The sequence below is a fragment of the Triturus cristatus genome, chromosome 1_1 (assembly GCF_964204655.1).
Source record: "Triturus cristatus chromosome 1_1, aTriCri1.1, whole genome shotgun sequence".
Classification (NCBI taxonomy): domain Eukaryota; kingdom Metazoa; phylum Chordata; class Amphibia; order Caudata; family Salamandridae; genus Triturus; species Triturus cristatus.
The window spans coordinates 26,520,989-26,665,167 of NC_140579.1; the positions used below are offsets into that span (position 1 = coordinate 26,520,989).

General features: G+C 45.6%; 1 protein-coding gene across 1 annotated transcript; it reads left to right on the forward strand.

The window, feature by feature from the left end:
• Window positions 1–11,811: 11,811 nt before the first annotated feature.
• LOC146869206 (E3 ubiquitin-protein ligase TRIM39-like) lies at window positions 11,812–98,398 on the forward strand. Its single transcript, XM_085643408.1, has 7 exons — window positions 11,812–12,308; window positions 33,405–33,500; window positions 59,046–59,276; window positions 68,559–68,581; window positions 75,639–75,754; window positions 92,674–96,276; window positions 96,497–98,398. The coding sequence occupies exons 1-6, from the start codon at window positions 11,901–11,903 to the stop codon at window positions 93,186–93,188; spliced, it is 1,389 nt and encodes a 462-aa protein (XP_085499534.1). The 5' UTR covers window positions 11,812–11,900; the 3' UTR covers window positions 93,189–96,276; window positions 96,497–98,398.
• The last annotated feature ends 45,781 nt before the right edge of the window (window positions 98,399–144,179 follow it).

Below are 144,179 nucleotides of genomic sequence, written 5' to 3' on the forward strand. Positions count from 1 at the left end.
CCCTTTCACCATCCCCTCACCAACTCACACCAGTGTTTGCATCCCCTCCCCTCCAGCCACTGGAATGCAGGTGATACACTTCCACTGTACTCATCTTCCTTCTTGTGCCAGTGCAAACCAGAGGCATGTACATATATCCCACTCTTCTGTATAATTAATACTCTCAAACCTGAGGATAAATGCCAGAATCTCTTTTTCAATGTGTACATTATTTCCCATATATTTTCTCGATTATATGCGTCCAGCCATTATTTTTCACTTTCAACCCTTGAGCTGATCAACTGACCAAGCTAGATCAGCGGTCTAGCAGTAGTCTAGCAATGGAGAGATGGTTTACCAGTTTCTAGTACATATTAAAATGTCCACTATAGCACAATCTTCACAAATAAAAAATGTTTCTAATTTCTTGCATCCTCAAATTGCATGCTGTCTCAAAAATATTCACTACATTCCTTCAATCCGGCAAGGAAAAACTGTCCTTTAAGTTAAACTTCTGTTTGTGGCCTCTCCTTTTTTCATCTCTCTTACAAATGTCCCTCTTCTTCCCATCCATCCTCTGCATGCCTCCTCTGTCTTAGTACAACCTAATCTGACACATGCACCTTTGACTATTCTCTATTTCAGCAAATTTCCCACAACTCATTTACAAGATCCCAATCTCTACTCCCTCTGCTGAATGTTATACCTATGCAACCTAACGATACCTAATATCCCCCAACTCCTGTTTTAATCCCACCAACCATGTACTTGAGCTCATTCCCCAACTAATGATTGCAACAAACCACTATTACTTTAGTACACCGTAAAAAAACTGAAATGACTGCATGGAATGGTTTGCTTTGAGCACACATGACTAATCACAATAAATACCAAACAGCAACCAATAACACTGAACTACCTATTAACCCTGGGTCCCAGAGCAGCGTGTTACCCAGTATAAAGTGCTTTGACGCCTCGTCAGGGTAGTAAGCACTATATAAATCCAGTTACAATTTATTTTTTTTAAACAAAGTTTTTATATATAGCGCAAACTTGACCCGAATCAGGTATCAGAGCGCTTTACATAGCACCAGTTGCATTACATAAGGACACATTCATTTTTTTGTTAGGCACGGGGAGATTAAGTGATTTGCCCAGAATCACAGGATGTTCAGCATCATTGCCGAGACTCGAACCCAGTTCCCCAGATTCGAGGTTGACTGCACTAGCCATTAGGCCAACTCCTCTCCCCAATTACAATTATTCAACCACTCACTTTCAGGGATTTTTTTTTCTCTTTTTGGTTAAGCACTCCATGAGAGGACATGTGTTTTCCAGTCCCCCCCAGTTCACTCCATCCTCATGTCCATCCAACTGGTGCTGGATTTCTCTCTCGTACACTTCTTCCCCCCAGCATCCTGCTGCTCTGTACTGTTCTCGTCATGGTGTTCTTCTACCCTGACCCACTGTGTTGCTGTCACTTTCATATGCTTCTCTCTCCCTTTTCCTCTTACCCTGGTATCTGTGTTCTTCTGTCCAGTACTATATTCGCTCCTGCTCTGTACTGTTCTCGTCATGGTGTTCTTCTACCCTGACCCACTGTGTTGCTGTCACTTTCATATGCTTCTCTCTCCCTTTTCCTCTTACCCTGGTATCTGTGTTCTTCGGTCCAGTACTATATTCGCTCCTCCGTTAAACACGAATTTGTTCTAAATTTTGCTCGAAAAAATCGGGGGGGTACATTTCCCTCATTGACTTATATTTATTGTATTGTAATTGCATTTATATAGCACTTACTACCCCATACGACTCGTCAAAGCGCTTTTTCAGCAAGTATCACCCTACTCTGGAATCCATAAAAGATTAGTGTTAAATTAGTATAGTGAAATATGAAACTAATTTGAGTGGTGGATAGGTTAGTCAGTTATTTGGATTCAGGAGGATAGCGGAGGGATAGAAGAGGAAAAAAAGTTTGCATTTATATAGCGCTCATTACCCCTGATGGGACATTAAAGCGCTTTTTTTCGCGATTAGCACGCTACTCCAGAACCCATAAAAGATTAGAGGTGAATTAGTATTGTGAAATATGAAAGTAATTTGAGGGGTGGATATTAGTCAGTTATTTGGATTGAGAAGCATAGCGGAGGGATAGAAGAGGGAAAAAAGGTTTGCATTTATATAGCGCTTGCTACCCCTAATGAGGTGTTGAAACGTTTTTTCAGCGAGTAGCACGCTACTCCGGAACCCATAAAGGATTAGTGGTGAATTAGTATAGTGAAATATGAAATTTGAGAAGTGGCCGTGTGTTCTGCTCGATTTTCCCGGCCTTCTTGTGAGGAAAAGATGATTAAATGTGACTTCAGTCTCTTACCATTCAAGTCTAAGGATTAGAGTAGTGAATGGAGCCTATTTACTAGGCACTTCGACATGATTCTGTGCTCTTCCCCATAGATCAGGGCTCGCACACATAGCCTAGGGGATAGATTCGTTAGTATTAGGGATAACCTGTCCTGTAGTGAGGGTATTTCACGGAGCTGTGCTGAATTCAGGCCTGGTAGGCCTCAAACGGGAGAGACTCCATCTTTCTTTCTGCTCCGGCAGCTTGGGATGCTTCTAGGTCAAACGTAATGTTTTAGTTATGAGGTGTTATTCGCTTGGAGAGAACCGGTTCAGGCCGGCCCTTATCGAAGGATTGTATTTTTCTTCATGCCGAAGACACTACATCAGGCCGGCCGGCTGGGAACGTGTCCTTGGTACGGGGAGGTACGAGAATTTGGTGGGCGGCAGGTTACAGGCCGGAATTTTCCATGAGGAAACGCACCTCTATATTAGTGAAAGTCTGAGGCAGTTACATGTTCAGTCCGTAGGCGGCATCTAGCCGTTAGCAGTAGAGCTACTACTTATTCCAGGGAAGACAGACGCCATCTTGAAGGCGGAGAAGAACCGAGAGACAGATGCTCTCCTAGCAGAATAGCCAGAGAGGAGAGAGTAGCCGATAAGGAAGAGGTCCCAGTGACTCGGAGAAGGGTGATTCCAGGCGAGCCGAGGCACAGACGAGAAGGGAACCTAGATGACCACTGAGTGTTATGTTATGTTATGTTAAAATATTTATACCGCGCACTTTCACCATCGGTTTCTTGGCGCTAAATGACAGATAACAGAGAGCCAGGATGAGATAAATTAGCCGTATGCAGATTGGAAGAGCGAGGTTTTCAGAAGTCTGCGGAAGCATTCATACTTAGGGCAGATGCGAAGAGCTAATGGCAGAGCGTTCCAGGTAGAAGGGGCCAAAACAGAAAAGGAGAGGCCACCATGCTTTTTCCTTTTATACTTGGGAATCTCAAGAAGGTTAAGAGAGGAGGATCGAAGGGTTCTGGAAGGGGTATAACGGGACAGATTAGAGGAAATGAAGGCCGGGGCAGCCTGTGAGAGGGCCTTGAAGGTAGAACATGCCATCTTGAAAATACATCGTTTGGAGATAGGAAGCCAATGAAGACTGTGAAGGAAGGGAGTGACATGTTGGAATTTCGGCTGGTGGAAAATCAGGCGGGCAGCTTGATTCTGCACCAGCTGTAAGCGATGCAGATGACAAGCCGGGAGACCGGCATATAGTAAGTTGGCGTAGTCAAGCCTGGAAGTGATGAGTGCCATAACAACTAGGGTCAGGGCTTCTTTAGTAAGAAACCTACTGATCTTACGAACCCGCCTAAGATGGAAGAAGCAGGCTGAGGTGACCGCGTTGATTTGTGGCTTCATTGAAAGATCATCAGAAATAATCACTCCCAGGCTTTTGACAGAACGCACAGGGACCGGAGCGGTCCCCAGGGATAGAGGCCAAAAAGAGGAGTTCCAAGGATGGTTGGAGCTGCCAACCAAGACAAGCTCAGTCTTAGTAGGATTCAGCTTCAAGTGACTATGATACATCCATTCCGCAATGGACAACATAGTCGACTGAAAATTAAGACAGGAGGATGGGGAGGAGTCAATAGGAAAAATCAACTGAAGGTCGTCAGCATAGTTGAAACTAGTAACTGGCGAATCACGGAGGGAGACTAGGAGAGGTTGGAGATACAGATTAAAGAGGAGAGGGGACAATGCAGAGCCCTGTGGGACGCCGCAAGGGAGAGAGGTGTAAGGGGCAGAGAAGGAGGAGAGATGGACGGACTGTGATCGCTGATGAAGAAAGGATCTGAGCCAGTCAAGGGCCACTCCCTGAATGCCGGCATTGTGGACACGGTCGATCAGGATGGAATGATCGACCGTGTCAAAAGCCGCCGAGAGGTCCAACAGGACAAGGGCCTGAGAGGTGTTATTGTCGGCACCCTTCCTGAGGGTGTCCATGACTGCTACTATGACCGCCTCGGTGGAATGGAGGGGTCTAAAGCCCGCCTGCTGAGAGTCCAAGAAACCAGATTCCTCAATAAATGAACTCAAACAGCGGGTGACATAGGTCTCCAAAATTTTGGCTACATACTACTAAGGTGATGTCGACCCTTTCTTATTAGAGTGTACAACTTAATCTTTCACTTTCCTTTGCAGGTTATGTGTTATATTGTAATGTTATGTGATTGCGTATGTAATGAGCAATAAAGTACCCAGTTTGTAGTGAACCAACATGTGCTGTGTGTTCTTGTATGAGAGGGTAGCCTATTCTTCTAGTCAGCTGTGGCTACATGAACAGATGTTAACCCTGACCAGGTAAGTGGTAACTGAATAGGGGAAAGAGGAGCCCCTCGAACCTGAGAACAGGCTATGCTCGAACTGGCAATCCTTGTGTGATCTGATGAATAGTGAGACTGATTCCCTTTTTGTATGATATGGTGATCATAGGATGAACTGTCGCATGAGACTGCCGCCACTTGTGATACTGTCGTATGGGCAGAGAGGTCTGGATCCGTAGGGGATCGCGAGGCCGCCGATTGTGCTGAGACTGCCGTCTGGGTAGAGAGGTCTGGATTCGTGTGGAATCGCGAGGCCGCCACTTGTGATACTGTCGTATGGGCAGAGAGGTCTGGATCCGTATGGGATCGCGAGGCCGCCGATTGTGCTGAGACTGCCGTCTGGGTAGAGAGGTCTGGATTCGTGTGGAATCGCGAGGCCGCCACTTGTGATACTGTCGTATGGGCAGAGAGGTCTGGATCCGTATGGGATCGCGAGGCCGCCGATTGTGCTGAGACTGCCGTCTGGGTAGAGAGGTCTGGATCCGTGTGGGATCGCGAGGCCGCCACTTGTGATACTGTCGTATGGGCAGAGAGGTCTGGATCCGTAGGGGATCGCGAGGCCGCCGATTGTGCTGAGACTGCCGTCTGGGTAGAGAGGTCTGGATTCGTGTGGAATCGCGAGGCCGCCACTTGTGATACTGTCGTATGGGCAGAGAGGTCTGGATCCGTATGGGATCGCGAGGCCGCCGATTGTGCTGAGACTGCCGTCTGGGTAGAGAGGTCTGGATCCGTGTGGGATCGCGAGGCCGCCACTTGTGATACTGTCGTATGGGCAGAGAGGTCTGGATCCGTAGGGGATCGCGAGGCCGCCGATTGTGCTGAGACTGCCGTCTGGGTAGAGAGGTCTGGATTCGTGTGGAATCGCGAGGCCGCCACTTGTGATACTGTCGTATGGGCAGAGAGGTCTGGATCCGTATGGGATCGCGAGGCCGCCGATCGTGCTGAGACTGCCGTCTGGGTAGAGAGGTCTGGATTCGTGTGGAATCGCGAGGCCGCCACTTGTGATACTGTCGTATGGGCAGAGAGGTCTGGATCCGTGTGGGATCGCGAGGCCGCCGATTATAAGAGGTCTTGGTATGTATAGTAGGAATCCCCTGTCCTTAGGTCGTAGATATATGTGGTTGCACTATTGTAAACAGGTTCTAGGGAGGGGGTAACGTTCTGGCTGGGTTAGTGAGGCTCTGATGAGCGGGTTCTATCTGATCCGAAAACCCAAGCAGAACACCGTGTTAGTCAGTTATTTTGATTGAAAAGGATAGTGGAGGGATAAAAGAGTGAAGGGTTTAGACTTTTTGGGGGAGGTCATTGCAGTAGTGGGAGGCTTGGGATGAGTAAAAAGGGATGTGGAGGGGAAGAGTCAGAGGGAAGAGTTTAGAAAGGCTTGTTTTGTAGGAAAGGGGAGCTCAGTGTAGAATAACTTTAAAAAGATGGAAGGGAGTAAAAAGTGAGTAACGAGGAAGAAGTGCGAAGGGAAGAAGGGAGCATGAAACTACACCAGTACCTCCCCAACACAAAGCGATTAATGGCAAAGACTGAAAATAGCAGAGATTGTGAGAAAATGGAGGTAGCTTTAAGCATATATCAGAGAACAGACATACAGGAGAAGAGAATGGGGAAGATATTAATTGAGACTGAAGCAAGCATCATGAAATGAAGTCGTATATCATCATCAGAGAGATTCTGTGTGTTTAGACACTACATCAATGCCCCTCTTTATGTGACCAGTGGGCATGGCCATTTCCCCTCATATCTTCAACCGTTTTTTGGTGCAAAGTGATTGTTTACAATCTTGTTCTACCAACATATGGGAAATGTGATATTGTAACAGAATGACTGTTAGAGAAAGAAGAGTGCCACCCGAACTTACACAAGTATTAGAAGGAGCTGTAAAGTATAGAAAGACTAGAGACAAAAAAGTCAATTAATTAAAGACTGCAGAGACTAAAATTCCGTATATCACCACGGCACTCGGAATTTAAACGTGCAAGTTGCCTCCGGCACAAATAAACAGCGCCATGTGGGCAGGAAAGTACACCACCCAGATCAGTGCACACGAAACACACGACTGGAATAAAGGGAGGCAATGTTGCTTCACTGCTTAGCGACATTAGCCAGGCCTTCTTTAATAAGCTCCTCAATTACCTGTGGCCACAGGAAAAAGCATTTCATTAGCGGCAGACCAGGAAATTTGTGGCTTTTTACACTCCGCTCAATAGGCAAGGAACTGGGTTCTGGCAAAGAAAAACGTATTCAAGCAGCACTGTGCGGCAATAATAGCGACCAGCAGGTCATAAGAACCACAGCTGTAAAAGCTAGGTGTGTAATTAACTTTCTGCTTGTGCAGCGTTTTGGCTCTTTCGGAAGAGGCATTGAAGCACTAGTGTCCAGTCGAGGAGAGGCAGCAAATCCTTTTCCAAATGATGCAGGCACCAGATGCAAATTTGATGTGCAGTCACTGGTATCAAGCCATAAGGAAGCATATTGCAAAAACATTTGTACGCACAGCAATAAAGATCGCGTCTGGGCAAGCACTTACCGGATGATCACCAAGCTTCACACACGTTAACAAATTTTGGAAGTGAATAGTTACCACACAATGGCTTCCTTCATGATTCTGCATGGTACCCAAGGACAAGTATACACTTTTCCACTGAGCACTGATGCATTGTCATGATAGCAGATTAGCCAGATGAAGGATATTTACTCAACTGAGGCTCACCTCAAAATATCATTGATTACCCAAGTAATTTTTAGGTTTCGCCTAGCGATGCAGCGCCATGCGCTACTCACGTAAGCGGGATCTATTGTTGCCGACTTGCTTAGCGATGCGGGACAGGATAGGTGCACATGCTCTTGAAGACATGAGCTGTGAACGCGTACAGTGGCGTTAGCTGAGGTTGCAGGACTGGTTGCCGACTTGAAGTCGGAAGCGGGACAGGACCTGTGCACGCGCGTACCGCAACACATGAGCTGTGCGCGCGTACGGCTCGCGGCGCTCCTGCTGGCACCATACGCGTGCACATCTCCTGTCTGTGCGTGTCGTGCTTACGTGAGCACCCTCCGCTGTGCGCTCTACGCCGTGCTGGTTGTACTGCCTATTACATAATAATCCCCACTGCCAACGCTGCCGTACTCAGCCGCTGAATTGCAGCAAATTGCTGGCCGTACGCCTGGCAGGCAACAGGAACACCCCGGGTGACGCCACGGCTCACTGCCACTCTGCCCCTCCTCCAGGCGGTCTCAGCCTGTATGCAGTCTTCAAGGCCCTGTGAGGGATGTATGACGTTACAACGCACACTTTTAAGACGCATGCACTTACAACGCATTTTTTACAACGCACAATCCATTACAACGCATGACATTACAACGCAGGACACTACAACGCATTTTTAAAAACTACCTTTACAACGCATTTCCATTACAACGCATACTACCTTTACAACGCATACCATTACAACGCATAATATTAAATTGCATTTAAGGTAAGTATTAGATAGTATAGGGGTAAAAATTACTATTCTAACTCCAGGGGGTGCAACAGTAGGGTAAGTGTTGGATAGTATAGGGGTAAAAATTACTATTCTTACTCCAGGGGGTGCAACAGTAGGGTAAGTGTTGGATAGTATAGGGGTAAAAATTACTATTCTAACTCCAGGGGGTGCAACAGTAGGGTAAGTGTTGGATAGTATAGGGGTAAAAATTACTAATCTAACTCCAGGGGGTGCAACAGTAGGGTAAGTGTTGGATAGTATAGGGGTAAAAATTACTATTCTAACTCCAGGGGGTGCAACAGTAGGGTAAGTGTTGGATAGTATAGGGGTAAAAATTACTATTCTAACTCCAGGGGGTGCAACAGTAGGGTAAGTGTTGGATAGTATAGGGGTAAAAATTACTATTCTAACTCCAGGGGGTGCAACAGTAGGGAAAGTGTTGGATAGTATAGGGGTAAAAATTACTATTCTAACTCCAGGGGGTGCAACAGAAGGGTAAGTGTTGGATAGTATAGGGGTAAAAATTACTATTCTAACTCCAGGGGGTGCAACAGTAGGGTAAGTGTTGGATAGTATAGGGGTAAAAATTACTATATTATGCGTTGTAATGGTATGCGTTGTAATGGTAGTATGCGTTGTAATGGAATGCGTTGTAAAGGTAGTTTTTAAAAATGCGTTGTAGTGTCATGCGTTGTAATGTCATGCGTTGTAATGGATTGTGCGTTGTAAAAAATGCGTTGTAAGTGTAGTGCGTTGTAAAAGTTGCGTTGTAAAGGTTGTTCCCCCCCTGTGAGAGGCAAGGCACAGGTCCCGGCAGTCCCGCAGGCCACGAAATCTGCAGCTGGTCACCCCGGGCCTGCTGGGCCACCATTTGCGACCAGCGCAGACATCACCCCAGGTTGCTGCAAGGCAATTCCGCAGGAAGGCTCCGGCGGCGGTCTCTTTATGCCCGGCCCTGGGGATCGCCCATCACTCTGTGGCCCCGGTCAGGCCGCACCACAACTCCGACCGCACAAGGTCAGCATGCACACCCCCACCAGCAAGGCGTCTAGAGTGGTTCTGCGGCGGCAGGTCTCACAGCCACCGTGACTCGATGCCTCCCTTCATCGAGGCCGTGGCCGACCTTCCTCCCAACTCTGCTCCCTTCCAGAGCTGGGATCCACGGCTCTGCTGCCTGCCGGCCCTAGCCCCACTGAACATCGCACCAAACCCAGGACCTGCTGCCAAGCAGCTCTTGGGCACATTAGACTCCCGAGCTCGCCTCTCTTCAGGAGCAGTGCAAAAGCCACGCATGCCGTCTTGGCAAAAAAAATTCCTGCTGCTGGACAGAGATATAGAAAATGGCCGGCCTGCACGATATAGAAAAAGGCCTGCCTGCGCTTGTGTGACGGGAAGGAAAGGGATTCGGGTGGGGGGGTCAGTAACCCCCAGATACCGCTTCCAAACGAAAGGGTACCCCCACCAAACCTCCCTCTAAAAACGACTCCATGGGCCCCCGCCAAGAAACAGGAAACATACGGCGTGAGTTAGTAAGAAACCTCATTAGTTTGCTTTTCCGGTTTTTCTTTGCTTTTTTACGTTTATTTTTTGGGGGGATTGCTGATTATTGAGATGGGCATAGTTTTAATATGGCTGGAATTGGAGTGGAAAGCAATAGAACTGCTCCATGTACTCCTGTTTTCTCAGGCTCGGCATGAGTAAACAGATGCCTCTGTTTTCCACAAGAAAAGAACCCGGAAAACGATGGGTAAGTGAGTGTTTATTTGACAGGTTCAGTGATAACGAGCCGACAATGGTCTTCAAAGGGTATAGTCTGATGCATGCCCTGGACGCTCCATTATCTGGAGAGCTGGTAGCCTTACGTTAACTGAGACCATCAGACAATGGAGACATGAAGGAGGCAAACACTATGTAAGGGGTGCAAACAGACAACAGACACATGCATGTGATGAACGTGTTGATTCTGGGTGCCAGGTAAGTGATTGCACTGTTTGCAAGGGCGCAGCACGGCAGGAAAATACAATCATTTGCAATGCAATAGGTCTCGCTTTTGCAAGAGTTTAAGCTATTAGCATTGTAGATGACTATGGCTTTTGTTTTAAAAACCAAATTATGAATAAAAGGCATTGTAATTTACATTGCCAATAGCTCAAACTTGCGTAAATGCGAGACCTATTGCATTGCAAATGCTTGTTAATGGAGGCAAATGTTGCAGACTATACATATAGTATGTATGTACGTATCTATTTGAATTAATTAGTTAGTCATTCAGTGTGTCTATTTAAATATAGTATCACAGTAAGTTTATGTAAAGTTTAATTCTACTTATAGTTTTTAAATGGGAAGTTAGCTTTGGTAGAGCATTTTTGTAACTCCGTGCAAAAACTTCACATTGATCTCCAAGCTCAAGAACCATTTAAAAGCTATGTTTGTCAGCTTTCACAATTCCAGTTTTGTTCAATAAGTACTGATGACCCACGGCTAAGATAACGTTGTTAATACATTTTAGCCATCAGCGTTTAATTCAATCTTCTGGTGAAAGGCAGTTTGATAAAATCTTACTATTTAAATTTGCAGCTAGATTGCTCAATGCTGCTCTCTACAGGAGGAGGTGGGGCAGTTTTATATGATGCTCCAGATACTTCCAGCCTACCTCGTCATGCAGAATGAAAATGTGACATCTGTACCAGACACATTCGAAAGGTCTTTTATTCAACCTATATAGACGAAACATTGGCTAATGTCAGTATTTCTGCCCGCAGGTCACGTAGAGGCTTTATAGACAGTCAACATTTCAGCCAATGGTCTTTTCCTGTGGCCTGATCTTACAGCAAACCTGAAAATCACTCAATGGATGTGCTGAAAGTGAATCCTGCTAGATGTTTCCATGTGAACATGGAAATAAAAGTAATGCGGAGGTAGTGAATGTCCTCTACAGAGCCTCTACAGAGCCCAGGCTCAAGAGTCATAATGAAAGTTTTAAGTATGTATTGAATCAGAGGCAAGTTTAACCCAGTGAAGGCAAAATAAAGCTTTTTTTTACTTCAAAGTTAGGAGTCTCCCGTCTGAATCGGGTCTATTGGCATGTTTGGTAGGCACCGAAAATGGTGAGAATGATCGGCTTTTCCAATGCTTGTTCGTATTGTTCACAAGAGGTCTTTTCACAACAGACACAATTAGCTGTGGTCGAGGCATATTAAGGAAATCTAGTAAGGACTGCTAAACCTGAACCTTCGTAAACAATCAAAGTCGCCATTACATTGTGCGTCCTTTAAGCAACCATAATACCGGGGCTTCATTTTGTGGTGATTTTTGTTTTACTGATCGGGAAATAATTTAATGTTGTCTCAATTCTACTAGTATTTTCTCATTGTAATACTTTTCTCATAGTAATTACTTCAGACACGTATGTAACAATATTCACAATGCGGATATTTTAACTGAATCGCTTCTCATTTACATGCCGTAGATTATTCTCTTTCTTTTCTGTACTACAAAGGTAGCAAGCTCATAGCGCGGTGTTCTTTGGATTCCTTTCCTGCAAAAATGAACTTTAGGAATTCCAAGATGGCCGCCACGTTGGTTGTGGATTAGTGGGCGGTCTGCGTGCTGCAGCTCGTGTTCTTGTTTACACCGGTGTGGCGGTAGAGCGGAGCCGTGCCTGGCTCACAGTTTCTTTGGAGCCGACAGTGGAGGAGCTCTGTTTGCCATGGCTTCCGCCGCCACCTCGGACCCCTTGCACAGCCTGCAGGAGGAGGCTTCTTGCCCAGTCTGCCTGGACCCCTTCCGGGACCCGGTGTCGGTGGAGTGCGGCCACAGCTTCTGCCGGTCCTGCATCAACCAGACCTGGCGGGGCCTGCAGTGCAACTTCCCCTGCCCGCAGTGCCGCAGGGTGTCCCGCTGGAAGAAACTGCGGCCTAACCGACACCTCGCTAACATGTCCGAGCTCGTGGAGCAGCTGGCGCAGGTGCAGGCTGGCCGCTGCTCCAAGCACCACGAACCGCTGCGGCTCTACTGCCAGCAGGACCAGCGGGCCCTCTGCCTGGTGTGCCGAGAGTCCTGGGAGCACCGGGCGCACACCGTGGTGCCCGTGGAGGAAAGCACCGAGGAGTACAGGGTAAGGAGGACTTCTACTTTCTTTGTTTATGTTTATACAGTGCGAACTGGACCGGAATAAACTGAAGCGCGTTACAGGAGTCAGTACCACTTGATTAATGTTCTTAATTGCTACGCCCGGGTGATTACGTGATTTGTAAGTAATCACAGAATGATGCGTCGATGCTAAGGCCTAAACCTAGTTCTAAAGCTGGTAGGCTCTGGCCGTAAGACCACATCCTCGCTCTGTTTCGCATGGTCTCGTTCTTGGACGGTCTAATGTGTGATCGAGACTTAGGAACCTAAACTCTTATGTTTCCCGCGAAATGAGTTAAGTTGTGTGATCTTTGGCAAATCTCTCTATCTCTCGTGGCGGAAGTAGTGATTGCCAGATCTAAGACACAAAATAAGTACCCTACAAGTTACACTCCATTGCCCAGCGGCCGTTCCAGAACAACTCGAAGAATCCCAGAATAACACCACATATGGAAGTGGGATAATTATTTTTTAAGTGATGTATTCAGATAAAAAAAGACTAAAATACCAGATAGGCTGGATAACAGGAATATGCCACGGATGAGATTCCAGGTCCCACACTGGTTGCTGCCGGTCATTTTTGTTTACTTTTTTCTGCAGACTACCACATCTGGAAAGTGGTTTATATCACATGAATTTACTTTTTTGTTCTTTCAGATAACGTTTTGACATTAACAAGTTTTTTTACAGCCATGAAACTTTCTCACATTGTCCCACAAAGTTATCCATCTTCCTAACTGTCTCATCCCTATACCTAATCCTTTACCAATATAGTGTACTGTACTATCAACAGATTGTAATATTCTTGGTTATGTGGGTGCGAGGGACCCCTAATAACACATCTAAACATGACACCTTAATACGTGCACAGTTGGATTAGAGACTGTATTAAGCCTCAATTACATGAGGCAATGTGTACCTGAGATTAGGCACCATACAGCATATTAAGGATGGGCTCAATAAGTGATTTGTAGTGGAAACATTTAATTTTAGAAAGACTTATTACAAAAATATCAGAAGGTGCGGTATAGAAATTGTAAATACTGATGCATAAAGTAATTGCCATGAAGGCTGTCAGTAATAGGGCAATACAGAATGAGGAGCAAAATCCGAAAAATTCTAAGTCTCAAAAGTGTAGCAAAATCAATAAGCCAGACAGCATCCCTAGCAGCAACAGAAAGTCATAGGGGAGTCTGTCACCCCCAAATATGAGGGTTTATAAAGGGGAATCCTATAGAACAGTGAGAAGTGCAGAATCATCATAATATGAACAAAAGATTTGTAATTTTTAGCAAATTGGAGTACCATTCTATTAAGTGTAATATTGCCTACCATCTAAGCACTATCCTATTACATAAGTATTGATTCTGCCCCCTCTATGCTAATTTCACCCAGCGATGGCAGAGCAAACTAGTTACGAAACAAGCATTGGTAAATGCAATAGGTTTTGCCCATGTGATTGATAATACACTTTTTGTTGTTGTTGGAAGTGTTAGTTTGGTGAGCAGTTTTGTAATATGTTAGCGAAACTCACTAAAAGTGCTATGGCTAATTTACTGAGAAAGGCAATATATTGAACATTTACTGGTGGTACTATAAAGCAGGGAGATTAGGTAAAGGGCGGACAATAAAGGGAAAAAACATGCACCCTACAAGCATGCTTAAAATGTGTGCAGCCAAGGGGAGATTACGTGAAGGGCGGAGGACTAACCAAACAGCCATAGTATAAGCGCTGTGCAGGCAAAACCAAAAACAAGCTGTGCTGGTGAAAGACAGCAGAGCTGGTCAACAACATGAAGCCACCCGCTGAAACTTTGTCTGCAATCCCACATGTCTCCAAAAGGTGCATTAACCCCTTGAGCAATTTTATTGAGTTTCTCTATTACAGTCAGTCTTCGGTCCCATTTCTTTGCAAAATGTGCATACTTCCACCTTCCTAAATGCAAGAGGGAAGATCTTGTAACCCTTTTCTCAGACTATCCTCTGAGAATTATCGCGTCATCCACTTTTACAGTATAAAAGATGCATAAAATTGGGAGCTGTAGTTTCCATCTGGCCGTGTGTTATTTTTTAGGTCTCGCAGACCTAGCACTGGAGCGCGCATGTGTTCCTTGCTCTGCGAGGGCTTATTGTTATCGATACACTTTCACGCCCCTTCCTCCCATTGGCTTGCGTCATACTTGAGGCTAAACGCTGGCTTTCTATTGTAAAGGAGGCTTCTTAGTCCCTCCTGGTTACCACCCTGCCCACTTTTAGCCCCGCCCGCCCGTACTGGATCCTTTACTGGCGGCCTCCTTTAATTATAAATCAACAAGGAGTTAAAGAGGGAAAATATGCCAGGCCACCCTCCACTCAATCTGTAATACAACAACAAAGACCTGGCAACAAAAACAGGCACTATCTGGACGATATTTTTATATATGTAAATACATGGGATTGCTGGCAGGGTAATGTATAAATCTATTACTCCTACGTCAGTAGTTCTTGTCATGAACTATCATTAAATCCCCAGTGCCATACAACTTAGTACTTAATAATTCCCAATATGTGAAAAAAATCAGCCACACATTAAAGTCACTCATCAAGCACCAAGATACAGTGCAGGAAATTAATAAGACAAATATGAAAAAAATCTGAGAAAATGAGAAAGTATCTCACGTGTGCAACACCAGAGGAGCCGCTGGCAGGTTCTCACCAGTTTGCTCACGATTTTACCATCATCGATTTCTTTCTCATGAAAAAACTGTGTGTCCAATTTAGGAAAGTGTGAAAAAAAGAGAGGAAGCAAACCCGAAAACAAAGCAAAAAGACCTGTGAAATCTTAAATAAAATTAGGTCTAACTCACGTATATACTTCCAACTTCTTTATTTCATTACGTGAGTTATCCCAAGGTTAAAAACACTGTCATGCCGTGTAACCACATTCAGGAATGGCCAACATGTTTCATTGCCTTTTTAGAATAACGGCAAATTCATCAGGGCGTAAAGGGTCTGCATTCACTTTCCCTGGACTTTTTCTATTTAAGAAAGAGTGACTAATGAGAGCCACGGGCCCGCATACCAGCTCTCAATTAGTTATAGGAGTCTGTGCCATTTGCACTATTCTTCCCCAATGTAAGCACGTCTGTTGCTCACACCTTCATCGTTAGCGCTCTTAATCCGCGCGGTCACTCATCCCGGCATCAACACGTCTCAGTATGCGTCTTCAATTTCACGCGCTGCCTGTTTAAACTTGCGGTTGCGCGTGCACGCCCGCAGCCACCATCTGCCTCCCTTCCAGTGCGCTCGCACCACTCGTGTGCTTTAAAAAGAATTCCTTTCGGTGCATGCACTCTTCCCTCCTGTTTACTTCTTTTGCCGCGCGGCCGCATTACTTTTACTTCTCTTATCTCCCATGCCCCATTTTAACTTCAATAATGGCGGCCGCGTGGCTTCATATAAAGCGGGTCACCCAAATCTTTTGTTTTTAATTGTATATTTTTCAGCGCATATGGCGGCCGCACGACTTTCTTATAGCATGCACTGCCAAAATCCTTGTTAATAAAATGCAGCACACCGAGCTTGTGCATTTTTTGGTGGCACATTGCTGATTTGAGGGCACCTGATCGTCAGCCTCCCAACACCGTTCCGCTTCGCAGCTTGGCCCCAAGCCACTCCAACTCCAACCCGCCCCCCCCCCCCCTTTCCGCCCTGCCTGACCCGCATCAGCCTTTAGCCTCCCGTTGCAGCATATATGCTTTATCCTTGATGCAGCCCAGACGATTTGGCTTTCCTTTCCTTGTACGTCCACTTTAGGCTGCGTGAATCCTCTGCATGTGTACAAGGCAGGGGTCTTCAAGCTGTGGGTCGCGACCCCCAGGGGGGTAGTGGAGAGATAGAAAGGGGGTTCGCAAATTCCCAGTCACACAGAAAATAAAAAGTCAAGTGTCTCAAGGCTGCTGTGGTCGTGTTCCGTGAAGCACCCAGTGTATTCAGTGTTGCTGTATAACAGTGTACTCTGAGCTTTGAATTAAGCTGCCTTTTTTTGGCTTAACGTTCCGGTAGTTGAGAGAGGTTTCTTTTCTGAGGATGTGTGAAGAATGACCGGAAACAAAAGTTTGCGGTTTTGATATTCTTCACCATCATACCAATAAGACTTTATATATTTTTTTTTTTTGCGGTGCAATTTTTGTCATTGTTGTAGGTTGAGCTGCTTTTCGTGTCAGTGGCGGAGAGGCCCCTATACTTTTTCAGCCAACTGTTGCTAAAAGTGACATTGCCAAATGAATTGTCATCTGGTACCTAAATAACATTTCCGTAACCCAAATGGGACGTTTCATTAAATTGGGAATGACGACGTAATGCTGGAGACGTGTAGATTGCACTCAAACTTGCAGGGTGTACACTAACGCAGTTTTCCAATTTTTTTTCGGCTCAACAGATATCGGTTACTTTCTGCTGAAGTGCAGTTTTTTTCATGCTGTAAAGTGCGCCCCTATCAAATAAATGCAGGTGGTGTCTTCCTTTCTGCATTAGTACAGAGGTCAAATATGTGAAAATAGCGTAGGTGAATGTGAGGGCCCAAGTCTCCAAGTCAAGGACCATAGAAATCGGGCCAAAAGCCCAGCAGATGTCCGAGGCAACAAGCAGTGAATGACCACATGGAAAGCAGGCTTTTGATACCAGTGCTTTCCGCCTGCAGTTCTGTTCCTGTGCAGTAAGTGCCACACTCCTCTCTGCCCCACGGGTACTTTACTGCTTTTACTTGCTCCGGGAGTTTAAATGCAGAAAGTGTGCCTTCGTGTTTGTCTGCAGCTGAGGTCGGTCAGTCAGTCATGAAAGCTTTATTCGATTTTCAGAGTAAAATCATAAAAGCGTACATACATATAAATAAAAATACATTGCATATTTAAAACAGATAAGAGCAGTTAAAAAGGATAAAAAGACATAATATAGTTTTTAGGATGGTTGCATTGAGTTCCGAAATTTGATGACCAGTTTTAAAAAACTGAATACTGCAGAAGTAACACATTCATCTTCTAATTGTAGGAGCCTAATCATGGCAGGTCTGCAGGTACGGATTCCCCAGGCTTTTAAAATCGGTTTTAGGAAGGCTCCTCTGGGCAGCTGATAAAATTTACAAAATAGAATACAATGTATATTTGATTGGGCAGAGATATTGTCACAAGGGCACAATAAAATTTCATTAGACCAGAGGTTACAGACAGGGAATGTAATCATGCGAAAAAAGTTGCCAAATCTAAGACGGGTAAATAGCGTTCGGGCATAGCAGTTTGGCTGAGTTAAGAGGTACCTTTGAAGGCCTTCGTTGATAGTTACTTTTTGGAAATCAGTGACTGTAGTTTTGTTTTTTTCTAAAGTCCATCTCTTAGAAGTTAGATGGTTGAGAGCCAACTTTCTTAGAGTTTTTCTGGGCACCATTTCCATGCTTGATGGCCTCTCGAAAAACTCCAAATGGCCAAGATCGATCAACATATTTTTTACATATGCAAGCCATTTAATGTTTGTCAGACCATCGAGGCTAAAACAGTCAGTAATTAGATCTCTGTTTAATGAGGTCTCTGGAGTAACCCAGATTTTATGCCACAAGAGTATGGGCGCAATTTTAATAACATCTGAGATGTACAGCATGCCCAACTCAATATGTATAAAATAAGTTGATGTTGATTTAGGGACTCCAAGTAAGTAACGTAAAAACTGATTTTCTGTTTGTTGTATCAAAGCTGGATTTTCAATCCCCCAAAGGCCTGCTCCATAGGTGGCAGTAGAAACGCATTTAGCTTTGTAGATTTCAATCAGCTCTTTCACTGGCCTGCCACCTATTTTCGAGGAGAACTTTTTTAGGGCGCCTATTTCTCGAGTGAAGGCTAAGTTTCTGGCATTAATTGCTGCTAGCCAGTTTCCTTTCCTATCAAAATTTATACCTAGGTAAGAAAATTGGTCTGTGGTCTCTATCCTCTTATTATCTAAGAAGATTGGGCAGGACATTTTCTTTGTGCCGGGTCCACAGGCCATCGTGAAGGTTTTTGTAATATTGATTTTTAGCCCTCGTTCTTTCATATAATTAGAAAATTTCTGGACGGCCCTCTGAAGGCCAATGTTAGTTCGAGACATGATGGCAGCGTCATCAGCATAAAGAAGTAATGGGGCAGGAGTGCCCAGAATTGTTGGATAGTCATACTGAGATTCCATTAAGTGTTTGCCAATGGAATTTATGTATAGGGTGAAAAGGAGGGGGGCTAAAATGCACCCCTGTCTCACCCCTCTCTTAATAGAAAATTTGCCAGAGCACTCCCCTTTATTTCCAAAGCGTACCCTGGCTCCTGCGTCGCTATAAAGTGCTTTTATAAAGTGTAAAATATTTGAATCTATACCCATCTCTGATAAAATGGACCATAGTATCTTGTGATTCACGCAATCAAAAGCGGAACTCAGGTCCACAAACGTAACAAAAAGTTTTCCCTTTTTTGCCTGATTATATTTCGATAGAACTAAGGCCAAATTTAGGCTCTGTTCTATAGTACCTTTACCAGGGCTAAATCCGTACTGTAAATGTGACACTATCTTGTTCTCTTCCGCCCAGAGTTGTATTCTGTCTAAAATTGCCCGAGCTGCTACCTTCATTAATGCGTCTAAAAGCGATATTGGCCGGTAACAGGTGGGGTCGTCTCTGTCTCCTTTCTTGAAAATCGGAACGACTATGGCTTCAGACCAAGACGGTGGGAACCCATGTCGATTAGAATGGTTTAAGACATTTGTTAGCAGGGGGCCCCACAAGTCAGGTTCGGCTTTGTACACATCTGTCGGAACACCATCGGGACCTGGAGCTTTGCCTGAGGGGCTATCTTTAATTGCCTTTGTGATCTCCAGGCTGGAAAAGGTTATGTCTATAGGGAATGAGGAGGATAAAATTGTAGGTTTTTGGATAAGTAACCCATCCGCCAGTAAATTGCTATAATTGAGATATTCATGTGTATCATATAGAAGTTTAAAATGATTCACCCAGGTTTCCCCATTAATGGCTAGGTCATTTTTGTAAAAAAAAAAAAAAAATCAAAATAATGAAGCTATACTATACCAAAGTATGTGGCATCACAAAGCATTATTTACATTTTCTTACCACACAATTTAGTCGAACCTGCCGCATAATTAGGTCCTCATAATGCCAGTAGCCCTGTCTATAGGTTTAGAAATTTTTGCCAGAAGGGGGTCCTTACTCCTGAGAATTTTGACAGGGGGGGGTCTCGGCATCCAAAAGTTTGAAGACCTCTGGTATAAGGTAACATTGTGTTGCTCCTGTCTGTGCTTAACTAGTTACGTGCTGGATTCTTTTATTACAGCTTCTGTTCACTAGCTGTTCCAGAGATGAAAGTTAATTTATATTTTATAAAGTGCAGCACGCAAAGCTTAATTTTTATCAGCACTGTTTTCTCAGTCCTGTCTCCCAACACCCTTCTGCTATGCAGCTTAACCCCCCCCCCCCCCCCCCCCACTACCTCCCCATTAGCTTTACCTATGTCGGCCTTGTAAATGCTTGTTAATTAATGCCCCCGGTGTCCATCTCCCCAACTCCTCCCTCATCGCTGCTTTCTTCCTGCATGTTTTACGTTGCAACCATTTTCCAAGCTTTGCTCGTGCTCAGGCTATTGGCTCGCCCGTGGTAGCTGCAGCTCACCCGGTTTAGAGCCCCTATCTCTGCAGTAACTGGGCAAGGGCCGCCACGTACCGGAAATCTCCCCACTGGGGGCATCGCAATCATGATCCGGAATAATTAGCCACTGGATCTAAACTCAGTAGTTGTTTCGTTATTCACTGCTACACAGAGCATTATCATGCAAGTACTTGAGGAATTCTTTCCCTCTGGAGATATTTACCATCCGCACGCAGCTAAGGTGCTGGCTGGCCTGCCAATTACATGGGTTGATGGCAATTTGATATGAGCATTCTTATTCATTTATTTATGCGTCTGAAGTCCACGCAATTGCGTGACGTGTTCAGTGTCAAAACTGGGTTGGCACTGATTGCCTAAACCTTAGCGAGACAAGATGCTAATCCTGTGTATTTATTTTGCACTGGGCGCAGCCAGGCTTGCGTGAACAAAACCTTGTGATCCTGGGCAGATACGCTCAGTGTCAAACCACTGCATGACCGCACTGTGCGATCCTGGGCAATTATCACATATCTGAGTACCTTCCTACAAATACTGACTGAGATCAGGAGGCACAATGTACAAATCCTCCCGTGCATTGAATCTGCCCAACTAATATGTTGCTGCTTGAATGATAACAAAACCGGGTGTAACACAAGAATTCACTTTCCTCTCGCATCACAAAAGCGTTATCTCCAGAGGTGAGACAGGAATGTTTCTCCCTCCTCATAGACCAGTATCAGATAACGGCGCAGGAATCTTGTTTTAAGAACTGGGCCTGTTTTCTCAAGAGATGGGAAGGGGCGGAGATGTGGGAGGGCTGTAGAGTGTTGCTGGCCGTTGCCTAATGTGCAACAGGAACATTTATTGGCTTATTTGAACAAGTGAATACAGAAAACAAGCATTGGCATTGCCAATAAGTCTCACTTTTGGGACCTTATAAGTATTTAGTTATGCAGCACAATATCCTTGGTGCAACAACTTCAACTGTTGCACGGCTAAACGCTTATAAGGTACAAGATTTAGCCATGCAACAGCTGATGTTGTTGCACCAAGGATATTGTGCTGCAAAACTAAATACTTAAAAGGTCCCAAAAGCGAGACCTGTTGGTTATGCCAATGCTTGTTTCATTCACCTTTGGCATGGGCTTCTGTGTTTTCATTTTTGCATCCCGCTTTCACTTAAAGTAAAAGCGTGATGCAAATATAAACAAGCGCCTGCCTTTGCTTAATGGCAACAGCTTGTTTTGAATGCATTTTTTACCTTTACCAGCAGCAACCCTGCTGGCTCAGTGTGTTCTTAGCGATATACATGGAGTGATTTCAGGGCACACCATACCCTGGCTAGGTGGAGAGGGTCAGTGCCTGCTGCACTGTCGGACAGAGCAGCCAGGATTCATGTGCAGGTGGGGTGAAGCGCTACACAGTGCTGTCAGCTTCAGCGCCTGCTGCTAGTCGCCCTGTGCAAAGTCAAGGAGCCAGGCGACCGCCTTGCCCCTCCTGGGGTGGGTGGAGTCTCCTCCGCTCCTGGGCCACTCTTCTTGTTAGAGTGCCTCTTGTGCATGCGCTGCTCTCTGCTTGACCCCTCCCTGCTGGGCAGCTGCATTGTCAGAGCGGCCTCCGTCCTATTCGCCAGGGAGCTGCTCGCCTGACGTCCACTACGCTCAATCTCGTTCAAGGAGGACCCCAGCCACTGGTGCTTCTAGCAACACCGAGCACCGCCCCTGCACTCCAGTGCGGGCTGCTACCGACCCTGAGCACCACCCCTACACCCTCCGTGCACTCTGCTATACTACACTGCGCACCGCCCTACACCTCCGCGCACTCCATCTGCATCCCCAGCGCTCTCCTCTGCTGCTCCCCTCAGTGTACTCTCCCGCCGCCTCTTCTCGCTCGCCATCTCCCAACTCCGGTGTCCGGCCGAAGCTTCTCATGCTATATCTGCATTCAGTTTAACAATGCCCCTTTCGCATGACGGAATACCACTTTCTGCTCCAGTCTGGATCTTAGCTTATATTTCATCGGCCATTGCCAGTGTCCCGTCGTTTTGCGCGTGAATGGTTAGAACACCGGAGCTTAGTTCTGATAACCTCCCCTTAACCTTTCTCTGTCCCAAAAGGGTTTATGCCAAAACTTCACAGATAACCTGCACCGTGGGTTTACAGCTTGAGAGGTGCAGGACTGGCGTATGCCGCTGCCCTGCTGGAGGGTGTGGACAGACAGAACCTCTGCCTGTATCTGTGTCTCTGTGAGCGCGCCCATCGCTCTGTTACTCTCGCTTTAACGGTCTTTCTCTGTCTGTTTTTTAGGTCTCGTCTGAGCCAGCGCTTTAGCGCTGCTCTCGCGAGAGCTTTTGTATAAGGGGGATCTGGCAGTGCAAACTAGTGCTTTTCAGGCCTCCAAATACAGTGCATGTGCGCCGGGCGCGCGCACCATTTGGCAGCCTGAAAAGCACTGCTTGATAACTTTCACTTTCGCGGCCGCTTTGATGTCCTCAGTGTGCCGCGTGGCCACTTTGGACATCAAAGCGGCCGTGAAAGTGCACACCATTTGCCACCCCCTCCCTGCTTGTTTAAGTATGTGTTGATCTGAATCAAAATCCACTGTTGCTGAAATGAAGTAGTCGTTTGTCGTTGCTTTCTGCGAACGTTTTCACACCTAGAGCCATGTAAATTGTGTTATTTTCTCATGAGAGACAAAAGTGTATTCGATAGAAAAGAGTTCTCCGAAAAAAAAAAAATGCGGTCGGTTTGGTCAGTTGTTTGCAAAGGGGAATCAAGCAAGCAAGAAACACGAGAACTACCTGGATTGCTTCCAGTGCTTTTATTTTCAAACTTGTTTTGTTATGAGTCACCGAAATGGATTTGTAGTTTGCTCTCCGTTCTGTATTTCTCCGGTGTCGGTGCCCAGCTGGAGGTGCACGTCTTCTGTGACTGCTGCTGGTCCTGATTCAAAAGCCCAGCCCCCCTTTCTCGGATGCAGAGCCCACTCAAAGGAGCACAGAGATGACGATTTATTTACTCCTAGAGTGCAAATCAGAACAATTTATCTTCCATTTGAAGAGAGGAAATTGTTTTTTTACAGTTTTCTTGGCAACAGCAGCGGCGCTGGCATCTGCAAAGGTTAATGATCAAGCGCTGGCTGGTTAGTGCTGCAGTCCGGGCGCTTACCTTATGGCCCAGCGGTTTCAAGAGTAGTGAAATTTTGTTTAACACATGTCAACATTCAATTTTTGGAACAGATTGCTTCCCCTGCTAATTAAGGAAATAAACCTTCTTACACCCTTTTGCTACAGGTAACAATTGTGTGGCGTCTTTCTGCCTTACATTGCTACCACGCGCCATGAAATATTGGCTCCCCTCTACCTGCCCTCATCTACTCGAAAGTACAGTGTTGTGGATTTATGGTAAATGCATAGCAAATGTATCCCCTTGGACCTTGCATCTTTTACATGATTTGCATCCGAAGCCCGTAGAGTCAATAGTAGGATCATGGTTCTGATTTATTGAATATCTTCTCAGCGTATCGGTCTAAGATTTACTAGGATGCGAAAATGGAGGCCCAGAAATTCCTAATGTTACCGTAATCTTCATAGAGCTTTTCCAAATGTACTTCCTTTATTGCAGATTGGGGGATGCCTGGAACGCTTTGTGAATATTGGTGCTCAAAAAGATGTATTAACACTGGCTCCAGTTAATTTGTGACTGACTATTGCACATCTTTGTGACTACTGATTTGCTGCATGGCAAATCATAGTGAGCAAGATTAGGGATGCCTGAAGTTGTGTTGCAGCGGCAGATGCATCTTCTTACGTGCTCCAGGACAACTTTAGAGATTTTGTCCTACCAGGCTTTCCTTGGGAAGAGACGCATGACAAATCTACTTCATTTAAATACCCAATCTAACACGAACCTTACGTCCCACTTCTGAAATTGAATTATCATGCATAGCCTCAACCTTGTCCTAACACGGGAACTACTATCCTTATTATGATGTGCTGACCGAAGTCTCAGGAAACAAGCATTTGCAATGTAATAGGTCTCAGATTCGCGAAATTTTGAGCTATTGGCATTGTAAATGACAATGCCTTTTATTTATGTTTTCAAAACCTACACATAGATAAAAAGGTTTGTCATTTATAATGCCAGTAGCTCAAAGTCCCGCAAATGCGAGACCTATTGCATTGCAAATGCTTGTCTTTTAATGTCTCCGTCGCTTACCTTGCACAGTCTCTATCTGCCTGCCACCCCATGTATCCAGCCACTGTCATTCTGCCTGTCACTTTATATCTGCAGCACTCGCCTCTCTTTCTATCTGTCTCTCGCTGTGCTGCTCTTTTCTACCTCTTGCTTCTCCTATCTATCTGTCTGTCCACATCTCTTCTCAATATTTACACATCCCTTTCTTCCCACCTGTCTATTGTTGTGCGAACTGTCTCTCCATGCCTTACTCTTCCTCTCTCCATCAGCGTCCAGTCTCTGTCTTCTCTCTGTCAGTGTGCCATGTCTGTTTGTCTTTCTCTTTGCCTCACGGCGCTTGCCTCTGTAGAAAGACAAACACGTTCTGTTCTGTTAACTCGGGGAGAAAAAACGATTCATGTCTGAAACTTTGAGTGGGCATAAAGGGAGCACGCACTTACTCTGGGTAAATCATACTGAAGACTACAAAGAGGATCGTGTGAGTGGACACAGCTGACAAATACGGCTGTTTTACCCTCTTTTCACCAAATCGTCCAGGATTTTTAAAGTAGCGCTCAATAGCCTAGTCCAGCCAAGTCCAAATGAAAGAGAACGTGATTTGCCCAGGATTAAACAGGGCTTCAAACGGGGAAATAGGGAACCGAAATCTGGTCTCCTTGCTCAATATTTATACGTGCTTCTATATGTACTGCTGGTTTTTATTCTTTAACTGTACTGACCATTTGTAATACCCTGATGTAGTAAAGAACATGTCGGGTGTCCTTTATGTAGCGCCTTACACCTGCATTTAAGTCATTTCTAAACCCTCTCAATTGTTGTAGTTTACGGACCGGAGTAAAGGTGGCAATTAATTATAATAGCTGTGCTTCAAGTCCCAACCACCTCCCCACTGATATACCATGCATTGGTATCCCCATGATCACACAGCTTTGCTCAGTGGTGAGGTAGCCACCACTTGTGATAGCACAGCAGGTGATAACACCACTAGATGCCTGAATACAAATACAAAATGCGGCTGACCAGGGTTCAGCACCTCAGTTCCAAAGTTTAGAAAAACAAATAAGAGTCCGTGCAACTGCTTCCGGAGTTCGCCGCACTTCCATTCCACTGGAAACCAGATCATTCGATTCGTACTAAGAAGGAAGGTGCACCAGGAAATGGGCAATAAGCTTCAAATCTATTAAAAAATATATCCTTTATTATGCTTGTAGTGTTAAAAGTGGTCATCAGCCAACGCGTTTTGTTCCAAAGGAACTTCGTCAGGGCTGAAAAGATACATAGATAAAAACAAAGACAAAACTCAATAACACGTAATACATGTGACAACATATTGACAAATTACATACCACATATATAAATATATACATGGACTCAACAAATTACACAATTACATCCATAGAACGGCACAGAAAAAGCCAAAAGCACAGAAAAATAAATATATCCACATACAAATGACCCAAAATAAACAACACAACAATTATATATACAGATAAAACCATTTAAATGTTTAAACAAAACATAAATAAACACATCAACAGTAATGAATACCAATTAAGATTAAATGATCTTGCATGATGTATTTTCATAGAAAGGTCAAATAACATCAGAAAGGCAATTGTGAAAAGGGCAAAGTTAGTTTTTACATGATCTGAATTAGATAAAAAGGTCCTCGTGCTCAAAAAATCAATTCAAACAAGTGTAACGTATTGATCATCTCCAAGCATGAGCAAAGAAACGAAGGAGAGAGAGAACAACAATGAAAAAAGGGAGAAGGCAGAAAAACAAAAGGAAAAGAAGGTATACAGATATGACTTCGAGATCCATCTAGAGGTCTCACCTCAGATATTCAACTATAAGTCCAGTTGACATATATATGTGGGCCAATGGATTCCAATTTACGAATAGTGTGCGTAGAGAGATCAGCTTTCTAAGAAAGGCAATATCTAAAACTAAAATTATAAACCGAAATCAAACTCATTTTTTACTCTCAAAATATAGATCACCAACATCAATAATCAGAGCAGAGACAAAGACAAATAAACCCCACTCGGAAAAAACATAAAGTGCCCAAAAGGAAAGTTTTATATATTTCACCATAAATGTAAAGAAATAAACTATATGATTCAAGAATCCTGCAATCTTCCAAACTATATAGACCTCAGGATTAATCCAAAATCTAATGCAAACCAAAGCCAGTGCTAACCATTAGACCATGCCTCTTTAGATATTGCACACATTTATTTCCTTGTTATGATATTACAAAAACCCCACCGAAATATAACTCGGCGGCCAATGAATTATACAGTGAAACGAGAGCTCCACAATGCCATCTTACCTCTCCAATATTTTAAGAGTGCCGAATTATCACAAAGCAGTCCCTCGCAATTTTACTTGATTCCCAAGGTCAATATAGACGTCAGTAGTCCTAAAAAACATGTATATTTACTTATTCTTTGTGTACTTAATATGTATATGAGATTTAACCTCAAAACTCACATCATCACAGTAATCATCATAGTCAACAAAGAATAAGTCGAACCACATTACCAGCATGTAACCTCCCAGCGGGCAATACATTCAGACTCTGACTAAACAGGCTTGAAAAACATCTATGCGCATATCTCCTTTGTCCCCACACTATAAAATCGAGATTATGCCACCAAACGGGGTCCTTCGTCAAGGAAAACATATATTCAGCACTTGGCAAATGGAAGCGCATGTGTACCTTTTTTTTAAACACCACTAGATGCCCTAAGTATGAAAGAGCGGGTGAGCAATGTGGCCGTAGAGTAGGCTTCAAGGGTGGAACTATTATTTCAAACACTGCACAGCTCTACAAGTAAATCTGAAACCAGGAGCTTCGCTACACTCCATAACACATGGATAAAAGACATTGCCATTTACAACGCCATTTTGAACGCAATAGCTCTAACATAAGCCAATGCAAGACCTATTGCATTTCCAATGCTTGTTTTTTAACCAGCAGAGTCACTATTTGCAGTGTTCAATCACATGATGACTTCTAATTCTGTCATTCATGCCAGCAATGAGCTCAGTGCTGACCCCATTAATTAAACCTCCAAACCATATGCTCAATGATCGTGAATGTGTGCTGAGTTCAAAACCAGAACGTGTCAGTAAACATGCCAAGTGACCAGCCAGTCAAGGGCATGTACGCAGAGACTTGTTGGACCGTGTGACTACAACAACCAGCATGCTGCACTAGATAGACCGAGTGACAATTGTTCCACTTACTGTCAACTCCAGACGAAAATGATGAGCACTAAAGTGATCCTGCCAGAAGTACGCCAAAATGGCTGTTTGTCACGTACCAAACCTTTAAGAAAAGGGGATAATATCTTCGAGGTGATTACCTGATATCTACAACTATAACAATTTGTACCCAAATTAATTCCTGTAAAGTGATATGAGTGAAAAAGTACCTGATATAACAGGTAAACTGTGTGACTGAACGCGCCCTTGAATAACATATAGGTAAAACAATTTACAATTACACTTGAATCGGTGACCCGCGAGCGTGCGAAACAGCGCACCACTAAGTCCTTGAAAACTGTTAGCGTGCTTGTGATTATTGTGATCAAAGTGCCTTTTGGCGAGTAGGCCGCTACTCCAGAACCCAAAACAGATTAGTGCAGTGAAATATAAATTAGAGCGGAGGACATGTAAGTCTGTTAGTTGGATTGAAAAGGAGAATGGAGGGATAGGAGAGGGAAGAGTCTAGAAGGTGTTTATTGGTGTGGAAATCGGACCTAAATGTCGTGAGCATAAGCTGAAGCCATCTTGGTTGTGGTATCCATTTTGTTAGCCTAGTGATTCTGCCGTCTTCACTGTCGTTTGCCTTTCTATTTTGCTTGAGTCATTAACTGTAGTTAACTCCTTCTATACTGAGCCAGAGCAATGTATATGCTCAGAAAGGCCTGTAGCTGCTAGAAGGCACATGTTTGAGAATGTAACTGTCCACCATATCTTGATGTAAGTAGTTCTGTCTCCCCTCCCACTTTGCTGACTAAGTGATATTCATATGCCCATGTTAGTCAATAGCCACTCCTGTGTCTGCTGGTACTATCTGAGTCTTCATGCTTACTCTGCAACAAAGTGTGTATAAAACATCCATGGTTTCTGTATTCCATGTAGGGCCTCTTACAGCGCCTGAGGGTGTTGTATTGATGTAGTCCCACTCATGAGCGATTAATAAACGTGTTATTTGGTATTCCAGCTTCCGTGCCAATCTCTATTTTGTTGGTCTAAGGACCCGTGGACAGATGAGGGTGAACTCCTGCACAGGTGGGCCCCTAAAAAGGCTCATATCCACATTGGGAGATAATAGTAGTTGGAGGAGGTTTAGGATGAGTAAAGTAGAGTCCCTAGAAATGGATTAGGGAGATCATATAGGCTCAGCAAATCTCCACGGAGATCCCAGGGCATGCCCTGACAAACCATGTGACATGGCATTTAATAAGTAAAGCACTTTCGGCATCTATATTTCTCCTTCACGGAAAAATAAATGTTAAATAGGCTTTAATCATGTCTGAAGAGATCCAGATGCAAGAAAGGATAGCCTGGCAAGACTGCTCAGAAGGTTAATAGACCTGCTGCAGAGATCTGGGCAAGTCCCGAAAGCAACAAATTCAGTGTTTCTTCTTAAGAGAAGCAGATATAAGAAGTTCGAAAACTTTGCCAATTAGTAGCGCCTATCATACAAGCACCTATAAATTACCCCGGTGTCATTTGCTATATAGTGGGACACATTTTCAATACACTGAGGGTCTGACTGTTTCCTTTAGAGGTGACCTGCTCTATCGGGTAATAAGCATATTAAGCCAGGACAATTAATCTAAAAGGTCCGCAGGTGTGGGGCACAGTGTGTGGGTGACCTGTGACTAAGTGTGCTCCACTGCATTGGCGAAGAAGCAGCTTCCAGAATGATTACAGGCCTATTCCTCCAGAGTCAAAGCTGCCACCAATATGTTGGTATATGGAGTGCTTGTCCTGGACTTTTGTCAGGCGACTAGATAGGCGTCCGTATATCTGTTAAAGCACTACTGCCTAGGCGGGTCAGTTGAGAGGGCCATTTTGCCTTCTCCGTCCTGCAGGACCTTTTGGTCTGAGTTACTTCAGAGACCCACCGCCTGTGAAGGTACTGCTATGGTATTTATTAGCAAGGTGGGGACCATGCGATTAGAAGCATCTATTAGAAGAACAAGTTACTTACTTTGGTAACTCTTCATTCTTTTGGATATTCTAACAGCAGATTCCTCACTGATCCTCCCACCTCCCCATTCGGTGACCTGGACTTTTATCCATCTAAAAAGGTCCCAAGTTTAGATACCTGCACAGTGTATATGCCAGTCGAATGTGTCAGAGGGCACAGACAGCCTAGAAAGCAACTGATGTCAGCTCACTTGGGTGATATTTATATGCAGCTGTCCTCGTCACTTATGGAGTAGAATGACATCAGAGCGTAGCTGCATCACACCATCTACCAGTGCACAGGAGTACTGCTTTAAAGTTTTCAGATCCATTCTGATGCCTAGAAAGTATTCCCAGGGTGAGGAATCGGCAGTGAGAATTATCTACCAGAAAGCGTTTTAAAGAAAGTACACATGGTTTAGCCACCATTGTGAATAATAATGGGTACTTTTTAGGTCTCGCCTAGCGCAAGCGCTGCTCTGGGAGAGGGCCTCTTGGAATCACTTCAGACTTCCAAGAGACTTCTCCGTGTGGGTCTGCCTCCTCCCACACATCCCATTGGCCTTTGCGTGTGTCTTTCAATAATGAGAGCACGCAAATGGCCAAAGACGGGTGCATGTCCCGCCTTTCCTCAAAACTTTCACTCCCATGACCTAGGGTTCTCGGGAGCGAGCAGCGGCCCTCAGTGTGCCAGCTGCATTCTTTAAATTCCTTACAGCGCGCTCACCACTCCCGGGCTTGTTGTTGTCAAGCAGCGCTTTATCTGTAATTATAATTCAACAAAAACTGGGTTTAGACATACATCAGTAAGGACTAGCCTATAAACATAAGTAACACCACAATTTCCAATACTGAGCCTTCAGTTAGTATCCGCTTTTCTTTAGCGGGAGACTATATTGAATGAAAACAACGCAAGTCTCAAGACCACTTTTTCCGTCTGTTTAGTATATTTATTTTCTGTTTTTTAGTAGTATGCACTATAATTTTTTTTAGTGACTTCCAAAACATGAATTTAAAGAATTTATCTCAAGAAAACAACAACTATTATCAATAGACATAAAAACTTTTTCACTCCAGACACATTCAATTTGTCATAACTCACATTCATTCCCATACCATACTGCGCAGTTCAAAAACATACATGTCATACACATACAAATCACAAATTATTTTTCAACACAATAAAGAATTTTAAATTTTTTGAATTTTTACAAAGGCCATAGAAACATTTTTTCAGAATAGTACTCAAATGCAAGTGTTTTAGGAAAGTATTTTAAACTCTTATGGCCAATAAGCTACGGTCGACGCGTTTCAAATCCCGTCTATTCTTGGGACTCTCATCAGGACCTAAAAACTAAGAAGACAAGAAACGACTTAGTACTACTAGACAGCTCTGCACTCGTGATTCAGCTAAACCATTATTCAAAAAATATACCTTTGTTCAAAAAGGAACCGTCCAGGAAAGTCTTTGTAGACCTGGAAGAAAACGACCAATTTAATCAGCACGATTTCATCACCATTCATCAATTCAAGCATTCAGGTATTTTTGAGCCATTGTGCTTACTTTCTATGTGTCTCGTCTTGTAGTGGAGTTGTAGTTTTTTTCTGTAAAGGACAGGAATGGGGAAATTAGTTTCTTGGTAAGTCAATACACTAGTTGCCCGTAGATTATAATCTTAAACTGTGCATACTACTAAAAAACAGAAAATAAATATACTAAACAGACGGAAAAAGTGGTCTTGAGACTTGCGTTGTTTTCATTCAATATAGTCTCCCGCTAAAGAAAAGCGGATACTAACTGAAGGCTCAGTATTGGAAATTGTGGTGTTACTTATCTGTAATTATGGCGGCATCGCATTGTTAGTTGGTTTAGAATAGTCTCAGCGGTGTAGCTCCCACGCACATTTATCGATTTCATCCGTGATGTTGACATTTCTTTCCTCTGAAATGTTATTCGTAGTGTACGTACTGTGCTGCTGTATGCAAACAGCACACCCACCGTGTCTGTGTTGTCCTTTTGCTTCGTTTTGCGCAGCATGCACTGCTGCAACTTTGGGTGAAATACTTCAAATGAGCATCACTGACACTTTACTGTAAGAAACTGGAAGTATGGTAGGGGATGTGGTCACTTCTCCTCCAATCTGCAAATGCTGGTCCAGTGGTGCAAAGTCTGATGTTCCATTACAAAAAGTTGTGTAAGCATCTTGTTAGACATCCTGCTCTTTTTCAACTATGCATTAATTACTTAGAAGTACCTAATCTCCCTGTCCCCCTTTCCTGTTGGAAACAATTAAATGTAACATTCTTTGGCAGTCAGTTTAAAAGTTAAACATTTTCTAAGACCTATAGTGCCTGAGAAGTAATATTGTGTGTTGTTTTTATTTTAGTATTATTTTTTAAAGTCTTATCCCCTACACAGTTGAAGCTGGATGACATTCTTTGCTGGCAAGCCTGACAATACTTTAATCCATGTCGGCACAGCACCCAGGATAATGTGCTGCATGACTAACCACTTATAAGGTCCCAAAGGCGAGACCTATTGACTATGCCAATGCGTGTTTGCTTTCTTCCCCTCCCCAGTCTTATCAGCTTATACAATCACAAGCTTCCTGTTGGATGCATCGTTACCATTATCCATCTTCACATTTCGGCTCCCTGGCCCATCTCCATTGCAACAAGCATTGGCTTTGTATTAGGTCTCGCCTTTGAAAGGTGTCTTATTTGTCCTTCTGGCTTTGCAGATGCTTGCTGCTGAGGCTGCATTGGTAAAATAGCCTAAATCTTCCCAGCGTGGGGACGTATGCACATACATACTTCATGGAGCCAATGCCATATTGTTTTATTCTCTTTAGTTTACTGTTGCAGCATTCACACCAATCTTAAAGAGGTAAATTAAAAAGGAATATTGGCAAAGTCAATAGATCTCTCCTTTGCATTGTTGCCCTTTTTGAGCAGCATCAGTAAAAAAGCATTGCTGTTTGCAGGTGCTGTTTAGTATCCACAAAAGAATGATGTGGTGACATGGGTGCCATTTTATTTTTATTATTTATTGCCCTACCGAAGATCGCATGCACCTCTTAGATCAGTCAATAGAAAAAAGCAATTGTAAGTGTGCAGAAGCACTTTCTGGAGGACTGGCAGCAATTTGCCTCTTGGCCTGCCAAAAAGTATTACAACAAATATTTTAAAAAGGTGGACCAAGAGGGGGGGGGGGGGGGGGTCTGAGGGTTTGGTGAAGTAATGGGGACCATGCAGGGGTCACAGGGTCAGGACAACCCAGGTGTTGGGGGGGATGGGGGAACACACAAAGTAGATGGCAAGATTGAGCATGGTATGGTGATAGGGTGAAGGGGGAGAAGTACACAGGAGAGAGGGCAAGCCCGAGGAAGTGGATATTCTCGGAGAAGATCAGTAACGGGCTGACTCAAAGCTCACTATAAGTATTTGTATTGGACAAAATTGTTACTTTTTGGTCCTCATTTTGCACAAAAAAGAGGAAGGTGGATGTACAGGTGTCAGCTTTGGTATACTTGGTCCCTCAAATGACTCTTGATAACATCACAGTACATTCTTTATCTTTTTGTCCTTCCAGATATCTGCCTTCTCGAATATCAATTAATCTGGGATTTATAGAGCACACTACTCACCCCTGAGGGTCTCAAGACGCTGGGGGTGGGGTGGCGGGGGTGGTAATGTGGTAAATGAGGCGGGGGAAGTGAGGTTAGCTGCTCAGAATGACAAGTGTGTAATACATGTCACAGACGACATCCCCACATCCTTTCCCCCCCCCCCCCCCCGAATCCCCCCCCTGCCCACTACCAACCACTGTTTTTCAGGTGCGTCACTTCCGAAGATTTGGCAGTCGGAGATGGCCTTTTTATAGCCAGAGCACTGGAGTAACCGAAAAGATAGCTTGTCATTGGCGAAGGCTAATTTGCCAGATAATGGAGCAGTAGATAAACTAGTCATGTTTGCAGTTGCCCATATATATTGTGGTGATTTGTGTGTTCTTTTTCCATGTAAGGTCAGCCTTGTAAGTCGATTGGCACCTTTACGAAAAGAAGTTGAAGAAATTCTGAAATGCAAAGTAGACGAGGAGAAAAAAACTGAAGAACTGCAGGTAAGTGGCTGTTGTGAATAAGTTTTAGTGTATGAATAAGAGAATCATGGTATTCTGTTGATTTCTGATGTACAGTATATTTGTTGACAGTAAGTACGTTACTTACCACATGCTTCGCAATCAGACTTGTATTCTAGTACAAATGCCATCTTGTTCTTGGCTTGTTTAACCTAGGCTTATGCATAGTGCAGATGATATTGAGCTATAATAGTTTTCTTCAATTGCATAGCACTCCTTTTCCAGCCAGGTTGAGATACTAATCTCCATTTAACAGAGATTTGGTTTATGCAGCAGAACACCATTTGAAGACAGTTGCTGGATCCATATATGAAGTTGACTTAAACTCACCACGAGCAGACCCCAAAGTGGCCCAAACCCATAAGACCAAAAAAAACCTCATCTCTAATAAAAAGGGTCCTACCTTTTGCAGCCGCCACCTAAACGGAGGAGTGACTGTGTGTTTGCACCACGGAACCGATAGTGTACGTGTGTGTGTGTGTGCGATGTAATATACTATGAATTGTGAGACACGAGAACGAATACACAGCAAGCCGCCTACAACCACACCGGGCCGGCCACGTTAATTGGAGCAAGGAGCATTAATAGCAGTAGATAATCTGTAATCATGTAGTTTCAAACAACAACTATTAAAATAACATTTCCACTATTGTACTGTGTGTAGGTTAGGCATGCCTATATGTGTTGACGAATTCTGATCATTGGGGTACGGAGTGGTGTTGTGTGGTGACCCATTGTCTCCCGTGAATAGTATTTCGTCCAAGGTGGGGGCTCCTCTCACATCAGTTCACATTTCTACTTTGGGACCCACCGTCAGCGTTGCGGGGGGAGGGGGCGCGAATTCTGTGGTGGTGGTGTGTTCCAGTAAGTATGTTTGGAGGGGGGGCCCATATATCCCGTGGACGGGAGGATGGGGGTAGGAGTTGCTCATAAGTGTGTAATTGCTCTTGGCAGTAGATAAGGTCTTGGAGCCAATCTTTAAATTTTGGCGCCCTCCCCCTTCCCCACCTGCAAGCAATCCTTCGCTTGGCGAGGAGGAGTGCAAGGAAAGTATATCTTCGCATTTTGGCAGCCAGAGGTTCAGTATATCCTAAGAGCGTGGTCAGGGGGTCATCGGGAACATGCAGTCTACGAATGGACAGACAGTCCCAGGCTATGTGTCTAAAATCCCCACCTTCCCTCCCGCTGCGGTCACATCTGTCATTATCGCAAAGACGTAGGCGATGTAATCGCGCAGGTGTGTAGTAGAGTAGAGCGATTAACATATTTATAATGAATGATTCGAAATTTGCTGTTAGCGAAGATATTTCCTGTTTGTCTGCAGCAGAAGGACCACTGCTCATTAGTTGGGTCTCTTGGTAATCAGTGAGCAGGTCGCGTAGGCGCGCTTTCAGTTCAGGGGGAAGGTGTAGTTTGTATAGACTGTTCTGTTTGTTTGATGTCAAGTTCTAGCTTCCGAAGTGTGGTTCGGATATTCTTTAAGACCCCTCTACTTTTGGTGATGCAGATACCGCGTATGGTGACCTTGAAGGCCTCCCATACCGTGGAATAGTGTGGGACTGAGTTATCGTTTCGGGGGAAGAAGTCTGATATTTCTTGCTCGACGGGGTCTAATAATGTCTGTGGGGCGAGATGCCAGGAGATGTAGGGTGGGTCTTCATGAGGCGGTGTGATAGTGAGGAGTACAGGAGAGTGGTCCGAATATGTGCGGGAGAAATGAGACGCATGCGACATCCAGGTTGCCAGTCTTTTATCTATCAACCAGCTGTCTATGCGTGTCCAGGAGGAGTGAGCAGTGGAGTAACAGGTGCCCTCTCTCCATGTCTTAACGTTTTGGTAATGGTAGTGGCGGTGGCATCCTCGATGTCAGAAATACACTGCTCCGTTTCTTTCAGTCTTTCTAAATGATGGTCACTTTTGTGCACCAGTTGGTCAATGCCCGCGTTCATAGTGTCCATTTTCGTTTCTATGGAAGTTAGGCTAGATTGTATGGCGAGGAGGAGGGCTTTCAGGTAGTCCGTAGATGTGGGTTGTTCAGAAGTTGTGGCTTGCTCCCCCTCCATTTCTGGGACCGTGAAGACTTTCGGGCCTCAAAGTTTATTTTAGGCTGTTTAGTCTGTGCGGCCCATGGCGGGATGTTGATGGTACGGGGGAGGGGGCAGGAAGGGCTGTGCCAATGTCCGCTCCCAGACTCTGGGACAGCTCACCTTGTGTTCTTGGGTTCCTGGCAGGGTGACGCAGTGCACTCCTCCAGGTCTCGAGTTTGTGGGTGAAGTAGTGCCAGGCGTCTGAGGTAGTGTTCGTCTACAATATTTTTGAGGGTGTGCTGTGCATTAGAATAGTGGTGAGACTGTGGATGTGACCTGTCCATAATCGGGTTTAAGGTGACATTAAAGTCTCATTTCCCCCCCCCCCCCCCCCCCCCCCCCTCCCTATATCAGGTTCGCAGAGCCGATGTCCAGTATTTTGCCCCATAGGATCTGGAAAATTTTCAGGTCATCAGTGTTGGGTCCATAGCAAAAGACCAGTGTGATGGATTGTGCGGATAGTCGTCCCCACAGGATGCTGTAGCGGACTTGTGGGTCCCCATAAGATCCATTGGGGGTGTAGGCGAGCATGCGTTTCACCAGTATAAGAGTTCCCCGGGCATATGAGGAGTAGGATGAGAAGCATCTACTGGTCGCTCAGCGTGTTGCGAATGTGGGGGTTGTGGTGGGAACGAGATGCGTTTTCTGGAGCATAGCACAGTGGATATTGTGGCGGTCCAAATAGGATAAGACATGGCATCGTATCGGGCATCCCCTAAACCTCGCACGTTCCATGTCAAGAAGTTACAGTGAAGGGAGCTAGGTCAGGACTCCATTGTGTGTGTGGAGGATAGTATTGGTGGAGAATGCGTGTTGTGTAGTCAGAATTTCCAGCGTCGGCACGTGTGTGCTAAGTAGTACAATAAAAAGTGGCGCAAAACCATTTCCCATGTCCTCCCCCCCTCCCACAGCAGCAGCCCAAACCCGCCGTGACTTTCCCCTCCCCCTCCCCATAAGTCCCATATACCACAGTCCCAACAGGGGATAGTGGGAACAACATTTTAAAAGTTTCTGAACAATTCTGTGTAGGGTTCACCTGAGCGGGTGGCAGTTGGAGGGCAGCCATTCACCCCTTGTTCCACCAAGGGTGCTGGGGGAGAGAGGGGAGAGTGGCATTCTTCTCCAGTCTATAGTGAATGGGGGCCATCAGAGGCGCAGGATATGGCCAAGTTCAGCATGGGGTGTAAAGGCCATCCCGCAGTGTGGAGGGATTCTTGGGAGGATTCTTCCATCTTGAAGTGTGTTCTGTAAATGTGGAGATGGGTATCATAAGTCCAGTTTCAGTGATCACTCTACTTCGGACATATCGCCTTCTTCTTGGGAGCGTCCCGGGGGAGATGATCGGTTCGTCGCTGCTTTCGGAATAGTTTTTAGGAAATCCTAGACATGTTGAGGGTTCGTGAAGAAGTGCTGTTTCCCCAGGTGGGTGATCTTGAGTCGCTCAGGAAAGAGCATGGCGTACTCAATGTGCAGCTGCTGTAGTTTTTTCTTCACGGGGAGGAATTTCCTACGCCCGTCTTGGACAGCCTGGGTGAAGTCTGGATAGATTGATACCGCAATGTCATCGAAGAGTAGTTTCTTGCGTTCTCTGGTGAGTCGGAGGGCTGTGTTGCGGTTTCTATAGTTGAGAATTCTCACAATGATTGGGCGGTGTGGAGCCCCAGGTACTGGACGGGGGGGCCAGCGAGCGGTGTGCCCTTTCAACAATGAAAACCGGGGAGAATGCTTCCCAACCAAAGGCGGCCACAAGCATTTGCTCCACATAGTCCTCCATTTTTCCAGTGACGGTGGATTGTGGCATGCCTAAAATACGCAGGTTGTTGCGCCTGGAGCGGGACTCTAAATCTTCGTTCTTTGCGGCGATTAGTTTAAAAAAAAATTCCATGTCTAACGTTTTGGTAATGGTAGTGGCGGAGGCATCCTCGATGTCAGAAATACACTGCTCCGTTTCTTTCAGTCTTTCTAAATGTTGGTCACTTTTGTGCACCAGGTGGTCAATGCGCGCGTTCATAGTGTCCATTTTCGTTTCTATGGAAGTTAGGCTAGATTGTATGGCGAGGAGGAGGGTTTTCAGGTAGTCCGTAGGTGTGGGTTGTTCAGAAGTTGTGGCTTGCTCCCCCTCCATTTCTGGGACCGTGAAGATTTTCGGGCCTCAAAGTTTATTTTAGGCTGTTTAGTGTCTGTGCGGCTCATGGTGGGATGTTGATGGTACGGGGGAGGAGGCAGGAAGGGCCGCGCCAATGTCCGCTCCCAGACTCTGGCACAGCTCACCTCTGTGTTCTTGGGTTCCCGGCAGGGTGACGCAGTGCACTCCTCCAGGTCCGGATGCCGCGACCGCGTCGACTTCGCTTCCCTCCAACGCCGTGCAGCAGGGCAGAGTTCTCGGGTTCGGGAAGCGCCGTATCAGGTGCTTCGCATGGGCAGTTTCCGCCGGAGATCCAGGAGGCCGCGGGGCTCCCACTCGCGGCCCACCACTAGGCCTCCAACTCGGCACCGCCGACACTGCAGGGGTCTCGGTCCTGGCAGCGGGAAGGAGTTTGTTCCGCAGACTCGCAGAGCTGGTAAGTGGCAGCTGGTAGTGGATCTCATTTCACACAGTCGGATTGTGCAGCCGAGATCGCTGCATCCGTCATTTTGCTGGGGTCCGGCGCGGCAGGATCGAAGTCAGCAGTTAGGGTTTTCCGCTGAATCACGGCGACATGTGTAGCATAGGGTGGCCAAGAGTGAGGTCTATCAGATCAGACCATTTTCAAGTTTGTAGGACTGGATCGAGGGAGGAGCCTCACAGAGGTGTGGCCATCTTGCTCAGGACCCTTTAGCGCCCCCAGAATATCTGCATATCTCTTGAAAATCATGTATTGTATAATTTAGAAGCCCTGATCATGGAGTGCCCACAGAAGAGGAAAACTGCTTACAAGTGTTATCGGGGGGGGCCAGTGAATATTGCCATTCTCTGCTTGAGTACTGCCCATTTGCCACTGGGTTTCATACACCAAAAGTCCTTTTGGTGAACGTGTGCTCTTTATAAACTTACCAACATAACATCTCTGTTAGAAATGGGGGTCTCTAATTGCCAGTGGTCAGGGTAAGGCAGTTACACACCCAGATAACCCCTGCTCATTCCCTTGGTAGCTTGGCACAAGCAGTCCGGTTTATCTCAGAGGCAATGTGTAAGGCATTTGTACAAAACAGACTCAGTAACACAGTGAAAACACTACAAATGGACACCACTCCAGAATAGGAAAAATAACCAATCTTTATATAAGCAAAACAAGACCAAAACGACAAAAATCCAAAATGCATAGATCAAGATATCACTTTTAAAAGGTTTAAATAATTTCAGCTCATAGAAACTTATGATGCGTCACTTTTGGTGCAAAGTACCTGAGATGTATCAAAAACCAAAGAACCAAGTGCTGCGTGGATTTCCACAGGTGATGCGTCTGCTCTTCCAGCTGAACCTCAGGGCATGCGCCGCAGTCCGGGTATGTGGTCTCGGATTTCAGAGACACTGTGCGCTGAGCTCTGGCTGTGGCAGTTTCTTTGGCCGCTGGCAGGCTCTGCATTGATTCCTTCAGCCTCACGGCGGTGGTGCAGGGAAATGTCTCCCGCACGGTGGTTCTGCATCGGAGAGCAACACAAGCGAGTGCTGGATCTGTTCTGCAGTACTTGATAAATTGGAGGAAGAGGGGTTGGAGGAATCCTTACAAGTCGTGAATAGGACCCACTTCTGATGCCACAGGGGTTTTCTATGTGGCTCTATTGCTCTTTTGTGGGAACCACAGATCGGGTTCCATGGAATTATGTCTGACATCAAAATTATTTTTTTTGTTCAAAATTCCATGAATTTATCAAGCTGGTTACTCCGCACAATTGTCTCCTGTCCTTATGATAACCTAACAAATCAATACGTTTGAAACGCCGTCGACTCCTTCCTTTAGCAAAAATTAAAGAATAGGCATACATTGCATTCATGTTCCTGTTATTTGATGGACTTATTTTGTGCATTTTAAACTGCCATGTCGACATGGCAAGTTCCCCAACTTTCCAGGCCCGAACCTTCCCTTTTTCTACATGTAAGGCACCCCTAAGGTAGGCCCTATGGGCAGGGTGCAGTGTATGTGAAAGGTAGGACATGTCATGGTGTGTTTTACATGTCCTAATCAAATACTGTCCATTTCGTTTTTCAATATTGAAAGGCCTATCCAGCCCCCCTTTCCCTCTCTCTAGCAACAGGGATATTCTACATCAGAGAGAGAACAGAGGGTGCCCTGAGACAGCAGTAATCTGCTGTGAGCTCTTTAAGCTGTGTTTAATAGGGATTGTGCACTTCGTTTTTGGCTAGGAGAGTGAGTAAAGGTTTACACAAAGAGTATTGTTAAAGGACAGTTTGTTAGGTCCTTACCCTCAGAAGTCCAAAGTGTGGATTGAGCCTGTCTGTCCCCTAGGAGATTCTGAATAAAGGAGCAACTCCCCACCCCAGGCCAGCAAACCTAGGCCTGCTGATTGGCTCCCCAACTCTTAGGCAACCGTGAGCCCTCCTCTCAAACCTGCCCAGGCCCCTTAAGGGTTTGCTGGGTGAACCACAAAACATTCTCCTCCATTTTGTGAGTTGCAGTTTATCTGTGTCTCAGATTGCAGTGAAGCAAAGTCCAGGAGATGGTAAGGAGGCAGATTAGTGCTGTCTCTTTCCTAAAATTTAAACATAAGAGGAGCAGCTTCTAACTCCCTGGCCAGGAAACCTTGTCTGAGTTTGCTGGGACCTTATATAGTCTACTATTGGATGGTATATGGGTGCACTGATTGGTGGTTGTATCTTGTGTTTCTATTGGATATGGGTTAGTCTTTTCATTGGTTGGTTATCTGAGGGTTTGAGTGATTTCTGGGCCAGTGATTGAATTAATATAGGGTTGGGACTAGGCTTTCTTTTGGAAGTAAGGATTAGGGTTTCCTGTTTTATTGGTTGCTGGGACTAGGTTTGGGGCTAGGATTAGGCTTTCTATTGGAAGTAGCAATTGGGGCTTCTTGTGTGACTGGTTGCTGGAATAGGTGTTGGACTAGAACTAGGGTTAGGGTTCTATTGGAAGTAGATATTAGGGTTTCCTGTGTTATTGGTTGCTGGGACTAGGGTTTGGACTAGGGCCTTTATTGGACGTAGAGATTACGGTTTTGAGTCTGAGTGCTTGGACTAGGATTGGCCGTAAGGTCTTGGTCTCATATTGGTTCTAGAGTTCAGGGCTAGTGTTGGGATTGTATAGGGTTAGGGCTAAGATTCCCATTGGCTGAATGGGTCACCTGACCACCAGGGCTATTTAAGGCCAGGGTTCAGGGCGTCTCAGCCCGGGCAGAGAGGACAAGGACAGTTGCCTGTTGTGAGCCTGTGTGAGACTGGTGGGGATCAGGGCCAGAAATGCTGCCCATTGTCTCATTCAGTAGTACCTACCCTAAACCATCCACATCCACCGAGTAACACACTCACACCAATTGTACACCACACACTTACTACAAACCAACCCTATGCACAAATTAATGTCTCAGAACCCACTACAAAACCACACCTATACACCCTTCTATACCAGCTACCACACATTTCCGCCATCACCTACAAACCGTACACAACTCTATCCTATACCGCGAACCAATCCACTCCTCATTAACACAACCCCATTCCACGCTATACTTAACTACAGCCCATCCAGACACACACACACTTCTCTAATTACTCCTAACAGACCCCCTTCTATCACTAGCAAACATATACTCCGCCTTCTATCATTTGTCCAGACAATACCCTCCTCTTCCTACTACCATAATAACAAAAACGCACAACACATACACTACACTACACTGCACGGCACCACACATTTGAACTCTTGTAACAAACCAGTCTAAGACAAACACCTCTACTTCATTCCCTCCTACACACAACATAGACTCTGCTCTTAAACACATCACCACCCTATTTACCTTACAACTTCCGCTCGCAAATAATACTATACAAACAAATCCATCTCATGAAACAAATACGCCAGCACCTCTTTTAACTACTCCTCAAAAACAAAACATATCCGCACAACAAAATCTCCCAAGCGCAACACCTCAAAAATACTTATCACAAAATACAATATACACCCACCTTTAAAACCACACAAAGGAACAAACTCCAATGCCAAGCTTTCTCTCTTCCAACACACCTAACACACATACAGCAGCAACTCTCTTCCAACCGCCTCTCATCCATTGGACAATTTAGAACCTTACTACATGACCCACATGTTGCACCACCACCCCTGACTCATACACCTTCCGCCCTAAACGTACCCAAACAATATAAGCAACACACCACACCTCACAACTTCGCTTCTCCATGTCTACCATACAACAATGTTACATTATGAAGACAGCACAGCGTATCAACTCACTCTCAAACACCGTCTCCACCACCTACACAAGCAGACCCATTAAAATGCCTCCTTAGCCTGCTGGACGAGGACCACATTACAGAACAGCTACATGATTGCTAACCTAATGCAGCTAATACCAGCACTGAAAACACACCTGCTACAAACCCACACAATACTGATCACTCTTCTACAAAACAGTCTCACTATCATCAAAGCACATTCTCTAAACTGTCTACTAATAAATGCTCGATCGCTCTCTAAAAACAAACATCGCATCTACGACCTACTCACCGGTGCAAAACCAGACCTACTATTCATAACTGAATCATGGTTGGGAGATTATATGGCTCCAGTCCTGCATGAAGCCATTCCTCTAGGCTATCAAACGATCACCCAAAATCTTATGGGTAAAAAAGGAGGTGGTCAAACTGTTGTGTTCAGGCAAACATTACATATCACTAAAGATGACCGGCATCTCCATAAAGCATTGTGACGCTCTTCTCACCAGATGCAATCCTACACTGCCTTCCTCCTGTAACTTCCTGCTCCTTTACAGACCTCCACCTAGCAAGGCGACATTCCCAGACTCTCTTCTAGACACCATTTAAAACCTGATAACAATACACTTCCCCCCCCTCCCCTCTCCCCCCTCCCCCTCCCCCCCCCTCAGCGCCAACCAACGCCCCCCTCAGCGCACCTATGCATTCTGGGTGACCGCAACATTTGGTTTGACAAACCCAATATGACCCATCCAAAAACAATATCCACTGGTCTAGACAAACTGAACATACATTAGATTGTCCACAAACCCACACACATCGCTGAACCTATCCTAGATGTCATTTTTGCTAATACCGAACTAGTTAACTTTCAAATTATAAATCCAGTCACGTGGTGAGACCACCATTAGCTTGCTTTCCAACATAAAACACTAAGTGACTAAAACTACCTTACATGCATCTACCTATCAACCTTGGAACAAACTCAATTTGGAACACTTAGAAACACAACTAATATCCAGTACATATCTGGAAACAATAAATTGTGTTAAACTATGAGTGGCTACAGGAAGCTTTAGACATCCTGATGCCACGCAAAACCACACAACAGAACTGAAGAAAAAAAGCACCTTGGAGAAATATAGAGATAAGACCTAAAACAACAAATTAGAAAGCTGCAACGTACCTGGCTCAAAACAAAAGACAAACTTCACCTACAGAAAATTAACAGATTATACTAATCTGCTATCAAAAAATCTAAGAAAAGGTACTATTCAGACAGAATTCAAAATGATAAATGTGCAAATAAAGAATTCTATGAAATAGTCTATGAAATAGTCAATGAATTTCGTAAACCAAATTGCCTAGAAGGAACTCATCCTGTTACTCAAGATTTCATAGACAAACTGACAAGTCACTACATGGACAAAATAGACATGTTGGATTCGGATGTATGTCGTTACAACGCACACTTTTACAACGCATGCACTTACAACGCATTTTTTACAACGCACAATCCATTACAACGCATGACATTACAACGCATACTACCTTTACAACGCATACCATTACAACGCATAATATTCAATTGCATTTAAGGTAAGTATTAGATAGTATAGGGGTAAAAATTACTATTCTAACTCCAGGGGGTGCAACAGTAGGGTAAGTGTTGGATAGTATAGGGGTAAAAATTACTATTCTAACTCCAGGGGGTGCAACAGTAGGGTAAATGTTGGATAGTATAGGGGTAAAAATTACTATTCTAACTCCAGGGGGTGCAACAGTAGGGTAAGTGTTGGATAGTATAGGGGTAAAAATTACTATTCTAACTCCAGGGGGTGCAACAGTAGGGTAAGTGTTGGATAGTATAGGGGTAAAAATTACTATTCTAACTCCAGGGGGTGCAACAGTAGGGTAAGTGTTGGATAGTATAGGGGTAAAAATTACTATTCTAACTCCAGGGGGTGCAACAGTAGGGAAAGTGTTGGATAGTATAGGGGTAAAAATTACTATTCTAACTCCAGGGGGTGCAACAGTAGGGTAAGTGTTGGATAGTATAGGGGTATAAATTACTATTCTAACTCCAGGGGGTGCAACAGTAGGGTAAGTGTTAGAATAGTAATTTTTGCCCCTATACTATCCAACACTTACCCTACTGTTGCACCCCCTGGAGTTAGAATAGTAATTTTTACCCCTATACTATCCAACACTTACCCTACTGTTGCACCCCCTGGAGTTAGAATAGTAATTTTTACCCCTATACTATCCAACTCTAGGGGGTGCAACAGTAGGGAAAGTGTTGGATAGTATAGGGGTAAAAATTACTATTCTAACTCCAGGGGGTGCAACAGTAGGGTAAGTGTTGGATAGTATAGGGGTAAAAATTACTATTCTAACTCCAGGGGGTGCAACAGTAGGGTAAGTGTTGGATAGTATAGGGGCAAAAATTACTATTCTAACTCCAGGGGGTGCAACAGTAGGGTAAGTGTTGGATAGTATAGGGGTAAAAATTACTATATTATGCGTTGTAATGGTATGCGTTGTAATGGTAGTATGCGTTGTAATGGAATGCGTTGTAAAGGTAGTTTTTAAAAATGCGTTGTAGTGTCCTGCGTTGTAATGTCATGCGTTGTAATGGATTGTGCGTTGTAAAAAATGCGTTGTAAGTGTAGTGCGTTGTAAAAGTTGCGTTGTAAAGGTTGTTCCCCGTTGGATTCATACTTAAAACCGAGACAAAACACCAGCACTAACCTTTTTACAAAACAACAATCCAAGAATACTCTAACCCAGCCTCTCTGTTCTTTCCAAGACATCTCACACAATGAATTTATGGACCTGGTCAAAGCAAGCTGGCCTGCTGGCAGCCCTTCTGACCCGTGTCCACCACAAACTTTCAGGACCATTCTTTTAACAACTGCTGCTGCCACTCCAGTAAGAAGAATTGTCAACGATTCCTTAAACACCTGAATATTTCAAAAAGTCATACATATGCCCTTTACTGAAGAAAACCACTTTGCCGCGCGGAACCCTTACAGCTACAGACACATTACAAATTAACCTTTCCTGGGCAAACTGATAGAAAGAGCAGCGTTTGCCCAGATGTCACAATTCATTGAAGACCATGCCATACTTTCAGACCTCCAAACCGGATTCTGTCCGGGAAGAGGCACAGAATCTGCCCCCCTTGCCATCTGGGATGACCTGAAGAACACAGTAGACCGCAACGGGGTTGCTGTGCTACTCCTCTTGGACCTCTCGGCTGTCTTGGACATGATTGACCTTGACACTCTGAAACAAAGATTCTATGAAGCCGGGATAGAGGGGACTGCTCTAGACTGGATCGCGTCTTACCTTCGAAACAGAACTATTGTCCTCCATACCCCACCTTTCTCGCCCGAACCATAGTCCACAAAAGCAGGGGTCTCTCAAGGCTCTTATCATCTTGCCCATGCTTTTCAACATCTACATGAAGTCCTTACCGGTACTGATCAATCAATTTCACCTCGTGCTAGAACTATGCAGATGACACACAAATATTTCTTCAACGGGAATGCCCCAAAGACATTGGAAACTCTCTAATTTTCAGTTGTCTCCAAGCCATGGATCAGTAAATGAGTTGGAGCCATCTCAAATCGAATGCTTCCAAAACGTAAGTACTTGCGTGTGGCGATTGGAAACATTATGACCCACTTGCCGCCTGGCCCGATGAACTGGTATCACCACCTAAAGTATTGAAGGAAGTAAGGAACTTCGGAATGACCATGTACTCCAAGCTATCGATGAATGCCCAAGTGGACTAACTAGCAAGATCAAGCTTTGTCACTAAAAACGCTGCGACGAATTTTCCCCCATTTGGGATTTCCACACAAGGTCCAAGCTACCATCTCCCTTGTTCTGTCCACACTTGATTACGCCAATTGCCTGTGTGGATCACCTTTAACGACCATGAAAAGACTACAACGGACTCAGAAGTCTGCTGCCAGACTACTCTTGCATATCAAACCGCGAGACCACATCTCACCTGCCTTGAAATTTCAGCCCCTGCATTGGTTACCGGTTGCCAAAAGATCCACGTTCAATCTGCTTTGTATCACCAACAAAGCAATACCTGGAGTGGGACCGCTCTTCATGAGCAATAAAATCACCAAACACATTCAACAAAGGAACCTACGCTCTAAAGGGGCATCTCGCCTCAAAATCTCAAGATACAAGAAAAAAACCATGGGTGGCACATCCTTCTCTGTTCGAGTAGCCAAAATATGGAACTCTTTACCCAAAGCACCCTATACTCACCCTATACCTCTATCAATATATCCTCTACATCCACTCTCTCATTTATCCCAAACCCCATATCACTACTATGATCCCCAAAATAACCCTTTCTAGACTCTCCCCTACTCTACCACTCCTTGCATCATCTGACACTTTTTACTATACCGATTCCCCCAAAACAAGCCTTTCTAAACTCTTCCCTCTGAATCTTCCCCTTCACATCCCCTCTTTACCCATACCAAGCCTCCTCCTACTGCTGTGACCTCCAAAACAAAAAAAGTCTAAATCATTCACTCTTCTATTCCTCTTCTATTCCTCAAAATAACAGACTAACATGTTCACATCTCAAATTTCATATTTCACTGTACTAATTCACCACTAATCCTTTATGGGTTCCGGAGTTGCGTGCTTCTCTCCAATAAAGCGCTTCAACACCCCATTAGGGGTAACATGCGCTATATAAATGCAAACCTTTTTCTACCCCTTCTCAACCATTCTCAATCCAAATAACTGACTAACATATCCACCACTCAAATTACTTTCATTTTTCACTATACTAATTGAACACTATTCCTTTATGGGTTCTGGAGTAGCGTGCCACTCGCCGAAAAATTGCTTCGACACCTCGTTTAGGGGTAGTAAGCGCTATATAAATGCAATTACAAAAGCGGGAAAGCCAAACAATGTGGTAGAAGGTCCCCCTCGGGTCACCACAACAGGTGCCCTCAGCATTTGGGGGCCAACCAAATTTTCAAAAGACTCTCAGGGTTGTATTATATTGGATGGAAATTGAAATGTATAATTTTTGGGTTGGACGGAATAGCGAGCATGCGAGGAGCCATCTTGGCCTCCCGCCGCATCCTCCTCCCATGCGCAGCATAATGTTCGGCGTGAGTTGGGGATGTTAATTAGGAGAGTTCTATAGAGTCACAAAACATCTTGTGTTCAAGTGTTTTAAAATCTGGATGTTCGTCCTGCTCTTTGTTTTTTGTATGCGTTGAGGGCTTGGCGTATCTGAAGATACTTTGAGGAGAAAAAACTGGGATCAGTGTAATTCGTGTTCTTCAGCAAAGTGGTCAAATGCTCTGATATGGTCATGTTCTCAAACGTCTCCCCGTTTAGACATCCAAGCCAGGTACCACCCGTGAAAGCCCTCCAGGCAGGCTACCCGTTTCCACCATGTGCCGGGCCATAAGGGGTTTTGTGCTGTGGGTTTACCAAGCCACTTAATGTGGCATAAGGTTGTGCTTCATGACAAAATCTGCATACGCGTGGCCTGTGGGTGGTCCCCATGTAGAAGGCCCACCATCCCAAAGTTCTCAAAGGTAGCCTACTGTAACATCCATGAGAATTCATATCTGTCCCCCAAGCAGCCTGTTCCCAAAAGGTACCATTGTGCCACCCAGTAGTAAAGAAGGACGTTTGGGGCTCCCAAGCCACCCTCTTACATTGCGGGCAGTGCACTGGATGCATGAGACCCTGGGGAGTTTACCCACCCACAGGAACCCCAAGATCATGGTTTCAATGTCTTGGAACAAAGTTGGGGGGAGTACTTGGGGATTATTATGTAGCACATAGAGGAAGAGAGGGACAATCAACATCTTGTAGAGCACAACTCGTCCCTGAAGGTTTAGTGGGAGTCGAGCCCACATTTCCAAGTCTGAGCGTGTGCATCGTAGGATGGGTACGGTGTTCGCGTTCCTGGCGGCCTGTTGGTCTCTAGTAATTTATATCCTCCAATATGAAATAGGGACACATGTAGGTGGTGGCAGGCACACTGGTCAGGTGTGTGTGTCAATTGTTTTCTCTCAGTTAACCGTTAGCCTGGAGGCCTCCTTGCAAACCTCCAGCATTTGGGTCCGGTGTGGTAGAGCCATGGGGCGTGTTGGAGCTATATGAGCATATCATCTGCATATAGTGCCACTCTTGTCTTCCAACCAGTTTGTCTGCGCATCTCTCCTGAGCCTCTCAGTCCGGTGTTCTATTGGTAAGGAGAAGAGGAGGGCTGTACAGGGGACAGCCATGCATAAATGTGCACTCTTGCTCTTGAGGAGTCATACAGGGCCTTGGCCAAAGCAAGGAATGTCTTGCCAATATTCATTCCGCATAATATCGGGAACAGGAAGGGCCAGTGGATGGTTTTGAAAACCTTTTTGTAATCTATTAATAATAAAGCTGCCGGACTACAAGTCACACTCTAGGAGCCAGGATTATTGCCAGAAGCTTACTCTCTACGTTCAGGATGGAGATAAGGCTGTATGAGGCACAATTCCCTGGAGGCTTGTTAGGTTTCAGGATAGTTGAGATCGGAGATTAACTGGCACCATGGAAAATCTTCGAAAAAGCTTAAGATGTGTCGCACGAGGAGGGAGGAGAATCTTTTATAGTATTTGATGGGGGGGGGAAGTCGTTAGCACCTGGAGGTTTACCGTAAGACAGTTATCGCAGCTTGGAACTCCTCTAGGCTCAGAGGCTTTCCCAATTCCTCCTGGCCAGTCTGTGAGAGGGCACTCAGAATCTAGTCTTACACAATGCAGCTGGAATGACTCTCAGCAGAGGAAGGGAACGGCATTGGTAAAGGGTCCAGTAGTAGTCTGGGACTACTACTGCAATATCTACAGATTTAAAGACCTGTTGGCCAGCCAGCGCCCGTATCGTAGGAATCACTTGTGAACCCACCTCCCTCTGGGAGAGCCAGAAGAGCATCTTACCTGCCTCATTGCCCTGTTCATATAATCTCTACTGGTAGAGGGCGCGGCAGCACTGGCCGTATTAAGACATTTCTTTCAGGATATCTCAAAGGTCTTCCAGTTGTATAATCTCCTCTGTCTGGCCCCCACTGCAGAGTACCGTACTCCAGGTTGAGAATCTGCTGATCCATTCTCGTACTCTCTACTTATTTCTCTCCCAAGCATTGTGGCGAAGGCCCGGTCCTGAACCATGATCCTCACCTGTGGGAGGTTTTCAGTCTCACAGGTTAGGCCACGGACGGCAGATTGAACTCAAAGTAATCTCTTATCACGCCTCGGTGGAGATCCACAAGGGCCTTCTCTTTGAGCAACCAGGCCTCACACACCAACTACCATCTGGGCCAACCACTGGGGGGCATCTTCACCCGCACACAGTTTGAAAGGCTACTCAGGAGGATGCCGAAACCTGTAACCTCATCTAGGAAGCACCAGGGCACAAAGAAATACTCCAGTCTGGAGCTGCATTTATGGGGAGCTGAGCAATACATGAAGCTGTTTGCGCAGGTGGCACTTTAGCCACACATTCTCCAAGCCCAACGATGTTGCCTATTCACTCAATAACTGTGTCCTATCCGATTCAGCACTGAGACATTTCCTGCAAACAGGTAAGTAAATGCGTTTTGGTTATTTGTACGATTTCTAAAGAATATTTTTAGGTTTCAAAACTCCCCACTTAAAACTTTTTGGGAGAATATTGTCAATGTTATCCTATGGAGGAAAAACAGGTTATCAGTTCATGGGTAAGTAATCAACTGTGGGAGTTAAGGTTCTGGGGGTAGACTCCGGGTCAGTGATGCACTCTTGTTACACCCTCAGCGGCACTAGGGCAGCCGGGTGCAGAGTGTGGAGGCCCAATGTTATCCTATGGAGATCTCCGGTTGGTGACTGCTAGCAGGCAGGTCACACGGCTGTGGGAGGGAAGCTCCTAGGGTTTAGCTCAGGGCAAATGGGGTTGGAGGTCAGCACAAAAATTGCACCCTCAGCAGCACTGGGGTGGCCGGGTGCAGAGTGCTGTTTTGGCCCTGGGCGCCCTGTTTGCTATGGAGAAACTCCGATCGAAAGAGACACAGCAGGCCCTGGGACGGAGATCTTCTGGGTGCGACCACCACTTTGAGGGGTAAGTTGGGAAGTCTTGGGTTGGCTAGGCACCGTTGGTTACGGCACACAAGGCCATGGGGCGTTTGGTGCAGGCATGCCTTTTGGCATCAGAATGTTTTACCCTTTCTTGGTAGCGGTAGAGGGGATCCTCTGGATTAAGGCTGCAGGCGTCGGCTGGGGTCTTGAGGCTGGTCTGGGATCTCCGAATCTTGGGCCACAATCGCCCACAATCGCCGGGGAGACAACCTTGTCGTGTTTTTCCACTCGAACTCGGGCCTGGTTCGGCGGGTGCAGTGTGGGCTGGATTTGCGGTCTCTGGCCAGAGCTAGAGGTTGCAGTTTGAACAATTCCGGTGTTCACTGGAGAAGCAGTCTTTGGAAGGGAAGGCAGGCAGGTCCTCCAGGGTTTTTGAGGTTGCTGACTGCAGGACACACCAGGATCTCGCAGGAGCAGGTTCGAGGGGAGACGGGCCTGTAGGGCTGGGGCCAAGTCAGTGGGCTAGGGAGGTGGTTATGGACTCCTCCCACCAACCTTTGGCTATGGGTAATAGTGTGGCCAATGTATTAGCAAATAGGGTTACTGCTTTGTCATGGAATATTGCGGGGTTGAGAACAAAAAGAGAGGATACAGTTTGGAAGTCATTTCTCTCTTCCTACCATATAATTGCTTTACAAGAGACGTGGGAAGCCAGAGATCCCTTTTACCTGGATGGGTTCCAGTCTTTTATTAAATACGCTGCCCCTTCTTCCTCGGGGAGACCCAGTGGTGGTCTCTTGTTATTATTTAGTCTTAAGCTATTGTATAGCACAGAACTTGTTAAGACTAGTTCACCCAATATATTGGCGGTTAAGGTTGTAGGTGTCAACCTCCCATCAATGTTAGTTGTGAACTTTTATAATTCATTTACGAGGACGGACGAATTGGAGCATTTAAAGGCTTTATTTACCTTTTTAGAGGATTTCGATGCAAATAATGTTACCCCTTATTATTTGTTATTGTTTGGCGATTTTAATATTCATTTAAGACAATCCAATTGTTTTGGAAATTTTGAGCAGGCTTATTGCCCGCAGGAGGAAGCCCTTTTTGATTTTTCAAAAGGTGGGATGTTTCTAGACAGTATTGTATCTGCTTTTAATTTATTTATGCCATTGCAGAATTTAGTATCTCCTGTGCCTACATTCACTGGTCAGGGTAACAACAGTATTATTGATCATATATTAATTTCCTGTACTATGAAGGGACTGATAGGACCTTTTTGTGTCACGGCTAATGTTCTTAGTGACCACAACCCACTATCTTTGGAATTAAACATTAATGATATCTTTAGGCCTATTCATATGTCTACAATTTCTAATTCAAACATAGTCCCCACTAAACAGGGAACTCGTTTGAGATGGGAGGTTATTACTCCTAGTGATTTTCTTGAGAAATTGTATCACAGTAATCTGGAGGATTTTAATATTTGCCTAGCGATAGAATCTAAACCAGGGGATATTCTTGGTGCCTTTGAGCGAATTACCAGCCAGGTTATGGACAATTTAACTCTTGTTGGGAAACCAAGACCTAAGAAGCATAAAAACTGGTTTGATCAGGCATGTAGTAGTGCGCACTCTACTCTCTTACTGGCCTTAAAAGATGGCGCTAAAGATACCAGTAGGATTGTGGAGGCAAGAAGATCCTTCAAGAAAGCACTAAAGGCAAGGAAATCTTGCCTGAAAAAATTGGCGTGGGAAGAATTGTCAGACGCTAGTGTCTTAAAAAGTAGTTCCCAATTTTGGAAAGTAATTAACAGCCCACTTTTTAATGAAATGGAAAATATTATTAATGATTGTCTTATTGCCCCAGATAAATGGGTGTCTCATTTTAGTGGGCTTTATTCTGAGATTCCTGACCAGAATCCTGTAAATTTTGGGGATACAAATCTGTCATCGAAAATTAATTTTACTGAGACTGAAGTTCAGGACGCCATTGAATCAATGGCAAAGGGCAAAGCACCCGGCCCCGATTGTGTCCCGGCGGATTTGTACAAGGCAGATTCCATTTACTGGGCGAAACTTCTAACCTTAGTTTTTAATGCGGCAGCAAAGGAGGGTGTCCCCCGTTCTTGGGGTAAGGCCGTGATAGTACCAATATTTAAAAAAGGTGCAAGAGAGGATCCGGCATGTTATCGGCCTATTTCTCTTCTTGACTCCGCAATAAAAATAATGGGTAAAGTTGTCCTAGCACGGTTAACATCATGGCTGGAGGATAACTCCATTATTTCGGACCTACAGTATGGTTTCAGAAAGGGAATGAGCACGGTTGGCCAATGCCTTAATTTGCATCTCATCATTGGGAAGTATACGATTGCGAAGCAGGGGGTCTTACATTTAGCATTCATGGACCTATCGACTGCTTTTGATTTGGTTAACCGCCAAAAACTATGGGCTTCCCTGGCAACTATGGGTCTTGACCCTGTGCTGATTTCCTTTTTGGCACTTATACATGAAGATACTACTGCGGCGGTCCGTTATAATAAGGACGGGAATCTAACTGATGCCTGGCAGGTGAAGCGTGGGGTGAGACAGGGGTGCATTCTTGCCCCCCTGCTTTTCTCACTCTATATTAATAACCTGGGGGATGTTTTGTCTTCATCTTGTAAAGACATCCCAAGAGTAGGTACTAAGTTGATTCCCGCGTTGTTGTATGCGGACGACACGGTCTTATTGGCTAGAACTGCAAGAGGCCTTCAAGCCCTTTTAAATGGTTTTAACGATTTTATGGTCTCTTTGGACTTAGTAATAAATTTTAAGAAATCCCATTCTATGACAATAGGAGATGGAGCTGCAAAAAAGGTTAAATTCTTCTGCAATAAGCAGGTGCTAACAAAAGTCCAGACCTTTCCATATTTGGGGGTCACTTTTGATGACCGAGGATCATGGGTCGCGCAACGCGCGCTGAAACAGAATATCCTCGCCAGGGCAACTGGAGCGTTGTTGGGTTTTGCAAAACGGCTGGGATGCAAGCCCTTGCCCGCGATTCTGAAAATATACAACGCTAAGTGTGTGCCTATGGCCCTGTACGGTAGTGAGGTCTGGGGCTATGCATCCGCAGTGGAGATTCAACTAATTGAGAATGCCTTTTTCCGGAAACTTTTGTCATTGCCTGTTTCTACTTCAATTTTTAATATCCATGAAGATTTGGGGGCCGAGTATCTAGTGGACCAGATTGCCGTTGACCCTTTAATGGGTTGGCTAAGGGTTTGGGCGCAGCACCCACCAACCCTAAACCAGCTCATTATACAAGATTGTCTGGTCCTTGACAAAGCCATGTGCATTCCCTGGCTACGATATATTAAATCTCAGATGGAGAGTCTTGGCTGCCTAGAATTATTTGAGAGACCATGTGAGCTGTCCAAATTGAAAATAAAAGACTTAAAGTCTCAGTTCATGTGCAGGGCAAAGTTGCAGAGAGAAGGCGTGGAAGTGTGTAAACCGTCTGTTAGGAGATTTGTCATGTTAAGTATGGGCAATGAGATTCAGCCATACTTGACTTATATAAATAACCCTTTTCATTTGTTTTTACTGATTAGGTTTAAACATGACATGTTACCCTGGCTCCTAGCACACCCGAAGGGCTTTTTTAAAGAGGGCACTTTGGGCCCCTGTCCATGTGATAACGCCTCCGAACAAAATACGCTGCATATGATTTTTTGCTGCAAATTTTACACTCTGTTACGTAAGAAATTTATTTGCCCAATTTTTAAGAACTGTCACTTTGATCAAGTAAGGCCCGCCTTGGTATTTCTGCAAATGCTGGGCTCTCCTTTTGTCTGTTTTGGAGTTGCCAGTTATCTTTCAGGGGCTATTAGAAGTAGAAATCGAACGTAGTTTAATATATTTTAGCTCTATTCTTTTTATAACGTTTGAGAGTCCGAGACCAGGCCATTTTTATCTTCTTTCTTTTGAAATCATGAAATAGTCTTTTAAATTTTGGCCTGTTTTATATCTTTTAACGTTCACTTTCGCCAATTATCTGTTTAAACATATTTTTATGTATATTTGTGTATTTTGCATTGTTTGAATTTTCTTTGTTAATTATCTTTATTTGTAACTATTTGCAAATGAAATTTTCTGTATGCTTTGATGGTTTTAATTATTAACCGAATAAAGCTATTGTTGACTGACTGACAGTGGGCGTTGTCCTCTTGTTAGCTCTACACGGCTCTTCGGTCCTTCTTCTTATCTTCTTTCTTTTCGTTTCTGGATCTGCGGAAGCAAGATTCAGGGTGCCCCCTAAATACTAGATTTATGGGCGTTACAGGTAGGTAAAGGGCAGGGACCAATGGGTCCCTTCACTGGGGTGGGTACACCCCCCTATTGTGCCACCCTCCAGTGGGAGGGGGTTAGGAGCCTGTCTCTGGTTGGTTGGGCCCCCCATCCTCAAGATGGCGGGACACGGAGTTGTGCTTCACCTCAACTCCCGCACCTGAGGGGTGGAGTTGGCAAAGGTGGACACACCTCTCTCCCTCACTTGTTTTTCCCGCCGGATCTCCTGCCCAAAGTGGGGGGTAGAAACAGTGGGGACCAGTTGCTGAAAGCAGCAAATTGTCTGGGGAGGCTCACAAAGGCCTTTGAAGCTTCCCCTTCGTGAACCCTGCCCATCCTGGGGGAGGAGACTTGGCACCTCGTCCCAGGATGTGCATTGTTTCAGGCCCACGTGAGCAGCCGGGTCTCAAACTAGGGGTCCAGAAACATGTCTGTTAGTGGCAGCCTAAGCAGCCACTAAGTCAGGACACTAGAAAGTTGGTCAAGTTTCAGGGGGTATCTCTAAGATGCCCTCTGTCGTGCATTTTACATTAAATAAATCCCACACTGGCATCCGTGTGGGTTTAATGTGCTGAGATGTTTGATACCAGTGTAGCCATTATGGTGCTAGGGAGTTCGTAATGACAAACTCCCAGCACCATATACTCTTAATGGCAGCACTGCACTTACAATGCCCAAGTATGGACCTGGGCACTTTAGGGATACAGGGCTCATGCACCTGTTCCCTCACCACTGACATAGGGCACCCAGCTAGACGGGTGACTGATCTATGCCAGGGTAGTGGGTTGGGGGTATGTGCCATGTCTACTCTTCACTTTGTTCTGCACCAAAACACGCAGCCTGCAAAGTAAGGGTGTGTGTGTGTAGGTGTAGGTGTAGGTGTAGCCCTTAGAGGTCTTCCCTGGTCACAGTTCCTCCGGGTACCTGTGTTACCATTTACCAGGGGCTGACCTGTGCCCAGAGATGTCAATTGGGTTAGTTATGGGGAAAGAACACCAGCCCTGGGAACCTGATTGGCAGGGATCCAGTGCACATCAAGTGAAAGTGCATCAGTAGTCTGGCAAAAAGTGAGGGGGTTACTGCAACAGAAACCCACTTTGCTACACCTATGTTACCTACACCAGGGAAGCCGGGTGCATACGTGGGAAGTGGTGTCGGAAACCGCAGTCGAGCCCAGTGGAGGACTTTGGGAAAGTGCCGCTGCTGGAAAAGGAGAAAGTGTCCGTGGGAATCCAAATGTATATCTTTGAAGAGGAGCACCTGAAAGCAGAGGGGACAGAGTCTATGTCACTTGGGAGTGACCAGCAGACTTGAATGACGAATGCCGTCAGGTGCTTCAGGAAAGATGACCATGACCGTGACTGCTGCTGTGAGGACCAGCCGAAGCTGAGGAAGACCAGGACCTGGATATGAGCTGCCTCAGGAAGGATTTCCAGTGCAGGGGAGGTTGGTGTCCAGCGGGTGCACCAACAAGCCTTGGCAAATGCCGCCCACACAGGAAGTCAAAAAGGTGTAAGGTTGGAACCAGCAAAGTCTGGGGGACTCACCACAAGGAGGGTCAACAATCAGGGGAGACCAAGAGAAACAAAGGTGACCCTCAAATGGACCCACAGGCTGGAGGCACAGGAGTCGCGAGAGGACCTTGAGCAGCTCACCAACGGAGCAGGCCACGGTGCCCACGAGGCAGTGTGGCTGAAGATCTTGGTGGAAGAAGTTGCCGGAGGTTGGGGCTACTTGGAGCCTAATGCACTTGTTGCAAAGTTGCCAACAAGCCTTTGCACTTGCAAAAGGAACGCGGTGCACACTGGTTTGGTTATAGCATCCTCCAAGAGGGATACTGGTCTCAAACTCGGTTAGAGGGCAGTTCAGGCCTTGAAGGACGTAGAAAACCACCACCTGTGTTGTTGAACCCTTCGAGTCCGCAGGAGCTCCGGATCAGCAGACCTGTCAGCAGTGTTGAGGTGCCTGCGAATGCAAGGAAGTGACTCCTTCACTTCAAGAGAGATTCCTCCAAGTGTCTTTGATGCTACACAGGCCTTGGAGGGTGTCTGTACAAAGCACGGACACAGACAATGCAGCAGACAAGCAGGGAGACTAAGTGGGGCCCTTACGAAGTCCAGAGTGTCCAGACGGTAGAAGTTCAGTGGTGTCTGATCTGAATCTTATTCCACGACAAATCTAGGGACCTACACCCAGGTAAGCCCCTAAGTACCCTAGGAAAAGGATTGGGAAGATTCAGGGGACCCTCCTAGGGGTGGGTCTGGACAGGGGGAAGGTTGCTCCCTTGCCTTTTGTCCAATTTCGTGCCTGAGCGGAAGCTATGGCTCCCAGAACTGGTTTGAACTGGACTGTGCACAGTGACACCAAATGTGCCCCTCATACAGACTTTCAGGCGCTGGCAAGCACACCCACTCTGTCCCAATACACTAAATCCTGTCTGGAAGGTGACCACATCTCCCTGTGATAGGATGCCTATTCTACCTTCCTCTGCTCGAGCTTGGCTCAGCAGCAGGAGGGCAGAAAAGTGTCTCTGGTCGGAAGCAACCATTTTGTGCTGTCCGCGACTAGAATGTTGGCACCGGGAACACAGAGCCTTACGGAGGGCTCTTCGTCATACCTCCCACACAGTTTACTGTGTGAGGGTATGATTCCAACATGTTTGATAGTTGGTTTCAGCCGTTTTCGAGATGGTCTTCGCGGATCTACGCAGTGCCCTTCTATATAGTATATGGCTGCTTCACTGACAACCCGGGAGAATGAACTCCATAGGCTTCGGGGTGTTCTGCTCATGCAGGGGCACCATCTCACTTAGAACCAAGCACCCTGCCTTCAGGATTGAAAAGGCCTACTATAGGGGTGACTTAGTTTTTTTCTTTCTACCATTTAGAAAGAATCTGAAAACCCTCCTTTTCATTGAAGCCTGGGCTTAATGTCATTTTGCTCAAGGGCCATATTCACCTGGGGGCACTGTAGTTCTCGTCTCATGGCGCTTAGAGACAGGTCGGTATTAAGAGCTTTATACATTTCAATTAACATTAAGTGCAGTGACCCTTAGCTATAGTCAACCTATATCTTTAGTAAGTGGTGCATGCACCAACTTACACAAGCTGCTATGGCAGGCCTGTAGTTCTATTTTGAATGGTCTCTCATGGGTGGCATAATGCAGCCCATGGGAGACCTCTTTGGTACCTATGCCCTGGGTACATGGGTACCATATACTAGGGACTGACAAGGGTACCCCAGTATCCAATCTGGGATGTACCCAAGTACTGAACACAACAATTTAGGGAGAATGCAGATAGACTGGGGTCCTGATTAGCAGGATCCCAGTCTAAACACAGCTTAGTAGCAGGCAAAATGTGGGGGTAACCATGCAGAAGGAGCCTACCTTCCTACAACCGCTTAATTGCAACATGTGATTTCCAGAATTCTCAGCCTACATGTTTTTAGAGAAAATAAACACTGTTTTTGATGATCTAGGAAATACTGTGTGCGCGCTAGTAGATTAAAGATGTTTCTATGCCACATGCCATTTCTTATGCTTTGCCGCCATACTTGGGATACGCAAAACACACAAGATGATGGACGGAATGTTGCACATTGGCAAAACAGTCACCCCTAGTCACAGATCTGGGTTTAATCCATCGTTATTTTTCTCACCACGCCATCCCAGTTCAGACATATGCAAATCAGTCTTGACCCTGTGCCTCATGGGAACAGTCCAGCCCAAACTGCCAAGCCATGTCTTCCCTGGACTGGAATCAAGCATCCTAGGACCGGTTTCGGGGTATCACCCCTCTTCAGCCAGGGTAGCTTGACTCCAGTGGCTTAGTGAGCACGGGACCCACGTCTGGGCTTACCCTCCCCCCCCCCCCAATATCTGCCTTCTCATACCCACCTGCCCTCTAATTATTTTTTATTGCATTTTCATTTATTAATGTAATAATGGCTAGACAAATTTCTCTTATCCTGCTGCCTCTTAGAACAGTAAGGGCGACCCACGTCCTCCTAATTGTAATTTACATTGGGTCCATGATTTAAAAAAATTAAGTGGATACATGGTTATCCAGGGCAGTTCAGTCAACTTCATCAAACTTCTCCCAACTATTTAGGCCCTACCTTACTTTATTTCAAGTTCTGACATGCTTTTCAAGCATTGCACTAGCCAGTGGAACTGTGTCATGTTTCTATTGAATGCAGTGGCATCTTTTACCAATGAATGCTTTCTGTTAAATGCAGTGGCAATCTACAGCCGTGACAGGTTTTCTGTTAAATGCATTGGCCACCTAGAGCCATGGCAGACTTTCTTTTGAATAGTGGCAATGTGAGCCTTGGACAGGCAGTCGTATAGAAATTTAAAATCCTTAACCTCAACCCAGAGTAATCTAGCCTGAAAAGATCATAAAACCAACGTGCAAGTAAAGTAAGCAACAACCCTAAAGCATTACATGAAGAAATAATTTAGGGTCTGTGTGCGTAAAAACATAATGAAAGAAGTTAAATTAAAATCGAACTCGGATTTTAGAGTGTGTGTTTGTGGTACTGTGATACTCTAACTCAGAGGTTTTTATGGCGGAGCCCTCAAAGTTTGTATTGCTTGTCTCTTACAGAATAAAGTTCAATCTGAAAGACAGAAATTAATATCTGAATTTGCGTGCCTGCGGCAGGCCGTGAATTTCCAGGAGCGCAATGTTTTCAGCAGACTAGAAGAGGTGGAAAAGACTATTGAGATGGCATTTACAGCAACAATAACAAAACTGGACAATCAACTATCATCACTGAATAAACTTATAATGGAGATTGAGCAAAATGGTCTTCGGCAAGCAGTTGAATTACTTCAGGTATGCAATTATGAGCTCACCTTTTGGTGCTATTTTTTTAGGTTTTGCCTGCACATTGCTTGCGCTGTGCTTGTGAAATCTTTTGTTTTAAATATATCTTAAAAGTTGCTTACATCCCGCCCTCTTGCTTTCAGTGCTTTTCATTTGTTCCTGTGCTTGCCACTTAATTTTCTTCCGTTTCTATTGGCTGTAGCACACGGTTTCCTGTGTCCTCGTGTTGTTCCTCTCCTGTGTTTCTCTTATCAGTTTCCTGGGAGCCTAAGTACTGTTTCCATCCGCTTTTCTGGAACTATTTTTTCAAGGTTTTTACCTGCACAGCCCGTATTTACAGCATCCAATTACAGCGCCTGGCTGCACGCATTTCAACCTCTCAATGCGCCCCAGTCTCATACGAAATTCATGTGCCTTTGTCAGTTTCCTCTCTTATTATTAGCTTTGTAGCGCTGGCATCCTGACTTTAATATGGCCGCCTCTCGCAACTTTGCCTTTTTTTAGGTTGAGCGTAGACCAGACATGTATCCTCAACAGGGACTTTAAGCATGCCCATCTATCGCCTGTCATTATTTATTGTACTGGTCTTAAATTCTTCTTTTGTTTAGGTGCATTTTTGTAAATGTCCCTTGGTTTCCTTCCTTTCCGTGCTTGGTTCCCTCACAGGCGATTCACTAAGTGAACCGGTTTGTTGGCCATTGCAGCGTGGTCACTCTTCCTTCTGTTAAAGCACATGATGACCCCTCCTCTCTTCTTCCGTCTGGGCATCGCAGCCTCAGTGTTCCTTTTGATGGTCAATAGCAATGTGTTCACACAACTCCAGTCAAATCAGTGTTTAGAAAGGCACCGAAGTTTTGTTTTTTTCTTGTTAATGGTAGGATCTGCGCGTGGGGACTTTTCTCCTCACTGCTATCTCTGCTCTATACATCTGTATTCGGGTCGTCAACACAAAGGAGCAGAAGCGGGGCACTCAGAAGATTACATAATCATCACCCCCACACACTGTTCGCTGCACAAAGTCGCAATTACGCGAAGGGCTGTTGCGTTTCACGTTTGATTTCTACTGATACGACCCCACAGGGCATTGGGGCTTAGCTTATAAGTAAACGCTTTTGGTGCTCGTTGTCGGCTTAACATCCTGCCATTCTGGACACATCATGTAATCTTCCTGTGCCTCAAAAAGAAAATGAATGTGACGGTGTGCAGTGTAACTGGTGCTCAGATATATAGCACCCCAGTACCTTCAGGTCGAGTTAGCGCTTTACAAAACTGCAAAAAAAGAGATTTGCTTGTGTTCCTCTGACCTGCTCCATTCTATAAGCACCTTTGAAATTGAAAGCTACTTTATTTTGCTTGTCTCACACACTGAAGCCCTACCTCTAGTGCTGCATTATTTACTCTTACACTGCACTCCCGCCTCTAGTGCTGCATACTCCACTATCGCACTGCACAACTGCTCACCAAGCTAAATCTTACAACAAAAAATAATAATCCGATAGGCGAAACCTAATGCATTTACCAATGCTTGTTCCTTTTGCTTTCCTTTGGGGGCACTGACCGAGAGCTTATTTCAAACGTTGTACAGTACTTTCAAGTATTTATTCAGGGGTAAAAGTATGAGGCACCAGGAGTACCACTACGGCCCATTATTTTAGGGTAAGAAGACCTTTTTGATGTTGAGGGAGAGCAGGTATGCCTTTAAGGCCTGCACAAGACCGGGCCAACCCTGAGAGGTAGTCTCCTCATGGACCTCCAAAGAGGAATAGGAGGGGATCAAGCTACCGGCCCCAAAAGCATTAACGCCAAATACACACCTGTGGCAACAGTTCAGACTTCTACATTCGCGGGCCAGGCACCAACACCTGTATCCCAGAAGCGTACCCAGGCAGAGCATTGCTTCAGAGGGAATCTGGCATTGAGCCCCGCTCCTCGCCTAGAAAGACACTGACCTCATTCTGCGAGACTCCAAGAGTGTTTGTCCACACCCAGCAAGCCTCTCTCCCAAAGCATTGGCCATCCATCTTTGAACCCAAAGTTTACATGAAAACTGGCTTCAAATCTGACCCCGAGATCTAACACCACTGATGTCTTTATCGCACAGCAGTTGCCAGAGGTCCTAGACTCTATGTAAAATATTTTACTCCTCCACCCTTCCATCAGGAGGATCTTCACAAAGCCATCCACAGCCAAGCCTCCACACCTCTTTCCACACCCCACAGAAGCCCAAGTTCACATACGAGGAAGAGCTAGCTTTCAAAACATCCATGCTTCTCTCTGAAAGGGTGACCAATAGGGGCACAAGTTCACCACGACCACCTACCTACTCCAAGGCACTCTTCTCCACACCTGTGCACACCACCAGAGTGATGGCCTGCAGTTGCTATAGCGGAAGGTAGCCTTCTTCGTGGCAGTCGCTGCCCTCAGATTAGTGAGTTGCAAGCTATATTATAGAGGAACCGTTCATCAGGGTCTGTCGAGATCGGGTCGTTCGTGGCCCAGATTTGGTACTAAAATTTCTGAAAATGTTCTGTTAGCAGATATGACATTTTTTTTGTTTCTGTTTTATGGCTGAAGATTGTGTCCACCACTTTGGAACAGTATCATCACAGATACTGCACAAGACATGGATTAATGTGTCATAGCAAACATGCGCACATGCTTAAGCACCACACGTTTCGTGACACATAAAGACCATCTTGAAATGGGTGTTATTTTCTTACTGGTCCCAGGATGTTTTGGCGCATCCATTAGCCTGGCTATTTTAAGAAGAGACCTATAGCCTTTGCCAGTACTTTTGTGCGAAGACTTTAAGCGTTCATAAATCGCACAGATCACATCAAAGTGAGCTAACCCTGTTATTGCTTTGCCTCGAACTGCGTTGTTGCTTTGCTGCGGCCCTGAGCCCATTTTTGCGTTATTGCATTTTTCCATCCCCTCTGCCCCCTATTGTGTTATTATTTTGCCCCTTCGATGTTGTTGATTTGCCCTGTCCTCTTGGTCAGAAAAAAGTGATTTGATGTGGGCAGTGCAGGCCATATAATTGCATTTTTTGTTCTAACTTTTAGCCATGTTGCATGACGAAGAAAATAGCTCTTGTGTATCCAAGACTTATTGGCTTTGTCAATGTTTGTTTACTATATTGTGTTCTATAGTGCAAACCCCACCCAGCCTTTAGAGCGCTGTATTAGGCTTTGAAATAACATGTGTAAATAACACATAATGTGGTGCTATTACTCTACTGAGCCGTAAGAGAGAGTGGCAATTGAAGTCTGAGACAGTTGGAGGGATGACGTTAGGGCATAGAGAGTAATCACTGAGTCAGCCAATGCAAAGATGTAAAAAGATGAGTGAAGAAACCCATTGTGAAACAAATAAAAGTACGATAAGCAATGAATGGAACTGTTTGTGGGTGCTGCAAAAGAGCATTTGCGACTATAGTAGTAAAATTAGCAGTCTGATCCAGCAAGATGTCAACTATGTAGTCAGGTGCGCACAAGTGGTACACAAGATGTGTCTGATCAGAGGTAATTTAGGTAAACATAGATATGTGATAGACTTTATTATGAAAGCTGCCCATCACCAACCGTGATCTTGAGCAACGCATGCACGTAGAACAAGCATTGGCATAGCCAACAGGTCTCACCTTTGGGACCTTATAAGTATTTAGCCATGCAACAGTTGTTGCACCAAGGATATTGTCCTGGATAACTAAACACTTGCCAATGCTTGTTTACTTGTTGCTTGCAAGGACTTAAGCACGAGGGTGCGCTTGAGATCTCTACGAGCTCCTTCTCTCGAGACATCTCATAAGCTCTTGTGTTGATTGGACAGCTACGTCACAGTTTAGGAGCGTGAGTTAGACCGTAATCCTGCAAAAGCCATTTTGGGGAGGAGTTGCCACAACCGTTTATTTAATAGGAAGTTAATTTGTTGTATGCTCTGACTTGCGGTGATACGCTTACCTTATGGCAAGCTCGAAATAGAGTGCTAGTGTTCACAGCGTTGGATACCATACCGCACTCCTGCTTTAGCGGTGACATGCACACCTAGTTCAGCTATAACTTTTGTGTGCATCAGACTCCTACCTTTGTCAGGACGCGCTATCTGCGCCACAGTGATTTGCACAAGTCAGTCGATTTAAGTGAAATGTTTTTCTGTTGCAATGGTGAGTCAAGAAATTTGCTGTAAATGTTTGCGTTGTAGTGGTATGCATGGTGACTGTGTTGTAATGGCATTTACAATGTGCCCCTATGAATGTGCATTGTGACGACATGCATGATAATGGGCTTTGTGATAGTGGTAGTATCCTGGATGTAAAGGCATGCGAGGTAAATGAATGCGTTGTTCCATCATAGAACCCTCCCCTGCACTCAATGTTGCCCTCATTCCCCCCACCCACACAATCCGTTGATTCAGCCTCCAATCCTTCATGCTGCATACCTGTACCTGCTATAAAAAATGCTTGTTTTTTTTTTATTATGAACTTACCATTCCAACTCAGTTCATTAATCAAAAAGAAAAAATAGAGTGCCTGCGTCACTTTGTAGACGAGCACATGCTTCGTGTGTGCACCGACAAAAAGACAGACACTGCATCATTGCACCTACAAAAAGACAAAGACACTGCAACACTGCACGTTGTATTTTTCTGGAGTGGGGGTTCCACTTTAGCCATGCTGCACACCATCACTTTAAACATTGGCAAAGCCAGCAGGTTGGTTCAAATGTGAGTCCTATTGCCTTTGCCAATCCTAGTTTTCTCATTTTGCGTTTCACCGTTGGCTAGAAGCTGAGAGGTCAGCCTGCTCCCACTCTCTTCGGTGCCTCTGGGGACTGTGGGGGAACACCTGTGTCATCGGATACGTCACCCAGTTCAGCAGACCGAACGGGTCAGGCACATATTTTCGAGTCACGTCACATTGCGTGTCCCTCCCCTCCCTGCGTTTTTATAAGCCTCACTGACTAGACTCTCCATTTAACACATAAAAAGACTTGCCGCATTGTTTGCTGTGTAGCGGCATCGGGTGCCCTCTGCTGCGACAGCTGCGGCCTTCGCTCGTTCCCGTGTTGTTTATAGTAGAAGAGCACGAAAATCACAGAGGATGTATGGTCGGCGGCGGGGGTGGGGCTGCGCAACACATATTTAATTGAACCTTGGTGGGATTGCCGATCTTTGAATAAGCATGTCTCAGTTAGTTCCAGGCATACCATGCAAGTGCTACATGATTGCACTGCAGAAGAGAAATGAATCTTCATTCTTGCGTTATGCAATGCATTTCCGCTCTGCCGATTGCACAAGATGTATGCGGAAATGTTGATTAGGGTGCTAGCTTAGGATCAGGAAGGGTGTGATGACGCCAGCAGCCACGATGAACAGGTGATTTAGAGGTGGGCATGTTTCCAATCTTGGGTTTTCATTTAGCAGTTGCGGCTTAGGTAGATTTCAATCGCACAATATAATACTATGGCCTGAGCCAATCCTAGCTTTTTAGTCAAAACTCAAAGCCCCGTTGTCTTAAAGCCGGTTCTAACTGGGGGTGTCGCTCATGACCAGGGGTGCTGGTGGTGTCACTCGTGATAATGGGTCGCTTAGCAGATATCACCCAATCATTGCTGTGAAGTAGTCTCATGACACGTGTGACACTTTCAACCACTTATTGTTTGCAGACAATAACTTGCTAACATTTTTCGGACTACAGTTACAATCTTAGGTGCGAAACTACATGTCCCACAATGCACTCTTCTGTTTGCTTAAAAAGTTAGACCTGACTGAACACATTACATGGGTCCACTTGGCAGCTACTATGATTGGAATAATGAACCTGATATACTAGATTCGTGGAGGTTAAGCACGGAACTAGATATAATGGTTTCCTATCCACATGGAGCTATCTGCTAATCTTGAGACAGAAAATTTGGATCAAGCAGTAGGAGACATGGACAGGACGACAATAAGGTATAAGTAGAAAAAGGAGACATGTGGAATGCAGAGAGGTGGGGTTAATTAAATAGCATCATATTTCCTAGGTTCATGTGTGAGTAACTTGCCCAGTCCTGGTTTTTATTTTGAATTCTGAGATTTGTAGTCCAGGAAACTTGACCACTCTGGATGGGACGAAGTCGGAAGACCAGAGCCATGACAATAGATACCTGAAGGAAACTGGGTCAGGGAGAGACATGAGAGACAAAGAACATCGAGAAATGAGGACCATTAGAAAGGATGGAGAGACATGGATGTCTGAGATGTTGCCGAAAGAGGAAGAAAGAAAGACCCTGTGGTTTGAGGTGGCTAGCCTACATGCCGGGTATAATTCTTAAAAATACAGGAATACATGAGTGCACAGGGAAGGAGGGGGTGGTGGGAGGAACGACTAGACTTGTTACTTGTCGCCATAATTTGAGGACCTTCCACGCTCTGTGCAATGTCACTGGACTTGCTCCCACTCGGCGCACAGAATATTGATTTTGATGCCACCAGGGGGAGGGAGTAACAAGCAGCAGCTGCTTTGAAGCACTCGTGCTTGTGCTGGCGTCCTCCTTGCAGGAGCGAGTAGCGCGAGATCCATATGTCTTCAATTGGCACGCTCGCCGCTGTTTGCTCCCGCAAGGTGGATGCCAGCACAAGCACGAGTGTGCTTGAACAGGAGCAGATCGATTTCTAAAGGTCATCTCCTAGAGCAACGCATGCACGCTACTTAGGCGAGACCTAAAAAATGAACTCCGATTACTACAGAAAGAGTACAAAGCATTCACATGAATGAGCATGTTTTTAGACTGTATTTAAGGGCAGAAAAAGAAAGGGTGTTCCAGACAAGTATTGAAAAAAAACATTTCAGATTGTTGTAACAGTGTCTGAAAATGATCTGGTGATGGTGCACTACTTCTTAAAATGTGGGCTGCAGGTCGATCCTTTGTCTTTGTGCAGCTAGTTATTCAGAAATGGATAACATTGGAGTGAGGTAGCCAGGAGTTTTGAGGTGCAAAGCTTTATAGGTCCGGCATTCCGTTCTAGCATCAATGAGTAAGCATTTAAGGACTGGAGGAGCTCTCACAGCAGCGTGTAGGACAGCTGTAAGTACAGCCAGTCTGTTTTTAGGAAGGCTGGTGAAGTGAGGAGGGCTGAGTCTTAATCAATATGGCAAAATGTCCACAGCTTCTACTCCGAATTCGAGATGCTCCTTGAGCAGGAGAAATACAAGAAATCTAGCAGGGTTAAGTTTTGAAGTAAAGCCAATATTCTTAATATTCAACATAGTGAAGGAACTCTCCAACCCCAGTGCCAACACCAACGACATCCCGCCCTCACAAGATCTGTGCGATTCACTGGCCACCTTCTTCCATCGCAAGATCGCCGACATCCACGACCGCTTCAACTCCTCATCCGCCCCGACCGCATCAGACCACATCCCGAAAGCCCCCGGCACCAACCAGCTGACCTCCTGGTGCCACGTCAACGACTAAGAGACACGCAAAGTCATGAACTCCATCCACTCAGGATCCCCGTCAGACCCCTGCCTACACCACATTTTCAACAAAGCTGACGCAACCATCGCACCCCAACTGCGGAAAATCATCCACATCTCTTTCGACACAGCGACATTCCCGGAAAGTTGGAAGCACGCCGAAATCAACGCCCTCCTCAAGAAGCCCAAGGCGGACCCCAAAGACCTCAAGAATTTCCGGCCCATCTCCCTGCTCCCCTTCCCGGCGAAGGTATTCGAAAAAATCGCAAACACGCAGCTGACCCGCCACCTCGAGGACAACATCCTGGACCCATCCAAGTCCGGATTCAGACGCAATCACAGCACCGAGACTGCACTTATCGCCGCCACAGACGACATCGGGCGCCAGCTAGACAATGGCGAAACCTCAGCCCTCATCCTCCTGGACCTGTCAGCCGCCTTCGACATGGTCTGCCACCGCACACTAAGAACACGCCTAAAAGAAGCCGGAATCCAGAAGAAGGCCCTGGACTGGACCACGCCCTTCCTATCCGAAGCCCCCGACATCATCTGCGGCGTACCCCAGGACACATCCCTCAGCCCGACCCTGTTCAATGTCTACATGGCCCCCCTCGCACAAGTGGCCCGCCAGCACGACCTGAACATAATCTCCTACGCCGACGACACCCAGATCATCCTCTCCCTCACCAAGGACCCGCACACCGCCAAAACCAGCCTCCAAGAGGGAATGGAGGCCATCGCCGAGTGGATGAGGAACAGCCGTCTGAAACTGAACTCGGACAAGACGGAGGTCCTCATCCTGGGTCCCACCCACTCTGTGTGGGACGACTCCTGGTGGGCGACCACACTGGGAGCAGCGCCAACACCCACGGACCACGCACGCAACCTAGGATTCATCCTCGACTCCTCCCTCGCCATGTCAAAGCAGGTCTGCGCCATCTCCTCCTCCTGCCACAACACCCTCCGCATGCTTCGCAGGATCTACAGGTGGATCCCGAAAGAAACAAGATGAACAGTGACCCAAGCCCTCGTCAGCAGCAGGCTGGACTACGGCAACGCACTCTACACAGGCATCCCGGCCAAACACCTGCGACGACTACAACGAATCCAGAATGCCTCAGCCCGACTGATCCTCGATGTCACCTGCCGCAGCCACATCACCTCCCACCTAAGAGACCTGCACTGGCTCCCCGTCAACAAGAGGATCACCTTCAAACTCCTCACCCACGCACACAAAGCACTCCACAACACCGGACCAGCCTACCTGAACGACAGACTCCGCTTCTACACCCCCGCCCGGCAACTCCGCTCCGCCAGCCTCGCCCTTGCCGCTGTCCCGCGCCTCCAACGAACAACCTCCGGCGGCAGATCCTTCTCCTTCCTCGCCGCCAAGACCTGGAACACCCTCCCCACCCACCTGCAGCAGACCAAAGACCAGCTCACCTGCAGAAGGCTCCTCAAGACCTTGTAGTAGCAGCACCCCATACCCCCCTTGCCCCCCCCCCCCTCCTCCCCCCCTCAGCGCCTTGAGACCCCCACGGGTAAGTAGCTCGCTTTACAAGTTCACTGATTGATTGAATGGTATGGGTGCAGGTTGCCGCTACTCACTAGACCACATCTAACCTCAAGCAATCGTAAGGACTCTATATTTGCATTACTAATTTATCGTTATGTATGTCTGAATTACTGGCACAGGGTACAACGAGAAAGGCGTTCGCTATAAGCATGCTTTATTTCCTGAATATCTAGGGTGATGTTGCAAACAAATGCATAGTTTAAGAAAGTAGGTCCCACTGCAGTGTTAATTGTTCTTTGTTTCATTTTTGCAGAATGTTGTGGACACTGTCACCAGGTAAAATATTTTGCTTTCTTTTTGGTGCTTGCAAAGTGAAAATTATTGCTTTTGCCTATTTAATGTTTAACATTTCAGTCAGTTTTTTCAAAGCAAAAAAAGGTGTATGATTAAATAATTCCTGTAGTGGTGGAAAGGTGACATTGAATTATTTTCTTTTAAATCGGATTTCTTTTTTAAATGAAATTGAGTAATCCACTAAACCCAGTCTTAATTGGTCATCATCGGCAACTGAACATGCCTCTGCTCCTTCAAGAGTCGAGCAAGAATGATTATGACCAAAGCCGTTTAGATCTTCAGGCAAAAAATTACATTTACAGGGAAACCTAAAAAACTATGTCGAACACTGTCAAAATGTATATTTTTCTCTTAATTTAATAGCAAAAATATTTCAACTTGGTAAGTTTAGCGGTTTGGTTGCCACCATGGGCTCTTTGATGTGTTGTACGTGGTCTGACAAAATGTCCTGTACTCCTGGCAGTATTCTTGGTAAACTATCCACTAGGCTACAAGTTTTTCTTTGTGATATGCAGCATGTAACAAGGTCGGAAAAAGGGCAGAAGGAAGATAGTGTGTTTGGGGGTGACCCTGCAGAAATGGTCATTTTCAGCAGGGGCATCACACCACAGTGAAAGATCACTGAAAACTTAGCAGAATCACTGGGAAACAGTAGCTGTGCGAGTGGGGAGTGCCGGATGATTTTCAATGCAGCAACCTAAGCAGTTCCTTGAGATGGCAGAGTGCATTTGAGCCCTACCCAGTGGAATATGCCCTTTGATTGAGTCAAGAGGGCACCTGGAACCTAAGCACTACTGCAGAACGATTTCTCAACTAAGAGCCGTTCTACCCAGGCATGTTCATTTCTGATTAAAGACTGCATTTCAAAATACTCGTGTCGGCTACCTTCGTGCCACTAATGATCTTCCCAGACTACTGAATTGATTCAGAAATATTGAAAAACGTGTGTGGTCAACCAACAGCTGAGCGAGAAAAATCATGTGGAAATCTTTCTTTGCATAATGAGCTTGCCTTGGATTGGGCAAAAAGAGTATACATTAGGCACCAATCGGAGAAACCTACTGCTTCCAGAACACTGTTGAAAAATCTGGACGTGCTAATCGGACAGATCTCAGATTTGCAGAACAAGATGACGGTATGCTCTTGAAGTTTTTGGAAAGTGATTTGTTCTAATCCCTTCATAAGGGTTGATGTAAATACTGACGTGATTATTGCTCTTAAGTATGCGTCATCTTAGTTTGGAGTGCTATAGAGTTGCATGTTTTTGCATAAAATACACCTAGGTCAGGACCTGGGGTTACTGGCAGGGTTATAGTTGAGTCAGCCATATACTCGCATAGTTTAAGCTGGGATACATCACGCGACACAACTGGTGGCCTTCCTGACTGATTCAGAGACTGTATGGATGGTACTGAGAAGTGGGCTTACCTGCTAACTGCGTTGGTTATCGCTTATTTGATAATTTGTTAAATAGGAACAGAATTTATATTTGGTGGTGAGCAGCTCGTATCGTACTTCTTAATCATGGAGAGTTTTCAGGTGGGGTAGATTTAAGGCATCCACAGGTGTGAGTGGGTGGAAGAGGCTCGAAGTCTAGGTTAGATTTTAATAGTTGTTAAATTCAGGATTAGGCACAGTGAGCAGGTAGGAGCCGCATTCGTTTATCCTGGGGTCAAAAAGGAGCCAGGCACTCTGGTTAATAGAGCTACGAAACAGCAGTGGGAGCACAAGTAAGGCTGATGGCCTGAAATGCTTGTTGACTCACTGACTTTCCTAAGCGCCACAGAATTCATCAGCTTTATGGACATGTATGGTGAACCTGGCGTTCCTTCAGCAGATACATCTGTTGGCTGCTGAGTGTGAAAGTGGTTTGCAGAATGGAGAGGCCAGTTCTTTCGTTTTTCCATGTAGGAGAGGGAGTGTTTATTTGGGTAGTGCTGATGGTGCCATTTCTCAGATCGGTTTGTGGACGCAGTTAAAGTGAATCAAACTGAATAGAATATGGGTTATGTATGGCTTCAATTCAATTTAGAAAAGCACCAACATTCCCATTCAAAATACATTTTTGATTTTTTTTTCAATGTTTGTGAATCAATTAAAACATTCAATCATTTGTGTTTGATGAATGTCTGATTTCATAATTTTGTGTTTTAATTCATCAAAATTGCTTAGTCCAGGTTCTCCAGATTCCAACAGTGATTCAGTAGGGGGTCCCTGGATTCCAGTAAGGAATAAGTGAGGTCCACAGAAATCAAAAGGTTAAGAACTACTGGGTTAGATCATAAATATGCCCTATTAATGGGTTATATCACACCTTTACATCACTATGTGGAAAAATGGTTTCTCTGGATTGATTGTACAGATGCCCCCCTGATAATGGTCCTTTCACAAGTTCTATATGGCATGTCCTCTGCGTGGCGGTATAATTTGTTGTAAATCTTGGGAAGAATAGACTTTACTTTCTTCAGCGAGTTTTCAGCTGCTGTATAAGCCCTTACAGTTACAAGTAAACTGTATCACATGCCATTTTAAATGCTTGAACAAGCCAGTTAAAATAAATGGATACATACTCGCCCCTGTGGCACCAACACAGTAATCCCATGATGTGCAGCTGTGCTCAGGCAGAGCAGAGTACAGTGGCCCTTGGTCAGTGAGAGGGCAGGGGCACGCTTTGTCAGATTGCACTGCACACTGTCACCGACCCAAGCAGGTGAGCTGCAGCTAGCCTTGCCGAATCCACCCCGGTATATTCTGTTGTTGAAAAGACCAGACTGCTACTAGGCGGTGAGGTGTAGCCCCTAGAATAAGAGTGTTGTGCTTTGTATTCTGTGAATGGAATAGATTTGGCAGTAAAGTGTGGCCAGTCATAACGGCTTAGAGCATCATAATTTAAACACAAGGTTTGCAAAGAAATGGGCATTTTAAAACTGAATGCCATTTCGTCACTGGCAGTGTGGATCAACCTCTTTTGCACGACACATGGCAATCCTAAAATGGCGTCCTGCTGTGCATGCATGTCTTGCCTGCCGTTACGGCAACAAGCCCGTCGGTGCACCGTACGGTGGCATCAGCCACGCTTCACAGGAAACACAGGCTCTCTTGCCATGTGACACACTGTAGTGAAGTCAGATAGGAAGTTAGAGCATTGTCAAAAGGTTAACTGTTCTATTCATACGCTAACAAAAGCAATAAAAAATTCCTGCTGCAGTGCAAAACAATGAACATTTTTTTTTTTTAAAGTATCCAGTGCCTGATTAAGATGGATAATTCAGACGTTAAACATCCCTTATGCATTCCATGTGAGGCAGTAGGATACACCCAGACAGCTAATAGAAAAAGAGACAAAAAGCTCCTGTAGGCTGAGCCAGCATGCTAGTGACCATATTTCATGTCCGTGGTTAAAAGTTCCTAGGCCAAGAATCCAGTGGCTGAAGGAGTCTGAACCGTGGCCCCTTAGCGTTTTTCTATAATACAATATATTCGCCATGAATGGCACAAACACCATTACACGTTAAACGTGGCTATCCATACCCATTGTAATATTTGTGCACTCCTTACTACCTTTCTGTTCTTTGCATTGGCAATTAGGTACATATTTATAATCTCAACATATTTTTTTAATTCCAGAATTATAAATTGGTCCGCTGTAACTCTTAAGACCATTTCCAGTTGTAGATGAATAGAATACATGTGCAGACTGTTGTGTGCATAAACATGCCATGACAGAGTTTGTAATTGTAGAGAAGATTTAATTTAAAATGTGTGCAAGAGGCACATACACTCCTTTATGTTCAATTCCAACTTTGAAATGAGTAAACATTCTCTCACAAATATCTGCTTCTGAGCTATGAGGTGCACTTAATGCATTTTTTTTATAGTAATTATTATCTGATAGAGACTTCTAATTGGAGATTCCTTACCATAGAATTTCCACCAGGCGTCAGTCTGGTTCCAGAGATTTTTCTTGAGCAGTACCCCTGCACGCCGTTGGGTAACATCACTTGGCTCCACATCTCTCATAGGTGTCTTGCATGCCAGATAGGACGTTGCGGGTCCTATAAAGGCGCTACCCCGGCGTGCTGACATCTGTTCTTTTCTTTCTGCGCCGGCCAGCGCTGATCTGAAGAAGAGCTACTCCTCAGTGACTTTTCAACTGGCCTTTTTTTTTTTTTTTTTTTTTTTGTTTTTTACTTTTGTCAAAGATTTTTTGAGTTTTCATACTCTTGAAGCGCCGAGGATGTCTTCACGTAAGACCAGATTTAAGCCCTGCAGATCTGGTCATCGGGCAATGTCCGTGACGAATCCCCACCTCATTTGCTTGTGGTTGGGAGTGTTACCACAACTCAAATTCGTGCTCAGAGTGCTGGGCTGTGCATCCCAAAGCTTTGAGGGAGCAGTCTTTCTAAAGCTCCTGGCGGTCCGGAGATCGGTTCTGTGTTGCTCCCGTACTCGGTCGAGAGGAGGGTCCCAAGAATGGTTGTGAAACCCCCCCCTCCTCCCTTCCCTTCCAGCTTCATCTCACTCCAAGTCCTCGGGACGATCAGGTAAGTCAAGGCACAAGAAGTCGAAGAATCACAAACGTTCTTCAACTTCATCCTGTCCGTCTGCCGAACCGACAAGGGAAGGGGAGCGTGGTCTTTCGAGTACTCCATCCTCGCAGCCTGCTTCTGGGTGCACTCCGCGCTTCCCTTAATTTCCCAGAGCTGGATCGGCCCCTGTCCAACTCAATGAGTTTTATAATGCCTTGCATCCCAAATCCACTGGAGCGCCTTCGGGCCCTGTGGGTTGAGGAGGGGCCCCCTTGGGTTCCATGCCAGCAGCTTTGGGCTTGGCTCTAGGGGTTACTGTTGGATCTGTTCCTGGATCCAAACCGGCATCGGTCGTAACACCTCGACCTTTCCCGATGCTGGTAATCCAAGCCTCTGTCGCTGTGCGCATTCCCTTCCGCACCACTGGTTCGGAAATCCAAAGGCTGGACCAACTTGGGAAAAGTTTTCTTCCTCCATGGCATAGCATTCCATGAACTTTGCATACCGTATTTGGGCTGTTATTCCCATACTTATGGGACATGGTTGCACTAGTGCTGCCACAGGTCCCTGAGTAGACCCGGTCCATTCTCTCCCAAGCTGTTGCTGATGGGGAAAGATGCAGTGAAGTTCATGATCAGATGTGGGCTGGACACAACTGACTCACTAGACAGAGCAGTTACATCGATGGTGGCCTGGTTAAGGACGTCTGGATTTTGGGGGATGTTCTGGCAGTGACAAAAAGCAACAAGAAAGGAGTTTATGACGGTCGGTAGACTCCACATACAGGTGCATCCCATAAGATCCAGTGCACCTGGCTGTGTTGTGAGATTTAAATCCACAAAGCCACAGCCATTCTCTTTTCCATTTTTTTGTCTGTAAATCGCAGGATGGGTTCGGACACTTGTGCTGTCATTCATTGGTGGCTTTTAACATTACTTTCACGTGAAAAGACTTGTGTAGGCTTAGGATGTACAGTTGACTTTTAAATGCCTAGGACAGTTTTTTAGAATGTTCAAACACTTTATATGAAACAGCGAAGAAGAGATTTTATATCCGCTCTTTCATAGGGCCAGAGAATATGCTTATCAACCATTAACCCTCTCCCCACCCCCAAAACCGTATTGCTTAGGCAAAAGTGCAGCTTGCCTCTGTAGATAACTATTGTTTGAATTTGCTGCAAGACGTTGACCATCCTGGTGGTCCAAGCTGTACAAAGATAGCTGAGCTGTACCAACATTGTCCAATTAATAGAGGATTTTTTATTTATTTATTTATAAAGGAATGTATCCAATAAAAGAGGCTTTCTAAGTAGCTTTAACCACGAATCTAGGTCTATCCATGTGTTCCATATATGGTACTCAGATGATAATCCAAATGAACAGTACCTTAGATTCCAGTGGCAACCCAGGTGTTCTGTCACTTTCTCACCTTTGCCTTCTACTTTGCTTGTGTCTCTTTCAGTCATCCCATACCTCTGCTTATGGTACATATCTCTTCCTCTCCCTGCTACCACTTACAAAGAGTTCTCCCTTTCATCGTTTCTCCATGTTTTCCCAGGTTACTCCTCCACGCCTCTCCAGGCATTTTCTTCCTCACCGTCTCTCCTCCCCTGGCATCTCTCTACCACTCTAACATCTTGCATGTTCTTGTTACCTTCAACCTTTCCTGCCCACCCTGTGCCGGTCTCCCTTGTCCTTTTCCTAATCTGTCCTTATGCCTCTACCCATCACTCCTTGTGTACACCTTCACATGGCTCTCGGATCACCTCCCTATGGTTTCACTGCTGCTCCAGCTGGTTTCGCCCCTTTATATATATATCTGCTTGGAGAGCCTGCTCTGTTTTAGATCCCCTCGCTGTCTCTTCTGCTTTATAACCTTGCTCTTATAGCTGACCCTATTTTCGGGCTGATTATAAAACATGATATTCACAAGGTCAATAATGTTGACCCTTGTATCGATCTCGCACACGCAGAACCACCTTACATATGCACACATAGCAAGAAAAATGGCTCTGGAGGATTATATATGAAAAGGCATGCCAAACCTATTGACTTTGCAAATGCTTGGCTTAGTGATATCCGGTGATGTCACAAGTGGACCATAGTGAGGAAATTGCATGTGTTTTTTGATGGCTATTGGGCGCTTCAATGCATTATGTATTACTAAGTTGGTGTCATATTAGGTACATATTTAAATTGCTAATTTTTAAGTTCATTGACAAATCTTATACAAATTCTATTCTACTACTTTCTCTATATTGTGGTAAATTCTGTAATATTTATGGGTAGAGCTAGTGCTGATCTTTCAAGTTCATTATGGGTACAGAATCCAATTGAGACCAGCACATGGTTCCTTCTACTGTATTTGTCTGAAGACCTGGTTTCCATATCTCGTAGAACTGTACATTGAGCCATATTGTACAATTCCCCTGGACTCCTAAGCTGTTATGTCCAATGATTTCTCTGTTGCATTTGTTATTTATAGTAACGGGCCATGTTTCTTCATACTAGGGACAAAGATCCTCTTTTTCAACAGCCAGGACCTGTTCGAGCTAAACAGAAAAACAATCAGCAAGTGGGAAAGAAAAAAAAGGAATCTCCAGACCACCAGATGAGCAATTTTAGAGGTAAAAACATTTTGGAAATTGTGTACCAAAACTGAAATAAAACAAATTTCTGCTTCATATGTTGGGTTAAAGATTCATTGACTGGGTTTATACACTTGTAGATTGTAATTCTTTTCAGAAAAGCGAAAATTGCCTTTAAGCTTTGTTTACACAAAACGACGAATTAAACATTCATTCAAAAGTGTGAAATGGCAAATTCGGTCCTATGTCTGAGCGAGAGGCTCTTCCAGAAACACAAATACATGGTCATTAATAGTTGGGAAAAGGCTGCATTTTATTTTGCTGTTTATGCAGTGGTAACATTTTAACGATTGGCATAACATTGTACATGCCTCTTAAATGAGCTGCATGGCACAGTACATTCCAGTCAACCAGAATCATAAATGGGCATCCAACATGAACGAGCTGCTTTCAATTGAGCACCTCCATGAACTATGCATGGCATTGGGCATTCTGCTATGACCAGTTGTATGAAAATGGCATTCGTCAGAAACCAGCTTTCTTAATACTGTTCTCCCCACCCCCATCAGGAAGCTGGATGTTTATGAGCATTCCCAATGTGTCTGCTTCATTTTTCATTCCACTCCATCATCGACATACATAAGTTGTCCGATGTGCTATCTTGCTATTGTCTCCAATATTTGCAGCCATCTTTCCACTCTGTGGGTGAACAAATTATGCCACAGACGTGTGTGCATGTAATCTTCTTCCAGCCTTCTCACTCTGCAGGGGAGTGTGTATTAGACTCCATAATGTTGAAAGAGACATTAAAGGATTGGGAAGACGCCAGGCTGGGTCCAAAGCTGCCAGCATGTCTCTAATCGCCACGTGCCTCTAAGTCAGATATGCACATGTCTTGTAGGACCTGTCTCAGATAGTTGTGCCCTATGTTCCAGATGACCTCCAGGGTAATTTTTCAGAGTTGTTGGGGGGGGGGGGGGGGGGGCAGGCAGTCAAGATGACTCCAGACACATTATAAAATTGGGGCTGGACCCTGCTGACTGTGGTTTGGGCCAAGAAGTCAACAGTTGCCATGCGACATCACGATTGACTTCACATGTACGGCTTTTCTTTGACCAAGCTTGACACCCTTATGGGACTTCCCTCTTGATGGTGCCTGCCTCATTGAGGATAACGCTGACTCAGCCTGGTACAGGTTCAAGGTCATCAGAGTGACTGTTCGATCTCTAGGACTGCAACATCAGTCCCAAAGTGACTACTGGCACTTTTGCCACTTTCAAGGCTTTCTGAGCAGGCTTCCCTTTTCACCAGCGAGAGTGGTGCAATGCCAGCAATAGCAGCCCCAAACCTCCCCCATCGGACAACCCAGGGCCAGAGGTAAAGCTAGAATACGTGGGTCTCAGCACTCTGGTATCTCCTCCTCCTCTTGGCTCTTGTATGCTCCTATCAAGAGTACCAGGAGCCTTTCTGTGGGCCTGGAAGGCCATTAAATCAGAACAGGGGGTCCTTCAATTCGTGCAGAGGGGTTCTATACTACCATTCCTTCGTTCTTCTTTCCCATACCCACCCGACCTTGTTGCCTGCTCGTAGACCACCTTACCTTGTCTTAAATTTCCTAGATTGTCAGGGATGTTGTTTATTATGACTTTGAGTGATGATTCCACTCCTTCTCCCAGTGGGCCTCACAGAATGTGACTCTAAGGTAGCTGATTGAGGCAGGTCCTTCCAATCTGCTTCCTCAGCGTGAAGGGCTTGTATGAGCTTGGTGTATTTATATGAGAGAATTCTTATTCTTCTTTTAATACTTTCAAATGACCTGAAGGATGCGTCTTCTATAATGTCGTTTTTTTCCTAGAGATTCCAGTCTGGTCCCATCTAGCAAAACTCTTTCAATACAGACCCCACCCACAGCAGAGTTTCCATTGTGACCATGTCATTTCATCCCGTGCACTGTCCCACGAATCAGGACTGCCCAGGCAGATGCATGTTGGGTTACTCTACCTTCCCAGTCATGAAAATAGTGCTCCTAGGTTTGCTCGACCATAGTGCATCTGTCCAGTCGGACTACCGGGTCATCGTGCAGGGCGTATATCCAATCGTTGATGGTCAGAAGCTGGGAGGCCTGTAATAAGCCCTCAGATGTGAAAGTGCATTTCCTCCATTACATACCAATTGATAGAGCTATCCAGGGGCCCATTCTGTCCCATTCACAGCTCTATCAGTCCTGGTGAAGAAAGATTCAGGGATCGATAAGGGCACATTGTGGATGGTATATAGGAGTTTCTGTAGAGTGATCATTTTGAACATGGCCGCTCTTTCAAGGAGTGTCAGTGGTAGCTTACTCCACCTGGCAGTGCCACCCGGCCTGGTCACCAGCGATCGTTTTAGGTTTTCCCTCAAGAATTGCTCCAGATTCATGGTGACTAAAATGCCTAGGTATTTGAAGCAATCTGCTACCTCCCTGAATGGAGCCTGGATAAAGTTTCTTTAATCCCAATCCCCAACCCAATAGAGTACTGACTTTTGGAAGTTTATTATGTGTAGGCTTAGTATATGATGCACACTTAAAGTAGCGATGCTACTTGCATAATCCAGGCAACCCTTGTGGTGATTTTAGTGGTCTTTAATAACCTTGAAAAGCTCTCAAAGTGGTAGCTGTGGAGACCAGCCTTCAGGTTTATCTTGAAGGAGTGTAAAGCAGCTTGTTTAATCAAATTTAATCAATAGTGTAGATTAGATGAAAAAGAACCACACAGTGTTTATAAAAAATAAGTCTATTTATTACACAACGCAATCACTGTAACTTGGTATATCTCCTATCTGGAGCTCTCAATAATACACATGAGAATATTTCAAATAAATACTGTAAGTAGCACGAATATACACTGGTCTCCAGGGAGAGACCAAACCATATACTAAATAAGTGGAATACGGACTGCAAAGGAGAACGGGACTTGGACCAAAGGACTTTGAAGAGCTTAGGGAAACAGGAACCACCCACAGTCAGTACCCAGGAACCCCAAGGAGGCTGTGTGCATAGTGGAAACACCGCCACGTGCTCAATGGGAGTCAATGGAGAAGTCACGGTTGCAGTTTTAAAGAAAAAGGACCCTTTCCAGAGGACCCCGAAGAAACCCTTTGCAGGACGGAAGGCTGGAGAGACACCCCACCTGTGGATGCCCCAGGAACCAGGTTACCTGCTCCAGGGAAGCCGGATGCATAGGGGCGAAGTGACATCAGAACCTCTCGTAGACTACAATGGACGACTCTGGAAGAAAGGCTCCTGGAGAAGTCTGTGAAGATGTCCGGTGGAATCCAAGGGTGGATTCTTGAAAGTAGAAGCTGCAAGCAGAGGGGACGTAGTCTATGCCACTCAGAGGTAACCAGGAGGCACGAACGTGCAATGCCCACCCTTGGAAGGGAGCTCAGAAGAGTTGTCGAGGACCTTGTCACTGCAGCTTTGGGGACCAGGCAATACTGTGGAAGACCAGGAGCCGTACACGAGAAGTCCCATGTCTGAAGCTGGTGTCTAGGTGGTCTGAGTCCGGCGGGGGGCACCAAAAAGCCTTTATGGCTGCAACTGACATGAGACGAAAAGAGGCAATCGTTGGGACCAGCAATGTCCAAGGGACTCACCAAGTGCAGGAGAGTCGGAGCAGGGCTCAAGCAAGCAGGGGAGCCCAACAAAGCAAAAGAAGGCCCTCAAGAGGACCCACCGGCCGAGGCACAGGAGTCGCAAGAGGACCTCCGGCATCTCACCAAAGATGAAGGCCCATGAATCGAGGGATGCAAGGAGAATGCTGATCTTTGAGGGATGAGGTGTTGGAGGCTGGAGCTTCTTGTAGCCTGAAGATCTCTGAAGTGCAGCGCCAACAAGTCTTGGCAACGGCAAGTCGACATGGCACACAGGGTTTGGTCCCAGCGACTCCGAGGGACCCGATGTTCCAAATTGCAAGGAAGACCGGTCGGGCCTCGGTGTGAACCACAGACCCACCACCTGTGTTGCTGTGCCTCGAAGTCGGTAGGACGACCGGAGCAGCAGGCCAGTCAACTTTGATGCGGTGCCTGCAGAAGCAGGGGAGTGACTCCTTCACTCCAAAGGAGATTAATTCAGATGTGCCTGATGCCCTCAGGTTTGCTGGAGACCTTCAGCGAAGCACAGACACAGACTAGGCAGAGTACTTGCAGAACAGCGAGACCAGAAGCAGCAGGAGTCTGTCTTAAAGCAGTCTTGGTAGCAGGCGAAGTCCAAGTGTCCAGATGGTCAAAGAGTGTTTTGGTTTCAGAGGTGAGTTTTGTTCCACGATGAATCCGAGGACCCATCCACTGGGGAGCCCTTAAACACCCAAGGAAAAGTTTGAAACGACTGGGGAAGAGGAGGGTGGCGCGTCCCTCCCAGAGCAGGGGCTGGACAAAGGGGTGTATATTCCCCTGTCCTTTGTTCAGTTTCGCACCAACGCAGGAAACAAAGGTTCCTAAACTGGCTTAAACTAGAGTATATGCAAGGAGGGCACCAAATGTGCCCTTCAATGCAGCCTGGGGTCACTGGAAAGCACCCACACCCCGGCCCAATACACTAAGGTCCTGTCTGGGAGACGGTCACACCTCCCTGTGACCGGAAACGTATTTTACCTAACCTGCCCGAGCTCAGTCTAGCAGCAGGAGGACAGAACAGGGTCTATGGTCGGCGGCAGCACTAGCTTGCTGGCAGACCCTGAAAGGCTGTAACCGGGAGTACAGGGACTCCTCTAAGGAGATCCTCAGTACATGGTATTATACCTCCAACACCACAATCCGTGCTGGGGTATGATTCCAACATGTTTGATACCAAACATGACCAGGTTCAGCACAGCCATCATATAGTTAGACATCTTATAATGACTGATGTCCACTATGTCTTAAAATGGCCGCCTGCATTTACAAAGCCTGGAGAATCGACCCTGGGGTTTGTGGGGGTGCCCTGCTCATGCAGGGGCACACTCACACTTGTAACCAGGCACCATGCCCTCCGGACTGAAGGGCCTTCTGCAGCGGTGACTTATAGGTTTTAAGTGCAGTGACTTCAGGCCTGTAGTCAGAGTTTATGTGGAGTCACATGGGTGAACTATACATGCTGCAGCCCATGGGAGACCCCTAGTGTACCTATGCCCTGGGTACCTTTGTACCATAAACTAGGGACTTGTGACGGTACAGCAGTATCCAGTTTTGGAGATACCCAAAGCCCTTTTGGGAGAGAGAGTACTGCTCTGCTGCTGGGGTCCTTGTTTACAGGATCCAAGCAAACTACAGTCAAAACATACTGACACCAGGCAAAAAGTGGTCATAACCATAAAAGACAGATCCTACTTTCCTACATTCTGTCACCGGGGTAATCTCAAAATACTCCTAAAAGTCCTAAGAGATGATTTAACATCCGTCCGGGGTCCATTATATAAAGCAGGACGTAATCCGCATATAGGATATTATTTTCCCTGTCTGCCAGGGCACAGCCATCAGTTGCTTCCATCTTTGACCTAATCCAACAGCCAGTGGCTCAGTATACAAGTTGAAGAGGAAGGGGCTTCCTTGCCTGGTCTCCCGTTTCAGTAGGAATATCTCAGACCATTCCCCGTTCACCAAGATCGCGGCAGTGGGCTCCGCGTTCAGCAGGGACTCCCAGCTGCAGAAGCGAGCTCTGCAGCCGAAGCATCTCAAGAACAGGAAGTGGTAGGGCCAATGAATTACATCAAATGCTTTCTCAGCGTAATTGGACACCAGGGCCAAGAGGCCCTGACACCCTTTACTGCATCGAACCAATTCTGTAAGTGCTTGAGGTTCTGTCCGGTAAATCTGTGGGGCATGAACCCGCTCTGGTCCTGATGAATGAGCGATGTTATCACTTTGAGCCTACGACTCAGTAACATAGTCAGTAATTTGGTCCCAACATTTAGAAGAGTTATTGGGTGGTAGGACCCACACTCCATTCTCGGCTTGCCCTCTATATACATTACAGATATTAGGGCATGGCGGCGATCCAGAGGTAACCACCCCGTGTACGGGCATCTTCAGACATTTGTAGCAGATGCGGGCCTACCAGTGCGGCCTATCTCTTGAGCAACTCCACTTGGAACCTGTTACATCTTTGTGTTTTCCTGCTGATGTGCTCTCTTAATCTTAAAGAAAGTTGAGGACATCCCATTGTAGATGTGCTGTGTGGGCCATTGGTTTAGGAACAGCTCAGTGCTCTGCCCCTTGATTTGTTCTTGGAGTCCCGTGATCTGAACATTACTCCGGCAGGAGCGAACCTCCGCGTCTTCTGTCCACTCCTGGAGATGGGCCACTTCCTCGGTCAGCTCCTTGAGGCACACTTTCATTTCTCTAATGTCCAGGTCTATCTGAGCTAATTTCACTTCTGCAGTTGGCACTCTGGTCGCTAACCCAAATGCGGCCCTGCATTCAAGGGGGCCCCCGGGCTAGCGCAGACAGACCTTGCCACTCGTGCTGGTTTCCTTGGCTTCTCATCTCGTCGGGGGCTGGGTCTGTGCTACAGGCCATATCACACATGTCTGAGGGCTCTGACACCACACAGCACCTCAGTTTTTTCTTTAGGCCTCACTGCCAACTGTGTGAGGCAAGTGCAGAGGTGGGTGGGAGGACCACCTCACCTTGCCTACTCGGCCACCAGCATCTCAGAAGGCAGCTTTTCAGCAATATACAATGAATATAGTACGTGCACGGCTATATTAATGTAAAAAAAAAAATGTTTTATGTATCCAATGTTGTTCCGTGTTTCTGGGTGTCACTTCTCTGAACAAGGAGTGCATATATTCAATATCTTTTTTGTTGCAAACCCTTAAAGACTAGTGTGTGTCCCCTGGGCACTGGTATCTCAGTGTTTGTTTCCTTTTTATTTCCAATTTCAATAAAGTTGCATAGAGTTTCAATTGTTTATCGTTTGTTTATTTCATCACGAAATTTCATCATCATTTCAGTGATGCATTGGTTTAACAAGTTCCACGTTCTTACAGATCCCGATGCATTTCGGCTGTGTAGCCTTCGTCAGGGGATTATCTAAGGACAAAAACAATGTGTATGCTAAGCTTAATGACGCCAAGAAGTATTGCCATTTCACTCCGTTCTTCCCCTGCCAGCCAACTTGGATCCATCCAACCTTGCCCTTTGCTTCCTGTTCCTCTGGACTTCTAGCTGGTTGTTCTGGCTGCCTCAAGATCTCCTCAGGCCAACCACGAGCCCCCGGGTCCTTCAGTGGGGCATGGGGGTAGCTCTGCTCCTCCAGGATAATGCAGCAATTGGGCCATACTGTGGTAACCCAGGCAAACTCGTTTCACCCTATTGCAATTTTGGCCACGCCCCCTGAAGTTCACAATGTTGACCCTAGCTCAGGCCCTGTTTGCATTGGAAAAGGGTGACTGGTTAGTGTCGTTTGATTTGCAGAACTTTCATTCATATTCTGATCCTATGGTCCACCAGAAACCGGTTACCAAAGGTGAGTTACTTTTTTGTCATGACATCTATCAACATCACCCAAGTCTGCAGAAAGGTTTTTGATGTCAAGCCAGTCTCCACATCACATTAGCCTACCCTAGGCCATCATCTGACTACTCTGAACGATCAGTAGGACCTCCTTGTTTTGTCATTCCATGGATCTCTTACAAGGGTCTTTGCAGCCTCACCTCCTAGTTTCTTGACAGACTTTGATGTTTCATATTAGAAAGATGGTGTAGACACTGTAAGAACCTGGGTTGCCCAGTGGTGCAAATTATCCCTGTTTCTAGCGCAGGATCGAGTTTTGAAGTGATTTTAGAGAATGCGTATGAAGTGTTAACAGTACCAGCATACAACTTGAATCAACAAACCACTCAGTTAAGTTCCCAGACCAATTTAGAAAAATTAAAGTGTTTTATGATTCAAACTTGGCCAAAGTCACAGTAATTGGATCAGTCCTTGCAAAGTCCCACATGGCTTCACCTTTGCATGGATAGTCAGTTGAAAGTTTCTGCGCACTACTCGCATGCAAGCACTGACTGCTTCATCCCCCTCCAGTGACAGCTGGATCCCCAGCTCCAGGATGCTTCTAACCTTCAGTCAGGCAGAGGGGCGTGTTGAGTCAGTCACCTTGTGCCGGCAGGTACAGTTACCAGCTTCTGTACAAGTATTACATAGCCTTCTCAGCTTCCAGTCCTGTCCTTGGTGTTGACTCCAAGGTTCTGCACCATGCAAGTATGTGGGTCTGGTTGTCTTTCATCTCTGGTCAGAGGTCCAGCTGTGCAGAGTCCTTTGGGGGCCGCAAGGCCTTTGCATGTCTGAGCTCCAGTGACTTAACAGGCCACATGCAGCTTTCTCACCACTTTAGGGGGACTGTGTCCCAATCTCACTGGTGAGAGGCAGTAGAATTATACCTGTGTGAAATCTGACGCTACTCCCTGAAACACCATCCGATATAGCATGGAGCAGTTAGGGGGAACGGCCTTATCCTAATTTCCCCACAGGACATCGTGCAATTGTCTGTGACTTACACTCGAAAGTTACACGAGTAGTGAGTCCGTTTGAAAGCTTTCAAAAGGTTACACCACTAACCCTCAAAAACTGAGCTGCTCTTGTTTAGACCCTTTACATTGATTTTCTTCCCATTGAATAAATGAGTTTACCGACCTGACCACTGTTCTTGGATTTCAGTGGGTAAGAGACTGAAAACCTACATCTCCGCGTTCTGGCATGTCAGTCTTGCTAGTTTGTTGATGGTTCACTTCTGGTGTGGGCTGGCCTCTCCCATTCACACTTTCTTATCTATTCACTGACTTCCAAAGATAATGGGTATTAGCCCTCCTTCTCCCCTGTTAGGATTGCAGATCCTTTTAAGGTCCTGCAAAGAGAATCTGCCCTTATGCAGCTGCGCATTTAGTTGTCCACCTGCAGCCAAGAAACCGAGTACAGTTAAGTTATGCACCATAAAGGAAACGTGCTTTTAGAAATCTGTTGTTTCTCAGTACATTGAGTCAAAATACCAGCAGTGCCTAGCAGAGAAAAGGGACCGGAAGTATGCTAAAAAGTGCACCTAGGAATTCTCCTACTCCTATTCTACCTGCGCCTCCTCTCTATCAAGGTATCTAGATTCTCATCAAATGCCAAGAAAGCATATGCATGATAGATTTCCTCATTCTCCATTGCGATCTTCCCACTCAGATGATAACCCTAATCCTCCTATACTCCAGCATCCTTCACTAGTTCTCCTTAAGGGTCTTCCTAGTGTACATTATGATCACCTTTCATTTTGGCCAGAGGAGCAATAAAATTAAACCTCCCTTTGGAAACTCATCAGATGCAAGCTTCTAAATAATGGCGGTGCTTTATTCCAGAGAGATTCCTAAACCCATGCAACTGCTAGTACCTGGCTCGCTTGATTTAGCAGGGACGTTCCTGATAGTGGCTGTGGTCATGGCTGCACCACCTCACTTACTAAACAAATGCAGGCTACCATGAGTAGCACTCGGAGATCCTAAAGTCAGAACACCAGGCGGACTCACTCGTTCTCTCAGCAGTAAGACATGCTTCGACCCCGGAATCATGGGCACCAGCTGACAGGAAGCTTAAAGAAATGGATATAGTGGGCAAGAAAATGTGTTGTATTGTTGCCATGGGTGTAAAAATGGACAGTGCATCTACTCGCCTTTACTAGGACTGAGAAATATGAGATCAGCAGAGGGGTTTTTCTGAAGACCTGCCTAGACCCAGCATTCTGAGGACGTGGTTTAAAAAGGCCGCCTGGCTTCCAGCCAGATTACCAGCACAGCCACCTAAGCTACTGTTATGGAAGTACTCCACAGTGTTCTTTCTTGTTGCACCTTACAACTCTCAAACCAGATGCGCAACTCAAAATATGCAATCTGCCTTTTTCCGGTTCTTCCCAATTTGGTCAGCATACTGAGAGCTGTTCAGAATAAAGAATTAAGCAACAATGAAGGAGATAGGACAGGAGGCAAAGAAGAAATTCTTAAAATGACAACGGGACATCAACAAAGGGTTCACTCACTTCATTGGTCTTAGCAACAGTAACCGCACCGTTCGAAGGGCCACAGGGATTCTTACCAACCGAGACAAGAAAATATGGAACATGTCCGTGCAGAACCATTCCTCGATTCTTCAGGACAACCTTCCTCAAACAGTCTACAATGACTCCTCTTACCCCAGTTCCCCACCTTCTCTGTTACTCCCTCTATTAGAAGTGGTAAGGAGGTGGTTGCTATACTTCCGCATTTAGAAAAGTTGCAAAACATTCAGACAAGTGGGTGTTGATTGTTATAAGAGATGGTTACTTACTGTGCTTCAAGGAACGTCTTCCATCTATGACACAAGAGTCACCTTTGAAATTCCATTTTGCCAATCTGTGTAAGGAGACCACGTTGTCATTGCATCAGCGAGATATAGAATCAGTCATTTCTACCCGTAGAGGGAAGGCATATACTTTGTAGCTCAAAACACCAGCCCAAAAAAGCCTTTTAGACCCATCTTAGATCTGTTATTAGCCAGCTTCTCCATGCTTGCGTAACATCTTATCTTTCTTCTCTGGCATGAGGACTCTGTGTGCCATGGACCTACTGGATGCTTACTTCCACATTCCAGTCAGGTACAGGTTCTTTTTAGAAGTTTGGGATAAATGTTAGTATGTATAATTGGAAAGAGTGGACTTGGGAGTCTCTGACATCTTGTGTTTTGCAGCATGAATCTTTCTGGATTCACTATGCTGTGCATTATTCCGCGATCTTGTGGTTGGGTCCGGATTCGTAGTCTTTTCTTTGTTTTTTTTTTTTTTTTTTTTTTTTTGTAGCCCAGGTGGGCGTCGACGTACACCATTTGGTGCACCTCCCGTGACGTCGTCGTACTTCCTGCGGAAGTCCCACCTTTGGGGCGCCATCTTCAGATTCTTTTTTCCGCCGTTGGGTCTGGATCGTCATCGGGAAGCTCCAGAATTACACTCGAAGGAAGAAGGAAGAAAAGCGAGTTTCGTCGATAGAAACACTAGAAGATATCAGGAAAGGAAAAGATTTCATCAGGAGCGCGAAGAAAGAAGGACCAGCGCCTTTCTTATTCGACGACCTTGGAGAATGCACGCTCAGGGACCCTGAGCGCAATGGACAAGACGCCATTCAAGTTCTGCCCAAACTGCCACCACAAGTTCGCGCAGAAAGACCAGCATCCGGTCTGCAACCTCTGCCTACCGGTCGATCACCAGAGTATCGACTGCAACGCCTGCTCAGCCTTCGCGCCGAAGACACTCGGGGTGAGAGAGCGGCAGAGAAGGGCCAACGCCAGCATGGATGGCAAGGGGAAGCCCCCGACGCTCTACGCTCTGGGCCTCTCCTCGGACGACGAGGACAACGACGCCGAGACAGCCGAAAACTTCACGGTCGTAGAGACCGACAAGAAAAAAGAAGACGAGGTAAGAGAATCGTCGAGCGCGAAACAGAAAGTACCTCGACAACACGAGGGTGACTCGAGAAAATCTGAGTCAAAGTCCACGAAGGGAGCCCCGGCGCCGAAAACTTCGACGTCCAAAGGGGGAACCACGGACAAGAGGCCGAGCGGATCCTTAGATAAGGACTCCCTGGTGCCGAAAGACGCCGAAAGGCAAGGGTCGTCGAAAGCATCCCATGAAACGGGCCGATCGACGCAGAAAGTCGACGCAAGTTTCATCGAAAAGAACCGCGGTCGACGCCGAAAGCATCTCCGAGATGGAGAAAAAGAAGAGGCGGCTCGAGGCCGAAATGGAGAACATCCTTCAAAGAAAGAAGGAGTTCGCCGCCAGAATGAAGGAATTCAAGATTCCAACGGTTCCATCAGCGGACGTCGAGGAGGTCGAAGACGAGTTCGACGCCGAAGGGCTGACAAGGGAACTCGAAGAGGAAGAAGAGCCCTATTATGAGGGAGAAGCCGAGGAAGAAGACCAACGGTCGTTCTACGAATCGGCGGCATCTACCAGCAACGACGTCGAATGGCACGATCTCGACACCGAAAACCCGGAGGAGCCCGTGGACACGTACCCTTCGAGGCCTTCGCCACCCGACGACATCGGGGTCTACAATATGGTGGTCAGGAGCGCAGCAATGGCCTTCGGCGTCAAACTCGACGAGGAGAAACCGAAAGCCGATTTTCTCGTCGAGACACTGCTCCCCATCCAGACAAGGAGCCAGTTCCTCCCCATGCTACAAAGCGTGATGAATCAGGGGAGAGAAGCCTTCAAGGAACCTGCGACCTGCCGGTCGATCACGCCCAGGACAGAGAAGAAATATAAGCACTCCTCCCTGGACCCCCCTTACATCAAGGGTAGCGTGACCGCGGACTCCATCATAGCCTCCACGGCCAGGAGAAGGGCCAACGTACCAGCAACTTCGGGCCCACCCCCGGATAAGGAGAGCAGGAGGATTGACCTCACAGGAAGAAAGGTCGAGAGGAACGCCGCAATGCACTGGCGCATGGCGAATTCAAATGCACTCCTCAATAGATACCAGCACTGGGATGAGATGGGGGAGTTAGTAAAGCACCTCCCCGAAGAATACCGGCAGAGAGCCTCTCACCTGATAGATGAAGGCAAAAACATCGCCAACTCCTGTATAAAGACGGCGTTGGATGGGGCAGAGACTTCAGCAAGACTCATGGCCATAGGGGTCACAGAGAGGAGGCATGCATGGCTAAGAATCTCGGGATTCAAACCGGAAGTGCAGAACAACATCCTTGGCACCCCCTTCAATGGAGAGACACTGTTCGGAGCAACAGTGGACGACAAGCTCACCCAGCTGAAAAAGGAAAACGAGACGGCGAGGTCCATGGGGGCCCTACAGCTGAGGGGAATGAGGCGAGGAAATCCCTCGAAGACCCTACGGTAGGGGAGGAAGCCAGCAGGGGACGTCGCACCAGGCGTTCCAACAAAGTCAGCAGGGTGAAGGTCACGGACAAGGCCAGCAGAAGCAAAACTGGCAATATCAACCTCGGGGCCAGTCCTTTCGCGGGAGAGGGAACGGACGTGGTCAAAGGAGGAGAGGGGGCGAACAGCCCTCGACGAAGTGACTCAGCACGCAAGAGGACGCCTACCCTCCTCAGGACCCCAAGGGTGAGGCGCAAAAAAGTGTCATCGGGGGGAAGAGAAAATTCAAAAGCCTACGAGCATACAACACCAGTAGGCGGAAGACTGAGGTTCTACCTTCAGGAGTGGCGGCGTATAACCACAGACAAGTGGATACGGAACGTTGTGCAGTACGGGTACTGCGTAGATTTGGAGAAAAGACCTCCAAACAGGAAACCAAGGGGAAGACTGAGATCGGCACAAGAACTGGCAATACTCAGAGAAGAAACGCGGAAACTCCTGCAAAAGGGAGCCATAGAGACAGTGCCGTTCAGAGAACGCAACAAAGGGGTCTACTCAAACTACTTCGTGGTTCCGAAGGTAGACGGAGACCTCAGACCCATACTAGACCTCCGTTACCTAAACAAGTTCATCAGAACGCAAAGGTTCAAAATGACTTCACTGCAGGAGGTTCTGCCACAGATAAGACAAGGGGACTACATGGTCACCGTGGACCTCAAGGATGCCTATCTTCACATCCCAATAAACAGAAGGCACAAGGGCCTTCTAAGATTCAACATCGAACAAGAACACTACCAGTTCACGACCCTGGCCTTCGGATTAAAATCAGCACCAAGGGTCTTTACAAAATGCCTGTCGGCGGTAGCGGCGCACCTACGAAGGCAGGGAATACATGTCTACCCCTACTTGGACGACTGGCTGGTCAAGTCAAACTCGCGCGGAAAGTGCGAGAGGCACGCAAAACGCGTAACAGACACCCTCACAAATCTGGGATTCTCGATCCACTGGGGAAAATCGTCGATGAAACCGGAGCAGGTAAAGATTTTCCTGGGGGCAAAGATCAATTCCCGCAACAGTACAGTAGTGCCCAGCGAGAGGAGGACAGAGGCTCTACTGAAGGAGGCGAAGCTCTACCAGAAGGGGCGAGCTCTGACAGTGATGGCTGTGAGCAAGATGATTGGGATGATGGCGTCCTGTATCCAGCTGGTGCCGAATGTACGCCTGCACATGAGACCATTCCAGGAATGGCTACAACAACAATGGTCACAAGCAAACGGAAGTTGGGAGGATCTAGTGGTTGTGACGCACGCAGTGCAGGAGGAGATAACTTGGTGGAACAGAGACAACATAACAGCAGGGAGAAGCCTGACGCCACCAATCCCAACAGTGACCATTACCACGGACGCATCGCAGAAGGGATGGGGAGCGCACATGGACAGCCTCAGAGTGAGGGGTCTATGGGCCCCAGCAGATGCGGTCCGCCACATCAACTACCTCGAGTTGAAAACAGTCCTGCTAGCCCTGAAGGCATTCCAGAGGCACCTGTTCAACAAGAGGGTGTTGGTCCAAACAGACAACACCACGGCGATGTTCTACATCAACAAACAAGGGGGGACACAGTCGTTCCCGCTCTCAGCCCTAGCTCAGGAGATTTGGAGATGGGCCATACCTCTCAGGATAGATCTACTGGCAGTTCACCTACCGGGGAAGGACAATGTGGAGGCAGACTGGCTAAGCAGGCAGACCTCAGCATCACACGAGTGGGAGCTCAATGGCCAGGAAACGGAGAAACTCTTCCGGAGATGGGGGACTCCCACAATAGACCTTTTTGCAACACGCCACAATGCAAAATGCCAAAGCTTCGCGTCCAGGCAACCAGATCAGCAATCCAAGGGAAATGCCCTATGGATAAGCTGGTCGAGGACATTTGCCTACGCCTTTCCACCGATACCCCTGTTGCACAGAGTGCTCGACAAGTGCAGAGCCAGCAACATGACCCTGATCCTGGTGGCTCCGCAGTGGGCGAGGCAGACATGGTTCTCACAAATTCAGGAAATGGCAAAAGGCGACCCATACAGGTTCGAGAGCAGGAAGGACCTGCTCTCAATGCAAAACGGAGAGGTCCTGCACCCAGAGCCAGAGACCCTCAACCTGGCGGCATGGCTCCTGAAGACCTAGAGTTCGCACACCTAAGATTGCCGCCGAGCACGATGCGAGTGCTACGGGAGGCGAGGAAACCAACTACACGAAAATGCTACAGCGCAAAATGGAAGAGGTTCACTGTGTGGTGCCGGAAGAAGGGCCTGCAAAACAGAATGACAAGAGACTCAACAGTACTGAGGTACCTCACACACCTTCTAAAGAGTAACCTCTGCTCGAGCTCACTAAGGGTACACCTAGCGGCCATCGTGGCATACACCAGAGGTGAAAAAGGTGGAAGTTTCTTCAGCTCGCAGGTGGTGAGGAGATTCATGGAGGGAGCCAAAAGGATGGCCCCCCCGAAAAGGTTGCCGCCGCCGGCATGGAATCTGAATGTGGTCCTGACGGAGCTCATGAAGGCACCGTTTGAACCCATTCACAAGGCCACACTGCAAATGCTGACTATGAAAACAGCCTTTCTGGTGGCCATAACCTCACTACGCAGGGTGAGCGAGCTTCAAGCACTAACGCTGCAGGAACCCTACATTCAAATTCACAAAGATAGAATAGTCCTGAGAACGGACCCACACTTCATGCCCAAGGTAGTGTCGGCGTTCCACATAAATCAGACTATCCAGATACCAAGTTTCTTCCAAAACCCGACTACAAAAGCAGAAAAGGCACTGCACACCCTCGATGCCAGAAGAGCGGTGATGCACTACATTGAGAGAACCAAGGAACTCAGGAAGTCGAAACAGCTGTTTGTGTCCTTTGCTACTAGCTTCATGGGTAGACCAGTGACTAAGGGCACCATCGCAAGGTGGATTGCCCTCACTATTCAATTCTGCCACAAACAGGCTGGACAGGAGCTAGCGGAGGGGCCGCAGGCTCACTCCACAAGGAAGAAAGGGGCCACCGTGGCCTTCCTGGCGAACACGCCCATCCAGGACATATGCCTCGCGGCAACTTGGGCATCTGTGCACACGTTCACGAAACACTACTGCGTGGACATTCAGATGAACAAGGAAGCACAGGTTGGACAGAAGGTGCTTCAGCACATTTTCAACGACCAACGCTCATCTACCACCCAGCCGCCACAGAACTAGGAAAACCGCTACAAAATCGATGCACAGCATAGTGAATCCAGAAAGATTCACGCTGCAAAACGAATAGTTTCTTACCTGTCGGTGTAGTTTTGCAGCTTGAAGATCTTTCTGGATTCACTAGCGAACCCACCCACCTCCGCCAGGAAGATGAGGCTGGAGGAAGAGGGGGTAAAATGGAAAAGATCAAAGAAATACAAACATACAGATAAAGGGACAAGAAGGATTAATCAATCGCCTAGGGTTAAAGAAAAAAAAAAAAAAAAGAAAGGAAAAAAGAACCCGAAGATGGCGCCCCAAAGGAGGGACTTCCGCAGGAAGTACGACGACGTCACGGGAGGTGCACCAAATGGTGTACGTCGACGCCCACCTGGGCTACAAAAAAAAACAAAAAAAAAAAACAAAGTTAAGACTACGAATCCGGACCCAACCACAAGATCGCGGAATAATGCACAGCATAGTGAATCCAGAAAGATCTTCAAGCTGCAAAACTACACCGACAGGTAAGAAACTATTCGTTCTCTAGTTGGTCACCGTGAAACCTGCCTAGAGTCTTGCTGATAGCGGAGATAGCCTTGCTCTGGGCGAGTGGATGGATGCTTGTGTAGGTAATTGTAGCAATCCCATACCTAATGGACCCTTGCAGTTGGAGACCTTTTATCTCTCTGTCCCATGTGGCTTGTACTTGGTCGCCTTAGAAGCCTCATGGTCCAGAATAGAAGTGCTTTGAAAACAATCTAATTCGATGAACACTGCAATTTATAGTTACATAGAACATGCATAGTGGTTTGAAATAAATGTGACTATTTTGTGTTGCAGATACTGTCTAGTAATCTTTTGTTTTCTATTAAATCTAGTGTCCTTTACCTTGGATCAGAAAACAGCAAGTCCACAGCTCGTCATTGCCCGAGATCGTAGAAGCGTGAAGTATATAGAAACTCCACAAACCTTACCCAACAACCCAGAGCGATTTAATGCAAAGCCTTGTGTTTTGGGATCACGTGGGTTTACTACGGGGAGACATTACTGGGAAGTGAATGTTGGTGGCGGCATCTACTGGACGGTGGGAGTGGCCAGACAGTCTATCAGGCGAAAAGGACCTTTTAGAATTACACCCCTTGAGGGCATCTGGGCAGTGGGGCTGCTAGGTTTGTATGTTGATCAGTACTGGGCGTTCACGTGCCCGGATACTGCGCTCGCTGTCGGTGAAAACCCTCAACGGATCGGGGTGTATCTGGATTATGAACAGGGTCTGCTGTCCTTTTACAATGCTGGCAGCATGGAGCACCTGTTCACCTTCACCTGCAACTTTGACGAGATGGTTTTGCCTTTCTTCTGTGTTGGTGCTTTAGGAACTGAGATTCAGCTGTGACCCCCTTGCCTGTAAAATGTCACTGAGGTTATAGCTGCCAATAATATTCAACTAGTTTTAAGTTCTAATCCAACATATGTTTGTGTTTCTGATTGTTTTTATGAATGATTTGAACGGTATGCAAATTTCCTTATCCTGAATATCGAATTGAAAACCATTCTGATGTCACTCAAAAGGGTAACTTTGTTAATATTACTGTTGATTATCACCTCTTGTATAGCACACAATTAAGTACTTTATAAGTTACTTGAAGGCGCAAAGGTTCATTATTGTTCCATGGCATGCAGGTGGTGGTCTAAACACGCCTCCTTTGAACGTTCTGTAAACTAAGCCAGAGAACATTTTTAGCCAGAGAACATTTTTTATTATAAACAAATGAGATACTGATGTACATTTTGAAAAGTAAAAAACAAAAAAAAGCCCCAGTGTTCTGCCCCCATTTGCACACTCCCTGTAAATATGGGTCTGTTCCTGAGTTTAGCTGCTGGTGTTGATGGTGACAGCCTCACCCCGCTGCGTGGCTTCAGCCAGGTGGCTGGGTCACCTTTGGAGACGGGTAGAAAGATTAACTGTATGCTCCATTCTGGTGCAAACAAACGACTTTCAAGCAGAAGAGTATGTAGCCGGCTACTTGTTTGTTGCGAGAATATGTTCAGCATAAGGTTTGCCTGCAGTGCACAGCACAGACGTCTGTTGCCTGCTCCCCCTCCAGCGGATCTGCTTTTGGCCGCATCTGCACCACTTGACCTTCTGGAGGTTGTTCCAGCACGTCCAGTATTCCAGAGGCTCCTAAGAGAAGAGCACTGAGCGGTACAAGAGGTGACACTGGGAGCGAAGGGTAGAAAGAGGCAAAAGCAGGGCGCTGGGGCTCGCTTCATACCTCTTTTGCATCGTGTGCCATGCTCATTGCCTGGCATTTACCACTAGCTCCCCAGATGACTCCGCCATCTGCTGGTGCACAATAAATGGCCTGTGTGGCAACAAAAGGGGTTTCTTGCTAAAGTCTTCAGAGATTTAGAAAGCGGGTGAGGCGTTTTCTAAACCAATTTAATTACAGGGCTTATTTAACGTAAAGGAGCAGTTTACTTTAGGGGGGACCTCATCGAACCCTTTTTCTGGCTTTCACCAAAGGAGAGGTTTGTTGCATTAAAGCAGGTGTGAATGAACCTCATTGTTTACAGGCACAAGCTAGGAGAGGTGGACTTTCCTGTCGGGGTTCAAATATAGAACATTTCCTTTTTTGATTCCGAATACATTTTATTGTTTTTTCTGAATGAACAGCACAAGAAGCGGTGGGAGATAAAAATAACTGCCGGTGATGAGCGTAGTTTACAATTCAGTTGATAATGAAAAGAACCAGTTATACCTGGACATCGCTCGGAGCAAAAAAGAAAAGGTTCAGATAATACCTGAGCCTGTCTAGTGTACCACCAACATGTGAAAGTAAATGTACTTAACTCGGAGGAATGTCTTCTGTATTTTAAAATAGAAAATGGTATTTCTAACTTTTTTGTGACTGTTACGCCATAGCACCTTAGGTGCCAAACTCTGCTGCATTCCTTGATTTAAATGGACTCTCAGGTAGCATTTAATCTGGAAGTTTGGAACCAGTTATGTCTAATTTATATTTCAGAAATGTAGCTCATGATGCACCTTATTTTCTTAAACATTGAGGGAGCTGCTGAGGGCATTTTGTGATTCTAAAATGCACTTATGTTGCATTCCTTCTGTTCTGTGCCACTCATGTTTACACCATAACCCAGTGGATTGCAGAGGACGTCTCCCTGGATATTCACCTGTGAGGGAGCCAGAGGTGAATGCATGGGCTGCAAGAGGGAATACCCAGACCTTTAAGTTGAAAAACCTAGACCTTAAAACTATTGCCTGCATGCATTTGGAAGGAGAATATATTTGTTTTTCTAATGAACGGGTCAGTGCCTATGGATGAAGGGGATGGTTGTGCTCCAGGTACAAATCACAAAAGCACAGCGAAGCGGAGTTAATAGCAGAATGCCATTTAAAACGAAAATGGGACCCGGGTGACAGGGCCCCTGCATTCGGGAGGGTATGGCAGGGAAGGCACACAAAATGTGAAAATGCACGAGTATTTTTCGAACTACTAATAACTTGGGGGATAAACTACATGTGCTGTATAGGTGGTGTACAAAGTTTAAATAAATATAAAGATATATATATATTTTTAATTGTTGCCAGTTTATTTTTAGCTGTAGGATTTGAATTCTAAATTACCCAGAGAAAATTATTTTGTTGTAAATTTAACTCTGGTAAAATTGTGCGAAGATAACAAACCTTTAACTCATGGCAACTTTTATACTCCTAAGGAATATGCTATAATAATTCTTAAACCCTTTTCTTGCAAAAGTGTGTACTGCTCATATACAAATAATATTGGAGATTTGGAATTTGAAATATATAAGGGTCCCTGACTAAAATCAAAGAATGAAGAGTTTCAAGATGTAGGGTGTGGACTCTAGGTAGGTATGCTGCTTTCAAACCAAAGTCAGATTGTTGATTTCATATCTACGCAGATTGATCCCCTATTGAACGAGAAGGAATGTAATATTTGTAGCGTGTGCGGCTGTCGATACACATACTCTTGCCATCTAGTGTTGGGCTTAGACTTTTGTGACTTGTTTTTATCTGAGTCACGAGGTCCTGTGGCTCAACCTCTGGTAAGTAATGTGCATGGTCATCGGCTCATTCTTTTTTAGATTGTTTTTCTCCGCCATCGAGCTTGGGCACATCCGTCAAAGTTTGTCCTCGACGTACCCTTTCAAGGCCTTTTAGGCTAGGAGAAGAAAGTATCGTAGCCTACAACGACTCCAAAGATTCATCGGTCACTCAACGCCTTCTACCCACATTAGAGTATGGTCCGGGAGGCGTGATGAAGCAGCCTTCATTCTGAAGGAGCCCTCAGTGTAACGCCAAAAACCTGCATAATGATCATCACGTAGTAGGGAATTTGTCTCCTCCCCTGAAAACAGCAAATAGGACTATGCAGGATGTTAATAGTTTGTCAAAAAAGACTTTTCGAGACCAGTGACCTTGGCGCCTTGCCCACAATATAGTGGTTACCGCAGAGCTCACGATATCGGAATGGAAGGAGGTTATCGGTGCGAAGGATGATTATGGAACCAAGAATGCAGGTAGTCTGCACTAAATCGGATCCAGAGACTCCGAAGAAAAGACCACTCCAAGGGCTGTGAGTACACATGTCCCTAAATGCAAGCCACGTCTGGAGGACATGCCAGAGCTATGCCCTCGAGTGTTTCAGCCTAGCAACCCAGTTCGGCACCCAGGTCTTGGTGCTCAGCAACCAAGTGTTTCTGGTCAACACCGTGACAGGGCTTCGAAGACAAGAAAGGACAAGGCACCCATCGATCGTGATCATGCTCTTAGCTATAAAAACCAACTACGATTTCGAGCCATCAAAGACTTCCCCTTGCCATGTTGCAGCCATGCAGCAGCAGCACCAAAAACCTTGGGGCCAATTGGGATGGTGGCCGGACTTTCGTCCGCCCGCCACCCTAGCGGTGCTGGGACCGGCCGCCAGTGGTGAAATTCAAACGCTCATCCTGCAAGAACCTTTTTTCCAAATACATCAAGGTAGTCCTTAGGACTAATCCAAAATATTTACCTAAACTATTATCTTCTTTTCACTTAAATCAAATTGAACTACCGTTTTTCTTTCCTAATCTAAACCCCGTAGTAGAGACAGTGCTTCACACACTAGATTTTAAGAGTCATTATACTACATTTAATAGAACTTTGGGTCTGATTTAGATTTGGACAGATGGGTTAACCCATCACAATGGTGATGGATTACTTGTCCACCGAAATATAAATCCCATGATATACTATGTTGTGATGGAGTAACCCAATTGCTGGGATCTACATCAGGCCCTAACTCTGTCAAAAATACTATTGTTTGTGTCTTTCTCCAACCCCAGAAATTGTTCCACAATATCTAAAGCAGGTTTTGCTAGAAGGACAATTAAATGTATTCAAACATGCTACGTCCAAAAGGACATTACCAATCCCACCACAACCGAATTCACTAGGAAAACAGATGCACCTATGGCTTTATTTGGTACCATTCCTTTAGGCTGACATCTGCAAGGCAGCTACATGGTCAACTCCACACACACATTTACCAAACACTATTGTGTGGATGTCCTTGCACGTTGGACAAGCAGCGCTCTGATTCGGTTTCAAACATCTACTGACTAGCCACCACAAGGAGAAAACTGCTTAACAATCTAGTCAGAGCATGTGTATCTACAGCCACGCATGCTTCGAATGGATTATGTTGCTTACCCTGTAAGCATCATTTGTTGCATGGAGTGCTGTAGACTCAGATGCATCCCTTCACCTCGCCTGAAGCCCTTGGGTGTTACAGATACAGATTTTGTACTGGAAAAATATATTCACTTTCTGTGCTTTTACCTTACTCGGTCATCATTATGAACTGCTTCTAGCTCCACTCACATGTATCGATGTGCAAAAAACAATCCAAAGTTGGGACCCATGACCATGCGCTTTACCAGAGGAGTAGTCGCAGGACCTCGTGACTTCGAAAGACTTTTTGAAAGTTGCAAACACCTGAGTCCAACACTAGGTGGCAGGAGTATACAGAGCATGTGAATCTACAGCACTGCATGCAACAAATAGATATGCACAGGATAAGTAACATAACCCTTTTGCCACCTCTAGAGCCAGTCTAGAGTGCACATTATTGCTTGGAACTATATTTTGTCTAAAGCTATTCGATCCTGTCATATCCTTGGTGTTACTTGAATACTTTAGGTACTTTATTAAATTGTTATTTGTGTCATAGCTGCTACAACTCTGAACTGTATTTTAAAGATTTTATCTAGCATGTTAAAGCCAGCATATCAAAATTTGTACAAAATACCCGATTGATTTAGTTTTTTGTCATTTTTGTTCTCAATATATAGTAAATGCTTTTTCTTCTTGTCTTTTTTCAATCACATGTTTTAAATGGAATTTTGAGCATTTTACCTATTAATGCATTAGGCCCTCTTCTTCCAAGAACTTTGAAATGTATTGTCAGTTTAGTGTACTTGCTGCCATGGCCATCTCAATGTATTTTCTTACTCAATTTGAAAAGAAAATCCTAGATGCATTTTGCTTTTTCAGTTGTTTCAAATAAAGCAACCATAATTGTTCATGTTGTCATTGCATATATTATGAAACGTATAGTGAACTGCAGTATCTTTTTTGGTCAATGTCCTCAAGTGGGCTGCAATAACTCAGTGTGCTAAACAAAAGTGAAGTATAGACTTTAAGAAATGGATGGAAAGAGACAGCGTGGTGGTTTCACTGTAAAGAAAGTTGTGGTTTAATGGAATGGTTGTTACAGCAGAAACCACTGCTTGTAGACCGCTTTCTCTGTTGAACGTATGGAAAGGTAGAGATTAAGGTGCTCATTAGGATAACGGGCGGATCGCCACCGCCCGTATGGTGGTGGCGATCCGCCCGCCAAAAACCTCCGCCTGCTGCAAATTTCCCCCCGCCACATTACCATGGAAGGAGGGGACCCCGGTGGACGGAAAGACCGTCCGCCAATTTTCTGCCGGTAGGCAATCCACCTGATTGCCTACCGGGCGGAAAAGCAGTTTATATGGTGACGGTGTCTGGTAGACACCGCCATCCATATTACTATGCAGGCGGGGTGTTGCCGCCACGGAAAGGCAGGCGGTTTTTGCCATTGGGGGCCCGTAGCGGGCCCTCAGGGAATCTAGGGGGTGGTGGGTGCACATGGGGGGTACCTATGGTACCCCCCTGCCTTTTAATGGACAACGTGGCAAGCACCGCGCAGTGCCTGTCACGTTGTGCATTGAAACGCACAACCTGCCTTTGTGGCATTGCGGTGGGCGGTGCTCTCTGCACCGCCGGCCGCAATGTTGCAGATGCGCCATGTGCCCGCCAGTGTGGCGGGCGCATACTAATCGGGAGGGCGGTCCAGTTTCCCGAGGATATGGCGGGCGGACAAAGTCCGCCCGCCATACTAATGGGGTCCTATGTATCTGTGGAATTTCTTACACAGCAAAGCCGTCAATTACCACTCAATGCAAAATGGGATGATGGAAGCCTTCGCTTTACACTATTCCTCGCCATGTGTTTCGTATAGCTTGAATCACAGTCTCTGAATCCCAGTGACATTCATTTCATGCTTCCAACAAATCCACATGGTTTGCAATACAATTTTTTTTCACTGTTTAGGTTCTGTATTACATGCACATGTAATTTCTTTCCATCAGTGAAGTACTTCACATGATGGTTAGCCTCTTAAAGGCAGACTGTTAAATTACCTAGGAGCTTGCAGTTGACCAACAAACCTGCAATAAGCAGATCTTAAGCACCGTCCTGAAAGGATGGTGCAAGATTTTTTGGCCATTGATTATGATGGTTGTGTCCTCCTGAAGGAAATATAGTCTATTGCACAGCGTTCCAAACTTTTCATGTTGGTGACACACCTTTTAGACAATCTCCACCTAGTGACACGGTAATGCGAGCGAAGCCTGAACCACTTAAGGGGGCTTCTGGGGGGCTCTCACCATGAAAATTTTGAAACGATAGTGTGCAAATGGTGCATTTTCAACCAAATTTGAGAAAGCAGGAAGGTTAATAAAGCAATTGTGAATCTGTTCTAACCAAGACAGTTACTGGTAAAACTGGGTGTAAGCAAGGTTAGGTTTGTGCCTGAAACAAGAATATAATGATGCACAGATTGACACATGCCCCAGGGATTTACGGCACAAAAAGGGTGGATACACGCACTGCCAACCCTTTTAACCATGCACAAAGTCCGCCTGCTGCCTTGCTGAATATGAGTTATACAAAAATCCGTATAGGAAGGGGGAATTGTGAGTGGTAAAACAATCATTCAACTTATCAGCCGGTCTCTGTGCATTGAACTCAGGTGGGACCGCTTTCCTCAGCGCATCGTGCCAAAAGGCAACAGAAAATAAGACGAGTCATATGTTTTTCCATTCAGCACTTTGAGGTAAAATTAACTGCATATTAGAGAAAAGGACAAATACATATATGTCATAGAAATTGTAAATATCAAAATGTATGGGGACACAACATATCTCACGGAAACCTTTCATTGATTTTGTTTAAAAAAATATGATTTGTCATATAACACACATACATTTCAAAAACATGTTATCCTTTATGAGTAACAACATGTAAATATGTGCAAGAATGACAAGGTTTGAATGAAAACAGCATTTGCTATTTTATTGAGTTGAATGAGGTGATAGGATGAACACAGCTGGTCAATATTTGGTGGAATATTAGATAAAGACACTCGCATTTCATCATTAAGCATTTTCAAGCTTCCACATTTCAGTGTCCTGTTTAATTTCAGCTAATTCTTCTTCAGAAAGTGAAAAGTCCCAGTTGCAGTTGAAAAATGTATTTCTTATGCAATCATCATTTTTGGATTTCAAGGTTTGTGAAGTAATGATGAAGGTTCTCTCCGAGCAATGTTAAATGGTCAACAATCAGCGGGCTGATATCACATTTCAGCGGGCACTCAGCAGCTTTGGAGAACATTTCAAAATTTCCTTCTTTCACTTTGCTTTTCCAAATTGCTCTTTTGTCTCTCATAGCACAAGAATTACAAAATTGGAATAAAAACAACAGCACTTGTCTTACTATTTTAATGAGATATGAGGCTGATCGGATGAACACAGCTGGTCAATATTTGGTTGAATATTAGATAGACACTCGCATTTCATCATCAAGCATTTTCAAGCTTCCACGTTTCAGTGTCTTTAAGTTTGTCATCGTTGAAAAGGATACTTCACAAATGCATGTAGTAGAAAACTGCAAGATAATTTTTAACGCTTTTGTACCTATGTTTGGATGCATTTTTGTAACACGAATCCAAAAGCTGTCTAAATCACCCTCTGCATGCATCATGAACATACTTCGATCATTTTTTTTTTCAGCTAATTCTTCTTGAGTTAGTGAAAAGTTCCCAGTTGCAGTTGAAAGAAATGGATTTCTGATCCAATCATAGTCTTGAATTTCAACATTTGGGAAGTAATGATAAATTTTCTCTCTGAGCAATGTTAATTAGTCAACAATCAGCGGGCTGATATCACATTTCAGCTGGCACTCATCTGTTTTGGAAAACATTACAAAACTGCCTTCTTTCACTTTCCTTTCCCAAATTTTTATTTTGTCTCTCAAAGCACAAATTTAATCTACTGCTGTTAAGATATTTTCTCCTTTTCCTTGCATACTGGTGTTAATTTTATTCAATTGCTCAAATATGTCAGCAAGATATGCCAATTTTGTGCACCAAAGTTTGTTTTGAATTAGACCGCAGAATTCGTGCTGCTGATTGTCCTCAAAAAGTTTAAGCAGCATTTCCAGCAATTCGTATACACGACAAGGCACGTGACCTCTTGAGAGCCAACGAACGTCTGTGTGCAGAAGGAGCTTTTTAAACCTTAACCCCATTTGTTCACAAATATGAGCAAATATTCTTGATTTAAGAGGTCGGCTTTTAATGTAATTGACCATTTGAATCACTTTGTTCATAACTTCCCCTAATTCATTCCCAATGGTTTGCGCGACTAGTGCCTCGCGATGTAAAAAGCAATGAGTAAATATGATATTTTCATTTTCTTTCTTTGCTAAAGCTATAAAACCTTTTGTTGAGCCAACCATTGAGGGTGCACCATCCGTGCATATCCCGACACAGTTTAACCGGCGCAAATTATTTTCCTTCATGAAGCAATCCAAAGTTCTCAATGGAAGTTCTAAGCAACACAGGAATTGCTCAATAAATTTGTCAGTATGAATGAAACGTATAAAAACAAGTAATTGAGTTAACCCACTGACATCTGTTGATTTGTCTAGTTGCAATGTAAAAATCATACTGTCGTCTTGAAAAATATCCTTCATTTGCAGCTTAACGTTAGCAGACATATCTTGAATCCGTCTTCCAATTGTGTTAAAGGGATTTAACAAAGGGATTTTATTGACTTCAATCTCAAATTCTGGCCCAAACATTGTTCGAACAATAGCACAGCAAGATTGCCTTATGGTGGTTTCGGCAACAGTGTGTGGTTCCTTGTTTTTGGCAATTATTTGAGCAACCAAGTGACTTGCCTTTTGAGCTTTCTCCGATGTCTTCATTCTCTTTGTGAATGCTGCAGACTGCTTCCTTATAGATTTTGCAAGCTCAATAAAGTATTCTACTGGTTTTTCTGACAAATGGCTGTGTTTTGTGGTAAAATGGCGTTGTAATTTATTTGGTACCATACTTTAATTTGCAAGTATTTCCCCACAAACTAAACACTGGGGACAAGGATGGGTTTCATTATCAGAAAATGTGAACCCCAGTTTCATATAAGCTTTATTATTTAAACTGGGATTGGCGATTTTCCCTTTACACTTCTTACGTGCTGAGACAGACCGTTCAGTTTTTTCTTGGGTACTTTGCTCAATAGCTGCTACATTTTGTTCTTTGCAAACGTCATCGTCACCAGCTTTTCGCTTCCGAATTATAAACTTATCCATTTTGAGTTTGTTTGCCTTCCGGTGGAAAATGAAGAAATGTGGAAATCTAGAGATAGGAAGAACATGAGATACGAAGTTTAACAATCTTGCGCCTCGCTTACAGTCTTCATTCTCTCCAGTAACATTTCAGGATTTGAGTAGTAGATAATCATGTGAAATCAGAGCTCGGAGCATAAGGTGGGACAGAAGTAATAACTGCATTGACGCTGGCTCTGGCAGACTCAGGGTTCCAAGTGAGCTGTCCAGAACCCACAATTATATTCCATCCTTTATCAGAAGGCCCTTACATTTCCATGCCATGGTCTTCCCCGCCAAACTAGATAGCTTACTTTCCTAAAACACAAATCAATGTCTCATTTTTAATCTACTTATTTGAACTGGAACCAATCAAGAGATAATCACATAAACAACCACATATTGCTCTGCTATGACACTGAAGCCTTTTTGACTGGATCAGAGACAGGCAGCCTGAATGAGGCACGCGGAAAACATGCCATTGAAGGTGGAAACACCACGCCAACATTGCCTCAGGGAAATTCTAATTAAGTTGGAGGACCACGTTTCTGAAACCTCTAAAATGGTTGGGAAATCAAACTGTTGCCCAAGCTGTGTTGAAAATAATGGCTGACATATTTCAAGAATCTAGTTCTAATCCAGTCAATCAAATCACAGGATTTAAGATTAGCCTATAAAACAATAAAGCAAACACAAGGAGATGGTGGGCGGAGCGCTGAAACTTTACAGACACTCACCCCCAGTCACAGATCTGGGTTGAATCCATCATCATTCTTTAGTTCACTTCACCACCTCAGTGAAGATCCAGCTATATGGCAATAAATTTACACTGGAAGAGTAAGCAGTAAACACAGAACTGGAATCTCAACCAATTTTGAAAGTCAGAAATATAAACAAAGCATTTACTTAACAGCAAAAAAAAAAAAACAACCAGAGTGCAACACTATCTTGATGGCTATCTGAACAACTCTAGTTTTACAGTTATATTCACAGACATCTCAATCCAGCATTTAGTAAGGCTCAAGTGCGCAGCTTTAAAAATGAATGTCTAGATTAGAATTAGAGAAGCCGAACTGAGGCAGCTTGCTTCTGTGACTACACTCCCAGACCACAAACAATGCCTGCATTCCGCGAAGGTAAATTTGACCCCAGCTGTTAGTCGAGCCCTCAGTAATTAGAAGGCGTGTATCTCATGTATGAAGAATGTTTATGAGCTCGTATGGGGGTCGGACACGCTTGAAATGTGAGGAATATGGATGGGCGTACCCATAAAAATGAGCTCCATCTATGACAAATAGCAAAGATTGTCTGGCTGCGCAGGCAGCTTGAAATGAAGAACCAAACATCCGTCCTGTAACTTCAAATTACCCTCATGTCTTCTCTGGCCAAAGAAAAAAGGTGGCTGTTTGTTTATGGCACATGGTCTAGAAAACAGAGCTACAGTCGCGACTCCCTCACCTAATGTATATTTAACAGAAAAGAAGCGTGCTCTTCTTAAAAGGTGTAAGGTTCGGCTATCAGCAGAGACCCAGTGGAAGAGTGCAGTATAAGTATAAGAGTAAGACCCCGCACCACACCCTTGCCAGGCGCACCTGGGCATTGGAATAACATTATTCAGTGATGACAAGAATCGAACTGAAGCATGTCATTAGTGAGAGTAGCACAAGTGCTGATATTGCATCCCATGTTGGATACTTCTGTGTAGAGGACGACAGAGATTCGAAGGACACCCTGTTCAGTTATGAAGGCTGTCTCTATGGTTTTGGTAAGGGCATCATAAAGATGAAAGTGTCTCCATAATATGAGGTGAGACTGGAGGGTTTGGTGTCTCGGGGACTGATGGAGGCGATTACAGACACGGGCTAGTATGGATATCAGTCGCCCGCTGGTAGTGTGTTTACAGCGTTATGCAGGATAGGAATGAGCAAAGTCTTCCAAGAATGAACGCTGATAAGGTCCCAGGTGATGGCGGTGACCTATCTTTGTTTGTGTTACTTAGGACCAGTATTACGTGTTGTTTATGTGAGTTGGTATGCATAGCACAGATGGTAAATGGGTCGAGTGCTGTTAATGGGGATAATGTCATGAACCCTTGCATGTGGGAATCATGATAGAAAGGGGCGCAGATAGGGTGCAAATACAGCGACACTCTCAGGTAGTCTGCTTTGTAAGGACAGTCACAATGAGGCCATAACAATAGTGCAATGTACTAGTGCCCTAGTTATGGCGAGCTCATGCTAAATTGGTATTGGTTGTTGGTGAAGAGCCTAGGTTGTAACTGTTTACGTCAAGAGGCTCCAAGGTATATATTCGTTGAGACCATCCTTGTCAGTAGACAGGCGTAGGACCCATCTTTGTTCTAGCCGGAACAGTGCCTTCTTTGACATGCCTGGGTGTGATTCAAGTACAACCCATTCAAACGAATCGTGGGCATGGTGTTTCTCGAGGTAGTGTGCAGTCATTTTAGTGTTGCTTCTGTGGCACCTAAAGTTGCTTTTATGTTCCATCATGCGTACCTTAACCTGTCTCATCGTCATACCTATATACAGGAGACCACAAGGACAGGTTAGCATGTAAATGCAGTTGGATGAATTACAGTTTGTGTGTGTCATGATCAACCAGGTGACCCCATTGGGGAATGTCAGATCTTTGGTGATCTTGGTTTGGGGGCATACAGAGCATGAGCCACAGGGGTAGTGGCCTTTTACAGGCGGCAGACTCCACAGGGTTTTTTGTGAGTTGGTATTAGGCTGTTTAGGTCTAGTGTGTATGAGCAGATCTTTAAGGTTGCTAGTGTGCTTGAATGCAAACCTGGGAGTAGGTAAGGACAGAGTACCTGTGTTCAAGATATCCCAATGTTTGCGGATTATGTTCCTGATCCGATTGGAATCAGAAGTAAAGGTGGTCACACATGTAATGGCATTATCTGGCTCTCTTGTGACGTCCTCAAGCAGGATCTCACGATTGTTATGCTTTGCTCAATAGCGTGCCAAGGCAACTGTTAGTTTAGGGGATTCGCGCCTGGTCAGCTGGTAGTCTTGCAAGGTGCTGCAATTTCTTCTGATGCGCAAGAATTGCCCGAAGGGCAAGTTTTGTCGCAACGCCCTAGGATGGTGACTGCTGAAGAGCAACAGGCTGTTCTTGTCAGTGGGTTTCCGATATAAGGAGGTAGTAATCTGACCTCCATCCAGTTTGATCAGAAGGTCAAGGAAGGGGATTTCAGTTGCTGAAACCGTGTGGGTGAATCGCAAGAATGGATTTAGTGTATTGATCCACTTGCAGAATTCTTCACACTTAGTGCGATCTCCTTTCCAGAGGATTAGAATGCAGTCTATGAAGCGTCTCCAGAGCAGCACGTTCGCTCGGTATGGATTGTGTGGGTTGTTAATCTCTCTTTCTTCAAAGGCTGACATGTACATACATGCCAGACTCTGTGCGAATGTGCTGCCCGTAGATGTGCCCTGCGTTTGGTGGTAAAGTTGGGTGTTGTATTCGAAAAAGTTCTCGGTTAACGCCAAAGTGGCACATTCCATCACGAAAGGCACTGATGTCGGTGAGGACCATTCTTGGTTACTCAGGGCATCCTCAATCACCTCCAGGGTGCCCGTCTGTGGAATTTTAGTGTAGAGGGCCTCCACATCCAGGGTGACCAGGAGGTCAACTTCTTCTGGATGTGGGGCCCCCTCCAACAGGCGGAGGATGTCAGTCGTGTCCTTGACAAAATACGGAGTGGCCTTTACCAAAGGTTGGATGAAGTGGTCCACAAATTTGGACAGTGGTTCCAGGACGGACCCAATACCAGAAACAATGGGGCGATCTGGAACTGGGGTAACACATTTGTGTATTTTAGGAAGGCAATAGAAATACGGTGTCTTCGGTTCTTTTGCAAGTAAGACATCTGATTCCTTTTTGGTGATCCAACCCTCTATTTCTGCAGAGAAGATCATTGTAGAGATGACCCTACTCAACCTAGGGGTAGGATCCTCCCTGATAGGGGTGTAGTACCTCCTGTCGCTCAGCTGTCTGCGACATTTAGTATCGTAGTCCGAAGAGGACATGATCACCGTGGCCCCACCCTTATCGGCTTGTTTAATCGTGATATCTTTGTCATTAGCCAGATCCCTAATAGCGGTTGATTCAATGGCTGACAGGTTGTGGTAGGGGGGGTCGGTGCTAGATTGGTTCAGATCCCTGAGCACTGCCTGCTCGAATGTGAGGACTTCATTGGGTACCATGCTACTATTGGGAGTAAAAGTAGATGGTTTGTGTAGACCGGAGTCTTCCATGAGAGGTGGTGAGCGGTCCTGGAAGAAAGTTTGTAATCTTATCTTCCGAAAGAAGCCTTGGACCTCGCAAATGTCACTGAATTAATCAACCTTGGGTGTGGGTACAAAGCCTAAACCTTTTTGGAGGACCCTTTCCTCAACCGGAGTGAGGACCCTGGCTGGGAGGTTAATGATTAGTTTCTCTTCCCCCTCGTTTGGTTCCAGGTCTCTACTGATCTCGCAGGTTGTTCCTGTACTCTTTTGTGCCCTCTTCTGTGCCCTCTTCTGTGCCCTCTTCCTCTGCCCCAGCCTCTGTCTAAAAAAGGTGGCTCTGTGCCATGTTGAAAGAAGGGGGGAGGGCCGTGTTGGTACATAGGGTAGTTCGAAAACTGGGGTCCCTGGTATGGTTGCATGTTGTAAGGGGGGTACATAGGTGGTTGGCAGTTTCTGGTTTTCTTGTTGTTCCAGCTACCAGTACTAGAGTCACTATGGGATGATGATCCCCTCCTGGATTGGCCTGAGCTTTTATCCTCCTCTACTTGGCAGATCCCGCCTGGTCAGGCCCCCATTGCCTCTGCATTCTGCACTTCTTTGAGCAGGTCTCGGGCCTCCGACTGAACCCTGATAAGTCGCCCCTGGTTCCCCTCCACCTGTCCCGCAAATGTTTTGACTGGCTATCCTCTTTGCCATCAATCCTACTAATATTTGGGGATATGGATGACCTTGCTCCCTGAGCTCAGCTGGGCCCTCAACATTGCTTCCCTGGTGAAGCGGATTAGGGCGAACCTCCAGAAGTGGCAACCATTGCCCCTGAACCCCATGGGGAGGGTCGCCCTATTTAAAATGATGGTGCTCCCCGCTTCCTTTATGTATTACAAAACACCCCCATGGGCTTTCCCAGGGCCTGATCCGTGAACTCGATAGCTTAGCCAGCAAGTTTTTATGGGGGAAAGGTAGGGCCCGATTGGCACTCAATGTCTGTAGGATCCCTTGTTCGATGGGGGCTTGGGGATGACCCATCTCTATTCGTATTATTTGGCTATGCGGCTTCTGTCCATACATGATTGGTTCAACGGGGGCTGGTCAGACCCGGCTTACAGGCTTGAGGTCGGGGAATTGGGCCTCGCCAGGATTCAGGCTATGTTGTATGAGGCCCCTATTCCTTCACGCTTGCCAGAGGTAACGCGCTCTGTGTTGCTAGCCTGGCGGGCTGCATTGCGGCATACCAAATGGGCGCACACATTGACACAATGTACACGCTTGTGGCAGGGGACCTGGCTCAGAGAGGTTAACGCATTGCAAGGTTTCAGGGCCTGGGATCTTATATGCATTTTGCAGCTGGGCGATGTGTGGGTGGGGGATCACATGCGGTCCTTCGATGAACTTCAAAACAGATATTCCTTGTATCAGTCACAATTCTATAGGTATTTGCAGTTGCGCCATGCCCTTCACATGCACTTTGCGACAGGTACACGTCTTCCTGACCAAGGCCGCCTGAGGCTCAGATAATGTTCGGTGACCTGGGGAGGGGTGGCATCTCCCGCATTTATCGCACACTGATCAACAATGCCCCCACTTCCTTGGACCGACTGCGGACTCAATAAGAGGGTTGGGTGGGAGCCATGGATGAGGAGGATTGGCGTGACGCCCTTATTGCTCCTAGGACTGTCACTGCCTCTGCTACATTGCGCTTGGTGCAACTATACTATTTACATGCTGCATATCTCACCCCGATGCGCTTTCACCGAGCTGGACTCAGCCCAACTTCCGCTTGCGCTAGATGCGGTCACGATCCCGCAGACTTTTTCCATATGGTGTGGGCATGCCCCCGCTTGGAGCGGTTCTGGGGGGAGATTGAAGAGGAACTCACCAAGATTTTGGGGTGGGAGGTCCCCCATGACCCAAAGCACACGATCCTAAGCATTACTGAGTGGATACAATGTCTTCGCATTTGGAATGCTGGTTTTCGTTACCGCTTCTAAAGTCGGTATTGGGGTTACTACAATTATGCGTTTCCCCTGTGCTAGTGCTCTTTCTCTCCCGACAGCAGTCTGTACTGCCGTCAGTATTTTTTCTGTTGCTGCTAATCTATTGTCAGCATTCGTGTACAAATGAGATTTGTATGCGATTGGAACTGTCTCACCTTCATTGAATGTGATGTAGGTATACCCTAATAACTCGGGGACGACCCGTATTACCAGATTGCAGACATTTACTTGTGTCTGCAAGTGTTCTGAAGCTATCATGTCAGCTTGAACTGAACGTAGAGTGTCTGTATGTTTTTGAGTCCTTCCTGTTTGATAATGAAATTTGAATTTCTATGTGTCTCCCTTTTTCCCTTTGGTCTGTCTTCAGCCCTTTTTTCTGACTGTCCTTCCCTCTCCGAGCTTTTTGATGAACCCTGAAAGGAACGAAAGGAACAAGTATCAGTATTCTGATACCTGTCAGGTTTTCTAATATTTTCACGATTCCTAAGGTTGTACCTCTTTTCAGAGGACTCCCGTTGGGGAGACCCACCCCTTGATTGTGAAGTCTTTCCTTAATTATTTTTGTTAGGTTGATTATTATCCTATTTCTTTTTACAAGAATTGGGTACTTGCTTTGAGTTCTCTTTATCAGAACTACTCACCATTTGTGTTTTCCCTGGTTTGGCTCCCAAACTATCTCTACCTAGTGAAGCATAGGTTTCTTCGATAATTTTAGGTAATGCACGCTCCTGATTTGCAGGAGTTGTTTCCCTTAAGCGTTGACGTATAGCCATAGCTGCTGCTTCCCCCATGATGTTGTCAGCATAATTGGTCAAAATTACCCATCATTTTCCATCCCAAGTCCAGGGCAGGTCCTGCCCCATACTCATTCTGTATCTTTTTCAATACTTCAGGAATAACTGCTATGGACGGGTACTGTGTATTCTAATATAAACTGCAGCAAAGATTGTTCCCCATGTGGTACAATCCTCAATTGAGGGAACCATTCCCATTGGCATGCAAATTGTTAACATTCTGTGTTTTCCCTGCGGACCCGTATGGGGAAATACTGCCTCCAACTGTGCAATTTTTTGGGCAATCCTGAATGGAACTTGATCCCTTTTTGATGGGAATGCACCCATTATTGCCTTTGGTGTCCGTGGACTAATTATTGGTTTGTGTGGAGTCTGAACTGTACCAGGTGGAGTAGCTCTTGCAGGTTGTAGTGTGAGTGTTCGCATGACAAACTGGACAATGTGTCTGTATAGCCAGACTACTTCTTTGTAAAGTGTGCACACTCCCCCTACTGGGAGTGTGTCTGTCTCAGGATATGGAGTGTAAGTTGCTAAGACACGCCATGTCGCTCCTCCTGTGCTGAGCGGACCAAGTCTCACGACTGAGGTTGTGTGATTTAGGGTGCCTTTAAACCAGTTTTTATGTTGCTGGTAAGTTAATGGGACTTCAATGTCCTCGTATGGGATATATTCTTCTGGTGGATCCACTTCAATGTATTCGTGGAAAAATAGTGTCTGTGGATCTGCAGGCGGGAATTTTACCTAAGAAAAGAATACTTCTGATCCGAACACATCGTGTGCCTCAATCATGAAAGTGACATGGCCACCTGTTGCAGGTACAACATGTTCTAACAATCTGACAACAGTTTTCTGTGATGTTAAGAGCGTTAGCAAATTCGCCTCCATCGGCACTTCCAATGCTACTTGCAGGTTCAGTCATTTTTAAAGGAGAAGAAAGTAAAGTTTAAGAGGTAGGGTTTAGCACAATATGGGAACTTCTAATCATTACAAAATTGTCTTATCCTTCAGCCAATACACAGCCAATACCTGCTCAGCTGAGGCAAATAATCCTTCCCACTTCAGACGTCTCTAAAAAATGCGAGTAGGGCTGTCTGAGAAAGCAAGACTGAACTACTCAGATCTTACTGTTACTATTAGAACCAAACCAATGTTGGCGACGCCATGGCGTGTAGTTCGTAGGACCCCCAGGACCTGCACGTTTTGAATGACCTGAACTGAAAGCTTGGTGTGCAGACAGACTCTGGACACCACCACAGGATCAGTCAGCCGTTAGACCAGCTAGCTTTACGGTGCCACTACCAACCCCTGTATTCTACAGTGGTGTATATAGTTTCTGGCAACCACTGAACATGACAACCCTGATTCCTCAGGTATCGTGGACAATAATGTAAGGGTACAAACTGAGCTCCTCTGCTCCTCTAGTTTAATTCCTCTATATATCGTATTTCATCATTCGCCCCTTGCGCCTTATGCGTTTAAGGACACCTCAAAGCGCTTGGCTAGTCATCGGACTCCTGGAAGTCACCTTCGAAGCGCTGGTTGAAGTCTGACCTATGTGAGAAGCATAAGGTGCGGTGTGTAAGGATTGGACACGTGCTCCATGATGGTTATATCTGTGCTCGAGTGGGAGATAAAAAGAGCACAAGCCACACTTCCATAGCACCCTGTGTCTGGGCTTCTACACTCAGGACACTGCAGGCAAAACGAAGATATTGATTAACACCTAAAAAGAGATTGCTGAAACCTCCTAACTAGCTGCTGCAGAGAAAACCTTTCACACACAAAACTGGGCTTCTTGCCACTGTAGGAGAACTTTTCACCTCTTTATATTTAGGACTGGCTTAAGAGCGCTCTGTCTCCAGAGATACTGTTTACAATTCTTTAAAATATACATTGAGTAAGCTTGGGCTCAAACCATTACTTCATCAATCTGTTTACAGCCCCAATCATTTAAATTTAGCAATTCTTGCACAGGCACTAAAGTCTGCCCCCAAAAATGGCCCCCTTGGTATGCAGATAGATTAACATGTTGAAGAAGAGCATCTTCTGTAAGTGGGATATTTTCAATAGTTCTGTTGCCACTTGCAAACATGAATTGGTGAGCACCGTTTATTTCATACGAAGGACAAGTTCACCTATGCAGTAGTACAATGAATCTCTCGAAATTTCTGAAGTGAAAAGGATCAACAGAACTTGGTCGATCTGACAGAAATTTAAATGCGGTAGTAGCAGAAGATAGTGCCATCCAGGTGTCACATGCTGCTTTCTTCCCTCTCCCATGAAAAGGTGATGTGGTGTCGCAACTTATAACAGCATGGAAAAATGGCAGAGATTCACATATATCAATGCCTAAGCTTGCTGCAATACTGTGAGCCGGTATGTAGTGGAACGTTTGTTCCTGTACCTAATGCTAACCACAATTCTTGACATCGATTGTGTTTAACATTCCTCATTACTGCAAGTCGATATCATTTTGAAATTCGTAATTGGTGTGGAGCTTGCAACTTATCCTGACAGGTGGCAATTACTTGCTTCCCTTCGATGTTAATAAGTTGCACACGCCTACTCAGTAAACCAAACAACTCTGTCTTGTTTTTATCTTGTTTACGAAACTATGCCAATCTTTGGGTACAGGAGTGTTAGATTCAACTTGAAGTAAAAGACCCTCACCTCTTTTTTCTCTAACACTTTGCTTGATGCTTCCAGTAATATATATATTATCTCACACAAGTTTCACATTCCTTGCTTGAGTTTCTATTTAGGGACACAAAAAACTGTTGAAGTGTAAACAAATATTTTACAAGGCTTGGGAGGTAGCATATTTGCTATAGCTGCACCATCTAATATATTCACATCCACCTCTGAAGCAGTGTTGTGTGTAGTGGTACTTCCGGAGGTGCAGTCCAATAGCTGCAACTTCTGTCCTTGTCTGAGTTTTTTATTCACAGATATAGAAGGCGTAAAAGACCGATTCTCCTGATTGAAAATTCTTCCAAATTACCTTTCCTTGCTCGGCACCCAATATATAATCAAGCAAATAGATCGCAATTACTTTTTAACAAGGATATTTTGTCTTTAGTCTCAGCCATTTTATTCAATCTAAGTAATTGAAGTTTGTTCCTTGGTATTGTATCTGTTATGGACTTCGAACATGTTTGCAATACCTCATTACATTACGATCTACCTATATGTATTAGCAGCATCAATTAGATCACTTTGGCAATCAGTGCCTACAGATAGTAGTGGAACGTCATAATCTGTATTGTTCATTGAAGCTGGTTTGATATTTGTATACAGTACTGGTAGATTTGAAATCTATTTTGACTTTGCCATATTAGGATTAATCACCACAATACCATGATCAATTCCTTCTGGTTCTTGTTCTGGGTGTTGTGTCAGAGTTATTGCTATTCCATGAAAGGAATCTTTAGCTGTCATGGAACTTGGGTTGTGAGTTATGTAATCAATATGTCCACTGGTGAGTACTTGCAACTTTAGTTTTGGTGGCCCAAAAATCGTTCACCCTCATTCAGTGTGCAAATGCTATTTCCTAAGTCAGCAGATATTTGCAAAACCCTATCATATGAAATACAAATTGCTAGTTTATTGAACTTGTCCATAAGTTCTCAATTTCTCATTTGACTGTGAATAGAAAGAGCAATGTGTATGGACAAAGGAGTTTCTTTGTTGCTGTTATGTATTGGAACTGAAGAAGAGTCTGTTCTTGAATTCTTTACACTGTTAAACATCAGTAATTCAAAGATAGACAACACTATATTGGTTGTGGATGTTTCACAGGAATACTGATCTCTTGTGTCCTATCCATCAACTATCATTTAACAAGGGCAAGAAGCGATTCCTGAACTGCTCAGTTTCTACAGTCATCCCCAAACGTTTCATTGAAGTTTACAGATTTCTGCATCATGTCCCTCCTAACAACGTTTGCTGCGTTAGCAATATTTACGGCATCAGAATCTGACTTGTCACAGGCAAATACCGATGCGGATCGTACGTCATCTTCGAAAGCTAATAAGATATAAACATTTTCTAAAACACATTGAAAAACAGCCGCTGACGACGCAAGGTCGAAAGGCATCCTTTTAAACTGAAAGGTACCCGTGGGTGACACCAAGGCTGTAAGATGGCATGATGACTCATCAAGTACTACTTGATGATAAGCAGATGCTAAATTAATTTTTGAAAAAAACTTAAGGGGTCGATTATGTTGGCGGGTGGATCGCCACCGCCCACATGGCGGTGGCGAACCACCCGCCAATTTCCACCCCTGCCTCCTATTTCCCCCCTCCACATTACGATGGCAGGGGGGGACCCCGGCGGACGGAAAGACCGTCCACCGGTTTTCCGTCAGTCGAACATGGAAAGGCATGCGGATCTGCATTCAGGGGCCCGCTGTGGTCCCCCAGGGTGATGGGGGGTGCACATGGGGGGTACCCCCCAGCATTTGCATGCACAAGGTGGCAGGCACCGCGCGGTGCCTGTCACATTGTGCATTTGAGACATGCATTTTTTACCTTGCGGAGGGTGCTGCTTGCAGCACCGCCCGCCGCAATGTAAAAAATGTGGAATGCGCCCGCAAGTGCGGCGGGCGCATCCTAATGCCAACGGTGGGACCGCTGCACCTATGGCGGGCGGTCCCTTTAACCGTTGCGGGTAATAGACCCCTTAGCACCTGAAAATGTACTGATGATGTCATCTATTCTAGGTAAAGGATGAGAGTCAATCCAAATACCCTTGTTAAGGCTCCTGAGGTCAACACAGACTCTTAATTGCCCATTCTTCTTCCTAGCAATAACTAAGGAGACAACCATAAAGAAGACTCAATGGGTTCTATCACATCTTCATTACACATCTTCTTCAGAATCTTTGCTAAGTCCTCACGCACTGTGAGAAGTTGGCCTGGCATATGCTGGTCACTAGTTATAGTGGCCACCTTGCACCAGTCCAATTCGACTCTTATGGTAGATAGGTTTAAGACAACCTTTTAAAGAAAGCTATCCTAGTGGTAGCTGTGGAGAGCACCCTTCAGGCTAAGTCTCTGAGGAATGTAAAGCAGCTTGTTTTATCTTATAATCAATTGAATTACCAAATGAAAGGACACGACACAGGTACATATATCAAATATATATGTATTTATTTCTAGACACACTCTACTAATCTCTTTATGAGATTAGAAGTCAGGGACACATTCAAATATCAACGTTTCACAATAAGTTAAGCACAATTATGGCTGGGGCCCAAGGGGCGTACCAGACCATATACTAAAAAAGAGGTTTAGGAAAGTCGACTTGCAAGGGGACAAGGCCTGGGGCCTGTAGAATCGCTGGGGCTTCACTAATGCAGCAAAAGCAGGTAAATAAAAGACCCACGGGAGACGCGGTGCAGTATGAGAACACAGCCGCGGGTTCCCTATTGATTTCAATGGAGCAAGTCGCGTTTGGATTTTTAAAGTTTTAGGGTACTTCGAGGAAGTCTACAAGCAAGCCACTTACAAGGTAAGTAATTCGAGGGCCAACACACACTAGGGCACCGGAGTGCACGAGTTACCTCACCAGGGGAAGCCGGCTGCATAGGTGTGTTTTGGTGTCGGGTCGCGCCGCTGTTTTCTATGGAAGCCAAAAAAGATTTGCTGCTTGCGAAGACTGAAGAAGTGTCCGGTGGAATCCAAGGGTGGATTCAGGATGAAGATGACCTGAAAGCAGAAGGGACAGTGTTCACAGTCACTTGCCAGTGACCCGGGGCCAGGAAGATGGATGCCCACGGAAGTCGGGGGATTTCAGGTGATCAAGGGTGTTTTGACTCTTCGCTCACGAGGACCAGGAGGCATCGACAATAACCAGCAGCTGGATTCGGAATGTCCCATGATGTCTGCAGCTTACTGAGGTGTCGGCAACCGGATTGGAGCCAACAAGTCTTGGCAACAGCAAGTCTCGTGGAAAGTGAATAAAGTCAGCGGTGCAGACCAGCAAGGTCTGAGGGACTCACCCAGCAAGGGTGAGTGAGGGCAAGCCTGGAGCAATAAGGGAAGCCCTTTGGTTCGATCAGAAAGTCTTCGGGGGACCCACAGGCCAACAGGCAAGGGATCGCAAAGATGCCTTGTGAGGAAATGCTTCACAGGAGCCCACGGTCACTTGGGATGGAGTAGGCCTCTGATTTTCGCTGCAAAACCTGCTGGAGGCTTGGGCCACAAATGGTCCAATGCACAAGTTCGTAGAGTGTCGTGAAGGGGTTGCACTCGACAATAGTGCACTGTACCCGGGTATTGCTGGTCCTTGTCACTCGTCGGGTCCACTTGCCTCAGCTCTGCTGGGGACTCACAATGGCCATCGAGAAGTCAGGAAATCTACTTCCGGGGCTGCAGGAGCTTCGGACTCCGGTGGGAAAGTTTGCGACAGTTGATTAGAATTTTTGGTGCCTGCCAAGCAGGGGAGTCACTCCTTGACTCCTAGGGAGATTCTTCCGTCTTCCAAAGGTAACAGAACGTCGAAGGGCCAGGATTCTTCTTGTAAAGCGTTGTCCAGGGATATCTAGTTTGCAATGGCAAGGGTTCCCTATCTTATACTAAGAGAAAGGGAGGGACTAGCTTTATGACCACTCCTCTGGGAGGGTCAGGATAGGGGGTGGTTACACCCACTTCCCTTTGTCCAGTTTCGCGCAAGAGCAGGGACAGGTAGCCCCTGAACCAGTTTGAGCTGGCATATGCACAGAGGAGCCTACTGCTCCCCCAGTGCAGGACTTCAAACCACTCTAGAATTGCACCCCCCAGCCCCAAAACACTAAATCCTGTCTGGAAGGTGGTGACACCTCCCTGTGACTGGATGCCTGTTGTTGGGCCTCCTCCACTGTGAGTTTCAGTCAGCAGCAGGAGGGCAGCCCAGTGTCTGTGCTGGTGGCATCCCTTTTGTGATGCCAGGGCTCTTTCAGATTTCTACTGTGTTACCACAGTAGGTACATGTCGTCCCCTCTACAGGGGTGGGATCATACTCCCACATCATGGACTGATGTGGGGGTCTGATTCCAAGTTGTTTGACACCAAACACGACATGTTTTGATGCAGTCACTCCAACGTTAGCATTTATAATGCACTTAAGAGTATATGGTTTAACCACATCCACAAACAACCACAGAGAATAGACTCTACCAGCTGCAGAGGGGTCCTGCTCATGCAGAGGCACCCCCTCACATTGTAAACCAAGCACCATGCCCTCAGGATTGATAGGGCCTGCCATAGGGGTGGCTGATAGGTTTGTATGTGTGTGTATGGTGAGATATAGGAACCTATACCTCAGTGAGGAGTGCTAACACTACCTCACCCAGGCTGCAGTAGCAGGCCTGTGGTATCAGATTGAGTCTGCTTCCCAGGGGTGGCATAATACATGCTTCAGCCCCTGGTAGGCCTGTGAAGTGCCTATGCCCTAGGTACCTAAGGTACCATATACTAGGGGCTCATAAGGTACCACAGCATCCAATCACTAGTGCATCTAATATGCACACCAAGTCGTTTAGAGAGAACAGAGAGACTGGGGCCCTGATTAGCAGGGACCCAGCCAGACTATAGCCAGAAACCAGTGTTAACATCAGAAAAAAAAGTGGGGGCAACATAAGTGCAGATCCTACTCTCCTACACAACCCCCCACCAAACGCAGGGACACTAAACTAACCTTGACCAGTTGAGTCTTTGTGTTCTAAGTGAAAATACCTTGAGAGTCCATCTGCATTGGCATGTTGGGTCCCAGGTCTATGTTCCACTGTATAGTCCATCCCCTGTAGGGAAATGGACCACCTGAGCAGTTTAGGATTTTCACCTTTCATCTGTTTGAGCCATAGGAGGGGCTTGTGGTCAGTCTGAACTATGAAGTGAGTGCCAAACAAGTATGGCCTCAGATTCTTCGGGGCCCACACCGTAGCAAAGGCCTCCCTCTCTATAGCTGACCAACATTTCTCTCTAGGGGTCAGCCTTCTGCTTATGAAAGCTACTGGCTGGTCTTAACCTTCATCATTAAGTTGAGACAGTACAGCTCCCACACCCAGCTCTGGAGCATCTGTTTGGACAATGAACTTATTTTTGTAGTCTGGACTCTGCAAGATGGGGGGAAGTGCACATTGCCTGCTTTAGGTCATCAAATGCCTTTTGACAGCTAGCTGTCCACTGAACCTTTTTTGGCATTTTCTTAGAGGTCAGATCATTTAAGGGGGTCACTATAGATCCATATCCCTTAACAAACCTCCTATAGTACCCAGTCGGGCCTAAAAAGGCTCTAACCTGTGTCTGGGTTGTTGGAGCTACCCATTCCATTATGGTTTGGATTTTGCTCTGCAATGGTTGAACCTGGCCTCCACCTACAAGGTGGCCCAGGTACAGTACCTGACTCTGCCCTATCTGGCACTTAGTGGCCTTGATAGTGAGGCCTGCTTTTTGCAGGGCCTCCAAAACATTTTTGAGGTGGACCAGGTGATCCTGCCAGGTGGAACTAAAGACAGCAATATCATCTAGATAAGCTGAGCAATAAGTTTCCATACCAGTCAGAACTTTATTCACCAACCTCTGAAAAGTGGCAGGTGCATTTTTCAAACCAAAGGGCATCACCACAAAGTGATAGTGCCCACCAGGGGTTGAAAATGTTGTTTTGGCCTTGGCATCATCAGCTAACTTGATTTGCCAGTAGCCAGCTGTTAGGTCAAATGTACTAAGATACTTGGCTGAGGCCAAAGTATCTATCAGTTCATTTGCCCTGGGAATTGGATAGGTATCAGTCCTGGTGACTGCATTGAGGCCTCTGTAGTCAACACAAAACCTCATTTCTTTCTTACCACCCTGGTTATGAGGTTTAGGCACAAGGACTACTGGACTAGCCCAAGGGCTATATGAAGGCTCAAATACACCTAGTTCCAACATTTTCTGGATTTCAGTCCTGATACAATCCCTGACATGGTCAGGTTGCCTGTAGATTTTACTCTTTACAGGCAGACTGTCTCCAGTGTCCACCTCATGGGTGCACCAGGAAGTCTGACTTGGGGTCAGGCTAAACATATGTCTGAACTGTTGCAGAACTTGTCTGCATTCAGTTTGCTGATGATCAGTGAGGCTGCTTGCCAAAGCAACACCATCAACTGACCAATCATCAGGGTTCTGTGAGAGCAGGTCAGGGAGAGGGTCACTCTCCTCCTCCTGTTTCTCATCAGTTGCCATGACCAAGCCCATGTCAGCCCTGTCCACATATGGCTTTAATCTGTTGACATGGAGCACCCTAAGGGGGCTCCTGGGAGTTCCAAGATCCACCAAGTAGGTGGCCTCTCCCTTTTTCTCAACAATTGTATGGGGGCACTCCATTTGTCCCGGAGAGCTGCTCGGGCCACAGCCTCCAACACCCACACTTTCTGGCCAGGCTGATAAACAGTCAGGACAGCCTTTTGGTCATGCCAAGCTTTTTGTAATTCTTGGCTAGCCTCAAGGTTTTTGGTTGCCTTCTTCATGTACTCTGCCATCCAGGAGCCGAGACCAAGTACATAGTCCATAACATCCTGTTTTGGAGGTTGGAGAGGTAACTCCCAGCCACCTTCAGCAAACATAATGGACCTCTGACAGGGTGCCCAAACAGAAGTTCAAAAGGGCTGTAGCCAACCCCCTTCTGTGGGACCTCCCTGTATGCAAACAGAAGGCAGAGAAGTAAAAGGTCCCATTTTCACCTAAGCTTTTCTGGGAGGCCTTTAATCATTCCCTTTAGGGTTTTGTTGAAACTTTCAACGAACCCATTGCATTGTGGGTGATAGGGAGTAGTGAACTTGTAGTTTACACCACTCTCCTTCCACATTGCTTTTAGATACCCAGACATGAAGTTTGTACCTCTGTCAGATATAACCTCCTTAGGAAAACCCACTCTGAAGAAAATCCAAAGAGGGCTCTTGCCACCACAGGGGTTGTGGTGGTCCTGAGGGGAATTGCTTCTGGGTACCTGGTGGCATGATCCACTACCACCAGGATAAACCTATGCCCAGATGCTGTTGGAGGGTCAAGGGGACCAACAATGTCAATCCCTACCCTTTCAAAGGGAACCCCCACCACAGGTAGTGGTATCAGGGGGGCCTTTGTTGTCCCACCTTACTCACCACTGGCTTGGCAAGTGACACAGGAGCGACAAAACTCCTTGGTGTACTCTGACATGTGTGGCTAATGAAAATGTGGAACAAGCCTGTCCCAGGTCTTGTTTTGGCCCAAGTGTCCTGCCAATGGGATATCATGTGCTAGGGTCAAGAAGAACCCCCTAAACTTCTGAGGTATTACCAACCTCCTGGTGGCTCCAGGGGTAGGATCTCTATCCTCGAAATGTAGGAGTCCCTCATCCCAATAAACTTTATGGGACCCATTAGCACTCCCAGCAGCCTCAGCAGCAGCCTGCTGTCTGAGGGGTTCAAGAGAGGGACAGCACTGTTGCTCCTTACTCAGATCTTCCCTGGAAGGGCCCCCTGCCCCCAAGAACTCAACCTGACCAGGCTCAGGTTCCTCTGGGGCAGTTCCTTCTTCAGGCTCTGCTTCTCCTCCCTCAGGAGGGGAATCTGAGACAGAGGGTAAGGCACTGCTTTAACCCTACTGCTCCTCCTCTTGGGTAGCATCTGGTCCATAGTTTCAGGATCCAGAGCTGGTTCAGCTTCATGCATTTTGGCCTGTGACCTGGTCACAGCAAATACCTCTGCAGGTATGCCCAACATCTCAGCATGAGTCCATAACTCCACTTCAGACCAGGCTGAAGTCTCCAGATCATTGCCCAATAGACATTCGACAGGGAGGTCTGCACTGACTACTACCTTTTTGAGGCCAGTTACCCCTCCCCAGGAGAAATTCACAACTGCCAGACTATGGTTGGTCATTACATTGCTTGCATTGATCTGTGCAGGGTCCACTAGGTCCTCTGTCACCATGGTGACACTAGCACCTGTGTCCCTGAATGCCAAAGACTGTTTGCCATTAATTATAGGCTGCTGTTTATATTTGCCCAGATTACTGGGGCTCACAAGGAAGGACATGTCAATGTCTCCCTCACAAACCAGCATTGCCTGTGTGGTTTCTCTGACTAGGCCAGAGTCCACATCAGAACCCAGGGTCAACCCTACTACACCCTTATTCTGATTACCACCTCCACCAATACCTGTACTAGGGGGAACAGTTGCCTTGGGTGCTTGAGTGGTGGTGGTTTGGTCTTTGGACTTGGTACAATCAGAAGACCAGTGCCCTTTCTGTTTACAGAATTTGCACCAGGGCTTCTTTTGGCCTTTTACCTTTGTAGACTGTGAATCCCCACCATATGCAGATTTTTGGGGCCCTTGTGAATACTTCTGGTCTTTTGACTTATCCCCATCTTTCTCTGAGCCTTTAGGATCCTGCTTCTTAGTGCCACCCCCTTGGTTCTGGGTTTTCTGCCTCACCCTGGTTCTGACCCATTTGTCTGCCTTCTTTCCCAATTCTTGGGGAGAGGTCAGATCAGAGTCCACCAGGTACTGATGCAACAACTGGTTTTGGCAATTATTAAGGATCTGTTCTCTCATTATAAGATTATACAATAAAATCAGTTACTCTACTACCAACCAGCCAACCCTCTGGAGCCTTGGTTGCACAATCTACAAAGTCTGTCCAGTCCTGATTCTGTGCTTTTTGGGTGTCTCTGAACCTCAACCTGTACTGTTCAGTGGTTAAGCCAAACCCATCTATTAATGCACTTTTCAAGACATCATAATCATCAGCATACTCTTCTCTAACAGTGAGGAGCTTATCTCTACCTTTATCTGAAAAGGAGAGCCACCAGATTGCTGCCCACTGTTTCTGGGGGACCTGTTGAACTTTACAGGCCCTCTCCATAGCTGTTATCCATTTGTGGATATCATCCCCACTCTGGTAGGGAGGAACAACCTTGGACAGGTTCCTATGGTCTGAAATGTAATCTCTGCCTCTAGGGACACTGTTGCTGCCACCAGGGGGTTCTAACCCCTCTTTCTTAGAAGCTCTCTGGAGCTCAAAGGCTTCTCTATCTAAGGCAAATTGATGGTTCTGAGGGCAAGCCTAGCTTCCTCATACTGGAGCATCTTGTACCTTCTTTCAGAGGAGGTCTCTCTTCTATTAGAGTATGAGTTCCTCTGGTGGACAGAATCTCTGTCAGAGTGGTATGAGTGGTTAGATTCCCTTGAGGGGGACCTAGGCCTCTCTTTCACTCTGTCAGCTCTCTTAGGGAGAATTCCTCTGTCCTGTGCAGACCCTTGTGGGTCTGGCCCTTCAATCACAGACTCCAGGTCATCTTGATTTTCATCATCTGACCCAGAGACTATGGCTGACCCGCCCCCTGATCCAGATCCACTAGCTCCTAGAGCTAGTCTAAGATCATCTGCTATCAGTAGATTTATCAGGTGTAGTGTGGAGGGACTCTGTCCTAACCCCAGGTGTCTTGCAACACACATGGCCTTCAAGTCAAAGAAGGTCATGTCCTTATATTGAGGTTGGGTGGACCCACTGGCTCCATCCCTTGAGGACATTCTAGTGTTATGCAGTGTTCCACTACCTACACTAGTTTGTGGCCTACTGCTCCTAGCTTGAGCTCTAGCAAGGGTGTGCTATCCCTTCACAAACAACTTTAAGTTCAGTAAAACTTATTGATACTAAGCTTGACTTTTATATGTACCTTGAGTACCTTTAGTGGTTTTCAGTTAGTAATTCAAATAGAGATTTTCTGGTAAAACAATGGCAAGCTGGAATCCCACTGCTGCTACCAATGTGAGAAGTTGGCCTGGCATATGCTGGTCACTAGTTATAGTGGCTACCTTGCACCAGTACAATTCGACTCTTATGGTAGATAGGTTTAAGACAACCTTTTAAAGAAAGCTATCCTAGTGGTAGCTGTGGAGAGCAGACTTCATGCTAAGTCTCTGAGGAATGTAAAGCAGCTTGTTTTACCTTATAATCTCTTGAATTACCAAATGAAAGGACACCACACAGGTATATATATCAAATATATATGTATTTATTTCTAGACACACTCTACTAATCTCTTTATGAGATTAGAAGTCAGGAACACATTCAAATACCAATGTTTCACAATAAGTTAAGCACAAATATGGCTGGGGCCCTAGGGGCGTACCAGACCATATACTAAAACAGAGGTTTAGGAAAGTCGACTTGCAAGGGGACAAGGCCTAGGGCCTGTAGAATCGCTGGGGCTTCACTAATGCAGCAAAAGCAGGTAATTAAAAGACCCATGGGAGACGTGTGCAGTGTGAGAACACAGCCGCGGGTTCCCAATTGATTTCAATGGAGCAAGTCGCGGTTGGATTTTTAAAGTTTTAGGTTACTTCGAGGAAGTCTACAAGCAAGCCACTTACAAGGTAAGTAATTCAAGGGCCAACACACACTAGGGCACCAGAGTGCACGAGTTACCTCACCCAGGGAAGCCGGCTGCATAGGTGTCTTTTGGTGTCGGGTCGCGTAGCTGTTTTCTAAGGAAGCCAAAGAAGATTTGCTGCTTGCGAAGACTGAAGAAGTGTCCGGTAGAATCCAAGGGTGGATTCAGGATGAAGATGACCTGAAAGCAGAAGGGACAGTGTTCACAGTCACTTGCCAGTGACCCGGGGCCAGGAAGATGGATGCCCATGGAAGTCGGGTGATTTTAGGTGATCAAGGGTGTTTTGACTCTTCGCTCACGAGGACCAGGAGCCATCGACGATCACCAGCAGCTGGATTCGGAGTGTCCCATGACGTCTGCAGCTTACTGAGGTGTCGGCAACCGGATTCGAGCCAACAAGCCTTGGCAACAGCAAGTCTCATGGAAAGTGAATACAGTCAGCGGTGCAGACCAGCAAGGTCTGAGGGACTCACCCAGCGAGTGTGAGTGAGGGCAGGCCTGGAGCAACCAGGGGAGCCCTTTGGTTTTATCAGAAAATCTTCGGGGGAACCACAAGCCAATGGGCAAGGGATCGCGAAGACGCCTCGTGAGGAAATGCTTCACAGGAGCCCACGGTCACTCGGGATGGGGTAGGCCTCTGATTTTCACTGCAAAACCTGCTGGAGGCTTGGGCCACAAATGGTCCAATGCACAAGTTCGTAGAACGTTGTGAAGGGGTTGCACTCGACAATAGTGTATTGCTGTTCCTCGTCACTCATGGAGTCCACTCACCTCAGCTCTGCTGGGGACTCACAATGGCCATCGCGAAGTCAGGAAATCCACTTCCGGGGCTGCAGGGACTTCGTACTCCGGTGGGAGCGAGAAAGTTTGCGACAGTTGATTAGAGTTTTTGGTGCCTGCCAAGCAGGGGAGTCACTCCTTGACTCCAAGGGAAATTCTTCCGTCTACCAAAGGTAACGGAACATCGAAGGGCCAGGATTCTTTTTGTAAAGCGTTGTCCAGGGATATCTAGTTTGCAATGGCAGGGGTTCCCTATCCTATACTAAGAGAAAGGGAGGGACTAGCTTTATGACCACTCCTCTGGGAAAGTCAGGGTAGGGGGTGGTTACACCCACTTCCCTTTGTCCAGTTTCGCGCAAGAGCAGGGACAGGTAGCCCCTGAACCAGTTTGAGCTGGCATATGCACAGAGGAGCCTACTGCTCCCCCAGTGCAGGACTTCAAACCACTCTAGAATTGCACCCCCCAGCCCCAAAACACTAAATCCTGTCTGGAAGGTGGTGACACCTCCCTGTGACAGGATGCCTATTGTTGGGCCTCCTCCACTGCGAGTTTCAGTCAGCAGCAGGAGGGCAGCCCAGTGTCTGTGTTGGTGGCATCCATTTTGTGATGCCAGGGCTCTTTCAGATTTCTACTGTGTTACCACAGTAGGTACATGTCGTCCCCTCTAGAAGGGTGGGATCATACTCCCACATCATGCACTGATGTGGGGGTATGATTCCAAGTTGATTGACACCAAACACGACATGTTTTGATGCAGTCATTCCAACGTTAGCATTTATAATGCACTTAAGAGTATATGGTTTAACCGCATCCACAAACAACCACAGAGAATAGACTCTGCCAGCTGCAGAGGGGTCCTGCTCTGTGGTAAATATTTCATTACCGGTACTATTTTTTATGCGGTAAAGTCTAGTAAGAATAACTCAGTAAATATAAGAGGCAGAATCCGTGGTATTAGAGGTTCTAAAAGGCTTTATTCCTTTACGAAGGAAATACAATTCGAATTGCAGGCTTCAAATTCCATCACCACGAAAGTTCAGGAAGGAAGGGCATACATTATTGACAGATAATCAGTTTTATAGGAAATGCATTACAGTGAAACAGATGCAGGAGGCGTAACAGCTGATAATACAGATAAAATATGCATACGTAACTAAAAAGGCGGACATAGAGGCGTAACTTAGATAACGTCATTATACATGATGTCACAAGTGGGTGGATCCATAAGAGAATCCTGCAATGTCAGCAGAAATATTTGGCAGAGATGCGCGCGCAGCCGCATGACGTGTGATTGACGTGCAACTAGAGGGTGAAGGGGACTTGACATTTAGCTCTACATGTGGAGACAGAAGTCTGGGGGGGTCATGTCAACCTAATCCCAAATCATATCTAATATCCTATGTTTAAAGAACTGTGTTATCCAAAAGAAAAGGTCTCTAGGATAGAATCTATTCTATACTGACTGTTAGTGCGTGTACAAGCGTCTAAGTGTCTACATGAGATGCGAGGGGGTAGGAATATTCCATGGTAACAGGGGCTATGAATTACTTGCATGAGGACAGCGAGGCCTGGCCCTTTGCACGGTAGCTGGAGGAGTGTTTACCTAAACTACTAGACAGGAATGCATGGGATGAGGAGCGGAGCAGATAATCTTGAAGGTGAAATACAGTTTTTGGCAGGCAACAGGCTGGATCAGGCATCGTTAGCCGCGCAGGGAGTAGGACAAAGTTCATGGATACAGATGCAGGCTCAGACTGGAGCTTTCAGAGGCAGAAGGCAGGAAAAGGCTTGATGACAGAATTCTGGGCCTACTCGCCTGAATCTGTAAAATGTGGAAAGTGAACCACATAAAGTCGGTGGCCTTTCATAGTTAGGAATGGAATATTTGACCCATTCATGGCGGATCTGAAAGAGGACATGTTGACGGTGGACGCACATATATTTGCGTCTTCAAAACTGGAACTGGAGGGAACATACATGTACTTATAGCATGCACATGGAGCCGTTGGGGTCTACGATAGGGGACATAACTGATCACAAAATTCATATTTCCTCATTCCCTCCTTGTCCCCTACGGACCCTCAGGAGATATCGATCTTCATCAATCCATCGATCTGTTCATATAGCATCATTTGTTCTTCTTTCTTCTTCCGGGATCTTGAACGAAAACTTGGATGTGGGATACACGATGTGGCACACAGACCACAAATCGCTGGCCCACATTGTAGACATAAGCAGCAACTGAATAGTATGAGAAAGCCAATACCTAGGAAGGATAGGATTCTCCATCCCCAGGCTGACAACACGCTCCAGAACCAACCGGACCAAGTCCAGGTGCCTGGACTCTGGTGTATCTGGCTCACAATCTTATGAAGGCGAGTTATGGCTTTATATACTGACGGCGAATTTTCTGGTATGAAAACACAGCAACTTGATCCGATGACCCTACAAGCTCCGCCCCTATCGGCCAGGATGACGTCAAGGACAAGACGATTTTGGAGCACAACAATCCGCATAGCAGACTGCTCTTCTGTTAAATTGCCTAAGGCGGAAGTAGTCTCGTTCACTACTGCTTCAAGGGTTCTAGTTAATCTACGTATCAGCTTACTATTAGTGACTGTACCTATATAGGGAAAGAAACCTTTATTGAAATCTGTGTATTGCTCCCATGCTGTTTCAGTGTAATCGACAATTGGGAGATCTCTCTGCTGTCTATTGTGTACTAAATCGGTATTTCTGTGATAATCAGGAGGGGCTAGGAAAACAGGTGGCAGAAGGAATGCTATGTAACAGGTACCATCCCAATCTAGAGGTAGACGTATATATGCGGTCTGGCCACATATGAAGTAGGAATGACGGGAAGCTCTAAATGTAGACTTGCCTTGATCACTGAATTTTATTACAGTGGTGCATTTACTATGGCCCATGTGTATGGAACCATTCTTTCTTACACATAATTCCCCTTTTACTGGGAATACTGACATGGCGGGCAAGATTGGTGTAGCTTCAGATTCAACGTTCAGGATCATGAGGTTAAGTGTAAAATTACCTAATCCATATACTTCATTTTCTAGATCAGTTCCTGTTCTTTTGGGAAGTCCCTCCTTGTTAGGGTAGCAGACTTTAAGCAAAACTAGGTTCAGGTTTCCCCATACCCAGTTGTCTTGATAAACTGCGGAATTTGAATCTAGGGAATTAATCAAACTAAACCATGCTCCACAGGAGCCATTGTGTGTGAACGGATATGGAAAGAGGGGCAAAACTCCCTTATAGTTCTGATAGGGAGGGAGTCGGCCACATATCCAACAATTTGTGGCATTGCTGGTCTGATGGGAATGATGTAACATACTAATGAATGTGTTGTTGCGCAGCGCAAATCTATAGGACAACTCATGCGGAGGTAATTCGCTAAAAGAATGTTCTGCAGTTACATTGTAAGCACGCTTAAAAATAGGGTAATATATGTGCAATAGTATACTGGAAATGATGATCAGAAGACTTAGAAAAAACAAAATTAATAATGTTACTGTGCAGTGACTACGAAGTGATTTACAATACGCATGCTTTTTAAGCTGCATCTGTTGATTTCTTTCTCTATTCCGATCTAGAGGATACATGTCAGAGACAAATTCAACCGATTCACCTTGGAGAGGACTTAAACAATCAAATTGTCTGACTTGCTAGACCTTAATTTTAGTTTATAAAGTTCCGTTTTTGACTGCTCAACCAAGGGGAGCTTTGAGTCTGTCTGTGAGGGAATGCAGGGTTGAGTATTCACACTGGATGGTAGTCCATAAAATTTCTTGATATGACTCGAGTGCAACCACCCTTTACGTCCCTCGATCTTCACGGCTGTCCTTGTGGTTAGTAGAACAAGCTTTGGCGATTTCCACCTAGGCTCCAGTTGGGTCTTCCGGTCGAAATTCCGGACCAGAACCAGGTCGCCTGGAACCACGTCATGGGGCTTCACCTCAGTATTATCGGGAAAAGCTGCAGCTACCTGTGAACGACAAGATTGTAGTGCAGACATCAAGGAAGCCAGGTAATCTGTCAGCATATTACAGTCAACATCAGTGATTTTGCGAGGTATAGACGTCCCCCACATATTTGGTGGTCTACCGAAGATCACCTCGTACGGGGATAGCCCTGTTCGAGAATGTGCTACCATTCTCATGTAAAAGAGCGCAACTGGTAAGGCTACTATCCAATCGACACCTTTTTCTCTACATATTTTGGACAATCTAATTTTCAGAGTTTGATTATGGCGTTCCACGAGACCTGCTGCCTCGGGATGTCGGACACAGTGGAATTTCCATTGGTAGCCTAACAAAAGGGAAACGTGTTTCATTAGTTCGGATGAGAATGGCTGGCCGTTATCTGAGTAGACAACACGTGGCAAACCATACCGTGGGAAGAATTCTCGAACTAACTGTTTGGCAGTAGTCGGGGCAGTGTAATCTGAAACCGGGTAGGCTTCTGTCCAACGGGAAAGAGCACAAACAACTACGAGAACATATTTGAATCCTCGACATCGTTCCATCTGGATATAATCCATCTGGAGGACTTCAAAAGCATGATCGGGAGATTGAAATCCACCCTGCTCTACGGGGATGCTTTTACCTGGATTGAACTGACAACATATCATACAGGTACGAACTTTTTGTTTAGCTGCTGCTCGCAAGTGTTTGTTGAACCAAATGTGTTGAATGCTGTCTAGCATAGCTTTTTCTCCTAGGTGCGCTGGACTATGTATTGTGTTAATGATGACTTGAACCATAGAGTCGGGAAGAAACCATATAGATTTTTCCTTCGTCATCCATCCTTGATCCGTTTGGATCCCTCCTAATTCAGTCCATTTCTTTATTTCTTCTGGTGTAGCATGTGTCTGTATGTCAATTACATCAAGGGCGGGATCCTTAACTGTCATGCAATGTGTTGGTGTCGGAACTATTGTCTTGGTCATGTCAGTTGTGTGAGTCTGATTCTGAGCAGTCTGTTTAGCTGTTCTGTCAGCTAGGTCATTACCCTGAGAAATGATATCGGTAACCTTTGTATGGGCTTTGCATTTCATAATCGATATTGTAGTAGGTAGATGAATCGCGTCTAATAGGGCTTGAATGAGGGGTCCGTGTTGGATGTGGGCACCGTGAGAAGTTAAATAACCTCTCTCTCGCCACAGTACGCCGAAGTCATGGACGACTCCGAATGCATAACGTGAATCTGTGTATATGTTGACTTTCTTATCTTTGGCTTGAATACAGGCTTGTGTCAGAGCGATGAGCTCTGCTGCTTGAGCTGACAAAGTGTTAATACAATTGGTTTCAATGACTTCAGTGTCTGTTGTAACTGCGTAAGCAGCCACTAACTCTCCTGTACCTGTTCTCATACATGACCCATCTACATACAATGTCAAGTCTGGGTCTGACAAAGGGATATCTGTCAAGTCTTGTCTGGGTTTCGTCGTGATAGTAATGACTTCAACACAATCATGTGCTAAGGGATCTGTTCCGCCTACTGGTAACAGTGTGGCAGGATTTAACGTATTACAACGTCTGATTTCTATGTGTGGCTGAAACAATGTCAATTCGTAACCAGTGAGTCTCGCTATAGTCAAGTGTTGTGTTTGTGTGCGGTTCAAGAGAACCTCTACTGCGTGTGGTACTTGTACTGTCAATTGGTGTCCTAACACTATGGCATCACTTTGTCTGATTGCTAAAGCTGTTGCTGCCACCGATTTCAGGCACGCAGGAAGAGCCTGAGCTACTGGATCTAATGTACTAGAGAAATAAGCACATGGTTTGTGTGATCCTGCTTGTTCCTGAGTGAGTACTGACAAGGCAGTACCGTCGCGTTCTGTAACAAAGAGTGTAAACTGTTTACTGTAACATGGTGTTGCTAAAACAGGTGCTTGGCATAAAGCTTTCTTTAAGCTTTCAAAGGCATGTGTATGTTCTGGAGTCCAAGGGAGGACAGTCGATGTGGCTGCCTCCTGTGTTGTCAACTGGATGAGTGGTTTTGCTAGAAATGCATATTGAGGGATCCACTGCCTACAGTATGAAGTGAGACCTATAAAAGCCCGCACCTCCTTTTGTGTCTTGGGTGGTGGCATGTTAGCGATTAACTGGATACGATCGGGTGTAAGCTGTCTTCCCTCCTTGGACAGCGAGTGCCCAAGGTAAACAACTCGCTGGACACAGAATTGCAGCTTAGAAGGGGACACCTTGTGCCCCTTGTCGGCCAGAAATTTTAAAACCGTCAGTGACGCTGTTTCACATTCAGGTTCGCTTCGGGCGGTGATCAACAGATCATCGACATATTGAAGCAAGGCAGTGTTAACTGGCATGTGGATACTGTCAAGTTCTCGTTTCAGTGCTTGGCTATAGATGCTGGGGCTTTCTGTAAATCCTTGAGGTGCGCGTGTGAATTTAAAACTTCGTCCATTTAAACTGAATCCGAACAGATATTGACTTTCCGGATCTATTGGGACGCTAAAGAAAGCATTCTTGAGATCAATTACAGTGAAGAACGTTGCTTCTGAGTCAATAGCTGTTAGTAATGAAGAGATATCTGGGAGCACAGGGTATTGTGGTACAATACATTTATTTAATTCGCGCAGATCAATAACTAATCGATATACTGGTGGTGCTTTTGGATCCGTTCTTTTAAGAATCGGAATTATCGGGGAATTGCATACATTGGAGTCGGTTTCGACAACCACTCCTTGTGCAATGAGCTCGTCAATGATTTGCAGCAAAGCCACAACAGCATCTGGTGGTAACTTGTATTGTCGCATTCGTGGTAGTACTACTCCTGTTTTTAGTGTGACACGATATGGTGTAATGTTCATGCAACCAACATCAGTGGGGCCTTGTGCCCATAAATGTGTAGGTAAATTCTGCAGCCGGTGATCCATGTCTCTGGACACGTAGTGACCTTTAAAGTCACGTAAAAATAATCGTACTCCCTCCGGAGAACAACATATTATAGCTCCTAGAGCTTTCAATGTTTTTATACCTAACAAGTTTTCTGGACATGATTTAGTAAGCAATAAATCTGTAGTACGTGTCAATGGACCAACCGTAAGTGGAAGAGGTTGTGTTACGTCATTAATTATAGGTTTTCCTGAGAATCCAAGGGAAATATTTTGTGAGCCTGAGAGGGGTGCCCCTGGAACTTCACTGCGTCGTATAGTTGTTCTGCTTGCCCCTGTATCAAGTAAAAACTTTCTGTCTTCCCCTAATAGTTCACTATGTACATAAGGTCCCTCTTGGTCTACAGGAACCTCGATAAGGGGTAAGCCAACTTCCCTCTCTAGGCTATTTCATGTGTATCGCTGATAATCGGGATAATCTGCTTGTGCATACTGATACATCTGTTGTGTCGTTGCTTGTGTTGCAGCAATAGGCTGCGCTTGTGGTGGTGCTACGGTCTGTTGTGGAGCTGCCTGTTGCGGAGCTAGTTGTTGCGGAGCTAACCTAGGTTGTGCATGCTGAGGGATTTGTTGTTGATTCTGATCCTGTCTAGGTGGACGTGGTCTTTCCTGTGTTCTACCTGTGGCAATATTATGTTTCAGGACTGGACAATCGTGTATATAATGACCTTGTTGTTTACAATAGTTGCATGTCCCTTTCGTAGGACCTGCGGAATCACCCTTTTGATGACCATCAGCTGGAACTGACTGAGCAACAAGCATTTTCATTTTTGTATCTTTCATACGTCTTTGTTCGTGTTCTTGTTCTTCTCTAATTCTATTGTGGTGATATTGTAACATCTGTAACATTTGTGACGGGGTATTACCTTGCCAGGTACTTTCGAATTTCAATACTCTATTCTTGACTTGTGGTAGGGAATTTTCAACTAATTTTCTCACAAACAGATGAGGATATGACTCGCTACTTGCTTTTATGCCACTATTTATACCAAAACATTTTTCAAATCGGGAATAGAAATCACTAGTGTCTTCATCTTGCTTTTGTTTACAGGCTGAGATTGCACCCCAGTCTTCCTTTTTCGTAGTTAATAAACGTGGCAGTACCTGCACTAGTAATCCTGGTAGTGCTGTAGTCTTTTCCCCAAGCCCTGCTCCTGCAGCTCGGGCCCTTTCTTCGTTTTCTAATGCTGTCCAATCTATCTTTTGGTCTCCCACCTCCCATTCCTTTTCTTTGAGTTTCTCGTAAACACCGGCGGGTAATAGGACTTTTAATATTTTCATAATGTCTGGGTAGGTATACTCTCCCATGAGTAACATGTCTTTTATCTCACGGTGGAAACCTGCTGGGTCCTTGTCATGGCTGGGTACTACTTTCTTCATTTCTAATAGTTCAATTTTAGTTATAGGCGTGTACACAAACACGCGTGTAAAGTTATTACCTTCACCTCTAATTGGGTGTACTTCGCGTAACGGATTCTGTCTATCTATGTGATACATTTTTCTTCCCATAATGGGAACTGGAACGTGTTCTGGGCATACGAAAGTTATATACTGGTTTCGGAATTCTAGAATTTCATTAATTAAATCAGTACCTGACCCTCTCCATTTATTCGTGAGTAGTTCTGTCAATATGTCAGGTAAGGGTCCTGGATCGGAGTGTTGGCTTTTATATAATATAAGGAGGTGTTGAATCATGTATATACTAGCTAAACGCTGTTCGTATGGGGCAAGATTCAGAAACGTGTGTGCTAGTGCATCATCATTGTATTCGCTGGGACTATCAGCCCATTGTACTGCTGACCTGGCTAATTCTTGCTCGTCCATGGAATCGAGCATATGGTACCCCCTTCGATCTCGGAGTAATTTATCAGCGGCTTGGAATAGGTGTTCAGGGGATCTTGTATTTAACATAGGGTTTGGAAAATGTCTATTATATTCTGGACGTATCGGACGTATCGGGTCATTAAAGCCTCTAGTATTATTATGGGGTCTTCCTCTACCTACATAAGCTATCGTTTCTAATTGTTCTGATTCTTGCTCCTCCTCTTCCTCTGATTCAACTCTGTCTGCTTCTCGTCTTTCTTTATGTATTCGTTCTACTTCCTTGCGGATCTTTCGATACATGGCGATTATACACGCCTGTCTATCATGTTTCTCTTCTGATATGTTCTGACCCCATTTGGCAAGTTTTTGCATGGTATCATGATCTGCCCCAGGCCTGTCTTGGTTCCTAATCACGCAATTTATGAAGAAACGTAGTAGTTGTCTTTGTACATCCACTTTCTGGTATTCCATAGCTTCGTTAATACTCTCTGGACCTCGCCCTGTTTGGACAAAGCGATATATATTGTCTAGGTGTTCAACCATTCCTGGTATCGTCATTAAATACAATGTAGCTCGTCGTATACGTAGTGATGATATGAGCAATTTGTCCTGTTTACCTGGCACTGGGTCGTATCTACAATCCACAAGCTGTTCTTTAAACATGTCGGATGTCGCTAGTTGGGGTGTACGTTGGAGTGCTAAATCTCTAAGGGTCTGTTTATTTCGCGGCGGTGTGGCAAACATGTCTGTCGTACCTCCTGTAGCACCATCTGAGGTGCTGGGCAAAAAAGGATTCGTTGGACGTAAGATAGAAATTGTAGATGTGGGAAAAACCGTAGAAACGGACGGACCTGTGGGAACTTGTGTAGGAGTTTGTTGTTGCGGGGATACAGACGGATGCTCTTGGTGTTGAACACCATCGGCAAGCGGTGTGTGTGATATGGCATTAGCATACTCGGGAGCTACGTCATCTAAATAGGAGGAAAGGAAAACGTCCTTTGCTGTTTTGGGATGTGTTTTGGGATGTGCTTTTATCGGGAGCAATGGAGGAGTCAAGTCTTTTGGTATTTCCGGGGTAGCCTTAGGTAACCCTTCGGCCAGAAGAGGATACATACCATTCATAAGAGTGTTTCTTTGTCTATCTACTTGTTCTGATTTTACTCGGGTACCTTCCTCAATTAATAGATTTTATCGGGTTTTATTTGAATTCTCTCTACCTTTCTCTTCCTGTCTGAGCGCTTTTTCTGTACGTCTATATGATTCTTTACGCCATAATTCAATGGCATCTTTCTGTGACTGTCTGGCTTTCTTTTTCCATAATTCTTCTTCTACTCTCATGATGCTATCTGCATCCCAGGTCCCCGCTGCGGGCCATCTCTGACTTTCTGGCAAATCCTTGGTGTAGTCCACCCATAAATCAAGAAATAACACGGCATCTAGGCCATGCTTATGATGCATAAAGTACCCTGGAGTGTCCCTAGGTGGGATGGGAACAGCTTCTTCGAGTACCCCTTTTCTAGTTTTGATCTGTCTTAATTTCGAAAAGATGGGCATTTTTAGACCTTATTACTAGGACACACTTTATACAATAAACACAATAATGAACAGTCATTCACACCACAATATGTATAAAACGTATTAAAACATTTAACACTTAACAGTTTAACGAACGATGATAACTAATAGAAAACTAGTTACTGACATAATACTGACACTAGATAATACTTATTTATATGCAAGACATACTAGATATACTGCTAAACAGTACAGATACACTGCTGAAACAGTGCAGACCGGATTTGTGTACCCAAACCCGTCTTGACCGGCACAGACTATGTGCACGTTAAATGCCTCCCCGGTAATGGTACTCACCGGGTAGCTCGGAACGGAAGGCCTCGGAACGGAACTGAAACTGGACCGGACTGGACTCGACTCGACTGGACTCGGAACTTCGGAACCTGGTGGGCCTCTGTATACCTCGGATCTTGCTCTCTCAGCTAGGCTCTGGTCGGGATACTTCGCACTTCTCACCGCCTCGTCTGGGTGTTGATCGCAGCCTCAGTCGCCCCCGCTTGGCCGGAGGGAGATACAGGAAATCCTGCAGGTACGCGTTTTTGTCCGTTCAGCTGTGGCAGGAGACCGGGCCTGCAACGCACCTCCGGCGCGTGAGATGAGAAAGTGTCCCTGTTCGGGCGCCAATTTATGTGGTAAATATTTCATTACCGGTACTATTTTTTATTCGGTAAAGTCTAGTAAGAATAACTCAGTAAATACAAGAGGCAGAATCCGTGGTATTAGAGGTTCTAAAAGGCTTTATTCCTTTACAAAGGAAATACAATTCGAATTGCAGGCTTCAAATTCCATCACCACGAAAGTTCAGGAAGGAAAGGCATACATTATTGACAGATAATCAGTTTTATAGGAAATGCATTACAGTGAAACAGATGCAGGAGGCGTAACAGCTGATAATACAGATAAAATATGCATACGTAACTAAAAAGGCGGACATAGAGGCGTAACTTAGATAACGTCATTATACATGATGTCACAAGTGGGTGGATCCATAAGAGAATCCTGCAATGTCAGCAGAAATATTTGGCAGAGATGCGCGCGCAGCCGCATGACGTGTGATTGACGTGCAACTAGAGGGTGAAGGGGACTTGACATTTAGCTCTACATGTGGAGACAGAAGTCTGGGGGGTCATGTCAACCTAATCCCAAATCATATCTAATATCCTATGTTTAAAGAACTGTGTTATCCAAAAGAAAAGGTCTCTAGGATAGAATCTATTCTATACTGACTGTTAGTGCGTGTACAAGCGTCTAAGTGTCTACATGAGATGCGAGGGGGTAGGAATATTCCATGGTAACAGGGGCTATGAATTACTTGCATGAGGACAGCGAGGCCTGGCCCTTTGCACGGTAGCTGGAGGAGTGTTTACCTAAACTACTAGACAGGAATGCATGGGATGAGGAGCGGAGCAGATAATCTTGAAGGTGAAATACAGTTTTTGGCAGGCAACAGGCTGGATCAGGCATCGTTAGCCGCGCAGGGAGTAGGACAAAGTTCATGGATACAGATGCAGGCTCAGACTGGAGCTTTCAGAGGCAGAAGGCAGGAAAAGGCTTGATGACAGAATTCTGGGCCTACTCGCCTGATTCTGTAAAATGTGGAAAGTGAACCACATAAAGTCGGTGGCCTTTCATAGTTAGGAATGGAATATTTGACCCATTCATGGCGGATCTGAAAGAGGACATGTTGACGGTGGACGCACATATATTTGCGTCTTCAAAACTGGAACTGGAGGGAACATACATGTACTTATAGCATGCACATGGAGCCGTTGGGGTCTACGATAGGGGACATAACTGATCACAAAATTCATATTTCCTCAGCTCATCCAGAGGCACCCCCTCACATTGTAAACCAAGCACCCTGCCCTCAGGATTGATATGGCCTGCCATAGGGGTGGCTGATAGGTTTATATGTGTGTATGGTGAGATATAGGAACCTATACCTCAGTAAGGAGTGCTAACACTACCTCATCCAAGCTGCAGTAGCAGGCCTGTGGTGTCAGATTGAGTCTGCTTCCCAGGGGTGGCATAATACATGCTTCAGCCCCTGGTAGGCCTGTGAAGTGCCTATGCCCTAGGTACCTAAGGTACCATATACTAGGGGCTCATAAGGTACCACAGTATCCAATCACTAGTGCATCTAATATGCACACCAAGTCGTTTAGAGAGAACAGAGAGACTGGGGCCCTGATTAGCAGGGACCCAGCCAGACTATAGCCAGAAACCAGTGTTAACATCAGAAAAAAAAGTGGGGGCAACATAAGTGCAGATCCTACTCTCCTACACAACCCCCCACTAAACGCAGGGACACTAAACTAACCTTGACCAGTTGAGTCTTCGTGTTCTGAGTGAAAATACCTTGAGAATCCATCTGCATTGGCATGTTGGGTCCCAGGTCTATGTTCCACTGTATAGTCCATCCCCTGTAGGGAAATGGACCACCTGAGCAGTTTAGGATTTTCACCTTTCATCTGTTTGAGCCATAGGAGGGGCTTGTGGTCAGTCTGAACTATGAAGTGAGTGCCAAACAAGTATGATCTCAGATTCTTCGGGGCCCACACCACAGCAAAGGCCTCCCTCTCTATAGCTGACCAACATTTCTCTCTAGGGGTCAGCCTTCTGCTTATGAAAGCTACTGGCTGGTCTTGACCTTCATCATTAAGTTGAGACAGTACAGCTCCCACACCCAGCTCTGAAGCATCTGTTTGGACAATGAACTTATTTTTGTAGTCTGGACTCTGCAAGATGGGGGAAGTGCACATTGCCTGCTTTAGGTCATCAAATGCCTTTTGACAGCTAGCTGTCCACTGAAACTTTTTTGGCATTTTCTTAGAGGTCAGATCATTTAAGGGGGTCACTATAGATCCATATCCCTTAACAAACCTCCTATAGTACCCAGTCGGGCCTAAAAAGGCTCTAACCTGTGTCTGGGTTGTTGGAGCTACCCATTCCATTATGGTTTGGATTTTGCTCTGCAATGGTTGAACCTGGCCTCCACCTACAAGGTGGCCCAGGTACACAACCTGACTCTACCCTATCTGGCACTTAGTGGCCTTGATAGTGAGGCCTGCTTTTTGCAGGGCCTCCAAAACATTTCTGAGGTGGACCAGGTGATCCTGCCAGGTGGAACTAAAGACAGCAATATCATCTAGATAAGCTGAGCAATAAGTTTCCATACCAGTCAGAACTTTATTCACCAACCTCTGAAAAGTGGCAGGTGCATTTTTCAAACCAAAGGGCATCACCACAAAGTGATAGTGCCAACCAGGGGTTGAAAATGCTGTTTTGGCCTTGGCATCATCAGCTAACTTGATTTGCCAGTAGCCAGCTGTTAGGTCAAATGTACTAAGATACTTGGCTGAGGCCAAAGTATCTATCAGTTCATCTGCCCTGGGAATTGGTGACTGCATTGAGGCCTCTGTAGTCAACACAAAACCTCATTTCTTTCTTACCACCCTGGTTATGAGGTTTAGGCACAAGGACTACTGGACTAGCCCATGGGCTATATGAAGGCTCAATTACACCTAGGTCCAACATTTTCTGGATTTCAGTCCTGATACAATCCCTGACATGGTCAGGTTGCCTGTAGATTTTACTCTTTATAGGCAGACTGTTTCCAGTGTCCACCTCATGGGTGCACCAGGAAGTCTGACTTGGGGTCAGGCTAAACATATGTCTGAACTGTTGCAGAACTTGTCTGCATTCAGTTTGCTGATGATAATTGAGGCTGCTTGCCAAAGCAACACCATCAACTGACCCATCATCAGGGTTCTGTGAGAGCAGGTCAGGGAGAGGGTCACTCTCCTCCTCCTGTTTCTCATCAGTTGCCATGACCAAGCCCATGTCAGCCCTGTCCACATATGGCTTTAATCTGTTGACATGGAGCACCCTAAGGGGGCTCCTGGGAGTTCCAAGATCCACCAAGTAGGTGGCCTCTCCCTTTTTCTCAACAATTGTATGGGGGCACTCCATTTGTCCCGGAGAGCTGCTCGGGCCACAGCCTCCAACACCCACACTTTCTGGCCAGGCTGATAAACAGTCAGGACAGCCTTTTGGTCATGCCAAGCTTTTTGTAATTCTTGGCTAGCCTCAAGGTTTTTGGTTGCCTTCTTCATGTACTCTGCCATCCAGGAGCCGAGACCAAGTACATAGTCCATAACATCCTGTTTTGGAGGTTTGAGAGGTAACTCCCAGCCACCTTCAGCAAACATAATGGACCTCTGACAGGGTGCCCAAACAGAAGTTCAAAAGGGCTGTAGCCAACCCCCTTCTGTGGGACCTCCCTGTATGCAAACAGAAGGCAGAGAAGTAAAAGGTCCCATTTTCACCTAAGCTTTTCTGGGAGGCCTTTAATCATTCCCTTTAGGGTTTTGTTGAAACTTTCAACGAACCCATTGCATTGTGGGTGATAGGGAGTAGTGAACTTGTAGTTTACACCACTCTCCTTCCACATTGCTTTTAGATACCCTGACATGAAGTTTGTACCTCTGTCAGATATAACCTCCTTAGGGAAACCCACTCTGAAGAAAATCCAAAGAGGGCTCTTGCCACCACAGGGGTTGTGGTGGTCCTGAGGGGAATTGCTTCTGGGTACCTGGTGCATGATCCACTACCACCAGAATAAACCTGTGCCCAGATGCTGTTGGAGGGTCAAGGGGACCAACAATGTAAATCCCTACCCTTTCAAAGGGAACCCCCACCACAGGTAGTGGTATCAGGGGGGCGTTTGTAGTGCCACCTTACTCGCCACTGGCTTGGCAAGTGACACAGGAGCGACAAAACTCCTTGGTGTCCTCTGACATGTGTGGCTAATGAAAATGTGGAACAAGCCTGTCCCAGGTCTTGTTTTGGCCCAAGTGTCCTGCCAATGGGATATCATGTGCTAGGGTCAAGAAGAACCCCCTAAACTTCTGAGGTATTACCAACCTCCTGGTGGCTCCAGGGGTAGGATCTCTATCCTCAGAATGTAGGAGTCCCTCATCCCAATAAACTTTATGGGACCCACTAGCACTCCTAGCAGCCTCAGCAGCAGCCTGCTGTCTGAGGGATTCAAGAGAGGGACAGCACTGTTGCTCCTTACTCAGATCTTCCCTGGAAGGGCCCCCTGCCCCCAAGAACTCAACCTGACCAGGCTCAGGTTCCTCTGGGGCAGTTCCTTCTTCAGGCTCTGCTTCTCCTCCCTCAGGAGGGATATTTGAGATCTGAGACAGAGGGTAAGGCACTGCTTTAACCCTACTGCTCCTCCTCTTGGGTAGCATCTGGTCCATAGTTTCAGGATCCAGAGCTGGTTCAGCTTTATGCATTTTGGCCTGTGACCTGGTCACAGCAAATACCTCTGCAGGTATGCCCAACATCTCAGCATGAGTCCATAACTCCACTTCAGACCAGGCTGAAGTCTCCAGATCATTGCCCAATAGACATTCGACAGGGAGGTCTGCACTGACTACTACCTTTTTGAGGCCAGGTACCCCTCCCTAGGAGAAATTCACAACTGCCAGACTATGGTTGGTCATGACATTGCTTACATTGATCTGTGCAGGGTCCACTAGGTCCTCTGTCACCATGGTGACACTAGCACCTGTGTCCCTGAATGCCAAAGACTGTTTGCCATTAATTATAGGCTGCTGTTTATATTTGCCCAGATTACTGGGGCTCACAAGGAAGGACATGTCAATGTCTCCCTCACAAACCAGCATTGCCTGTGTGGTTTCTCTGACTAGGCCAGAGTCCACATCAGAACCCAGGGTCAACCCTACTACACCCTTATTCTGATTAACACCTCCACCAATACCTGTACTAGGGGGAACAGTTGCCTTAGGGGCTTGAGTGGTGGTGGTTTGGTCTTTGGACTTGGTACAATCAGAAGACCAGTGCCCCTTCTGTTTACAGAATTTGCACCAGGGCTTCTTTTGGCCTTTTACCTTTGTAGACTGTGAATCCCCACCATATGCAGATTTTTGGGGCCCTTGTGAAGACTTCTGGTCTTTTGACTTATCCCCATCTTTCTCTGAGCCTTTAGGATCCTCCTTCTTAGTGCCACCCCCTTGGTTCTGGGTTTTCTGCTTCACCCTGGTTCTGACCCATTTGTCTGCCTTCTTTCCCAATTCTTGGGGAGAGGTCAGATCAGAGTCCACCAGGTACTGATGCAACAACTGGTTTTGACAATTATTAAGGATCTGTTCTCTCATTATAAGATTATACAATAAAATCAGTTACTCTACTACCAACCAGCCAACCCTCCGGAGCCTTGGTTGCACAATCTACAAAGTCTGTCCAGTCCTGATTCTGTGCTTTTTGGGTGTCTCTGAACTTCAACCTGTACTGTTCAGTGGTTAAGCCAAACCCATCTATTAATGCACTTTTCAAAACATCATAATCATCAGTATCCTCTTCTCTAACAGTGAGGAGCTTATCTCTACCTTTATCTGAAAAGGAGAGCCACCAGATTGCTGCCCACTGTTTCTGGGGGACCTGTTGAACTTTACAGGCCCTCTCCATAGCTGTTATCCATTTGTGGATATCATCCCCACTCTGGTAGGGAGGAACAACCTTGGACAGGTTCCTATGGTCTGGAATGTAATCTCTGCCTCTAGGGACACTGTTGCCGCCACCAGGGGGTTCTAACCCCTCTTTCTTAGAAGCTCTCTGGAGCTCAAAGGCTTCTCTATCTAAGGCAAATTGATGGTTCTTAGGGCAAGCCTAGCTTCCTCATACTGGAGCATCTTGTACCGTCTTTCAGAGGAGGTCTCTCTTCTATTAGAGTATGAGTTCCTCTGGTGGACAGAATCTCTGTCAGAGTGGTATGAGTGGTTAGATTCCCTTGAGGGGGACCTAGGCCTCTCTTTCACTCTGTCAGCTCTCTTAGGGAGAATTCCTCTGTCCTGTGCAGACCCTTGTGGGTCTGGCCCTTCAATCACAGACTCCAGGTCATCTTGATTTTCATCATCTGACCCAGAGACTATGGCTGACCCACCCCCTGATCCAGATCCACTAGCTCCTAGAGCCAGTCTAAGATCATCTGCTATCAGTAGATTTATCAGGTGTAGTGTGGAGGGACTCTGTCCTAACCCCAGGTGTCTTGCAACACACATGGCCTTCAAGTCAAAGAAGGTCATGTTCTTATACTGAGGTTGGGTGGACCCACTGGCTCCATCCCTTGAGGACATTCTAGTGTTATGCAGTGTTCCACTACCTACACTAGTTTGTGGCCTACTGATCCTAGCTTGAGCTGTAGCAAGGGTGTGCTATCCCTTCACAAACAACTTTAAGTTCAGTAGAACTTATTGATACTAAGCTTGACTTTTATATGTACCTTGAGTACCTTTAGTGGTTTTCAGTTAGTAATTCAAATAGAGATTTTCTGGTAAAACAATGGCAAGCTGGAATCCCACCGCTGCCACCAATGTGAGAAGTTGGCCTGGCATATGCTGGTCACTAGTTATAGTGGCTACCTTGCACCAGTCCAATTCGACTCTTATGGTAGATAGGTTTATGACAACCTTTTAAAGAAAGCTATCCTAGTGGTAGCTGTGGAGAGCAGCCTTCAGGCTAAGTCTCTGAGGAATGTAAAGCAGCTTGTTTTACCTTATAATCTCTTGAATTACCAAATGAAAGGACACCACACAGGTATATATAACAAATATATATGTATTTATTTCTAGACACACTATACTAATCTCTTTATGAGATTAGAAGTTAAGAACACATTCAAATATAAACGTTTCCCAATAAGTTAAGCACAAATATGGCTGGGGCCCTAGGGGCGTACCAGACCATATACTAAAAAAGAGGTTTAGGAAAATAGACTTGCAAGGGGACAAGGCCTAGAAACTTGATAACGCCAGACGTGTTTGGCTCTTCAACAAATGTAACTTCCCACCATTTACTATAATAATCAACAGCTACAATGGCAAATTTAAACTTGCATGGTAGAACACTGAAAGGTCCAATGAAATCAATGGCGAGCTTGGACCACACAGATTCAGGTAAACTGATAGGCTGGAGTGGAACCGCTTCAGTCTTGAGTCCTTTATCACTGGTAGCACAAAAAACACAGGCTCGAACACTAGCAATAATAGCAGAATCCATCCCTGGCCACCAATAACTGTCTCTGATTTTCCTTTTAGTTATGGTCTGGCCTAAGTGTCCCTCATGTCCATACGTAATGATCCTGTCTCCTAAACAAACAGGTGGAATAAATGTATCCCCCTGTACCAACATCTCATTTTCTTCAATTGACAATTCATCAGATACCTTAAAATAAGTTCATAGAGCCTTTTCTTTAGGCCATCCATTCATCACATATTTCCTTACATTTTCCAGTTCAACATCTTTTAAAGATTCAGAATTCCACGCTTGTGCAGTGAAAGGAATGTCATGACAAACATCAACACTTGCAATTAGACACTCTGCATCATTTTCATCGTTATTCTCAGGATAATCAGTAAAACTTAAGGGTGAGCGAGATAGATAATCCGCCCTAATGTTCTTACCACCAGGAATATGTTCAACAGTGATATTATATTGTAAAAGTTTTTAACTTAATCTTGCTATTCTTGGTGTGTGATCTTTAATAACAGAACCACTTAAGATACGTACTAAAGGTTTATGATCAGTCTTGAGAACAAATTTTCTCCCCCAAATGGAACATTTAAATCGTTCAGCTGCCCAACAACAACCCAAAAGTTATTTCTCAATGACAGAGAAAACTTTTTCATTCAACCTCAAAGACCTAGAAGCAAAACCAATAGTCACTTCATTTTGTCCCTTCATCTGAGCAATAGTGGCTGCCAAACCATCATTACTCGCATCAGCCGTGATGATGCACTCCTGAGCAGAATCGAAAGGTGCAAGAACACCCGCTGATATAATTTCTTTTTTCAACCTTTCAAATTCTTCTTGACAATTTCTTTCCCAGACAATTTCTTTCTCTTTTTACAACAGTTCTCTTAACATGACAGTTTTAGCAGAGACATTTTGAATGAATTTGGAAAAAAACTCACAAAGTCCTAAAAATGAAGCAACATTCTCTTTTACTTTTTTGGAGTGGAAGCTCTGGCAATGGCATCTACTAATCCAGGTCTAGGTTCAACCCCTTTATTGGACATTACATGACCCAGATACTCAATAGTGGCAAACTCACATTTCCCACAATTGGCAATAATTCCAAACTTTTCTAACCTCTCTAAAACTGTACGCGTGCATTTGTTGTGAATGAACAAATTTTCTCCCGCGATTAGGATGTCATCTTGGAAAGTTACAACACCTTCAACTCCTTTTAAAACATTTTCTAAACCACATTGAAAAACAGCCACTGATGACGCAAGGTCGAAAGGCATCCTTTCAAACTGAAAGGTACCCATGGGCGACACAAAGGCTGTAAGATGGCGTGATGACTCATCAAGTACTACTTGATGATAAGCAGATGCTAAATCAATTTTTGAAAAAAACTTAGGGGTCGATTATGTTGGCGGGCGGATCGCCACCGCCCGCATGGCGGTGGCGATCCGCCCGCCAATTTCTACCACCCGCCTCCTATTTCCCCCCCTCCACATTACGATGCGGGGGGACCTCGGCGGACGGAAAGAACATCCACTCGTCGACCGGGTGGAAAAAGTGTTTAATATGGTGTCTGCAAGACTCCGCCATCCATATTAAGATGACTGCAGAGATCAGCCTTTCTATGGCGGCAATGCCGCCATGTAAAGGCATGCGGATCTGCATTCAGGGGCCCGTTGCAGGCTCCCAGGGTGATGAGGGTGCACATGGGGGGTACCTATGGTACCCCCCAACATTTGCATGCACAACATGCATTTTTTATTTTGCGGAGG

Excerpts from the sequence above, each read along its gene's own strand:
- LOC146869206 (XM_085643408.1), top strand. The coding sequence starts at position 11,901 with ATGGCTTCCGCCGCCACCTCGGACCCCTTGCACAGCCTGCAGGAGGAG. Across the intron at positions 68,582-75,638 it reads GTTGTGGACACTGTCACCAG|GGACAAAGATCCTCTTTTTC; the intron begins GTAAAATATTTT and ends TCTTCATACTAG. Across the intron at positions 75,755-92,673 it reads CCAGATGAGCAATTTTAGAG|TGTCCTTTACCTTGGATCAG; the intron begins GTAAAAACATTT and ends TATTAAATCTAG.